At 42.3% G+C, this 116,640-nt stretch overlaps 2 protein-coding genes and 2 long non-coding RNA genes across 5 annotated transcripts; all 4 read left to right on the top strand.

Moving 5' to 3' along the window:
• The first annotated feature begins 2,116 nt into the window (after positions 1-2,116).
• Positions 2,117-64,362, top strand: SHOC2 (SHOC2 leucine rich repeat scaffold protein). Of its 2 annotated transcripts, none has more exons than XM_050334329.1 (9): positions 2,117-2,212; positions 27,896-28,830; positions 41,140-41,277; positions 53,749-53,879; positions 56,641-56,829; positions 58,146-58,268; positions 60,424-60,561; positions 61,038-61,155; positions 62,875-64,362. In XM_050334329.1, the coding sequence occupies exons 2-9, from the start codon at positions 28,128-28,130 to the stop codon at positions 63,081-63,083; spliced, it is 1,749 nt and encodes a 582-aa protein (XP_050190286.1). In that variant the 5' UTR covers positions 2,117-2,212; positions 27,896-28,127; the 3' UTR covers positions 63,084-64,362. The 2 variants fall into 2 exon arrangements, with proteins under 2 accessions (XP_050190286.1, XP_050190290.1); XM_050334333.1 differs by lacking the exon at positions 2,117-2,212 and adding an exon at positions 2,765-2,892.
• A 13,561-nt stretch (positions 64,363-77,923) lies between these two features.
• Positions 77,924-80,421, top strand: LOC126649979 (uncharacterized). The gene is made up of 3 exons (XR_007631229.1): positions 77,924-78,121; positions 79,487-79,678; positions 80,041-80,421. It is a non-coding gene; the product is annotated as an uncharacterized LOC126649979 (long non-coding RNA).
• A 1,110-nt stretch (positions 80,422-81,531) lies between these two features.
• Positions 81,532-84,945, top strand: ADRA2A (adrenoceptor alpha 2A). The gene has a single exon (XM_050334371.1). It carries the CDS (start codon positions 81,646-81,648, stop codon positions 82,978-82,980), a length of 1,335 nt encoding a protein of 444 aa, XP_050190328.1. The 5' UTR covers positions 81,532-81,645; the 3' UTR covers positions 82,981-84,945.
• Positions 84,946-111,005: 26,060 nt separating this feature from the next.
• Positions 111,006-112,781, top strand: LOC126649986 (uncharacterized). Its single transcript, XR_007631230.1, has 3 exons — positions 111,006-111,086; positions 112,343-112,496; positions 112,583-112,781. It is a non-coding gene; the product is annotated as an uncharacterized LOC126649986 (long non-coding RNA).
• Positions 112,782-116,640: the final 3,859 nt, after the last annotated feature.

Raw genomic sequence — 116,640 nt, 5'->3', positions numbered from 1 at the left:
TTGGAGCTGAGCTTTCCAGCATCCAGTAGGAGGGTATAAAATTAACTACTCCATTTGTGCAGATTAAAAACAAATCTTGTGTGTATGAATTCTGCCTTTGCAAAAATGTCTGTTAGTTCTGATTGTTGGCACAAGTATTACCATAGTATTTATTGGTCTAATCTCATTTGACATATTTAAAGGATTACAGCAGAAGGGTGGAGTTACCAGTGTAAATTTCTTGGCTGATTCCTTGTAGAGTGACAATTGTCCTACTCTGCTTCATATCAGCTTTTCATTTTTATGTTTTGTCATAAAAAAAGTAAATCAGGGTTTTTGAGTATAAAGCAACGTTTTTTTTCAGTTTTCAAATCATATTTTTGTAAGCAAAGATGGTAGAAACAGAATCTCTAAAAGAACCAGAGTAACATATACCCTTTGTAAATACTTCAATGCTAAGGCAACTGGGCAGTGGCATTTTGCACACAAAGAGCCTGAGAAATGTAAAGGTACATAGTCAACAAAACGTTCAGATCCTCCCTACGTCTGGTGAGTATACACTACAGTCTTTTATTACAGAAGAGTGTGTTCAAATAAGTCACACAAGAAACACTCCTTTCAGATTCCAAGCTTTCAGGGCAAAGCGTGCATTTCTATGTCTTGTAGAGGATTTTGTGCTGTTCAAACTGAAGTTTTACTGAGTAATAACAACAAATAAATATCCAGTTACTGTCAGAAATATTGTCACTAGGAAGTTACACTTGATTTCTGCCCTGTGACCCACTATGCCAAAAAGTCAATTCTGCTTTTAATGCTGCATAATTTATTAGTAAAACCGCATGTAACCACATTGAACTGCCTGGTTTGCCAAAGACTCACACAAAGGGATTTGGCAGAACCCAAAAAATTGAATGTGGGTAAGCCTTGTTTCACTGAAATCACCCTAGATGGTTGCCAAAAGTTGTAAAAAACCTGATGGAAATAGCAAAATTTCAGATTTGACTATCTGATGTAGGAAATGGCTACCAAATGGTTTTGATTCAGCTGAGGTGGCCGCTGTTCCTTTCAAATGTCAGCCAGTGGGACCAGTCCAGACCAGCAAGTACTGAGATCAATTAGTAGACTCCCACTAGCTTGAATGTGTCTTAGAAATTAGAAAGTTAAGATACTACTGCAGTGCAGAATATATCTAGGTTTGAAAGGGGAACTGATTGCAACCACCTGAGAATTTAGCATTAAAAAGCTAAACCTTTCTCAGCAAAATACTGGAAGATCTGTTATAACAAGTCATCAAAGAACTTGCTTTAAAATCCCATCCAGAATCAAAGGACGAGTGATCACAGATGCTCTGCCACACTTGAGTGTACTTGTCTACACAGAGGTATGGTTGTCACCTTCTGAATGGCTGCTGCCATTTCTTGCAGCTCCCACATATCCCTTGCAAGGGCAGTTTGGTTGTGGTATCTCTTACAGACAAAACAGCACATTAGTCCGCGATCATAGTAGTTGCCAATTAGGGATAGTATTTTGTCGAGAAAGGAAATGCGGGAGTGTCACAGTCCCCCGGTCCATCTCTTTGGCCACGTCTCAGTACCTAAAGGTGACTCGCGGCAAGAGCAGGGTGGCCATGCCATGAACACACAGCACTGGGGACAGAGACTTTGTAGGAGTCACTGTGTCAGAATTTCTGATCCCGCCTGTGCTGGGGGCAAACTCTCCAGTTAAACTGTTGGAATGGCAGGAAAACACTTCCTGTTTGTTGCAATACGTTAATTCGAGTTGCAGTCAGTCACCGACGGAGCTGTGGGGCTGTCCCCCTCACCCGGGGGGGATCTCGACAGCGGTGGCACCACGGCAGGTTCCGCCGGGATGTGTCCAGGCTGCCCGGCGGGTGCGGGGCTTGCGGGACACGGGATCAGCGCACAGACAGCGGGGAGCCCTGCCCGGGGGACGCGGGAGCGGGCCCGGCAGCGCGGCGGTGCAGCCCGAGTAGCCCCGCTCCCGCACGGCCCCCATCCCGCACGGCCCCGCTCCCGCCGTCGCCAGGGGCAACGCGGCGCTTCCGCCGTAACCTGGAAGCGCTCGGTGTCGGCGGTCCCGCCCCGAGAGCCGCGGGAGGGCCGTGGGCGGGCGGTCCCGTGACGGCTCGGTGCGCACAGACGGTGGCCGGCAGGGCAGGGCCGGGCGGGCAGCGGGTGCCGAGCGCGCCGCGGGAGGATGGCGGAGCCGCACGGTGCGGGGCGGGGGGCTCGGCGGGCGGGGGGCTCGGCGGGCCGGGGCGGCGGGAGGCCGCGGGCACAAAGGCGGGGAGGGCCGGGGCGCAGGTGGGGGTGCTGGGGTGTCGGTGGGGTGTCCGTGCCCGCCCCCGCCCCGACGCGGCGGGGCCGGGGCAAGGGGGGCAGCCGATGGCCCCGCTGGCCCCGGCGGAGGGGCTGCCCCGCTCCCCCGCCCTGCCGGGCGACGGCATCGACCGCCGCCAGCACCACCACCACAACAACAGAAAAAAGCGAAGGAGGAAGCTCCGTCTCGGAGCCTCACCTCTCCTCCTCCCCGCCGGGTCCCGGTACCGGGAGCTGGCAAAGAGGCATTTGAGGGACTTGTCGTGTGTGTAGTGGCAGTGGCGCTCGGGGTAATGATTACCGGCGTTCGGGTAATGATTACAGCTGGCTCTGCCCGTGTCAGCGCGGTCCCCCACCCTCGTACAGGCGTGAGGCTCTTTTCCTGTTTCAGACGATGCATTTATTGTGGCAGTTTGGTGCAGCCAGAGAGACAGAATCTCGTTTCAAAAGTCGTCGCCTTCCTGTCTAGCCAGGTGATTTTCCCGGTATTTAAAACAGAGAGGTGTGACGGAGAAAAGCGGTGTGACAGCTTCCCGCGTGTATTTGTGGCCGGAGAAGGCGTTTTCACCGAGTTGTACGTATCTTTCTCTGGGCAGTGCCTCAAAAGCTGTAGTAACCTTAGTAAGGTGAACGGCTCAGGGTGTTGACTAAAATTGCGACTGGGTGTGAGCTATATGAAAATTCAGCAGAACTGAAGTTTGGTGAAACTGGGTTGCTGCTTGACGTGTCCATCTTATTTAGGAGCAGGTATGCACATGAAATAAAAAAGTCACAGTGTGTGAGAAAACAGTTACAAAGTACCAGAATAGTACTGGTAATTTTTAAGTTGTATATTTGAGATGGGACTGTGGAAGCATAAAATTCTGCACGTGTGCAGACACTTTTGAGGCAGAATATGCGTGATCAAGGAGTTGTAATTATGTGTATTGTCACTGCTGCAGTACTTGGGATTTTTTTTTGACTGTCAAAATAGAAGTTAAGATGGTTTTAGTAATTACCTTCAGGGTCTTAATTTTCTACTGCTTCTTTTTTGCACATTTGACTTTACATATTTCTTTTACCTTCTAAACTGTATGTGTGTTTATTTTTCTTTTTAATCACTAGTCATTATGGTATACTTCTATTTATAAAATCAAGGCCTTGAAGTAGGTGGTGGTCAAATTAAGTCACACTTATTTACAGACATATTTCAGGCATATGTTGTATGGTGATCTTGATATAATCCTAGCCTGGTTTTGGGAAAGATTTACTGTATCTTATGAATTTGTTATTACACTGCTGTGCATACATTTTAATTTTAGTAACACCCTTATCCTCTTAATTCCCGTTGAATGATTTGGATTTGACTATTTTGGTTTTCTATGTAATTATTCTTTGCTCTGGATGAGTAAAGTGGGAGATTATTGTACTAATTTGAAGCCAGATTCCTTTAATTTTAGGCTGTTTGTCAGCTGTCAGCATTTCTGTACGTGTGGCAAGGCAAAACATGTACATCAGGCAAAACTAATTTTACATGTAATCTTGTAATACAGAAACATGAGTCCAGACAAAGCTCTCCTTTGTGTCCACAGCCTTCCTTTGAGGAATAGCGAGGGATCCTCAAAGAGGACGCTGTCTTCTTCCACGTCCCTCTCTCTGCTCTTTCTAGAAACGTTAAACAACCCCTAGCATTTTTTCTTAGGGGTGATGGCAAGGTTAGGGTCGATGAGCAGCGCTGATTGCGAATAGCTGCTCTTCCCGATCTAGTTTTTCCTTTCCAGCGTAACGTATCTGTAAGGCAGGAGGTGCTGGGAGGGGCGTTCCTTTGTTATGTTGACACTTAAATCGGGTGTATTCTCCTCCAGGAATTCTGTGTGATTGAAGGGATTCCTTCGGACGAGGAATATTTTCTCCAGCTGTGTTCCTGCACTGTTAGCCTGTGTGCAGAAATTAATCGCTCGGAAGATCATTGCTGTGCATGTGCCTTTTAGGAAACGCTTGGATTGATTGTTTCTTGGCTGTGGCTTTCTAGAAAAGAGTATTTCTGCTGGAGCAGGGTGTGTGTGGCGGTCCCGTCTTGTCACCGCGTGAGCTGGCGGCTGCTGGCCTGTGTATGGCCCCCATGGAATAGGTGTTTGTATGTGCCCGTGTGTGCTAATTGAATTAGGGCTGTCAAAGTATCTTCTGTGCATTTGGGATGAGAAGGGTCACCTTCTGTGATCCCTTCTTGACAAGGCTGAGGAAGCCCAGTAAATAACAAAGCTCGCTCTTGGGGAAGGTTTAACGTGATAATAAAGAAATAAAACTGCGTTGAGGGATCTCAGTGGTTCCAAAATGCCATTGTGGAGATTTTGGGTGAGTGATAAGAAGGAGATGTTTCTCTCTAGCAGCAGGTTCTCATTCTTGTCTGAAGAAAGATGAAAACTTGTGTGTGCAGGAGGGGAAGGCAGCACTTACCCCTTTCCATGGCCTGCTGCAGCCCCTGGGATGGCTCACCGCGATGCCCCCTCGCCCCTGCCCTCCTCAGCAATGGGTTTTGGGTGGCTCTGTGCTTCTCTGGGTGCAGGGTAGCTCCTGGCCCCCAGCCAGGAACGTGTACCCACGTCCTGACCGCTTTACCCTCCTGCTCAGCTTGGCTGATGGCATTTCCCACCCAAAATGCTTCGAGGCTCATTGCTTTTGATTTCATCTTTCTGTGCGACAGCTTTGTGGATGCTCTTTTAATTGAAGCAGCGCTTGCTTTCCGCTCTGCCGTCGTAATACCTTGTATTTATTTTTACGGCCTGCAACTGCATCTCAGAGGAGATATTTCTGTTTCTCCCTTTCTGGTGGGTTTGTGTGCATGTGAGAGGGCTGGGGAGGATGCTGTAGTGAAGATTGAACAGCCAGTTATAACTGATTGTACAGATAAAAAGAACCCTTGTTTATGTGAAAATTGTGCTGGCTGACATAGTCTAGTCTGTTTGATACAGTGGTCTTTCTGTGTTACAAAATGGACTGGGATAAAATGTAACAGGTTGTTATAATAAGCAGGTAATGTTTGCAGTATTAGCCATTGCCCTTAATTTGCTTGTTTTTTGCTGCACTGCTTGGCCTTGACTGTGTTGTGAAATACACATCACGTCCTATGAAATCTGGGAATTCTGCGACATCAGATTTGATTCAGTAAAGGCATTTTCAGCATATCCAGGTCTCTGGATGAAAAGGGAATTTTAATTACTAACAAGTTTTCCATCATTAACCTCTAGGTAATGTATATTTTGTACAGAAATTATATACAGTTTATAATCACTTTTTAAAAAGTGATTTTATACCAAGTAGTAATTTCAGACTGTTTTAAGATTGTCGCAGCTTAAGAAGTTCTTTATCAGTATTGCTCTGCATTGGAGAACAGAGCCCATCATATAATTGTAGACGGTGAGGATATATTAAGAGGCTGTGAATTGGTGTAGATGAATACTAGGATGTGCGGTCAAAGAACTTCTTAAAAGAGTCTGGCATGCCTGTATACTTGGTTCTTTTAGTATTGTTTTACCATTAAGGTGTATATGTTAAAAAAACAAACAACCCCCCAAATACTTGAATCTATTTGTTTGTTTTTTGCTTTCTCTGCAAAAGCATAGTCTGTGTTCTCAAAGTGGATGTTCACTGGATGCTAATTTCCACTCTTGCCTCCCTTTGTCTTACAACAAGTGCCGGAGAGTTTTTTTTTTTGCCACAGGAAAGTATGTATCCCGTTTTCATTTATTGTTTTTTAGCCTGGTTGAAAGTTTTACTGCTTGTCCGTTGGTGGTGGGGTTTTGCAGAGAGGAGCTGTGCTCCAGCCCTACTGCTCGTCCTGTGAAACATGTGACTGGTGCTCGAGTTAACTTGGTTGTAGCTTGCTCTTACCTTTGCTATGCTAATCCTCTACGTGCTTTTGTGTCTAAGAACGCTTCATATTCTAAGTATGAACACGTTGTATGGTGCGATCCAACAGGCAGTATTTCCATGGAGCCCGGTTGATCCCGTAGGTATTGTATCCGGTTCAGTGGACCTGCCTACCCTGTGGTCGGAGGCTTTTTGTTATGCATGCATCCTAATTGTTCCTTCTGTTGGCATTGTACGTAGACTGAAGGGGCTGTGCACCGATGCAAATAGCCTTTCTAATATCTTACCCATTTGCATTATAATGGCTGCATAAATATTGCAGCACATCTCAATTCACCCGCTGCTTTGACTGCTAGGCTTTAAAATAGGTTCTTTCTGTAGCGCAGATCTTGTTCGTGGTTGGTATTGCTTTGGAGAGGGGTTCTGAAGTGCATCTTTATTAAATAGTGAAGCCTGTTTGTGATGAGGTGCAATTTTAACTTAGCCATGTTCTAGTCTCCCACTCCTTTCAGCCCACAGGTTGATACATGCACTTGGAGGCAAAAAGAAATTCAAGCTTGAGCAGTTTTTTTTACCAACTATTTCTAAACTCGCTATATTTGGGGTTGCAAAACATGTTTGCTTGAGATTTGGTTTTGCATTAATTCCAGAAATCCTATGGATGTCTGTGAGAGCATTTTGGGCATAAGGAATGTGAAGCATTGTGCCACCATTGTTTTGGTGCTGAAACGTTTGTTGAATTATGACTAACTATACCAGAAGCACCCCAAATTTCCCTTGAATGTGTCAATACAGTGATGTGACTGAAAGCAGACACTCTTCTTGGGAACTGGTGGCAGATTGCCATCACCTCTCTGTCAGAAGTTTGCTTTACAGAGTTGTTAAAGAGAGCAGTGATTGGTATCACGTACTTGACTTCCAGTGATTAGTAGATGCGTAGAGACTTTTTAATATCGCTGGATGCCAGCTTTTAAAGATGTGAATTAATTTCTTGTGGCCATAGTCTTGTTATCAATGTAATGTGTCAAATTTTGGGAAGGTTAGTACATGAAACTTATTTCTGTTTTTTGGCTAATCAGTTCTAATCCTAGGGTTTGCCCTGTTTTGTGTGATTTAGTGTGTGAGAACTGCAGCAAGAAAACTATATTTAATTAAAATGTTAGTGTTTCTTTTTAACATATCTGATGTTAGTAGCTTGTCAGTCTTCCACTTGTTTGTATATTTTAAAGTAGTAATAGTTATTCAGGCTAAGGATAAGCTGAATGATATTGTTAGAATGGAAGTTAAAAAACAGTTTTCTGAAACAGTAAGTGATAGTATTACAAGAATCCTAAATTTACTTAGGATTTCTATACAATGATTAATGATTCACTTACATTTGAAGTATTCTGTATAGTGCTGCAGACAACATATGTATTACAGTAATACAGTATTTTTAACACCTATTCTGTCAAAAACTCGTGTCTATTAGAGGTTTAGAATAATTATTTATAGTGATAGTCATGAAAACACAAGGTAAATTATGTTGTGTGAAAGAATAAAAAAAATCTTGAAACCCTGACACCTGAGAACCATAAACTGTAATATATTTATACTTAATGTATATATATATGGATTTTAATTACCATTAGATGTTACAGATAATGTGGGTTTAGTATCTCAAAACTACTTTAGGATTTGCTGTTGTTCTTAAATCTATGTGTTCAGTGTCTCCATCTTAGTAGGACTTTGTATTAAATCAGAATTTGAAGAGTTGTTTCATGAGAGTTTGAATGGTCAGAACGATCCATTGGTCTGGCATGTTGTGCTGACTGGGAAGAAGAAGAAGTGTATTTATTACTTTTATGAAGAAATACCTGACTGGCAGCCAAAACAACCAGGGCCTGGTATTTGTTTGTAGCTGAGGTGAAGCACTGATTGTGAGGAGTCAGAGCTCTCTCTTTTCCTTTCTCTTGCCTGTGTCCCAGGCATCTAAATCTTGGCAAATAGGAGATTTTGCTCTCTGTTCATTATGAGGCTTCTGTCCTGTGACTGGCAGTAGTGGTAGTCTGTGTAATTATAGCATGTGAACTGTCCAGTCTTCTGTATAATAAGATTTCTCACTGTTGTAATTTTTTGGATGCTGAAAGTTATAATCTGTTTTATAATACACAGCATTAATCATGGTTACTGAGAATTATCATGGGATGAAATACTCATGTTGTGTCAAAATACTTTTTTTTTTTACTGTTTGAACTGTTGCATAGATTTTTTTTTTTAAATAGCAATTCAGTGTGACACTGTAACTTAAAGCTTGTATAGCACAGTAGTGAAGGTTGTAGTAAATTTGTAGGTGATTGGCTGAAGCTCTTGCATACAGTGCAACTGCAGGTGCTGAGTAAAGTGCATTGTGCCATGGAAAGGTTCAGGTTTTTAGCTGCACTTTTTAAATTCATGTTAGAATGAATCTAGCAAAATACTGGAGTTTGTTCCATTCTCATAAAAAAAAAATTAAAAAACTCTTATGATCTCTCAGTGCTTCTCTCAACAACCCCCCCATCAACCCTCAGTAGTCCAAGGCAAGGAAAAAATTGCATAATTTTTAATCTCTTCATTAGATGAACAGTTATATTTCTGAAATTGTGATGTTAGAGTTTTGTGCTCTTTTATATTCCCCTTCCCCCTGCCCTGCAGAAAAGCAGAACTGTGCATTTCTTTTAATTCTAAGGGGTAACTTCACAGACAGGAGTCTTTTGCAGATTGCTGTAAATACCAGCTCCTGTTTAGAGCTGAAGCTGCACGGAGTCACTGTGTGTAGCAGAGAGAAAATGACTTCACTGGCAAACTATATGGCTCCTGGAGGCATCAGGTGGCTTAATACGTAAACAAAAGTCCACAGCAGCCAAAAATAGATCTTTATAAAAAGAAATGGTGCAAAAAAGTGACCTCCTAAACAAGGAAGTGAAGGGCTACCAGAGAATCCATCTGTGTAGTCCTGCAAAATGCTGATCATAGCAGAATATGAAGGACTTACCATGAAAACCCATTTTGCTGTTGCTTCTGACATAGCACTTAGAGTATATGACTTTTAAAAATGTTTCTTGTAGAGAAATGATTGTACAATCAAAAGGTCTAAAGCCAAGAAAAAATCCTATAAAATATGCATAAGTTTGAGTAATTTGAATAATTTTCTTGTTAAAGGGATGGATGGGTTAAATGAAGCCTCAGCTCAAATGTTCTTGTTATTATACTAAACCTGTGACTATTACTTTTCTAATAGTTCTTAAGATCTAACGGCTATTGTACAGTACTTGCAAAGCCTAAAATATTTCTTCTTAAAGAGAATTTTATAGTACTGGTAGTTACATGAGCTCTATTGAATTTAAAATTCTAGATGATTACTTTTCATGAAAAGGGAAATTTATGTTAGTAAATAGCACGAATTAAGATACCTGGGAACTTGTCTTTGTGAGGCAGATTTTGTTTTGGTAAGTCCCTTTAGCTCTTTTGAACTCTTAGACAGTGTGCAGATGATGACAGATTTCAGGTTATCGTATTTGTTTTTCATGGTGGGCTACATATTTGCTTTTAGGAATATTCAGAAAACTGTTTGGCAGCTTGCTTTATAGCATATTGTGTGTGGCAGGCCTAGTAAGGAGGGAACAAAAGTTTAAATATTATGCCCGTGAGTTGTAATTTTACACGCTATGAACACAACAACCTGGATTATTTTTTCCATGGCTTCATCCATAAATTTATTTTCTGTGTTTTAGGCCATCATTAGGCACGTTTTTTACAGTAGTAATTTCTTTTTTCTCTTTCCCATAAGAAGTCTTCAGATAAATGTTGGTAGTTATTTCTTGCATTTAAACTGTATCCTGTATTATCTTTTAAAACTGTCCCTTTGCAGTCCAGCTCTTTTGAGAAGCCCTAAGTCATACCCAGATACCGAGGTTTCAGTTACATGCTCTCACTGTAGTATCATGTTTTCTTCTTCTAAACCGAGATGCTGTTTATTGAACCAATTAGCTGTTGGGTGCAAGCCAGAACTTTCTCCTGAAATCAGAACTAATGAATAAACAAATTCCACTGGAAGGATTTCTGTTCTCCACGGGCAGTGACAGTGAACGTGTGACAAGGACGCGGTTCATACCCTGCAACCTCAGTGCCCCTGTGTGTCTGGGTCTGCACTCGGCCCTGCCAAAATAGTGGGGTAAACTTCTGAGTGTGGATCACACGTTTGCATCATATATTTGATGGTATGCCTGTCTTGGACTGCTTTTGAAACCATTCCAGCTCTTCTGTAGTCAGCAGATGGGATGCATACGCCTTCATTAACAAGCAGTTAACTCTGCTGGTATGACTGAATTTTCATCACGCTTCGGGTCTCTGACTTGGCTCTTTCTGCATTCCAGCTCCCACTGTTTGTTCTGCTCTCTCTAAGAAGAAATCCACAGTAGCGTTACATGCTCCTGCCCTCCTGTGGTAATGAAAATCCAAGTGTTTTTCTCAAAATCGGGTTGTGTAAAAATAAAAGAGAGGAGAATAAGGAACTGGTTTTTCTCTTCTGGAGCAGCTGCTGTCATCTCAAGATGTGTGTTTGATTTTGGTGAAGTGTTCTGCTTCAAAAGCCCTGAGAAAATCATAGTTATTTCTGAAGTTGCTGTTGCAGTATCAGAAAAACATTGTAGCCTTTTATAGTTTTGAATTAACTTTCTGACCTTTTTGCTATGATATGCACTATTCCTTTTTCATTAGAGCAGAGAAACCAAGGCACAGAAATTACAGGGAAGATTTTTATCAGCAGCAGTGACGATGGGATTGCTCTGCCTTCTCTGCTGTGAGCTGGTGGGAGCTGAGAACCCAGTTCCAGCAGGTGCCTTGGGGAGCCTGCCTGGAAGGGTGACCCATGAGGGGGTCACCATGGTTAAGAAACAGAGGTGGATCCCAACCCCAAACTCCTCACTCCTTCCAGATAAGTGCAAGATGGAGCAGGGCAAATGGATGTGAAACCATTACTGCAGGATATTAGTGTGTTAGATCTTGGAACGTGCAGCGTGGTAACAAGTAGTCATGTGGCCTTAAAGGATCCTGAAGTGGTTATAGTCTTTATGTGACCCCTTGTTTCTTTAATGATCCTCTGTATTAATAATACTGAAAGAAACCTGCTCTCATCTTAGTTTCAAAGCTAATGGTATATATAAACTATGGGCATATTACCTCAGTCTCTATAGGCAAATGTTTATTTATGTGTTATTCTCAACCTGCAAAGTCTTGGAATGAGAAATCTGTGTTTGTCACAGCTTTCACTCCTGTGATTTTCAGTGTCTACTGAAACTCTGGTTTTTTTTTCTCTTTTCCACTTAAACCTGCATTATGTTATCAGGGAGATGTTCACAGTTTGCACGCTGTTGATTCTTTGGACCAGCTTGTTGGCTGTCTTTCAAAAATATTTAATATAAACTGATCAGTTGTACACCATGGTAATCTAAAAGTATGCTTTAGAGCTGCTTCTACTGATTTTCTCATTGTTTTGTACTTTTACAGTGTAATGTTTGGTCCCTTTTCATCTTTGAAGACGCGTAATTAACAGTGGAAATACATTACATTCCGTTCCAACAAAAAGAAATGGTCCAGAATAAATATATGTAATTTTGGCTGTAAATGTCTTATTTTGTGACAGAGAAACAAGTTAATGCAAGGCAAATGGGTGTATAGAGCCTGAAAAGTACTCATTGCTACTGCTTGTGTGTTCCCTTATCCTGAGGTAACATGAGGTATCCTGCCTCTGTTCATCTTACTGCACACATTCAGGTATGTGTGCATGCCTGAACTTTTTCCAAGTAACTGCTGTGCTTCCACCATTCAGTTACTCTGTCAGCAGGTCTGTCTGGAGGTCTAAAGTTTTCAAACACAAGTAGGGGGAGAGAGCATGGAAGGTTTGTACACGAGTGCTACTTTCAATATGGTGTTTCTGAATAGAAATTGATAATGATTTGAACTTTCTCATGCACTTTCTCAGTCATAAAGCAGTGACTTGTGTGTCATGTGAAGAGCAAAGGGTGATGAGCTACAGAGAGTTCTGCTTGGGTTGTGTGTGGCTATAAAAGCTCATGGAATTTCAAGCTGTCTGTTTAAGTGCAGAATGCAAAATGACTGCTCAGACCCTTTAAATCACTTTCAAGAGCAAGCTTTTTTTCCTCTCTAAGAAACTTTCTCAAGCAGTGGAGGGTGAGATTGGCAACAGCTCTGGATATCTTAGTTATGATTTTTATGTAAATTCAGTGTTGTATAACCTGGTTTATGAACTACGTGAGAGACTAAGGAACTAGTTAACAAGTCGTCTTCTGGGGAGTTCTGCTTTGACAGGTCTTCCACGTGTACTGCAGGTATGTGTGTACATTCACCCAGTACAAGTGTGCTGCTCTTCAGGTACCAAAAGTGAATGGACAGAACTTGATTAATAGAATAGAATTAATTATTCTGGAAATGTTACTTTTTGCCCAGTTTTTGGCCACTTTTCAGGTAGCTACTCCAGAATAAGGTTTTCATTGATCCATTGTACAGATGATAATTCCCCAACCCCAATGTTTAGGATTTGTTTGGAGTCACATTTTACTTGCTGCCAAAACTCCTAATTACCAGCTAGCGAGCACTGTAAGTTCTCTTATCAGACTGGTTGTATGGTCTGTTTTCTTAATCTGATCTGATCATGGGCACTTTACATCTGAGACTACTGTTTGGTTTTGATTATTATTATTATTAACATGCAGCTTTTAGCACTGCCTAGTGCTAACAGTCTAGTGTAAATATAACGTCCCAGCTTGAAAAGCAGTGATAAATGAAAGCTTAAACATGTGATCACAGAGCAGACCAATTAGCCAGTGCAAAGAAGTTGGTTCTTTTAAGTCAAGCTTTTCGTTTGCCTTTAAGGGTCACTTTCAGTATGAGGTGCTCTGATATGCTGACACCATTGTAATTATACCATTTTATATCTATATATCTATATATCTACATCTGTATATCTAAAGGAGGTGGGGAGAATTTGCACTCTTTGTGAAGTTCACCAAACTCATTTGTGGATCACTCATCACTGTGGATCACAGCTTTATTTTGGTACTTCCGATGACAGGTAGTGTTTCTTGAAGAAATAATGTGGGGTTTATGCAAGTCTTCTGATATTTGAAACAGTATCTAGAAATAATAAATAACAAATTGAGAGCTCCTGATGATAATACAGGTGAGGAAGAAATTGTAACAGGAACAGATGGTATTTTTTCAGCTTAATTTAGATTTGCTGTGTTAGCTCTTTTTATTTAGTATTCAGTCTTTTGTATCTCTTTTAGCAGTTTCATATATTGTATGTGCAAGCATGGCTGTTTTGTTGGAGCATGCAGGGCAGCATAGCTTGGTAGCAGTCCACAGGTCAGAACTGCCTTGCAGGGCAATGATTTGCTTCCTTTTCCTGAAGGACAGGTGGAAGCTCTATTTGGGCAAGAAATACTTTAAGCACTGAACTTTTTTTTGGATAACACTTTGTAGCCCCATCTAGACATACTAATAGCATGACCAAAGAAAGGATGGAGGGGATAGACAATTTTCCAGCAGATTCCTACATTTATGGTGTGTTTGTAAATGTAAGAGAGAAAGTGGACCCAAAAAAGATCCCTTGAAGATACCACATTCTCCTGGGGAGCACAAATCAAAATAATAATTTATTGATAGATGCTGAAAGTAGGAAAGAGATGGTGCTGTGTATGATCACGCTGAATGCAGCCTGCAGTGATGAGCCTGACTGTTGGCAGGGATCATCTGGCCTGGATTTGGTGGTAATGTTATTTGCTCTGTAAAATAAGCTAGAGGTGGGCTGTGAGAGAAGTGAGCAGTGAAACAGTATCATCTGCACAGATCTGACATGAGGAATTTAGGAGTTAGAGGACAGCACGCAGTGTGTCAAACAACAGAGACTGTGGTTAAAACATCTTTTTATCAGTTGTGTTTCCAACTGGTAGTCCTCACAACCACAGATCAAATTTAGACTTAGCAAACAAGAACAATTTAAAAATAAGATTTCCTTCTTTGCCTCATGTCTGAAGTGATTTTATGTCTATTATTTAAAAAAAGAATTTAAAAGTGTATGTTTATAGCATTTAAGTATACTTTAATACTAAGCCAATATGACAATGGTCAGACTAGTTATGTCACTCTCTGTCCATGTAACAATTACAGAAGCTTTTGGTTTGGTAGGACTTTGTGCAATACAGACAAGTGATATTCAGCTCTTCAGATTGCAACTTTTTCTCCACCTTCTGTTTGAAGAATTATTGTCAGACAATGTAAGAAGGGGAGGAAGGAGGAATTGTGGGGGAGAGAAGCTGCCCCCATTTGCACAGCCTTATGTCCAAGAACCACAGGAGCTGGAGGCTGGTAGGGAGGAGAAGGTTTCATCAGACAAATGCTTGTCCTTAGCCCTGCATAGGAATAAAGGACTGGATGTAACTGGTGTCTGTTTCTTGCCTTGCAGCAAAGGGAAGGGATGGAGTAAGGCTTGGGACAGGATGGAGGAATACAGCACTGGCATGGTGTGCCTTGCTGGGGGAGTAGCATTGGCCATGCCCTGTTGCAGGGGTCACACCAGTTCAGGTCCCGCTCCACATATCTTTCTTACCTAGTTCTGTTGTCCTGCCTGTCTGTCTGCTACTGCTCTTTGATTGTTATTCCTGTACCTTGTCATACTTACAGTTCCTTGCAGCCTATACCCAGTGCTCCTGTCCTGCTTCAGGTAAGTGCTGGTGGTCATCATCTCTCTTTTACCTGTACTTGTGTTCGTTCTCTTTTCCTGCTCCTTTATGTTTTCCTTGGAATGACATTCCCGTGTTTTATCTTCCCTTCCCACTATTTTGAGCATGGTTGACAAAAGGAACAAATAGGTAGCAAGTATTTCTTAAAATTAGTTAATCAAATTCCTTGTTAAACTGATTTTTATTTATTTATTTTTAGAGGTTCAGGTACCTCTACAGTGTTTCAGTTTCTTCTTTTGCCTTCTGTTCAGGAGCTCTTTTCTCACGTCCTCAGATATTTTCCTTGTGTCCTCTTACTGTTCGTGTATAAATACAGTACTCTCGTTTTGAACATATTGTTCTGGAGCATATTGTCATACTAAAATTTGTTCAGTCCTTCTAGTCCATTTGTGAGGCTGTGTGCTTTTTTTCTGAGTGCTTGGTTTGAAAAGGGCTCTCTCTCTTTTAATCTGGATTACTTCAACTTGTGCTACTTCTGAAAGGAGCTGAGACCAGTCCTCACCTCTCTGCAGTTCAGAGAGGAGCAGATGTGGGCAGTCCTAGTGCTGTGAATCACCTGTTCTCAGTTTGCACAGAGCGGTGCAATCCTCTGGTCCATTTAATTAATATGAACAGATTTTGCAAGGCGCAAGTGTCTGGAGACCAGCAGGTCTGGTGAGGTCCTGTGTTGTGCCTGAGCTGGTGTAAAGGTTGCATTTTTAAATGTTCACAAACAGATCAGATGATTCCTTGCTGAATTACTTATTCATTTGTAAATGACATGTGGGTTTTGCCTGAAACAAAGGGCAGTAAGGTGCAAAAATGTAATTCAGTATAAATAGGCATAGAGTACAATTTTGGTTTTAATTTTCTGAGGACAATGGTGTGAACTTTCATGCAGTTCTAAGCTAGCCTGCTTTTTCATTAATTTTTTTCAGATTTCCATTATCTTTTTATTTTGAAAGTGGTGACATAAAAGGTTTATTGTTACATCATATTTGTACAGTGTTGTTTAGTTCAGATTGTGTGTCTAAATTTTTTCTGTCACCTTTTTCAGATTAACGCTGCTACTGCTTTCTATTTTACAATACCCAAGCCTTTCAAGTGTGCTAAATAGTGTATCTTGACAAGCAGAAATCATGTTTTTCACTGTTCCTAGGAAAAATGTCATTGGAGACCTTTTGTTTTTTTTAGAGAAAAAGGATGCCTCATCTGAACAGATTTTGAAGAATCTGCTTGGAAGGGATCATAGTGGTTTTCTTTTTTTTTTTTTCTTTCTTTTGAAGGAAAACATCTTGTTCCTGTGAAGAGACCCAATTTATCATGCATTTTTCAGAATTTTTAGTATATGTGAAATAATCTTTAATCAGGCTCGTTGTTACAAGCAGAATAGTGTTTAGTGCTGCTTGTAGTGTTTTGGGTGTCAGGCTGAGGCCTTGAGGTTCCGTGCATTGGGCTTTTTGATGGGGCTGAGCATGAGGAGTATTCGTGGCAGATCTGGGCATTCCATGGTTCTTCCTAGGAAGGTGAACAGAGCTTGCTTTCTTTTCCTTGTTTGTTTCAGTTTTATCTTCTATCCTGGGAAAGAAATCTCTGGGATCATCCTGGGAATCTGTAAGAATGTGGTTGAACTTGCAACGAATTCAAATGCTGTAATTTTTGGGTTTTTTTGTAATGCTAACGCATTCAATGTTAAATGGGGGGAAAAAACATGTAAAAAACTAAATAAAAGTACTCTAAATTAAGTTTGCAGTATAAAGCAATCAAAGTTAGACAGGTGTAAATGAGGTGGCTTCTAGTGCTTTAGGTGACCGTGCTTGTCAGAATGTGTTTAACACATCTCCAATCCCTACATGCTTTTGCCATCTCTTAAGACCCCTTCTCTGTGCAGTGTGTAGGAACAGGAGTGGTGCTTGTTGACTGATTACTTTCTCAGTATTTTTATATCTGTGATACCCTCTTATGTAGAGTTTCTTATCAGCTGCTTCTTGCCCACCATCCCCTCCAGTCCTTGTTCTGGCTCCTGCCTGTTTCTCAGCTTGCCTGTGCTCCAGGCAGTAGCTTTTCTCCTCTGCCTGGCTGCTGTGATCCAGTGGAAGGTGGGGAGGACAGTAGGAGGATGTCTCAGCTGAAAGGAAAGGCCTGTTTGGCTACTCTGTATTTGACTTGCTCTGTGGGAATGTCTTGTATCTGAAGTTGTTGGCATGTAGGAGTTGAGGAGGTGAAGCAGGCTCGGGGTTTATGAAATACTCAGTGCTTTGTTGCCAGAGGAACTCCTTGCAGTTTTCTCATTAGAGTTTCGAAGTGGCCAGGAGTGAATATGTGGTGAAATTCACTGTGGCACCAGACATTTTAACAGATTTGAAGTCCCTACTCTAAAACCAAAATGCCAGTTATGAAATTGGTGTTAAAATTACCTTCAACATGAACAATGCAATGTGCTTTTACCAGCTGTCACTCTTATAACCAGCTCAACCAAATAAATTATCTTACCTTTTCCCTTTGTTCTTATGTCCCCTCAAGGCCCCTCTCTCCAACCCCAAAGCAACCTGAAAAATCCCAAGGGCTGGCAGGTGGATGCTGGTAAACATCAGCTTTGAGAAGTCCGTAAGGATCAACACGATGGAAGAAGCCTTTACCACAGAGCACTGGCTGTATACAGCTGTATACAGTGTTACCTGTAGAATGCATCTATTTGTTTAAATATTACACTGCTTTATGTCATTGTGTTTAATTCTGTTATGCTCAATGGGGAAAAACAGTTGAAAGCTTTGAATGAGGCTTGGAGGCAGTTTTGTTCTTCATCACCTCCTCAGAGTGTGTTACAAGCCCACATTTCTATGGTGCCGTCAATTTACAAAGTTCCCCAAGGTATTTCTAAGTTGCTTTGGCTTCTCCAGCTGTGGTTGAGCATCGTTTCAAGCAGTGGAGCAGGACAGTGGTCTGTCCATCGGAACGTGGAAGCTGTTCAACCATGTGCAGTAATGCAGCACAAGAGGGTAAGGACAGGGAGGGAATAATGCAAAATCCAGTTGAAACTGCAGGGAGAATCTGGGTGGGCAGAGTGCAATTAACCTTAGAAATGTAGGGGTTACAAATGAGGCTCTCGCTGGAGTGGACACATAGTACAGGAAAACCACCATTTCTCTTTGGCAGTTTGTAGTTCTTGCATCTGAATAAGAATGCTTGGAGGGCAGAAGTGGTCTGTCATGTAATGTTTAGGCAAATGATTGCTGGGAAAAACACATGACAGTGTTTTAACTTATATCCAGTTATCTGAAACACAGCAGTTTCTTTTACTGGTGTTCTATCTGTATTCTAACTTGGCCTGAATCAGTTTGCTTTCACCAGGTAAGATGCATTTATCTGAAGGAGTCAGATCACAAAACCAAACAAAAAATCCTCACTGGAAAAATCATTGGTTAAGCAGTAATAGGGGAAGATGTGTAGATACTCTTGATTTTTCATTCAGAATATTATAAAATTGTTTTGGTTTCCTGTAATATTTAAATGTATAATGTAAACTTTTGGAAAAATATGCCATCGTAAAGAAAACAACTCCAGCTGATCGTTTCGAAGTTTTCAAATAAATTTTATTTAATTTAGATGTAGTGGAGCAGAAATGTACACTTAAATTGGAGCAAATTTGTTGCTGACTATGGTTATCTGTGAACAATGCTGATCTGTTCAAGGAGGTATTTATTTTCTGAGAACAGGTCAGATACAAAATATGTTAATGAATTTTAAAAATGAGGAGATGTATAATTGGAAACTTGTGAGTAAATATATATTTTTTTGGACTTTGCCAGACACTTGTATCTCTTCCAAACTCACAGTGTTAGTTGGAAAATAAATGTTATTGCATATTTCCTTTTCTGTACATTAGTTATATTTAAACTGGTTGTTCATAAAACAAATATATCCAAGCTTTTCTCATCTTAGCTGAAGATCAAGAACTGCAAATAATTTTAGCTAAAAAAAAACCCCACCTGAACAGGGGCCAGATATTGTTCAGTGCCGAGCTGCCATAGTGTAGCTGTTGTGGCTTTGTCTGCTAGAACATAGAAGGTAAAGAGTCATTGCTCCTTTTCATCTTCAGAATTGCCTTAAAAGCACATTTAAAGTTGATTTTTAGATAGGCTTTTTTCCTAGCATAGCATAGCATTCCTCTGCAATAGGATCTTGTGACCTACAGAGTCACTAATTATGGTCAGAAAATTCAAGGGACTGAGAATCATCCAGCACTGAACTTTGTGAAATGGTCATAATTATTACATAAAAGCCATTGAAGAAGATGAGCAAACTTACTGCATCAAATTCAGAGACAAAAAACAAGAAGAAATGCTACAATAAACAAGATTTTTGCCTTTTTGCTAGGTAATTCTGTATTGCTGGTAGGAGCCAGAGTGGGATGCTACCCTAGATAGTAATGGAGCAATATTTTATTTAGCTGAGATGGAAGTTAGTGTGTGGTTTGTCCCAGTTTCTGTATGATCAACATAACTTAATTTGTTGATAATATAGATAATTAGTAGATAATATGTTACTCTGTTGTTGCTCTGTGTTTTTACTTTCTCTCCTGCCTATCATTCTTGTTTTGTCTCCTGTTTGGTAGGTTTTGTTTTGAGAAGTTGTTTTTATTGCCCAGAGGAAATTGTGAGTGAAAGAAAAATATTTGATGCTGGTTTGAAGTTTGTATCATCACCTTTGGTGGGACCAGGGCTGTTTTGTGTCAAATTTGTGCCAAAGCTGTGTGTGACAGGCTGCTTCCTTTGTCAATAGGAACTGTTGAGGGACCTGAATGGTTGCACCTGGATGCTGTGTAGTAGTAATAGTGAAGTTTTATTGTAGTGGAAAGTAAGTTTTTGCTACAGCAAGGTGATCTTTATTCAAAGGATGGGTTGGGAACACTTACTCTCGTGGAAGGTTGTATGGCACGATAGATACAGAATTTGTATAGGCACAAAAATGAGAAGTGGGTTTTCCCAGATGAATATGTCCATTTAGAATAACTTTTCTTGAGGCATATCAGAACCTGTGCTAAACCCGTGAAATTTGTTTCATCCAGCAAGTTACAATTTTCAAATTTCATGTATTATGCAGGATTACGCAGCCTGCTGATACAGCGAGTTACCATGGAAACACAGACATGCAGCTCAAGAGGTACATGCTGGGGGGCCACACATGCAGAAAGTACCTTTTTACATATTAAAATAAGCTGCCACATGGAGTTAGCAGAATTCTTTGTACTTGCTCTTGGAGTCTGTTTCTACAAAAACATGAAATGGTACTTTATAACTTGGCCAAAAACTAGTGGGGGTTTTTCCTGTAAAGGAGAAAAAGAGAAAATGCTTCATAAAAATAATGTTGGAGAGCAGAGAGTGAATCACAGTCTGTGTATTTTTGTACTTGCTAGGTGAGTTCAAAGGCAGGGCACAAAAGATTATTTCTGCCTCCTGGGAACTTCAAGGCGTAGGTGACTTTCTGTCTGCAGACATGGAGCCTTTTTGTCCTGATAGCTCTGGACTTTGGTACGTGACCTGGCATTTAGTGCAGGGAAGTACTTCCAGAGAGCAGCAAATCTGACGACCAGTGAGTGAACAGATGGATTCCAAAGCTTTGAAACCAGCAGTAACATCCATGTGCCTGTCTGTGTGCCGTGGAAAGGCATGGCTGTGTCAGAAGCTGGGATGGGATGTCCTGGCAGACATACCTGGTTCTGCAAGCACAAAATGATAACCACCCAGCATCTCTTTCTTATTTATAGTAACTTCAGGTTTAATTGCACATAGGTTTGTAATTAGGTACCTACAGTTACAGATGTGTCTGCAGATTTAAGACACCACAGATAAAGCATAGGGAAGCCTTTAGAAACGGTCTGGTTGTTTCCCCCTTTGGATTGACTTTTGTTCAATTACTCCCTCGACCCTCAGGTTTTGCTTCAGTGCGAGACTGGGTTATGCTCAGCTGTTCTGCAGCCGTGGAAGCAGCAGGCAGTCAGGGAATGGTCTTGACTGCAGTCCTTTGGCAGATGAAGATATTCTAAAGGGCTCAGTGGGCTGTCAGGGTCCAGGCTCCTCCCTTACCCAGTTCCACAGGCTTGGGCTGTGTGTGCATGGAGGCAACAAGCTGCTCCCTCAGTGTGAGATGGGATTAGGGTGGAAAGTGGGGCCACATCCAGGTGTACTGAAATCAGGCTGCGTTGGGAATCTGTTAGCTACTATCTGCTGGGAATTTACTTGCAGGACTGAGATGAATTTAATGGTCAGCCTTCTCTGTTGAACAAGCCAACTGTTGCAGCTGGCTGGAAGAATCATTACAGTATTATGCTGCTGCCATTGACCATCCTGTACTCCAAAATAATGGAGGTTCTTCCCAAAGAGGAGAAGGTGTCTAGCTGGCATATTTCAGGAGCACTGCTTTTGCCGAGATAGATGAAGAGATGTTTTTGATCTGTGGTGGTTCCCGTGCTGTCTCCATACTTCTGAATGAGGTTTTGTGTTCAGAGGAGCTGTGTAACCGCCTGGTGACTGATTCAGCAGTTTGCTCCCAGCTGGTCTGTGGTGGCTGCAGTGGCAGAAACTGAAATGCACTTATGCAGATGAAAACTCCATAGGTCAGATGTTTGAAGCTAGCAAATTGTAGGAGAGAATGTGCTTTGTTTGCAAGTGACTCGTTGGCTTAAGCTATTTGGGTTTCCAAATGAAAGTAGTGACCATGGTTTTGCTGGGTTTTGGTTCCTTTTTTTTTGGCGTATGTGGTATTGAGAATGGAAAGTCATTGTAGCCTCTTGGGCTAAGCTTTAAATTTCATCCATTGCTTATTGATGTGTTCATGTTTGTGGTGGAGTGGAATATGAAATGTTTTAGATATATCCAATGCTATTCTAAGTAAAGGTTAAGAGGGTAAGTACTTCTAAGAAGGTAGTTTTTTTATTTTTCTGTTTATTGTTTGTTTGTGAGCAGGTGTTGTTGTAATTCCTAGATAGCATTTGAACTCCACCTTGTTGTTTAAAGCCACTTAGGGCTGACTAATCAGAATTTCCTAGATTAGAACTGCAGTCTCAAAACATTTTTATTTTGTAGTGGAATCATTGTCTGCTTACTCCGAAAGGGTCAAGTATGAGCTGATTCCTTATTTCTTCGACATGTTTAATATTTGGAATGATCCTCTTCCGTTACCTGGGTTGAAAAACCCTAGCTGTGGTGTGTGCCCTTTGGGTTAAGTTTAGTACAAACACAGAGAGAAAAATCATTCCTATTCCATGATATAAAATTATACATGTAGTAAAGAATCTTCCTTTCAAATGCAGGCCTGTAGGTTTCCTGCTACATTGCAGAAGTAAAATTCTGTTTCATCTGAGTGTAGTGCTCAGAATATTAGAAATGTTGATGACTTAAAGTGCCTGGTTTGTCTATTGAAACACAGAATGGGGACCAGTAAGAGTTTAGGTGGAGCTGTAAAGTGACCATGTTGTAAGAGGATGATGATTTTCCTTTGGCAGAAAAGCCTGCTGTTGGTTAGCCTCATCACTTAGAGGGAAATACTTCAACTGCGGGAGGATATTTTGTTTCAATTAATGATTTCTTCTTCAGCCACCTCTGTGAACTCAGAGGAAACTTTCACACACTTTCAAGTCAGCAAGATACTTTAACACATCCTCAGAGCACTGAGGGACTGCTGAGAGCACCTCATGTGGGAATGGGCTTGTGGTGGGGGTTCCCACTGTCCTGAGGCGGGAGCAGTGAGGCTTGGAGAGGGACCTGGGTGCTGTCAGCAAGGTGAGCTTTGGCCATTCCTGCCGGCTGGGATTGGGCACCCTGGCACCAGGGTGGCCCTGGGGCGGTGTTTCATTGGAGTTGTGTGCAAGCTGCTTGAAAGTGCATTCGTATGAAGTCCAAATTAAATATATAGTTGGGGAAAATTCTTTACCAAGCTGTGAAGTAATATTGGCAGCTGATTATTTCATTGGGGCTGGGGTAGTGAAATTGTTCTGCAGTAGTGGGTAGGTCTTCTACAACGTTTTTTTGAATAGCAGTTGGGTGAAATCCTTTATTTCAAGCCTCATATTGTATTAGGTAGTGACCAGGAAACATCAGCATTTATATTACCAAATTGCAGTGATTAGTTTAGTATTCCTAGAAATTGGAGACATGATTGTTACTACATTACCACAGTTTTAATAAAGCATTTATTGCATAAATGCTGTAGGTTGTATTGCTCAGAATAACTGAAATCTCTTTTCAATTACTTGTACATATTAAAAAAAAAAGTCATTAAAATATAGAGGATTAGTGCATTACTCTTTTCCAGGCAGTAAGGAAGGTGATACAATTTAGGCTGAAGTTGTTTCTGTTTCTGAAATTTTATTAGTTACAGTTGACCCCTAAAAAAGAAATACATCTGATTTATGTTCACTAGACATGAGGAGTGAATCAAAACTCTGATGTGGGTTATTTATAACTATTTACAAATATGTTACTTTAAAAAAAATATTCGGAATAGGGAAGAGATTGTTTTCTTTAACTTCTCTAAAAGTTTTATTTTCCCTCATATACTGTGCCAAGCAAGAGTCTTATTAAATTTTCCAAGTTCTCCAGGACATAATAGTTAAATGTTTTTATGTCAATTAATATTGACAGGAAGTCAGTTTGAACAGCATTGGAAAATGGAAGTAGTTGGCAGAACTGGCTAATTTCCCTGAATTTCCTTTTGCTAAAAATATCTCTAAAAGAAGCTCTCCTTTTGAGATACAATGAGTGTTTGTTTGACTGTAGTTTAGAATTGATGGTGACTCTTGTCCTTTAACCAAAAGGGCTTAAAAAATATGAATAACCTTTTGAAACATATTTAGCTTCCTCTGTAGTATATGTAATTATACTCATGGCCACCAAAAGTTTACATACATTCTTGAATTGGTGTATGTGAGTAAGCCCATGAGCTTGAATGATCTGCAGTAGAAGGAGAAGTTCTGTGCAGCAGCTTATGTGAAGTTGGGCATTTCATTTATATACATGTTGGTAGGGTTGAGTTCTGAGTATGGTGTTTTAAGGTGTTCCAAGTTCTGTCTGAAAACTCAGTCATTAATGTATGAAAGGGTAAGATTTTTAGGCCTGCTACCTGAGAGCAGCATACAGCATCAAATATGTATTCTCATTTATACTGCATGCGGCTGTGCTAAAAATACTTTTATAGATAGATTGCAATGGCAAGTATTAAAAGTTATAAAATACTAGAAATAAGACGAATCTCATATAGTTGTTTAGGTTCTGTGCTACCTCTGTTATGGTACAAGAACAGGACAGTCTAGATCAATTGTTTCACAGATTTGGGCAATTTTGGGGGTAAGTCAGTGTCATTTGACAGGAAGACTTCTTGCTTGGACATCTTTCACTTGTGGAAGTTGGTGACTGAGGGGCTTGTAGGAAGAGAAGGGGTTGTGCCATGAATTGCAGTTCTGCCCTGGCTCTTGTACTCTTTGTGACTTCTTCTACCTGAACAAAAACAAAGAGGGGAAGAAGGGTTGCAGGAATGTCAAGGGTAATGAATAAACACGACATAAATGTTGCCTCGTGGCAGAGGAATTTACTGCTTCATGGATAAACTGGGTGAAACGTGGCTTGGTACCTGCTGCATGGTGGGACCTTCTGCTGTTGGGAATCCCATCCCTGGTGAGTGACCTGAGGAAAGGGCAGAGAGACAGCAGTGTTTTAGGGCTGTTGGGAACTAGAGATACGAGGCTGTTGCAGTTGAGCTGTTTTCTTTGATGTAATTCCCCTGTGTGTTTCATGTGGTAAAGGTTTCATCATAAGCTTATTTTTTTCTTGTAAGTGCTAGTTGTAGTCATTCTAGGTATTAGATAATGATTTTCTTTGGAAAGAAAGAGGCTAGATCAGGTCTTATGGCAAGTGGCTGAGGGAGCCGAGTGTGTTTAGCCTGGAGAAAAGAAGGCTCAGTGGAGACCTTATCACTCTACACCTACCTGAAAAGAGGGTGTAGGCAGGTGGGGGTCAGTCTCTCATCCCAGGTAAGAAGTGACAGGACGAGAGGAAACAGCCTCAAGTCGCACTAGGGGAGGTTTAGATTGGATATTAGGAGAAAGGGTGATCAGATGTTGGAACAGGCTGTCTAGGTGGTGGAATCACCATCCCTGGAAGTGTTCAAAGGGCATATGGCTCTTGGGACGTGGTCAGCACAGTCATCCTCGGTTAATGGTTGGACCCAATGATCTTTGAGGTCTTTTCCAACCTTAACGATTCTATGATTTTAAATCTTCTCTGACTGTTTTAAAATACACGTTGCAGTCTCAGGCAGAAATTAAAATCCTCAGTAAAGAGATAAAGATGCCATATCTGCAGCACATTTAACTGTTAGCCTTTTGTCACTCTGAACAGAGAGTGTATTTTGAAGGCCTGCTGCACTGTAAGCTGGGCTCTGGTTTCTGTGTGCCTGTGGCTTGCCTGCAAGTGAACTGCCTCCTATTAGGTGTGAGGTGACGCTGAAGTGTCTGGTTATAACCCTTTGTATTACTCTGGATTTTCTTTTATGTTTCAGATACTGCTTTTTAGTGAGTTTTCAATTTTTATTCTTTTGTATAGTAAAGGATTTTTGTTCCTTACCAGAAAATGAAATATTAATCTGGCATGTTGAAACAGGGAGTGCCCCTTCCCCCCTTTTTTATAGGTAGAGTTAAAGTTATTGATAACAAAGGCAGTGAAATGCTTGCAGATTATTTGGAGCACTTGCAGTACCGAGCTGCTTTCAGCAGTACTAATCTCCAGCCATCTTTCCTTTCTGAGGCTCTTTCAAAGCCTCCTTCAGCTGCTGTGCACATAAAAAAATGAAACAAATCTCTTGGTGGGCCCTAACCTTAATTAAATTAAAAGCTCATGAGAGCAGCAGCCCTTTGAGTATTTCGCACTTTAGGGCCTGATGTGGAGCAGTAGCTGCCTGGCACTGCTACATGGCTGAGTTTTCTGTTTATTATCAGAATTTAGAAACTCTGTGAGTTCTCAATTCTTTGTGTTACCTTTCATACTGAAAACAAGTTGTCAGGCATTTCAGGCTCCCACCCTTTATTCAGCTGTGTTTTTGCATTTGGAGTCACTACATCTCCTATAACTGGAGTTTTACAAGCCTGTGGATTATACGGTACTGAGAACAAGCTTTAAAATATAATGTAGTGAGGTTAGTAATCTTGAGGGTTGGTCAGGTTAATGGATGGTGTAAAAGATGTGTGGAAATCTTAAGGATACAGTAAAGAACCAACTTGTGCTGCTTTAGGAAACTCAACAGTGCAGAAAATTTCCAAGTTAAAAATGGTTTTTGCTTGCTGCTGCTAACATTGGGCCATAGTCCCTTACAACAGAGTGGTCCAGAACACAGTGACTGGAGGCAATGTTTGGTTGTTTGGTTTTTTTCCCCTAATATTACGGGGTTTGTAGCACACAGTTTGTGATACTGCAGCAGTAATGAATCAGGGCTGGAAGGCACCTCCTGAGGCAGGTTCTCTTTCGAGCTTTATTGCTAAACATCTTGACTTGCAGCTGAGGAAAAGTGGCTTGTCCTTCTTACCATCCTTAAATAGATTTTCTTGACCTTTTCTTAAAAATGTGAATGAATATATATATATATATGTATGAAACAAAGCATGCACCTTTATGTTCTCTGTGTACATAAGGTTAGCATACGTAGCGATACCCCAATTGAAAATAGTTACTTGAGCTTTGCAAAAAAATATTTCTACTTAATGTACTTGGTGATGGCTTAAGTATGCAAAATATTATTAATTGATTTTGATTACATGCTTTATGGACTTGTGCAGAAGCTGGAGTGCCAGGACAGTGACACAGCTCCTGTAGAGGTTTTAAGGGTATTTTAAAGTAGCTCAGGTGTCTTGGGAAACAGGATACTCTTCTGAGATACAAATAAACTTTCTTCATCAGTCAGTGTTACATAACAAGGCTAAAAGGTGGACCAACATGGAGACTTGAAATTATTGTTGCCATTGATTGACTGTTTATTTTCTTCCACAAAGATGTATTGAAAAACTTCTCCAGAGTATTCAGAAATGCGAAGTTGTTGGCCATGTCATGTGTTTTGAATTGAAACATGAAACAGAGCTACTTCCCACGGTGCATGATGATTCATAAAAATGTAAAGGGGCTTATAGGTTTCAGATTCTGCTCACTGATTAGGCTGCATTATAGTCATTGAGGGGGGAAAGAGTCAAAATACTGTCTAAAGAGGTGTTGTATCCTACTCTCAAGAGAAACTCCTTCATAGTTTTTCTTATCTTGAAGCCTAATACATTATTTTTTCTGGGCTTGCAGTTGGCTTTTTGGTAAGTTTATTTTAAAATTCCTTATGTTTGGGTATTGGAAACCATGAAGCTGGTGACAGTGTTCTGCTCTACATTAAAAGCAGAGACCTGTGGTTCAGTGCTGGTCAGAAGAGAGATCTTCAGGCAAAGTATTTGTGTTACCATAGTGTATTAGATTTCACTGGAGGTAGAATTGAGACTCTTTTGTGCTGAGGGAATAAGCCTCTACAGGTTTGTTCGAAGAGGCAGGCACTTAAAATTGTAGCAGATCTTTATTGACTGATTGGGCATGGAGGGGAGGGAGAACATTCATGTTTATGACCAGAGTGTTATGCCAAGAACTAGGTAAGATGTAAGACAGTGACTCAGATGTAGTACTGAAGGCAGTATTATGTGTAAGAATTGTAATTTTTCTTTCCTCCTGTATACTGATCAGTGCAGCTCTTCTACCACAGTGGGTCTTTTGAGCAATATGTGTAGTATTTTTGGTTTAGCCCTGGGTTTTTCGTTGACATTTGTTGAACAGAAGGACGAATCATTAACCCGAGTTTGTGAGCACCTTCTTGATGTAGAAACATTCAACATTTAGCTTGAAATTAAGGTTTATATTTACGCTAACCTTGGCTTCTCTTCATTCTGTGTTCCAGAAGTACTAATACGGAGCATTTGACCTAACCTCTACAGCTGAATCTCCTGAATCCAGGATAAGGAAAAAGTGCCTTCAGAACCAATATGTAGCAAATGGGTATCACACCTCTGAAGCTCCTCCCTTGGTTCAACACTTGCATGTTTTAGGGATCCTTGTTGCCTCAGCAGTGAATTGTTCTTGTGGACTTCGGAAACGGATTTCATGTGGTGCTTGCTGAACACTGAGTCACCATGAGTAGTAATCTAGGAAAAGAAAAGGACTGTAAAGAGAAGGATCCAAAAGTCCCATCATCAAAAGAAAGGGAGAAGGAGGCTAAAGCCTCTGGAGGATTTGGGAAAGAGAGCAAAGAAAAGGAGCCTAAGACCAAAGGGAAAGATGCCAAAGATGGAAAGAAGGACTCCAGTAGCACGCAGCCTGGGGTAGCTTTTTCAGTGGACAATACGATAAAAAGACCTAATCCAGCCACAGGTACTCGCAAAAAATCCAGCAACGCTGAGGTGATCAAAGAGCTAAATAAATGCCGGGAAGAGAATTCTATGCGCTTGGACTTGTCCAAGAGGTCTATACACATGCTTCCATCAGCTGTCAAAGAGCTAACGCAGTTAACAGAACTTTATTTATACAGTAACAAACTGCAGTGCCTACCGGCAGAGGTGGGCTGTCTTGTGAACCTGGTGACACTGGCCCTGAGTGAGAACTCGCTCACCAGTTTGCCTGACTCTCTCGATAACTTGAAGAAGCTGCGCATGCTTGACCTGCGGCACAACAAACTGAGGGAGATCCCGGCGGTGGTGTACAGGCTGGGCTCCCTCGCCACCCTTTACCTACGCTTTAATCGTATAACTACTGTGGAAAAGGATATCAAAAACTTGTCAAAACTCACCATGCTTAGCATACGGGAGAACAAAATCAAGCAACTACCTGCTGAAATTGGTAAGCGATTATACTGATTGAAGGTTTAGACCTGTTCTCGTGTTCGCTTTGCAGGTCAGTTAAGTGTACATAAACTAGCGCTTCTCCAACTGCCCTGCATTTAAAACTTCATAAAATTGTGCTCTTGATCATACAGTTCCATTATTAACTTAACTGAGAGTAGTCAATACCTTGGATATATGTATTTTTAAAAACAACAAAAGCCGTTTTTCTTCATCTGTCGTCTTAAAATCAGATGTGTCTTGTTTTCTTCTTTGCTTTGTGCTTTCACATGTTGTGTCTTGAGAGCCCGAATGGTTTAAAAAAAAAGAGAGATACAGGAGCATTTTTCATTTTAAGGTTTCTTTATAAATCATTTATGAACTGTTTCAAGTTATAAACACATTATGGGCGTGTTACAGAGGGGTGTGACCATGGTAATAAAGGTAGAATAGGTAGCTACATGCTATTACCATGGGCAGGCTGTTGGGTGATGTAACAGTTAATAATGGAGGTTAATGATCTGTGTAAGTCTCAACCTTTTATAAGTCATGAATATATTAATACATGGACTCTAAAGTGACCAAGTGTTGTATGCATGGCTGATACTTCTTATGACTTTTTAATGAATAGTATTTGTTTTTCCAAACATCGTTACGAAAGTTTGAAAGATGGTGAAATAGTATGAAAGTAGCTTATTAATTTAAATGGTTTATTACAAATAATGTGCTGGACTAGCTGTATATCAAGAACTTCTAAGTTGTTCCTTTTATGACACTGTTCCCCAGAAATGTTTGAACAACATATGTGCCCCATAAAAGCTGGGATTCTGTCATCAGTAGGTTTTTTAATGTGTATCACCAGTTTTTAAAATGCAAGTCCATAGCTCAGTCCTTTTGAGAGGAGGGGAAACATAAACTTCATGCAGTTGAGAAACTACTTTGACTTTCTTCAAGTGTGGAAGAAAAACTTGTAAAGCACTGTGAGTAATAATTCCCATGCCCTGTTTCTAAAAGCTGATGCAGGACTTCTTCCTGTTGTCCAAGCCAGTGTGTGAGTACGTTGTCACTGAAGTTGGCCCCTGTGCTCGCTGATTTTGCAAAGGTTGGGAAATGGCGTTGTTTGTATCCCTAACAGATTTCTCTCAAACCAGAAATGTTTGCTTCTTTCTCTTGCACCTTGATATGAAGGATACCTCAGATAACATGTTTCTTGATGGCAGGAACTCCTGGGCTTGTCTGAAAGTGCTGATCAATTAGCAGCAGTGCGTGGCACAGACAGCGCTGTACGTGCTAACAGGGGTGAAGAAACGCAGTGAGACTCTCAGCTGTGGGTCTGAGGCTTTGGCTCCCTGTGGCAGCTACTAGAGCCACAGAAACACCTTTTTGCTAGGCAAAAATGAAATGGTTCATGTGGTATGTTTTCAGATCCACATGATTTTTGAGTTGGCATGAGCATCTCAGCAATCCCGTGAATTTCCCATGGGAGAATGAAGGAATTATAATTTCCACCTGTTTTAACACTTCAGTTCTACAGCCTTGTTGAATCTTCTACTGATCAACAAATCATACTGGAAGCTGTTGTTTACAAAAAAACTGTGTGTTTCTACATCCACTGAAGAAATTGTGGCCAATTTATCTGGTTAAGCTGTGCTATACAATTGTCAGTACTGTACCTGGGTCTGTTTGTGGCTCAGTTATTAGATGTAATCTAGCAAAGAGCCGTCCTTTCAGGTTCAACTGGGGATAGTACTGCATAAATTTAAATCAATACTAGTATATGAAGAAAAAAATTTCGAGATGTTGCATTCTAATGTTTGGTGTTGCACTTTAGAAGCTTTTTGTAGGTGTGTTTCACACTACAAACTTTGTTGCTGGAGCATCTTTGCTTCTTAACTAGTTTGTTTGTAGAGTATCATTAAGTTTACATTAAAGTGATGTCTGTATGTTTTTGTTCACAGTAGTCTTGAAAGAGATCACGTGTAACCATTTAATGGAGAAAATTAGTAGGTACATATATCATGAGTATGTAATTCTTTAATTTGTATTTTTTTTATTGTCTTGGTGTGTGTACAGGCAGTGTTCTCAGTTGTTTATCAAACCATAGCTTGAGAACATTAACTACTTTACTTCTGTCTTTGTATCCAGCAGTTAGTCCTGCCTTTATTTGTATAGTGATAATGCTCATGTTCCTTGTTACGAGTCAGCACCTCATTGTGGAAGGCATTTTAGAAACACAAATGCAAGAGGACTGTCACCCTTATGCAGAGTATTGAAGGGAAACCACCATGTTCAACAGCATCCTTTTTTATTTAAAGTAAATTTCTCTGCCTAGGTTGCCTGAAATTGAATCAACTGAAAAAAAAAATTAATTGAAGTTTAAGTAACAGAGATAATTTCAACTGCCAAGACACACAAAACAGGCATTTGGAAATCTTTTTCCTCAAATAGTAAAACTGGATAAGATAGTTTCACTTTTGTAATTGATTTCTACTCACTCACTTTCATGTTTCTTTGTTCGATGAAGTATTTGAGTTGAAAACACAGCTGAAAAATGAAACTGCTGAGGACTGTATTTCTTACTCTCTAGTGGAATTTCTCTGTTTCTTTAAACACTTGTCATTTCTCTACATCTTACATGTGCACTGTAAAAAAACCCCTTGCCTTTTAAGTCTCGATGCTTTTAATTCCTTGTATGTTTTATAATACAGTTTCCAAATACTACATGCAAGCAAACACTCATATTACTGCCTTGTAAATCACACAGAAATTTTTGTTCTGCAAAGCGGGAAGTAAAATGAAGCCATTATCTTTTATAAGGCAATATCATGTGGAGCATTTCAAATTCTTTGTAAAAATACCCCATTGTTCTAAGGCCTAAGGCTCACAATGGTATGCTAGTGTGCTTGTTCATATTTTTAAAAATTCAAAGCTTATGTAACCCACTGACTTGTGCAGCGAGGAAGAGTCTTGCAGCAGTTAACTGCGATGTGTCCATGTTGCTGATCTGGTGCACAAGTGAGTTCAAAATAAATTTCTGGAGATGCTTATCTAGAACATCTGCTGCTTGCTGTGCAAGGGTACGGTATTAGTACTTGTTAGAAATAGATTCCTTGTAGGGAAACCTGAAACTAACTGTAAAACATTTCTTAAAAGTTTGAGTGAAGGTAAAACATTGAACAAAATGTTTGCAAAGTGTACAGTTGATCAGATTTCAAGTGGTCCTGGAAACTGCTTTGCAACAACTGACCTGTTACAGTGTGTGTGGTCTTGGGGAAAACCTAGAAGAGGTGAACCTGCCAGCTCTGAGCTGCTGGGAAATAAGCTAAAGTTTGATTCTATTTTGGGCTTTAAACTGTTTTTAAGCTGTCTTTAGATAGTTAAACAACACAAACTTAAATTAGGCAACTACACTTGAGGAAAAGTTGCTTTGCATTTAAAAAAAGCATTCTGGTGAGAAAGAGGAAGTGTTGTTATCTACAGTTAACAAACAGATGTGCATGTTTATGGTCTTTCCCCCCCCCCCAGGATTCAGTACCTCTCGTTCCCTTGCACCCGGTTGCTTTATTATAGTTGAGCTTTATTATAGGCAGATAGCTATCAAATAATTTCTGCTAGTCATTTATTGGATTTGCCTTAATACTTTTCCAGCAATGTCTACGTTGCTTCTACATTTTTAATACAATTGAAATTATTTCAATAGACTGTGTTGTAAGCTGAGGTACTGGATGAGCATTGTTGTATTTTTAAATATAAATAGATTTGTTTGAGTAAGATCTAAAAATACTTAAAAATCCGTTTAACTGAAAACATATTCCAAGGTTTGTGGGATTTTTTTTTACTGCGAGTTTTTTGTTTGTTGGTTGGTTTTGTGTGTTTTCCATTTTTCTTTGTTTGTTTATTTCTTTGGGGTTTTTGTCTTTTTTTCATGTTTAGCCAGAAACTCTGTTCAGGAGTAGGTGAATTAGGGGGAATTTTCATAAAATGGCTGTGCTGATATGTAGCAGTTTCATGATGCTGAAAGGAGCAGTATCCATTCCCCTTCTCAGAGCTTCCTGGCTGCTCACCCCTGAGCTGTTCATTGGTGTGCTGACTTATCTCACTGAACTAACAGAAAATATTAACGATTTTGCTGCTTTCGTTGTCTATTACTTTAGTTAGTTTAAATCAGTACAGTTTCAGATAAGACTGGAACTGGTGTAGGAGGAGTGGGAGAGCGTGAACTGGAACAGGGAGAGCAGGACGGCCACTTTGCCCACACTGAGCTGTTGAATCAGCTCAGCTCACTGAGAAGCCTCACAGGTAGGATTGCTCACGTTGTATAAAACCATGTGAAGTGCTCTGCAAGTGGTTTGAGAAAGGGTGAATTGCTGTCTGTAGAGAGCTGTTGAAAATGCATCAGATTATGTTTTCAGAATCTCTTTTTCTTTTGCCCCTGCTTTCTTGTACCACAAACCCCTCTGTAGCTTGTTGGAGTCCTTGTAGCATCAGCTCAGCCCCTTCTTCCTGAAACAATTTTTTGTTATGTTTTTGTGTAGTGGTGAGAATCCATTGATGGAAGTTTCTTGATAGCAAAGCTACTCTGTTTTGCTCTTTGTGAACCTAGCCTTTCTTAAAATTGCATCCTGCCTAACAGTGGTGATAAATTGAGTGCATCTTGCCCAGTATCCTGCTTCTGACTGTAGCCCTAAGCAAACATGTGCATAGAAATAAGGTAAGTTTATATATATATGAGGCTTAACCTGACTCCTTGCCCATATACAACTGTTTTGTATCAAGGATTTCCTGAGTCTGGTGCACCTTGTCTCTTTAGTAGATCTCAGTACACTTTTCTTCCACAGGCTTGACCAGTTTTTTTCCTTTAAACTCCTATAAATGCCTTTCATCCTTAGCAAGGTCCACAAGTTTGCTTTGAAATGTTGTTCCTGACTAAAAGGTCACTGTTACATAGCTGTTGAAAAAAAATACACACACACACACACACATATATTTATATATATATAGACACCAAGTGCAAAGCAGAACTTACCTATTCACTTTGCTGTTCAATCTCTGGTGGCACCCATGAAATAAAACCTTAATGGAAGGGTTTCCATATGAAAGCTTTGCCAAAAGACAGTCTGGAGGCATAATTGTGGAAACGAGTTCACAAGGTGGGCACCGTCTTCATCACCTTATCTGGTAAATTGTCCATTCCCAAGATCAAAAAGTTGAAGATTAGAATGGAAGAATGTGAATGCCTTGGTGAGTCAGACAGTCAGCATGAGAGGGATGAAAACCAGAGGAACTGTCTTGGGATGAGGCCAAGCAAATGTTTCAGTTTGCAGCCTGTTACTTAAGCAAGCCTTTTACATTTCTTGTATTTGGAGTTTTATTGCATTTCTCCATGTTGTGTTGAAGGAATTGTTTTGCAACAGTCACGTTGATAATATTTTTCTTGCAAAGACAAGGTTGCATCTTCTACCAGTTTTGAATATTTTTGTTGTCTTAGTACACAGAGCTCAAATAGAAATAATATTGTCAAATAGAAATAATATTGTCAGCATGGTTGAAATTATATTTGCATAGTTTCTGCAAGTTTCTTGAGTCTCCAAATATTGTGTTTTCTGTCTGTGAATGCAACTCTTATTCTAAGGAGAATCTGGTCAGGGCTGTTCTGCAAGGGAAATATTTTTAGAATGTAATTCGGGGAATCTGCCTACACCAGACTTGGAATGCCTTTGAGACTCTCTTCTGTTCTTCTCTTCCCCCATCTACCCAATATTTAAAGATCATCTGTGGTTTCTTCACTGCTTCAAAACTCTTTTTCGTAGCACTTGCACCTGTTTGGTTTTCAGTAGCGTAGACAGTGAACCAGATGTGTGCGGCCACAGGAGTTCATGTCTGCTCACTCCATGCTGAATATGGTGCCTCCTTTCTAAAATTACTTGTTAGTAGAGAAGCTTTTCAGTGATGCTCTAAATTTCATTTCCCCTTTTTATTAACAGACCTGACAATATAGAGAAATATTTATTTACATTATTTGTGTCTAAGATCTCCTTTTTCTGTTTCAGCAGCTTAAAGGAAAACAAGTTGTGTTTCTTAATTGACCTATTAATATCTGCAAACAGTGGTTGGGAATATTTTTATGTATTTGTATTCTAATATGATAAAGCACGAAGTTGTGAACAGAAGTGTAATAAATAATAGGCATTGATACGTGTGTGTTGCTTCCTAGAAGTCAGAGAAGATCCAGTTTGATTATTTGATCCAGTTCTGGGGGTTTTCTTGAGCTGCAGGAAAGGTTTAGAACTTGATTTTGGCCAACTTCAGCTTTGGTGTCTGGGTTCTGATTCCTGTGAAAGCTCTTGTGAGGATGCAGTTTTGTCTTGTCAGCTAGTCAAATTCCTCTTGATTACATTTTTTTCAGACTGGCTTTAGGATAATGATTAAGTAGTCCTGCCTTTTTGATCTACTTGCAGAGCTTACTGGGATGATGCCCCAAGTGTAATTCCAGTAAATACTGACAGCTTGTTAGAAGTCCAGCTTTTTTTTTTTAATCAATGCTGCAATTATTTTAACTGTTTGAATACTTTCATAAGTGCTGAACAGAGGGAAATAATCGCTTCCCTCAGGCTGCCCTTGCTAATGTAGCCTGGTAGGTGGTTAGCCTTTATTATTTGAGAGCTTGTTCCACACTCAGAATGGACAGGATCCCAGACGTTACCCCAGATTCAGCATCAGCAGAACCCCCTGGTCCTTCCCTACAGAGCTGTTTCTCACTGGCTGGTTTGAGGTTGTGCCTCTTTGCAGGATTATTCCCTGCTAGATGCAAGACTTCACTTTTGTCTTGGCTCTCAAATGAGGTTCTACTGTCCGCCTCAAACCCCGCCTTGAACACTTGCTAAGACTGTTTTTTCTACATGTTTCACATGTTTGAGATGTTGTTTGAACATGTTTTTAATTTTATTTATATTTGTTACTTTCAGTTATAAACAATAAATAAAAAGTGCTTTGCTGTTGTGTCTTGTTGAAGCTTGTTTTAGAACAGATTTTGAGTCTTTCAGTTGAGCTTAATTCCTGTGTTTTTGAGTGGTTCCCACAACTAGATCTTGTTGTGCATCCTGCATATTGTAAATAATACTACTGGGCTTATTTTTTACTTATATGAGTGTTATAACTTTGGTACATAAGTCACTCGTGACCATATAAAAATTTAATTTTTTGTACTCAGTAACTCTTCTATGTGAGTTATAGTTGTACAGTAATAATTCAGAATAGCTCTGACTGCTTACCTGTGTTTTTTGGGCAGTGGGTAATGCACAGCAAAGAGCTCAGGCTGTCTGTCAAGTGATGTCCTCAGATCTTATCTACAGAGAAAAGATTCTGAAACTGTAAAATTGTTTTAATTTTTTTTTTTCCTACAATTGGGACACTTGTCCCAAAGAGTTTTATAGACTGAAAATTATTTCGTCTTTTTTTTTTTTTTTTTTTTAATCACCAGAAGAGAACCTACAAAGTTACTTTGTAACTTGTTCCCAGCATTGCTGATTTGGGATAATGAACCTTTACAAATTAGCTTCCAACTAATGTTCTAACACACCGTCCTGAAGTCCCACTAATATTTGCATTCTCCTCTTCCTTGTACTTTCTATAAGAGTCTTGATCCTCTTGCTGTGTCATCTGGCCCAGGATTTATCATGTTGTGAAGGATTTCATAATTTTCAATCTGCTTAAGCTCGGGAAGGCCCGGCATTAATCCAGTGGAAAACAGGCTACATTGCAAATTGTGTTTGCCATCCAAGAGTGGTGCCCACTGAGTGAATTTGGAGATGCTGAAGCCTCTTTGCTATTGACCTATATACCGTTTCTGTGCATGACTGTTAATTTGTGTGTACCTTAATATTTTTTTAAGAAGCTATATTTTGTGTTTTAAATGGCCAAAAAGAATTTTCCGAGTTATGTAAATCAGGGCATATAACCTGGTCCTCTTTTCATAACAGGCTTTCAGAGCTGGCCATGAAATGGAACTATAATTCTGCCTCATTATGCAGAAAATATTAGTAATTTCATTGTGCTGGGCTTTTTCAGCAGGTATATTTAGCTTTGTTGTACTATAACATTTATTCTTTGTGTGCATGAGAACAACAATGAGGTGATGGCTCACCCCACCTCTTTTAAGGGTTCTTGAGATGAATACTTAGCTGTATTTTTAATAAGTTTTTTAACTGGAAGGTGCTTGGAGTACTCACAAACTGTTTTCTCTGAGAAATGCCTTCGAATTGTGGGAATTTTTTATCCTGTAGAGCCTTTTAAAACACAAATTTTTAAAATCTACATGATAGAGTGTAACTGACTGCTTTGTGAAAGTTACGTATAGAGAAACTGTTTTATATATTTCCTAGGGCAGTGCTTCTACTTTAAAATCTTTATTCACCCCTATGAGCTTAAGTCTAGTCTGTTTTGGACAAAAAATAGATAAGAAAAAGTTAGTGCATTTTACCTGTGGTTAGTATTTCCCAAAAGAAGTGGTTGTCTTTATGCAGTGATTTTGGGTGTTTGAACAGTCCTTTAGGGGAGGGATGCTGGTGTTGTGTCATGTTCACATGGTGAACAGGAATGGGTTTTTCTTTAGGAAACTACTTTTTGGTTAAGGCTGATTTTGATCTGCAGCATGTTTCTGCAGCAGACATATTTCTGTTAAATCAAGATACAAATGTGTTTCAGCAAATGAGTACACCAGCAAAGTGAAAATGTTGATTCTTTTAATATGAAAAAGATCATGAACTCCTCGCTCATGAGCCTTTTTCCTTTTCGTACCTGAACAAATCTTTCTTGTAGGAAAACTTTCATTTTGATTTTGACATATGCTTCTTACCCTGGCAAAACAAACATGCTAGATATCAGTTATATCTTGGTGAAACTTAATTTTTTTTTTTTTTTTTGGATAAGCATTTCCTTCAGTACAGTTGCTGCTGTTCGGACAATAAGAAGGACACTTCCACTCAGTGGAACATCGGCTCCTAGGAAGAGCATTATGCAGATGGCCTTCAGTTTGGCCTCTTTGTTCTCGCAGATCATTATTTGTTGTATAGATTGTTTCTGCCATGTGTTTATCCTGGTGTAATTTCTGACAGAGCTGCTGTTGTGCAGCAGGGCTGTGCACAGAGTGTTCATTCACGGGACAAGTCCCAGCTGTCAGTCGGTGGGGAAGGAGCTGCCCCCGTTCTGTAGACGCTGGTCTGGCAGCGCCCTCTCCGTGTCCAGAGGGGTTCTCATCCCTTGTTCTGTGATGTTTTCAGTAGTGCTGGTCGTGTTACCTGCAGTGTTCCTGGTACTCAGACCTCTGTACATGCATAACAGGGAGCTTCTCACCCAGGAAAAGAGAGTTTAAGAAGACAGGGCAGATGGTGCTGGTTGGCCATAGGGCATGACCAGCATTGGTGTGTAAGGGACTGGACCCTTTTATTTCCTTATTCCCCTGTTTTCCCACACTTGTGCTTCCTAAACCACATTGATTCCTCCCCTTCCTCTTCCCTAAATATTCCGTAGCAACTCTTACCATTCCAAGTTGTTCTTTCTTGTACCTCCCAGTAGATGTTCAGGCCCTGCATGCAGTAACAGCCCCTCCGTCTGAGGTGCTCTGAAGAGCTTTTCCATTTACTCACCCTCATGGCTCTCACCCGTTCTTGGACAGCCTGTATTTAGATTCTCACTCCCACAGCTGATCCTCTCTATGCCCTTGCATGTGAAGATGGGTCTCTGCAACATGACCTAAACATTTTTCACCTTGTTAAGCATATTGGCTGTAAGATTTTTTTCCATATGTTGTGGACAGCAACAAGAGAAATGCGCCTCGAGCGCTTTGTGTTGACTTGCACTCTCTGTATTGTGTTTCAGCAATTCCAGTTAAAGCATTAAAGGAATTTCAGTGCCAACAGCATTTCATCTCCCCTGTAATTCTACTGTTAAAGGGAAAAAACCATTTTTGTGAAATGCTGTCAAACCATAAGTGTTCTTATGTCCAAGAGTAAGATTCCTTACTGAGCAATGGGAACTGAAAGCTGATTATTACAATATCTTTGAATTTACTTTCCTTAAATCAGTATATTTCATGACAGGGCTTTAACTTTTGCTTGATTTCTTCTCTAGAGTCTAAAATTTGTTGGGCAGTCCTCAATCTATTTTAACATTCTAGATTTTTATTAAATGTTTACAAGTGTTTCTTTTTAAAATAAGCCTGCACCTTTAACGTAATAATATTAAATATGGCTATCCAAATTCGACCAAAGTGTCAGCTTGCCCTCAATTGTCTAAAGAGATGTAGGCATCCCTTTTCTTGTTTTCCCTCCCCAGAATTAACTGGTAAGATATTTGTTTAGAACACGTAACTTGCTGTTGTCAAAGTTTTCAGCAGGTGGAAAAATGAAGTGCAGCACATGTTGCTGCAAAAACCCAAGTATTTCTTCAGCTTCAGCAGATGTAGAGTGGGAAGAGTCAAGTAAATGAGAAATTGGTGTGATGAAATGAAATTTATGCCATATTTCAAATTTGACATCATTGGTTATGGTCTGAAGTGAAAACAAATGAAAACAGCAGTCATGAAGTGAAAACTACTGCCCCAAAGTGTTTGAAGGTTCTGGAGTTATTTTAGTAAAGTTTTGTGGGGCTCTTTTTTTTGTTTGTTTGCTTTAAGGGAGGGATGTCTTCCTCAAGCTTTTCTTCCTCCTATTGCCTCTTATACTTTGCCCACTTGTTTTCATGAATAATAAAAAGACGCCCCTGCTACAGACCATTAACTCTTGCTCAATTTTTTCTTGCATGTACTTTCTTCTGCACGTTAATGGCATTGACCTGTGTGGTTTATGCAGTGCTGGATACAGTTTGTTTGACTCTTGGCTCTGGCTGCCTGGAATCACTCGAATGCTGGTGTAGGAGAGGGAACACTCACAGTGATGGAGGAGCTGCTTAACCACCACCTTTACATTTCCGCTTGCATAGTTTCTAGAAAAACATCCCAATTTGGGTTAATAAATGCAGGAAGTAAGTTCAGTTATATGTTAACAGTCTAAGAAAAACAGAATAATGAAATTGTTGAGGTTGACTTTTTTTCCTGGCTTTTCACATTTGTTCTGTGATATGTAGTAAGTATTGTGGTACATGATGCCTGCAACTCAATACAGAGTCTGAATTTATAAATATTTTATGCTTTATTAAGTCACCAATCATGATTATCTGCTGATCTAATGGGTATACATCTGACTCTACACATCAGAACTTGCCCAAGCTAGTCCTGCAGGCCTGTGGGAAAATCTTAAAGGATTGTGTCAAAGATACACCACAAGCTTAAAAATAAATATTTGCTCCTCAAAAGGAATTAGCTTCTTTTCCAAGTTTGTTACTCACTGAGTCATGCTCTAATACACAATGCAGTGACCTCATCTTTACTGGATAGAGTTGAAGCTGTTGGAATCATGTGCATTAATTTCACCTCCATCAGATGAAAAAAAAATGCGGAAACATACACTTGTGTCCCTGTGCACACAAGGTTTTTTTTTTAAATTTTTGGTTTTTTTTTTTTTTAAAATCTAGAAAGCTTTTGCTCAGAACACAGTGTGTTTGTCATTAAAACAGGTGAAACCACTGTATGTAGAGTTGTGCCCAACTGTGCTTTTAAATTTATGTGGTAATGTCAGGAATGCAGCAGTTCAGTGTAAAGTAGTTCTAAACTCTAAGCAAATCCAAACTCTTTTAAGGTTCAGCAGATAAGCCTTTTATTTCAAATTTTTATTTGCTATAGATCACTTGTGTACACTCGTCATATGTTGCCTTTTTTGTGATGACTAAAAATTATTAAAAATAGCACTCAGGACTTTGGATTATCTAGGTTGTCAGCCAAATAATTTTTATGTATCTTAATTGTTGATTTTATATCTGAAAGTAATTACTGGTATAAAAACAGATCTTAATTTCTCAAAATTTAATACAATTCATTTACTCCGTGGTGTTTTAAACTTCTGTTCAGCCTGAAATAAGTGTGAGGTATAGGTTTTGTACTTGTATTCCATAGCTTGGACTGTAGGAAGAAAATCAATCAATAAATAAGATTTATTCAGAGAATCTATAAAAGCTTTATCTGAGTTTTTTCAAAATTATTGATCATGTTTTAGATCTGACTGATGAAGCTATGGTCCTGTAATACCTTATTTTATATGTGTAACTTTGTAGTAGCAATAGCTTTTTTTCAGGTTATCCCAATATCTGTCTGATTCTGTTAATCTCTGTGTAGAGGTTATTATCTAGAGCTGTACATTAAAGGCCTTGATGTTTTGGTTTTCTTGTGTGCTTTTAGGTGAGTTGTGTAACCTCATAACGCTGGATGTAGCGCACAATCAGCTTGAACATCTTCCTGAAGAGATTGGAAGCTGCACACAGATCACCAACCTTGATTTGCAGCACAATGAGCTCTTGGACCTGCCAGAAACCATAGGTATGTGTAGAGGCTGTAGAAGAGAAAATAAATCACTATTTCAAAATATTCAATAAGAGGAATAAATTTAAGAATGAGGACTTGGTTGGTGACTGTAGAGTGACTGGTGTTTAAGGCAGCTTCACGCTTGAGAGTAAAAGCAAAGTGTGCCTGTTACCTTAAATGTTACCTTAAATTGTCTAAGAGTGAGAGTACCAGGAAAAAAATCCATCTCTTCTAAATCCTAATGTGTTCTGTGGTTATACGTAAATGACTACTGGTTCTTTGTTCGTTCTGTAATAAAACAACATATAAAGAAATGAAATGCTTGAAGATGTAGTTGAAGTGTAATGCTTTGGCAGATAGTTTTAACATCTTTGGCTAAAAAAATAGAACTAAAATCATGAATGTTTTAAATTAATTATGTATATATTATGTTCTTTGGTAGAACATCTAAAAATCCTTCCAAGTCTACAAAGTTATATCATGCTGTAATGCTCTATAGAGTCTAGGAGGTTTACAACTTACATTGGGAATAATGGACTAAGCTAAACACTGTTTCAGAATCTGACATAGGATGAAGCAACAAAATATGACTTTTCCTATTTCACTAAGTCAATTTTAAACACAAGGCAGAAAAAGATGGCTGCTGTGATAAAAAAAGACAAAAAACAAGGCCATCATGATTTTAAGCTGTCTTTGTCACCAGAACATACTCAGAAGAGTGGATGTTATCAGTTAAACACTATTTAATGTTGAACATCTCATTAATGTACTTGAATGTATGGTAAAGTGAATGAGCAGAGCATGAGGAACCACTTAGCAACACTCCAGCTTTTCTTCTAGCAGTAAATTATTGAGTGTGGAGTTACTGTTGCTTTTAGTTGAGAAAGTTTGACCTGAACGCAGTTTTACATTGATGATACATCCACTGAAATTAAACTTTTTTCCTGGATTGATGGTATTTTCAAACTCTGGAGATCCCATTCCATCTGGAATTTGCATCTAACTTACACAGTTCATAAGCACAGCCTTTATTTTTGCAGCTATTTTGTAAATCTAATTGAAAGTTGTTTACATAAAATTTATTGTAGTGTTCGTGTCGTATTTAGAGAAGCAAGTTCTCTGGATAAACTACTAATTATGGGAAAAATTCTTTAAGCAAATGTGAGATTTCTGTTGTCAGGGATTAGAGATTACTGTTGTTGATTCTTGTGCATATAGTAGTACGATTTACTAAGTTGTTTAGTGACTGGCAGTCACTGATCTTCTCAGAGGACCAAAAAAAATCTCAGTTGTAATATGCCGCAAGACTGTGCTTACAGGGAAAGGTCTTTGGGTAGGAGAGGCAGTTAAGTAATTTGTTATGGATACAAAATTGCTCACTATGCAATCAAGATAGTTTGCACTCACCTATTTCTTCAGAAAGTTTTTGTAAGCTTAGGTGGTTTCTACTGAATCAGTTTCATACCTGGTTGGACTGGATTTTTGCCTATTTCCTTTGTTTTGTTTTTCCCTTGCATTGTCTTCATAGTGTTTCAAAGTTACTTGTTTTTAAATGTATGTAGCTGTCTCTTAACATGCTTATCTGAGCTGAATATCAATGCTTTAGAGCTCAACAAACCACCAAAGACAGCTGAATAAGAGTAAGAGACAGCAGTGAGCTGTGGTGTCATTAACCTTACCCTGGTTCAGTTTTTGCTCCATTGGAAAATACCTCTTGTAAAAAGTACACTGAAAAAAAGTTAAGTATTAAATGAAAACTTAAAATCAGAAATCAGTGTTTGTGCCACATGCAGTTCTTAAACAGAATTTAATACTGAAGGGAAAAACTTTAAGTTCCATCTTAAATGATAAGGATCAGCCTACATTTATGCATGTTGCAGAAAAGGCAGCCGTAGCCAGTTCAGCAACATTGGCTTTATTTCTTAGTCATCACAGTTTTGGTTCAACATATTAAAGCAAGTTGTGGCATGATTTTTAGATTACAGCCTGCTTTGTGGTTAGGATTGTTCAGCAAGAAACTTTGAGTACTGAGAAAAACCCAGCGAGTCACTGGTGCGTGGCCTCCTGCATGCGCAGCCGTGGGGTGGCCTTTCCAGCTTCTCCATCTCTCACTCCAGTTTCTCTCTTCCCTGCTTATGGATACCTACCTGGCTTTTGGCACAACTGGCTTTCCTTGCTGCATTTACACGCTTCCAAGTTTCAGGATGCTCACAGTATAAGTGCTGCTAATGTTTCCCCAGTTCAGTCAGACTGCTGGGGGGTTGCAGACCAGAGACAAAAAAGACCAAGTACATTTGCTCGTTATCAATATTTAATGTTCTGTGAGCCTATGAGCCTCCTGTTATGGACCAGGCTTTCCATTACTGCCAGTCTGTCCCCTCCTCCCCCACCAATACCCTTTTGATGGAGGCCTCTTTTTTTTTCTTGAGGGGGTGCTTTTGTCATGCTGCTTTGAAAATCAAACAACCCTTCTCTATTTCTCCCTCCCCACAAAAAGGACCCCTTGCTTCATCTCCCTCTTAAAGTCACTGCTGGACTAACTAACTGTCTGTGGTTTTGCCACAGAAAGATTTCTGCATCTGCCAAATGAAAAAAAAAAAAAAAAAGCTTGTTTTCTGATTAGCAGAGTGTACTGAAATGTGCAGGAGCTGAAGGGATGTTGAGGGTGACGTGCAGGGGAGTGGCAGGGAAGGGATTATGCATCAGCAATGATTACAGAGGTAGCAGAGCCAATATACCCACTCTGTAAAAATACCGAGTTCTTGTTTCAACTAATGCTGTAGAAGCACACTTTTGTGCAGTAACAAATGTCGATTTTAGATATTAGTTGTCAGGAAGTGACCTAATGTCTTGCTTTATAGATACTGGCTTAATACATTCATATCTGTATTTCTCTTGATTGAAAATTGTAAAGTACCTTTTATATTAGATCACTTCCTGTAAGAAAAATGAGCTTTGTGGAACTGCTTAGCACATTCCAAGAGTCTCAAGTCTAGAATCAAAATCATAGTGGGATCTTAGCTGTTTAGTTTTTTAGTTGTAGATTATGACCCCCTGTATTGTGGTTTTTTTTTTTTCCTTTTGATGGGTGGTGGAATTATTATGTACTTTTATTTACACAGTGTCTTATCTCTGTATACTTAGCTGGCACACTAATATTCCCAAAAGATATATAAAAGAAGGTGAAGAACATATCATTTATATTAAAGTTATTGGACTTCTGAGGCAGAAAACAAATTTTGGATTGAGTAAAATGTTTCTTAGGATTACAAGCTAGTTTAGATAATTTTGTTCTGCAAATACTTTATTGTGAGTGTTTCCTCTTTGAACTTTTAATTTTACCATTCTGTACAAATATGTTCACAATTTCTTACTTAAAAGAGCAGAAACACTAATTGAGAAGGAATTACAGCTTTGAAAAAAAAAAAAAAGATTCTTCATCTGCTTTGTAATTTTCTAGTTTTGTGTGTTTACATGTGCAGTTTGATTATAGTCAAATGTTCCATATTCACGGACATTTAAGGCAACAAACATTTTAATAAGAAAAAGAATAGTCAGTTGTAAATGTTCCAAAATTATACTTTAAAAGCACAAAAAATTCTGTCACTGGACACACTTTCCAGTCTCTGATGTAGCACTGTTCCTAAGAGATGGTTAGGAAAATGAGAGGCATATTTACAACACTGCACTACACTCCTGCCCTTTGCTGTGGCAGATCAGCTCAGAAGCGGAAAGCACAGCTCTCACGAAAGCAAATATTATGTGGAGTAGCTTTACCTTTTTTTGCTGGTTGAAACTGTGCTCCAGACTAGGCTTTTAACAAGTTTATCCCCAGTGTACCTCTGAGAGCACTGGAGTGCTTTTTAAACATACAGTTGATAGTACATGAAGCGTTGTTGACCAGAACCAGATGCATGTAATTGGTACGGCTCAGGTTGTACAAAATGTGGTTGAGAGCTCTAAGTCCCTAGAAGTAAAGATACTTCTGCAGAAATGTGGAACTGCTTTAAAATGGTATTTCAAATTGGGCAGGCTTAGCAAAAGCGAGAGTCTTATTCTGAAATGCCTGAGCGCCTGCAGCTCCTCAGTGCTCAGGGGCGACATTCATACATGACTGATGGGTTTGATGTTGTTAATTACCACTGTTGTGATGGAGCAGAGTGCACAGACTCCTGCTCCAGCTTTCATGGCAATATCCATATTCTTAACATTTGAGCACATGACCTCGTGCTGTGGTCTGTGAACACTCCGTATTTTCCATAGGCTCACATTGGGAGATCTGATCAGCGTTCAGTGCTTTGTCTGTGGTTTGTTCTTGGACTATGCTGTTAATGAATCATCTTTAATTGGATTCTGCTAGTATTGGGCAATTGCAATAAGCTCAGCCTTTTATTTATCTGAAAGCAGTGGCTCCCACTGTTATACTCTCATTTTGCTGTTATTATAAGTCTTGCCTAGTTCTCGTGGTGGTCTCAAAAGGAAAGAAACTTCTGGTTCTTGTTACCTTCAATTCTAGACTTAGTAGCTGTAAAGTAGCGAGATTGACTGGAAAACCGCAAGTGGCAGGAGAGGGTAAGTGGGAAGTGACTGCTCCCTGCATCCTCCAAGATTGGAAGGCAGGGATGGGGCAAAGCTGTGGGTTGTTGACCTCACACTGGTGAAAAGCAGAGCCTGCGATGAGTAGGGAACATCTGGGTCTTGGTGTTCGCACAGGTTGCTGTAGGTGATAAAAGCTCACGGGGTGATGTTGCAGTAATGCGGAAGAAAAGTATAACATTTGGGAAATTCTGAATTTTTAATTCTAAAGTTGGGAGGTCACTGACCCACATGCTGCTGAATCTTCCTCCAGCTCTTGAGGAAGTTTTGGGATGTCCTTTCCCCTTTCCTTAGGTTCTTCTCTTGGTATCTGGTGTTTGACAGCATTTTTTTTTTAACTGGAGGGAAGATACTAAGTGAAATGCTGGTCTACATACAATAATTCTCACATTCCTTAATTAGCTAAAATTATAAATGTATATTTATGTGTCATACATTTTATATGTTTGCTTTGTATAGGAGGGCTGACTTAAAAAATTAAACACATCTTTCACTTGGGAAAGGTTAATGGTTTTACTGCATTTCCAGTTAGGTATAAACTGCTCTTATAATGTGATTTACATTTATATAAATCTTTAATTTCACGTAAAGGCTTTAAGTAGTAATTTGAAAAGAAAAAAAAGACTGCCAATGAAAAATTAAATAAATTTCAGTTGCTTTGTGTCACTGCATGCAGGATGACTTAAGTAAAATGCAACACTTCCACTGATAGCCCAAAATAAGGTCCAACTGTTACTTTTGACTCTGTTGCAGTATGAAGTGTTTTTGTATTTTTGTATCATTTTCAGCTAATTATAACTTCCCTTTTTTGTTTTCATTGATACATCTCCAATGCAAAGACAGTGCCGTTAAATACATATGCATTGTTTCCTTTAAAGGTTAAGCTAGCTTCTACTGACTTATTAATTCTGAGTTTATTGATTCAATGTGTATCTATGAAAATATTTTTTTATTTTGTACTTTTGTTAGATATTCTTCCTGGTAAGATTAGGATGGGGACAGTTTATTTTAGTGAATGTATGTACCATCACATGGTAATTAGATGCAGAGACCAGTGTGTACAGATATATTGTAACTGCAGCTCAGCATTTTCAGAGTGATTTGTATCTGCAGAAAGAAAAAGCCTACGATCTTATTTTCTTTATGTGAGAAGAAGGCACAAGGGAAGCGTGATTCAAGGGAACACATCAGAATTGAGACAAGCAGGTCTGTGAACTACGTGCATTTTGATGCACAGATATTAAATGAATTTAAAGTTGAATTTTTGTTGCTTAGACAGTTACGGAAACACATCAGTGTTTCTGAAAGAGTTTGTGCTCTGAAGCCTTATGCAGGTGTTGTGTGCATTGCGTGTCAGGGACTTGAACCTCTCTCGCTCAAGTTTTACAAGTATCTTGTGTGCACCCTTCACACTTATGCAGTCAGCAGTGTTACAGTCTTGAATCAGGGCTGGAAAATAACTGGCTGCTTATACAGTCACGCTTTAGCCTTAATCTTGAAATAATGAGGGAAAGCTTGTCTTTGGATGACGCTGTTAGACTGAAAATAGAGAGAACTCTGCTCTCTTCAGATGGCATTTAAACTAGTAGGGGTGATAGGGAGTAATTTAAAATTCATGTTAAATAGCTTTCTAACAGATAACATCTTTATGAGAATTCCTAGAATTTGTGTAGGGAGGATAATGCTCTTTGGTTTGAGCAGGGCAAAAAACGATGGACCCTGCTGACCTTGGTAATTTGTGAGTCTGGATCTGCCTCCTACACTGGCCTTGTATATCAGGAGGTATTGGGGGCTGAAAAGAAAAATTAAAATATGCTAAAAGCCACTTTACTGCTAAAACAGTAAAATTAAGCCTAATTTTGCTTTGTGTTTAACTATACTTTTGCATTTGGAAGAGTATAATTACATTTCATGCTTTGGCTTTAGTAATTGATAGCAATGATCAGGAGGGTTTCTCTTCTCTTCTGCAGTTTTCCTGAAGAGTGTTTGCCCTCCCAGCCTCCCTTCTGTCACCATTCACTGTTTCCCCAAAGCATCAGCCTGTAGTCAGAGCATATTAAACATTAGGAATGTAGGGACTGTAGAAAGTATTTGATCTCTCTCAGATGATGATCAGTGACACGAGGTTAAACTCATACAAACCTATAGGCTTCAGTTTAGGCAGGAGTTGCCCCCAGATCAGATGAATGATGATCATGTGATTTTGTTCTCCTTTCCTCTGCAACAAGATCACTGAGATCCCTTTTGGGGTGTCTTGTTGGACCAGTCACTTAGTGCTGTTGCCGTGTTGGACACTGGCAGACCCTCATCTTTGCTTGTGGAATGTAACTGAAGGTTAAAACACTTTATCTGAAGCCTTTGGTTTTACTCTACAGCTATCAGGGGAACCAGTTTGCTTTCTGATAAGAGATTGGATTAAACATGCCAACAGCTCCTTTCACCTAAAAATCTGCAAAACACTTAAAGAGTTGTCATGGAGTATGGCTGACATCTGGAAAAACTAGTATAGAGCAAGTACAAAGTGTGGTGCAGGCACCTCCTGACTCACAGCTATTTTAGACTAGGAGCACTGCTGAAGTATTTGAATGTAGTGTTTAATCTCTATCCATAGCTGGCCACATCTAGCTTGTCTCTCCTGTACCATTTGAAATTCTTTTAAGGCCTGTAGGTCCCACTTCCTTTGCAATATACTCATTGAAGTTCTTTTGGCTTTTTCTTTCATATTGTCATCTTTATTATTCTCACTGTCAGATTAATGCCATGTGGTGTATTAAATTCATGTATGTTTACGTTTTTTTTTAAAGTGACAGTAAGTTTAATTTAAAAAACCACCAAACAACTTCTAATTATTTTTGGCTGTACTTATTGCTTTCTATTTGTTAAAAATGACACCTGGTATCTTTGGTATGCAAACCAGCAGTTTCTCTTTGTTAGAAGAAGATCCTCAGTGAATTAAGTGAATGGCGCTCTATGAAGTAACGTGTGGTCATGTAAAACATGTTCTTTAGTAGGTGGCTACTCAGTGTGTGCCAAGTTGAATCAAATCAAAATCTAAGAATATTTATAGAATTTAGACCATCAGAAATACCATGTTGTGTGAAGCAAGTTCTTGCAATTTTCTGTTGCATGATCAGATTCATTTATACTTTTGATTATGATCCTATGGAGTTTTGATGTGCACAACTCTTGTGAGTCCAGTTTACGTCTTGTAATGCTACCTGCAGAAGTCTTCTCTAGTGAACAGATTTTTTAATTGAGCTGATGCTTTTGGTTTATTTAGAAGAAAGCAACTGATCCTGATAGCAAACTAGCTCAGTGAACTAAGTTCTATGAAACAGACTAATTATTCCATATTTAGTAATGTAAAAAATGCTGCAGTAACATTTCACAGTGATAATGACCCTTCATCTAAGGATTGGGAATTTGGAAGATTATTTTAACTAAGAGAGGGAAAGGAAGAGGTGTGGTAAACCTCAGAAGAGGAGAGCATTTGTCACTCCCTTTAGAACCACTGGTGGGACTTTGGATTAGGAATTTGTATTTGTTATTCAACATTCCAGTTTTGTTTTCTCTTGATTTTGAAATATTCAAAAAAAGAGATATGTTGTTTCTACTTGGTGAACCACTTTAGGTGGTCTTTCTAAAATGTGTGTTTTTTAAAGTGTGGTTTCCTGCTTTATTTCCAACCTTCCCTTTGTTTTGGGATTTTCAAACACCTATCTTTCCTTTGACTATTATTTTTGAGGTAGCTTTAATAAAGAATTTAATTTAAACCATCTATTTGGAGTCCCTTTTATAGTAGTAATGTTTGATTTAATGTTTCTGGATTTGCATGCTTTCAAGTATTTATAATTAATTTCTGTGTAAATGAAACAGCTAATCCTGAGAGAAACATTCAGTCACTCCAGTGAAGGGACTGTGAATTCTGTGCTTAGGTTGCTTCAGACCTGAGAGCTGGGCCAAGTGGAACCTGCTGTTGGGTGTTAGTACTCTGCTGGTGAGAAAATGGACTGGAAACAAGGTGGCTGTGTGAAACCTGATTCCCAAGAGTGACTGTTCACACCAAAAGTTGAACTAAAACAATTTTTCAGTGACTTTCTTAGGCCTGGTGTGAGTTTAGGGCTTAGTCAGGCTTGACTATCTTATTTTTAGAAGTACCAATGAATAAGGCAGTTGAGTTTACAAGGTTTTTTGTAATGAGCTCTCTAAGAAAATAAGTTGGAAAGGGTTTTACTTGTTGCTTTTCCTGCTCGTAGCTGCTTTTGGCTTGTGGTTATCAAACTGTCATGTTGATGAACATCTAGTTCTGTGTTTTCTGAGTCACTACCTGCAAGGGGATGTTTTAAAGGAGCTGCTGAGGTACAGCTTTAGTGACAAAAGTACATCTGCAGGTGATCCTGATGACAGTCTGACTGAGTTGATCATGATCAGTTGTTTCCTTCCATCCTTTTTTTCTTAGCCTTAACCTGACAGCAGAGTACCTAAGGTGGTGCCATCTCAGAAACCAGCAGCTGAGCTGGAAATGATGGAGATGAGTGCAGGCACTGTAAAGCAGCTCCAAAGATGAGTATCAACTAGGTAACCCTGAGCTCAGGGAGCTGTAAATGGGATCACTTGATGCACAAGGTGTGCTATTTAGCAACTTGTGACAGTGTTTGTTGTAAACCAGAGTTTGTCACTTGGTCTTTGTGTTATCCAGCTGACCAGCAGCTGGCCTGTGGACCATGGAGCCAGATATTAATGTCATTGTTCCAAGCATTCATTAAAAAAAGAGAAAGTAAAGTTTTTGAAGTAAAGTTCAACACACTGAACAGAGGGAAGAATTCTAAGGGTCATCCTGTTTTGTGGAAACGAGACTAAGATTTGTCTTGTCCAGCCTGTGAAGATTAAAACTGATAAGGGTTTCTCACTGCATTCCCAATGAGGTGTGAGTATGAACCCTGAGGATGAAAATGTATAAATCTTGTTGACAGAAGATTAAACAGCAATAAATTGGCTATAAATAAATTTTGGCTTGAAATGAGAAGGCGGCCCATGCTACCTCCATCAGCTGAGTGTAGGACAGTCCTTCCAGGAGCAGTGGGAGAGGTGCTACTTGATGAAGCTTTGGCTGAGATCTTACTGGTTTTGTTCTCAGGAATTAACTGTATTTAGTGCTGTGGTGTGTAAAACAGTCATGAGGAATGTGATGCACGCAGGTTGTGTCTTCTGTTATGCCTTTGCATGCCTTTCCCATGGAGGAGAAAGATAACTAGTAGAGAAACAGCGATAAAGTTCTATTAAGAAATGCTGCTTATGATAAGGAAAAAATACTGGGAGCTGCTATTTATGCCTCCTTTCTGATAATGTCATGAGGATAGCCAGCATGTGTCATTCTCTCCTGGAAAATTATGGTACATTTTGACTCTCTCTAATGGCTGCCTTGTTTAATTTTTTCTGAAATGCCACATTGCTGGTAGGAAGGGAACCATATACATACAACCTGTGCTCACAATCTGGGAACTGGCATAGCAGTGTTGTATTGCTAAGCAACAGTTGGCATCATGCTGTCTACTTCCCTGCTCATTCTTTTTGCCTGAAAAAAACCAGATCAGCATCTAGCTTAAAGTTTAAGTAGTGAAAAAACAGTAGTGGGTTGATTTCTTATTTTGTGTAAAGTTTGTTATTATTTTTTAGTAAAGCATTAAATAACGATTCAGAGAAATACAGCCAGGATGTGATTTGTTCATCCCTAGGATGGAAAATCCTAGTGATCTTGGTGCCTTGAACTGGGATGTTTGTCATGTGAAATGAGGCCAGTTTTCTATAGGAATGCCAGATCTCACAAATATGGCATGAACTAGCTAAGTTACATACTAATGTGCATCTTTGTACTAGTGGATTGTAGCATCAGAATAGGTCTTAATTATTCTCTTTAGTGCCTATGTACATTGTAGGAGTTAACATGAAAAGATGAAGATTTGTGTACTGGAGAGCAATATTGATAGCCCTGGATTTTAAATGTGGGGTTTTTTTGATTAAGTGAGGACTTTCTTTGTTGCTTCTGTAAAAGTTAATTGTACACTTGCATAAGAAAAAAGCACTTAAAGAAATATAAATAAAAATCCTGATAGGAGATACTACTAGTTAAGTAATGCTGTGTGGATACCTTTTTTGACTTTTGTACTAAGTAAAATTTGTTGATTGCCAAGCTTGTTAGCTAAATGTCAGATATGCACTGAAAATTTATCCTCTTTTCTTTCCTACTTTGTAAGATGTAGATAATTTTTGTGCTATATAAGGTTTTTGTGGGATTTGGTCCCACTCTCCCCCTGCCCCCAGTAGTTTGGGAAGGGGATTTGTTGTGGGTTTTCAGTGGTTTTTGTTTGTTTGTTTTTGTTTTGTGGGGGGGGGTTGTTTGGTTTTGTTTTGGTTTTGTTTTTTTTTGTTTGTGTGGGGTTTTTTTCTTTTTTTTCCTTTCATTGCTCTTGTGACTCTTCATTTTTGTAACTACAGCAAATCATGCAGCATTCCCAATTTCCAGTTTTTATTAACTACATTCCCAGCTATTTGTTGATGTCGGGACATTTTTAAAGTATATTTTGACCAAGCTCAGGAAAGAGATATTTTGCTACTTGCTTTATTGAAAATTTTCCTCTGTCTACCAGTCATATACTACATTTTCTTCTTCCTTTACTGTGTTCCAATAACTTTTGTGTAAGTACATATGCCTAGACATTCATACAGCCTTCATTTAATGAGTAGTTAGACTGTACATATTAAGATCCTTCATATTTCAAAATTATTTCTGGTTATTCGTGCTGCTGTTTGTTAAATCTTATAGTTATTTTCTAATGTGTCTGTCTGGTACTTCGATTTGCAGAACAAACATGTTGTGCCATGAGTGGTTGTAAAAGTGAGTGTAAAATAGCAAATGTTTTGCAAGGAACTGGTTGTGTGAACGTTTTCCCAAGCTGCAGTGGTGTGAATTACACATTACTAACGAGTTACAAATTACAGACACCTTTTCTGACTGTAGGGATGAGCCAGAAGACAAGTTTCTTTGTACTATTTGCCAGCTGACTTTTCAGTGAAGTTCAAGGTCTTATTACCTGCAGGAGAGGCTAAATGCCCCAGTACTCTATAGTTCAACAATATCCTTAAGCAGTTGATTTTGGTCTTTAGTGCTTCTTAGATGGTAAAGGCTGGGGCTAAAGGGAGCTTCAGATGGGAAATTTTCAAGTTGCAATTCCCTCAAGGTTTTTTTTCCCTGACAGAAAGACATACCAACCAGGACCATCAGCCTGGCAATATTCAAAAATATTTTTACATGCATATTGTCCAGATTTTTGCGGACTACCTCCAGACTTTCCCTTCAGTATCGCTCAGAAAACCTGGAAGTTTTGGGTTTTTTCCTATCACTTTTTAAAAGCTTTGTTGCTGCTGGAGGATGATAAAGGTTTGGTGTTTTTTTTCCCTATAGAGGAAATTGTTTTGCCAGGACCTGAGCTGTATGATGCATGCCCAAGTTCTGGTAATATGAGTCACGGCATTGAATGATACTATCCGTAATTGGAAAAAGGCATTTGGGGGACATCTGGAAAATGATGGTCTGTTTTGTTGGTAGAAAGATCAGGATAGAAGAACTTCTACAATAGGACATAAGCCTTGCTTGGTTGCTGTATTATGCACAACTTTAGAAGAATATTTAATATGCACAATCTACTTCTGCATGGTTGACTTCAGCATTGAAAAGACTGGAATCGATGTATCTCTTTGTTTTGGGATAATAGTTCCCTTGCACCATATGAAATTTTGAAATTTAGAGTTTGAGACAATAGAAGAATCAGAAGTCAAACTTTGCCCCTGTGTGATTCTAACAATATATTAATACCTGTTTTCTACCTATAGGAAATCTGTCCAGTCTAAGTCGTCTTGGCCTGAGGTACAATAGGCTGTCAGCAATTCCGAAGTCTTTAGCAAAATGCAGTGAACTTGATGAACTGAACTTGGAGAACAACAACATTTCCACTTTGCCAGAGGTGAGAATTAGAAGGAGTGGACTGGGGAGGAAATGCTGCTGTAGGGCATCGGTGTTTTGTAAAGGGAGTGGAACATGTGAAGTGATTTTTGTCTTGCATCCTACCTCTGAGGAATACCCCTTGTTTTAATCTACATGTGTGTAATGTGAATTACTGCAATTCTACACATATTAGGTATATCAAATTAGTATGGAAGAACTAGTGTCATACAACTTCAGTTAAAACTGGGAGCTACATGAGATTGTATTTGCTGTCCTGTCTCTTTAGAGAACTTTAAGTAATAAGTCCAGGTTCCCCCCATTCAGCTACATAAGTGTTTCTCAGTGTTTCTGTTTTATGAAGCATTAGTGCCTGGAAATAATTGCTCTGATAACAGAAAAAAAGATTGTTGTGATTGTTTCTTATTTTGGATATTTTTTCCATTTCTTTAGAACCTTCTGAAATTAAGGTTTCAGGACACAACATAAAGTTTATAGTCTCTTCTGTTTTAATGATGGTCCAAACTGCTTTCCTAAACTGTCATCCGCACACTCCAAAGTTGTCTAAATTACTAGGATAAAATGAGTTAAATGGTTGTCTAAAGATGGGTTTAGGGAACTATACATAGAAAAAAACCCAAAATGCATTTGGAGTTAGACAAAATACTTTTAGTAATGAAGTGCAGTGAGTGATTAGTTTCCTTCAGATAAATTTTTGAACTCGGCAATGATAGACTGAAAACAGAGCATTTAACAAGTATTTGGGCACACACTGTAATTTAAGAAAATGCTGAGTGAAAGCAACCAGGCCGCTTTTAAGATGAGAGCTGAGCTAGCCCACCCCACCCAGAGGTGTTATAAAAACAACTATGGTATAATTACAGAAAGCTAATGTGAGGGAAGATTACTTGCTTTAAAATACATTCAGTTGCAGTACAAACCTCTGTGTGACTGTGCTGCCTTCCTCGGGTATATTTGCCAACAATAAGTTAACACTTAAGCTGCTACCTTGCACAAGTACATAGTTTATACTGTAATCTGTTTAAAATAAAACATGCTGTGCTATAAGACAAAGAACTGTACTTGTAGAAGAAATTTTTGAATTTCAAAACATAGCTGAAGCTGCTGACACAATGACTAATAAATATTTTATCTTAAAAGGATGGGCTGGGAGAAGGCAGCGCTGCCACAGCTCTCATAGATGTAAGAGCATTGTTCTCTTTGTACTGCCAGAGCTCTCTTGCTTCTCTTCAAATGTGTTTAATTACTCTAGGCTATTACAGTGTATTAGCTAACATATTTTTGATATTTTTTTGGTATGCAAGCAGACTTCAAAAATGGCTTTTTGAAATGCCAAGATCCATTTGGAGCAATAAAGTGTGTTAGTAACAGAGCTCAGGGACTGCCTAACCCTAGGAAAAAAGAATATCTGTTAATTAAAGTATAGGTAGAAGCAATATTTCCTAATCAAAGATTATACTAGCTAATGATTAGGTTAGATTAATACTGATTTGAAGATCCATTATTTTGTCTGTAGGGGGAAAAGTGCTTCACTAATACTTACTGAGATGCCCCCAGTGTCTAAAGTTTTAGCCATGACATGCAGACAAGTCCCTATTTAATACTGTTTCATTTACAATAACGTTAATAAACTATTTATAAAAGTAACCAAAGCTTTCCTGGTGAAACAGCAAATCCTTGTGTTACAGTGAATATAGCACTCAAATTGCAATCCAGAAATACTGACATTAGGAATATGGTTGGAATCATTATCTTGTTACCACTCATTCCTGATTGCAGATGTTGCATTATTTATGGTATGTAATGCCATGCATAAATCTCCAATTTCTGTAATACATAATCAAATAGGCCCAAATTCAAGTTGGTGTAGTAATAAGCAAAGGTGGCACTTCAGCAGTAATTTAAATCTCATTATTCATCTCCACAGTTCCAGCAACGTGCTTGGCACATAACTAACAGATAAACTGAGATATGCACTGCTGAGATTTCAGAATCTAATTAGGTTGCAAAGAGAAATGAAACTCTGGATTCAATGGACAACAGTGTAATTCCAGGCTTCTTGCTTTTCATTTCTTAAGGAGGGGGGCAGATGGAGTACTAAATACTTAGGAATATTTTATAAACAGGAAAAAAACATGGAATTTCCAAAGCATTCCCATTCTTTTTGTCTGTTCTGTCTGATTATCTGAAACTGTTATGGCCTGACAAGAAACTTCTACCAGTTGTGATCACCATATGGATTTTTATTAAATTAACGAAGATTCATACTGGAAGTGTCAAAGGCCTGTTGTGGAAGCCAGTGCACGAGGCTGATACATCTTTGGGCCCCTCTCTCAGCTGTGGTGTCAGAACTGGGTGAGCAGCAGGTGGGCAGCGTTGGCCACAGCTGGGACTGCTGCTCAGGATGGGCACACTGTCCCTGCACTCCTGTAGCAATGTGTCATTACAAAGATTACTTTCAGAGGACAAAAGAGTTCCCAAATCTCCTAAACTTGTGCTTTTAAATGTGGTACGTTTTCTTTTTTTCGTTTCTGTCAATTTGCAAGGAGGAAGGGGGAAATAAGGTAACGGCTGGTGACTGTGAGCAGAGACTGTTGTTGATGGCAGTTTTATCAAATTTAACACTGGTTTGTGTGTTGCAACACTTACTTAGGGGATGGAATTGAGGGGGGAGAAACATTTCTAATTAGACCCATAAGGGAAGTGAGATGTATTCAAATAAATCTGTCCTAAGTTCCTGGGTGGTTTTCTTCTTTCTACAGGGTCTTTTATCCAGCCTTGTCAAACTGACTAGTTTAACACTGGCCAGGAACTGCTTCCAGTCCTATCCTGTGGGTGGCCCGTCCCAGTTCTCCACAATCTACTCTCTCAATATGGAGCACAACCGCATCAATAAAATCCCCTTTGGAATTTTCTCTAGAGCTAAAGTATTAAGTAAGCTGAACATGAAGGTGAGGCACAGAAACATGCTACTGTGTAAAATCAATGAGGAACACTGTTTGCTGCTCCGTGAATTCTGGCAGACCTAATGATATAAGGAATGAATTTATTACACTGAACTGGATGCTGCTGCTGTCACGTACAGAAACAATTCTGTATTAGTCAAATATTGTACTATCGACGTTAATTATTTGTCTTTATGCTTTTTAGTTAAGATTTTGTCACATTTGCTTGAGTTTGAGCAATGAAAAAAAGAAAGTTGGTTGCAAGGTTCTTGAATATTCATGAGGGACACAAGCATGTAGATAAGTTTATTTCTCCCTCACACACTGTTACAGTTTAGATTATAAACAAAATTATGTAAAATATTTTTTTATATATTTTTCAAAATCTAAGTTTGGAGACTTTGGGCAGTAGTTGCAGAGCACAGCAAAAGAACTTTTAAAGTGTGCTATATAGAGTGAAGAGAAGTAGGGAAAAGAGATGGTGTTTTTCTATGAATAGGTTTATTTCAAGTTCTTAAATTATTTTAAAAAGGAAATGTTTGAGCAGTAGGTAAGTTCAGCTACTGTTTTAGAATATAGTTTGACACAAATGGGGTCTCAATTTGCATTGGCTGGTTTTTATCACATACCCATTTGTAACTTTGCCTGTTTATGAGGACTTTGTATGAACATTTTTTTAAAGATTACGTGATGTTGGGTCTAGATCAAGTATTACAGCAACATTTTGAGCAATAAGATGTTCAGATTAATTTCAGATGCTTTTACTCTGAGCCATTTAGGTATAGGGTTGTTTTTTTTTGGTGGGGGGAGAGTGTTCTTTTGTGGGGTTTTTTGTATGTTTATTTTTTTTTCTGTTAATTATGATGGTATTTTTTGGTGGTGGTGTTTTTTCTTTTCATTGGTTTGTTTGCATTTTCTTTTATAACTCCCTATATTTTTAGGATTCAAGCATTGCTGATAGCACCTTTGTAACTTATGGAGGATTTTCTGTTCTTTCTTTTTTTCCCCCCACCCTCCATTGTATTCAGCAAAAATAGGATGAAAATTGTTTTAACCACTGGGATGCATACAATCTTGAGAATAATGTACTTTTAATTTTTCCACTTCAGTCCATATCAGTAACAGAGAGTCAATTCTGTAACTCTGGGTTGGTACTACTTATTTTTGGAGGAATTTGAAAAGAAACTGGCCAATTATCAATGTATTCTTCTGATTTAATTATCGACTATGTTGTTATGAAGTCTTTTTGTAAGCAGCTTGTTTAATCTCTTGCCAAGTTCTTGCAAGCGCAGACCTTAAGTGTTTGATATGTTAAATCACAGGACAATCAGCTGACCTCTCTCCCCTTGGACTTCGGGACTTGGACTAGTATGGTAGAACTGAACTTAGCGACTAATCAGCTCACAAAAATCCCTGAGGATGTATCTGGGCTTGTTTCTCTTGAGGTGAGAAGAGTGTAAACTAACAGCTAAGTGAATCCCTCAAAATAGGCATTCTTTGCTTCAGGTTTAAGTTATATTACTTTTGGGTCAAATAAAACCAAATAAATGTGTATGTGTGCTACTTAATCTGCTCTTGCATCTGTTTATGGCTGTCATCAACAGCTTTTTGAATGTTGTTCTTTAAGCTCTAGATGAGTGTCTGTGCATAAACAACTAAGCACAGATATATTTTTAGCTATGTAGAAAAAAAATCTTCCTCAACAGAAAGTTAGTTTTGTAAATGCAATGGCACTGAACTTGGTTCAATTCCAGGAGACCAGCATGGAAGCAGCAGGGATCAGAAAAGCATAATGAAATAGTCTACAGCCAGAGGTGCCTTGAATGTAGTGCTGTGAACCCTGTAGGCAGCCAGGTGGGAATTCTCAGCCTTTGAGGGGGAAGAGCTTGTAGGTTGAAGCTGTGAACTACACCTGTTGTGTCCCCTCATCCTGTTTCCCAAGGTACCATCAGCAGAGACAAATTAATTACCCTGGAGGGACATAAAGGCAGAGGTACTTGTTTGGGCAGTTGAGGGGACTTTGTAACCTCTCTGAGTTGCTGGGAAAAGTCTGGTAAAGAACAATAGCAAATGGCATGTTTGAGATTGTGAATTTCTAGTGTGACTTCTGCTGTGAATGTTTAATTATTCCTGTAGTTTGGGGAAAAATTACATGACAGAGTAGCAGCTATTTAATGGCCCGGTTCCCTTTTAAGTTTAAGGCTGTGGTTGATGTGACTGGGAAGTTAGTAACCTAACAACTGGATTTGCTGGTGGTCTGTCTGCTGCTGAAGCTGGAGAGCTGCGTGGTCTGCAGACCCATTGCCACTGTTTTTCTCTGTAATTAAAGAACCAAATACAAAGAGCTATTTGGGCAGTGTTTACACAAAAGGGAAGGTTCCCACAGCAGTGCTAAGTCAGCTGCTTTGCACGTAGGTAATATTTTCTGTTCCTGCCTTTGTTTCTTGTACGTGATTAAAACATTACTATTCTTACCATTCTGTGTATATCGTAGTGCATAAAGGAAGGTCACTGAAATACTGCTTGTGCTAATGCTTTGGCTTTTTTTCATTTTGATTTTCACTTTGATTTGAACCTTGTTTCTGTTCTGTTCCTGCCTTTGGTGTTTCCATGTTACGTGAAGCCAGTAAGAGTTGGGACAGGCATTTACAGCCTTGGCTGGCTGTGTGTGGCTGGGACCAGGGTCCACACTGGCTGCTTTTTCACATGCTCGTGTTTCAATGTGCCTTCTTAAATAACTAGATAGTAGCATTGGTTTGTCAGTAATTAATTACCTGATTACTTGCTGTGCTGAGGCTTGATTACTTCTAAGAACTGCAGGACTTCTTGGGAGAAAAAATGGTATATTAGTGTAACCCCCTGTTAACTTGTGGAATAATGAATAACTCTGTTAATTGACACTGTAAATGGGGATGCATTTCTTGAACCTGAGGTATTTATAATTCAACTTAGAAAGGAGGATAAAAACAAGAGGATAGCATTGTAGTAGGGGTGGGTGAGTGATAGGAGACTGTTCTGGAAAGGCAGTGGGTACCTGTGTTGTGCTGATTTTCTGCTTAGGTCCTTCCTTCTTTATGTTTATTTGCTGGTGCTCCTAACCAAAGGGACAGAGGGAGAAGAGGAAGTACTAAGCTTTTTAAGGAGGACTTGGCAAGCACAGCAAATAATGTAAAACATGATTATGAGATAGCTATAAGGAAGCATAACAAAATGATAGGCAAGTCCAGGGAGAAGTTGTTTTTCTTTGGTCATTTGAAGAAATAAGGTCTTTTTTGTTTTTGCTTTGCATTTATTATTATGTATAACAATATTTGAAAGAAGTATGCCCTAAATGTATTTGTATCATTAAAGACTTTAAAAAAATTATGTTAAATCACTGACTTATTGTTGATTGGGGTTTTTGGTTGGTTTTTTGTTTGTTTGTAGTTTTTGTTTGGTTTGGGTTTTGTTTGTTTTAAAATTTTCATTACTTCCGTATGATGTATGTGTAGGCTAATCTTGGATTTCATTGCTTGAAAATATAAAAAGATTGTGTCTTAACCTGTTACTTACTGCGCTGCTGAAATTCTGTGTGTTTGGGTTTGTTGGTGTTTTTTTTAGGTTCTTATCTTGTCCAACAATCTCCTAAAGAAACTTCCCCATGGAATTGGAAATCTGCGGAAACTCCGAGAGTTAGATCTAGAGGAAAACAAACTGGAATCCTTGCCAAATGAAATAGCTTACCTCAAGGATCTGCAGGTGAAACAATAATTGGTCGTGATAAACATCTTACGTCCTTTATTTACACCATGCTGATTTAATTACAGCTGTTTGAGACTGGACATAGAACCAAAACTTAAGAATCTTGTGCAGCTTCACCCACAATTAGTCCCCACTAATTGTTCCACAGCTTCATTAGTTAATATTGAACAAACAATTTTTGAAGCTTTTAACTGTTGTACCATAACTACAGTACCACCACAGGAATAGCCCCTGATTTCAGTCATACTCATGAAATCTTTTATGCTCAGGTGTGTGTTTTATTATGCACTATTTTATTTTTATGTTTAGTGATGCCTAATAGAGCTTTGAAATGTTGTTGAATGGTTGAAATTTTTCTTGCTCAAATGCAGGAGAGTAGAACCCATCCATTTATCAGCTTTCTATCTTGTTACTTGCTGTCGTTCCAAGGAAAAGTCCTTAGGTTAATTTTTATAAATGTGTTTTTCCCTTAGAAATTGGTTCTGACTAACAATCAGCTGACCACCCTTCCCAGAGGTATCGGTCACCTTACCAATCTGACGCACCTTGGGCTCGGAGAGAATCTTCTCACGCATCTTCCTGAGGAAATTGGTAAGATCCCTTTTTCTGGTTTGGTGCAGCATGCCTGAGCCAAAGCACTTGTGATAGGCATCTACTCTGCTCATACGTAAAAGCCACAGAATTCATTTGAAACTTCTAAATATGCACAACCTGATGTGAAGCATGTGCCACAGGAGCAGCACTAGAGTGTATGATCTTTATCTTGCTGAACTGTAGTGAAAAGCTTGCTCTGTTTTTTTCAGTTCTGCTGCAGAAAGCTGCTGAACACACACTAACTTTAATGTATTCCTTTTCTCTCCAAATTCTCCCACAATTTGTGTATTACCCATCACTCAACTTCATGAATCTATTCTTGGAAAGAGAAAGGAAATGCACTGATCCTACTCTAATGCCATGATGTAAACAAAACCCTTATGTAAAGTGTAGACAGCTGAAGCAAATGTTTCTCCTGGAAGTACCTCTGCACATGCTTTTGTTTATAGGCCATCATATTGTTCTTCACCTCGATGAGGTAAGAAGAGGAAATCTACAGAAACAAAGGAAGGAATAGGATTTTTTTTGGTTTTTTGGTCTACCTGAGACATTCAGACTAGATGGTTTCAGAGCATCTGAAACTGAGAGCCCATATTTGTTTTATAATTAGTGGCCAGGATATATGTCCAGAGCATGATTCTGAGCATCAAATAGATGTTCAAATCTTATGGTTAAGCTTATTCTGGAGGAAAAAATGATGGGGCAAGCTACACAAAGCACAGTGTGGTCAGAAACAGCGATGTGCAGATGGTCTGTCCCAGCATCTTTAGTGAAGAGCCATTACAGCTTCTGCTCATCTTGTATGTACCTAAATGTGCAAAAAGCCTAAAGCTATCTAAACCTGAAGCTTTGTAATGCAGTTCATAAGTTAGTGGTGACTGCTTCATGTATCATGTTATCAACTATTTCTCATTATTTTTTCTATAGCTTTTCCTTTTTGTGGGTTTTCCATGCTACGACTCCTGGCTACTGCTTTCTTTTGTGAAAGATTAAATAGTCTTTTAGGTTACAGGAGATGTTTATGGTATATAAGATTGGAAAATGTTTTAAGGAGAACTTCTGTGTTTTTCAAAGGAGGAATGGAAGACTTAAGAATGAGGAAATTGCTCTGTTTTCCAGCTTCTGGCTAATCTGTATTGCAGTATCCGTAGCAGAGGCAGGTTGTAAAATTTCAGTTCAGGAAAAAAGTTTCACACTTGTTCGTTCCATTTAATAAATTCACTGCTGTGCAGAGAGACACTCCTGCTTTCTTCCTGTGATACATGACAGTTACAGCTTCAGGTCTTTAATGTATGGCTTCTATTTACATAAAAGGTATGACATAGTTGGTTTTTAAAGAGATAATAGAGACTGTATGGTGTATGTATTTTCTAAGTCCTTCTGACTAAATAGCTGTTCAGTGTTGCTTGCAGTCGCGTAGCTCTTGTCTGAATGGTTATGGTGAAGCCCCTCTCAGTTCTCTTATACTCTGTATTTGCTTATTATCTAAAGGAGATGCAGCAATGGATATTTTTACAGCGAAACTAAAGCAAATTGGTTCTTGCTTAGGTACCAGTTACCAGAAATTGCTATGCTTGAAAACAGGGGTCTGGATGAGTGAGTGACTCAGTATTCTGTATAAGAAAGAATCTTCAAGTGGACTCAGAGCCTCTGTCTAAAAGTTATAAACTGCATGAGTAAAAAAGATACTAGCATTTATTATTTTATTTTAACCAGGTACACTGGAGAATCTGGAAGAACTGTATTTGAATGACAACCCCAATCTGCACAGCCTTCCCTTTGAGCTGGCTCTTTGCAGCAAACTGTCAATAATGAGTATTGAGAACTGCCCGCTCAGCCACCTTCCACCTCAGATTGTTGCAGGAGGACCCTCTTTCATCATTCAGTTCCTAAAAATGCAGGGACCATATCGTGCCATGGTCTGATGCTAATTGAATTGTCCAATACACTGTACAAAATACAAACTGCATTAATGTTGTAATTGTCTGTATATGTATATATAATATAATATATGTGGTTTATATTATATTATATATATATATAAATATATAAATAATATAAAAAGGCAAATTTAAGACTGCATTATGTGTTTCTGCTAATAGAGGAATCATAGCCATTTAGATTTTTTTTATTCTGTAAAAATGCTTGTCTAAGTTTTCTTTGCTGAACTTGATGGAAGTTGTCTGAATAATCTGAAATTGCCAGTTCATTTAAAGCAATTGCCAATGAACTCAAATTTTAAATTTAAGGGACAAAACCAGTTTTTCTTAGATTTACTTTCAGTTAAGAGAAATGTATAACCTTTATATAATGAACTTTTCTGTTCTCCTCCCCCCCCCTTTTTTTTTGTGTCAAAACCTGAAAGGGTCATGTGCCCTAAGGTTGGGATTTTCTTTTAACTTATTTTGAGATTTGAAGCAAATGGTGTTTTTATATTGTTTACAGTCAGAGTAAATCACTGGATCTTGTTTTATTCTGATTTGCTCTGTTTTAATCAATCATATCTAGAATTTATATGCCTCTGCTGATGAATTTTTATCAACCTGTTTGTATACTAAAAACATATACTCATCAGAACAACTGGCAGGTGAAAAGGATGCAGTCAAAACGAAAAGAAAAAAAAAAAAGCTTGAATTCCTTTAAGTCTTGCTTCCCTGAGTTATCAGTTGCAGGCATAACATATCTGAACTGAGCCTTTTGCGGTTGGTCTTTTCTAGCACAAAGTAAACCTTTCCAGATTGGTAAAAACGTCAACTATTCTCAGTGAAGAGCGGTTTTCGTTGTGTGAAGTAACAAGTCCATGAGGTCTAACAGTGCAGTTAAGTGACAAGGAAATAATATATATGTACATTTTTATTACAATGTTGAGTCGTAAACTACAACAGGCAATTTTAAGGATTCCCTAGACCTTGTACAATAAATGAATGTGTCTTACTTTTAAACACTGCAATATATGTAAGTTTTAAGGTTGGTTAACAATGTACTATGGTTTTATATCTTGACTTGCCTTGTACCTCCTTCCATTACGGAACTTCTGTGTCCAAGCACAATATCTTCACACTGTGCTGTTTTGCTGCTGAACTAAATGCACTTTTCCCCACAGCTGGGGCACTTGCTTCAAAATATTCAGTTCAGTATCTTGATTATTCTTTTTTAACTTCATCCTATCTGTTTCAGTATTAAACCGATCTATTAAAAAAGAGGCACCTTTTTCATTTGTGCAGAGATGTTGGTAGCTCAAGAGAAACACTGTAAGTGGTGGACATTCAGTTTTATCATTAATTTCTCGGTTGTTTAAAAGGCAGAAGATGCTTCAGGGAGATTTACACTATTGCTGCGTTGGTAGGGCCTTTTGCTGTCCTTTTTCAGGAGGGTAGGAACTCGAGGTGGTTGCATTCCATGATTCCCCAAGAACTGTTCAATTTATACTCATTGGAATTGCTGCTGGCGTAGTGTGACTTAGAGGACTGTACCTTTTGCACAAAATCAAATCAATTGATGCCATGGGAAATCTGTTTCACATGCAGAAGTTTGGGAATATTACTTCTGGCTTTCAGGCGTGCTTATTTAGATGTATTCCTTTGATCTATTTTCATTTTGTTTTGTCGTACATCTTTTCATTAACAAGAAGTAAGTTTAAATGGAAGGCAGGTGGAGATATAAAACCTTAGAGGGCTTAAACATGCTGTAAAAGTATTGTAGATGTCACTGGATTTTACTAAGTAATGTCTGTTCTTTCTCACACACTCTGTGTCTCTGTTCCCTCCCCCTCCCCCTTTTTTTTTTTACATCTACTGTAGCTTTTCAGTTTAGACTTTAGTTTATAAAAGGCTAGTTCCTTACAGTTCTGCCTGGGTTAATCTTTCTCAGCATTAAGGTGTTAAAATATGAAGATGCTGAACTGCTTAGTATCAAGACTGTAATCTAACTTCTGAATATACTGCTAAGTCCGTATTTGTGCCCTCAGGTCACTAGGGGAAACTGGTTTGATTAATATGGTTCCTTGAAACAAAAGTGGCGACCCCTTGTGTTTTCAAGCGTCTTGGTCTCATTCCCTGTCTGCTCCTCAATCCCATTTTTATAAGAGTTGACGGGATTGAATTTGTTTAGTTTGTAAATACGTTGATGATTCACCTTGTTAAGGTACATGGTTAATGACTGTATGATTGGGGCTGACCCTCTCTCACATACATCCTTGTGGAGACGTTGGCTACCAAAATAGTGCTCATTACACTCGCTTAAAAACAAACTATTCTTTTCAATACACTTATAGGAATAAATAAAGCTATGTTTTAATTCATTACTATATTAAAAACAGGATATTTTTTCAAACTATCTTTGTATTAGTATGGTTGTTGCAATGCCAGATAATCCTGAGCCCTGTTTTAGGAGCTTAATTTTACACACTCTGAGGTGAATGCTTATTTTTGCAGTGTCTCAAGAGAGATTTGAATAAAAGCAGTGTGAGAGAAGTTCTGGTACAGGAAAAATCAACTCAGAAGAACAGTTCTTTAAAGTTGTGCTTTAATTTAAGATTAATTTTAAGTATTGAATATCTGGCAAGGATTGGGAAGACATATAAGTACATACATGGATTTATATCCAAATCTGTACATAGATCCATATAAATCCACATGGTTTGATCATTCAAAACAGTCTTACATCCTGACATGATGGACTTTTTGCATTTCCCAGGATGCTGGATTGTTAACAGCTAGTTTCTAAATTGTATTTAGTGCCTGGTGACATTCAGTTGGACACACATACTGGCTTATACATGTTTAAGAATTTTTTTTGCCCATAGCAGTTAAGGTATGAATGGAAAGATCTTCACTCTGACAAGGGTGTGTACGCATACATACAAAAATGTATTTGTGTATCCATAGATGTATGAAAGCATAGACAAGGTGGAGAAATTAATTATTTACAGCATCTTTGAAAACAAGTGATTCCCAGGTACTTGTATTAAATATTTATCCCCCTTGCCATACTGGGGGAAATAATTTAGAATGGTTATTGAAAAACGTGACAATCTTTACTTTTGGTGAAAATCATGACCTTGATTGCTTGTCCCTAGACAAAACATCAGTTTTGTACGTGTCTGTGCCTATGTACATACATACACGTGCCCCATAAAGACACTATCCTGACTCATGCCTTGATTAAACAAGCTAAATTATTGTAGACTGTATAGTATTATGGAAGTCTGGTAAGGTATAGAGCAGGTCAGAGATTTGCTAAATAATGAAAAGAAGGAGTAATTGCTGTTGTGACTCATGTTGGTTACATATTGAATTTTAATTTACTAAATAGGAAGATGTTTGATAATTCTTTTCAAGAATGTTTTAATATAAACCCCTTAAAGTTGTGTCTCTCGTTGTCCTGTATTTTAGTTTGTCACCAAAGTTGTCAAGTATTAATGCAGTGGAAATGCTGCTTGTAAAGTTGGGTCACAGCATTGTGCAATTGGGACTTTTCAGTTTGGCAGATGCCAATCGAAATGTGACCTTCATGCACCCTTTTTAGAAAGAGATTTGGGTTGTAGAATATTTGCTTCAGTGCCTCTCTTTGATTTAGGTTTTTTCTAGGTGAGGAACATGCATGTGTAGACTTCTTGAAGGTCGTGTTTGCCCATGTACATGATTTAGACAAGTAGTACTTAGATTGTCTCTGGTTTGTGGCTTAAACCCATTGTGTCACCTGAAATTCAAGTGTCACCTTTAATCCTGGGAGTTTGAAAAATATCTTTTATTTAACAATTAGAAAATGTTGAGAGGTTATTCCCCCTCCCTTTTTTTTTTTTAAACCCCAAAATAAATTAAATTTCTGAATCAGCACAAATCCATATCAGGAGACTTTTCATATCTGGACGTAACTAAGAATTTTCACGTTTCACACCTCAGTTGTATCAATGGACATGCCAGGACAGCTTCTAGTTAGAAATGTGCAGTTGGCAGTAATTTGCACAACACAAACTTCAAGGCACAGTAAGGACAATTATAAACAAATGACGGTATCTACAAATGGGTTTTGTTTTTACATTAGCAAATATCAAAAAGTTATGTTTTTTTATTCTGATTTAGGTCTTAACCAGGACTGCACAGGACCTTTGCTGTGGAAAAATACCAGACCACACTAATTTTGTGGTTAAAAGCTAAGTAAGAGTGTAAACAGTCTATAAAAATGTACTTTTAATCTGAATTATTGTAATGTTGATTGTTATGTCTATATAAAAGATTGCCTTGCTTTTTTATAAGAGTCATTCTGTATCAATGCATTCATTATAAATAGTATATTTGTAAATAAGCTGCCACTGAGTCTTTTGGAAGTTTTCTAGTATTTCTAGTCTGACACTTAACTTGGATGTAAGTCATACTTTTGCAGCACCTCAAATTATCAAGGACTACTTTCTCCTTATATACTTATCACTGTTTTGAAAGATCTCAATTAAAATACAGATTTTTCATATAGAGCAATTACAAGAAACTTCAAAAGTTGGATGATAGTTACTGCTTTACTCACAGTCATGTAGACTGGAGACTTATAAAGTAAATGTTGGTAAAAACTTTTACATTCCTTTTGTTACAGTATAGTAGGGCATGCGGTAAAATAAACCCCACAGCTTTCTCTCTGAAAGGGAAATTAAATTTTGCATTTTAGTGCAAAATGCATTTCAACAGCAACAAAATGAAAGTAGATACAGAATTGTGGTGCCTAAAAGACAGATGCCGGCATTTAATCTTCTGGTTTAATGAAAGACAGTATTTCCAAGCTGCTGTGACACCAATCTAAACTGATGTCTTTCAGCTCTGTAAGGCTCATCACTACAGACGCTGTTTCAAGAAGGTCATGGTCACGTCATGTCCTACGAACCAAAAAAAAAGAGCCAGTATCCTTTGCAGTTGGAATGGAAGGACCTCAGCAGTTTGGGTAGGATGAGGCAGGGGAGGGCTATAGACTGAAAAAGCTGGAATCTTACTTAGAGTGGAGCAGTCACTCGTGCAGTAATGTGAGTGCTCCTGTCCTTTCATCAGATCTCTGCTGGTTAAAATCAGGTCTGAGCAACCTACCTAATGGTCTGTAACCAAGCCAATCTCCTCACAAGAGTGGCTGTCCTGTGCTGTGGTGCTTTACCATGTGCCATCCCTGCCCTGCCTGACAGGGCTGAGTGGCAGATGTACGGAACAGGGACGTGCAGTTCCCCTGTTGTACTGCTCCAGACCTGACCCACCGCAGTCTGAAGGGCTTGCAAAAAGGAAACGGCATCTGCATCGCTGCATTTAGTAGCCCTTGATAGATTAGGCAAGATTCACAGAAGAAACTTTCTTTTTCTTTTTCCTTTTATTTTATTTTGTTTTCTTTCCTTTTTTTTTTTTTTTTAAAATTCTAAATCTCTTTGTATTTCTGGCCTCTGCAACATCCTGTGTCTAATAATTCTACAATATAATTATGTGCTGGGTGAAAAAGTACTTCCTTTTGTTTGTTTCGAACCACACCACCTTATTTCATTTGGTGACTCCTAGTTCTTGTATTCTGAGAATTTTATGAACAGTCTTTTTCCTGTTCATCTGCTTTTTACTGCTCTTGAAGTTTTTTTTTCTCCAAGTCACGGAGTTCTAGTTTTTTAGCTTCTCTTCAAATGAAACCTCTTCTGTTCCATGATGATTCTTGCTGCCTTTCTCTGTGGTTTTCTAGTCCCAGCTCTGATTTTTTTTTTCCTAATTCATGGCTTTTAGCAAGCTCTTTTGTTCTTTGTGTACTTCTGCTTAGTGAAATAAAAGTACAACTCTTATAAAAATTAAATTTGAGTGGGTGATAAAGGTTAGTACTAAACTCCAGTGAGGAATAATCCCACTAGGCAAGGATCAGATTGGAGTTTATACTTCAGATGCAGGCCGCCCACTGCAATAATGAATTGTTTCCTCTGATTAGCTATAACTGACTTCCATCATCTCTTGCAACTAGGTATGAAAAACAAAATTAATATTAAATTCTCCATAGTGTTCTGGTTTAAATAATACCAGCATTTAAAATACTCTCTTCATGCTAGTAAGAGTGCATTGTTTTGGAAGATGTGACTTTTGAATATTTCAGCTGAATATTTTAAACTGTGAAAGCCCAATGTTTAATGGAAATACTGGGAAATTTCTAGTGTTACGGTTTCTTTGGAAGAAAAGTTGGAGACCGACAGTGCACTTGTTGGGTTTTATTTTCCTCCTTGCAGCCTTTGCAGAAAAGGAGAGAAATTCCCACAGTTAAAAGAAAAGCAATCTTTCCCAGCCCCAGTGGCATCCTGCCAACAATCGGTGTCAGCCGCCTGGACGGGGGAATCTTGCTGGTCGTGACCACTTTCTGTTCAGATGGCTGAAGTGAGCATCCCCAGATGAGCCTGGCCTCAGAAGAATCACACATGTTGGCTCTATTTGAGTGAAAAGAGAAGAAAATGTCTCATTTCTGCCACCCTATGTCCTTAAGGCTGTACTAAAGGCCTCAAAAATATGCAGACGGTGTCTTGTGCGTCTCTGGCGAGACAAACAGATTATATGTTTGTGTAATTAATCCAGCCTAAGTGCTTCAGGATACTGAGTCTCCCAGCACTGCTCTCCAGTGACAGGTCCTGCTTTCCACTGCTGGGAACTTGTGGATTTAGGTACCACTGTATGTCATTTAATGTACAAACACTATAAAATCTGGATGCTGGGCAGCTTTATAGGGCACAGCTGGTGCTGTGAACTGTGTGTGATGGCCGTGGTGGAAAAAAGGTGTTAAAGGGCTAGAGATGTTTAGATTTGATACAACTAGAAGAGGCTGAGTGCCCTGAAAGCTAATTTGTTTTGTTTTCACAATCCATCTCAGTCAAATAAAATACATCATCTCTCTGTTCAAGCCTTGCCTCACTTAGGATTGTAAGAGTGGGAGATAATTTAATTACCAAGATCAAATGATGATGTTTTAGAGGAGGAGCCATCTGGAGTATTTGAGTGAGCAGCTGGCAGCCTGGGCTCCACAGTTAATGATCTGACTGTGTGCCTTGCAACTCTTTTCTTCTACTGCAAAACCTTTTAAGAGTCTTTAGAGATCAATCTACCCACTGCCTCTGAGTAAGATGCTATCTGCAAAATTGCACACAAGTGTTCCCTTTTAAAAGCTCTTTCCACAATACCCTCTTTTTCCTTTCTATTAGTAAAGTATTTCTTTAAGATTCATAATGAATGCTTAATTTGCTGTAGTTTGATACTTGCTTCATTTGACCTAGTAGTAGCTGGTTTGTATTTTGTCCTGCATAATTACAGCTGTGCTGCCTGGAGTGATTTCCAAACTTCATGTGGACAGTTTTGATGGAAGTACATTTTCCCTTGAAAATCTTAAAATGTTGTTTGAAAGTAGCCGTGGTAAGGACAGTATGGTAAAACTTCTCTCCATATGACCCAAGGTTTTTGGATGCCCTTCAGCTTTTTTTGGCCCTTGCCAAATATGTTAACTGAGTGGAAAGTTAAAACTAAGAAGTTATAATTGTCTATCCTTGCCAGAGCAGCAGCGGGCAAGAAATTCAACTAGGTATGGAGCTGCTGGTCAGCAAGGCAGCTCTGATTTCAGGCTTTATAACCATCTCCAAGTAAAGCATTTCTTTTTAGGCCTGCCGGGCATTTCCAGCCTCCCAAGAAGCCGCATCACACAGCGCCGGATGGTTCTGGTGGGAGTCCCAGCTGCACCAGGGAGTCAGAGGTTTGCCTAGAAAGGGTGAAAGGCACTGGATGCAATTCCCTAAAAACAAATTGATCAAAGTGAAGGGTGGTTGGTACCCTGGGGCCAGCCACCCTCCTGGTTGGTGTAGTTTACAGCCCACACCCGGCTGCAGCTCCAGGCACAGCCTGCCAGGCAGGAGAACACAGCCAAGATTCTTGGGTCTGTGGCTCCACCAGATGGATGGTCCTGGAGCCAGGCCACTGCTTCCTCTGAAGAAGCTTTTAGAAATTTGGGGAGGGTTAATGTCACTTTAAAACAGAACCATATTTGGAAGTAGCTGAATCCTCCAGGAGAAGGAGGGGCTTCTTTAGCAGTGCATGATTTTTTTCCCTGTTAATTCATAGTGTCTCACATCTGATCTCAGCTTCTCCACTTGCACTCTTACCTGCCATTTCTCCTATGTCAGATTTCCCTCTTGCCAGCAGCCACATATCTCACCCCTTGTGCTTCCCACGCTGTCCTGAGCTGAAGTAAGTGAAGGAGGGCATGGAGAGCAAAAAGGTGGTGTGGGACCAGTGGCTTCTGACTCATATACCTGTGATGCTGCCAGTTCTTCTGAATTTGCTTTATATTGCTTATGAGCCCCTTTTCTCTAGTTCTGTTGCAGAATGGAGACACCAAGAGAAAAACAGGATTTGGGAACAGATGGCTGGGAGAGGGAAATAAAAAAGATGGATCAGCTGCACATGGCACAGCTGTGCATTGCTGTACAGCTTCTCTGTTGGCTCCTTGAACACTTTGTTTATAGAGCCCAGCCAGGTTTTTACATGGTGTCTCAGAGTTCCTGTGAAGGGATTGATGTGTGAGTACTTGCCAGATAAAAGATTTGGCTTGGGATACATGTCAAGACTCGGAAAGGAATGAATTTTGATTAAATGACAACTCTGTGGCCAATCTGCGCTTCAAACCATTTAGGAATAAGGATGAATGTATTAATTTTTGAAGTGATACAGAGTGCTTAACAGTCCAGTAAAGAGTTCTGAAATACGTGTAATGCTTAATAATATTCATTGATTTTGCTTTAGAAAAACCCACATGCTCCCACAATTATATTGTTACTAAAATATTAATGAGAAAATGACATTCTCATTTCAAAAAGACATGTAATTCCCCAGAAATATTTAAAAATTTACATTTTTTAAAAGATATTTGTTAAAGTTGCCACAGTTGCTTTTTACCACTCTTGCTTTGCTTAAAAAAAAAAAAATTGAGATTGGACTGTAGTGATGAATTAGTGTTGATCTTCAGGGACTTCAACTCCAGAGGACTTTGCTGGCCTGGTGTGGTGTCCCAGTGCTCAGAGACACTGGGAACCTTCCTACTGAGCACCTGAGGCTGGTGGGTGGTGGATCCCACTCATCCTGCCTGCAGGGCAGCCAGGAAGGTCTCCTCAACAGAACGGTTTTGAGGGGCTGTCCATTGCAGCCAGTTGCATAGCAGTGAGCTGCCTTTCTGAGGATTTTGGGGGGGGGGTGGCTGTATTTTTAGCCTAGCTACAATGAAAGGGTGCTGTTAAGCCTTGAGATTTCAGTTGTGCTGTTTTTCTGTATGTGCCTGATTGCACTGGGACTACGTCTCTGGTAGTGCTTGAATGCTGGATGGCAATTTCCACTTCGTTGTGGAAGCACCTCTTTTTGTGTCCACTTCTTTGTGCCAAGCAAATGGCTTGGCTCCCATCAGTTGTTCTGGGAGTAGTAGAGGGTGTTAAAGATATCAAGCCTTGTGAAGATGGGGACAGCTTCCTAACAGTCCTGTGCACTGACCTGCAGTATCCTTCATCAGAGTGCCAAGACTTAAGCTGTGGCAGAAGAATTTGCTGCCATTGCTTTGTTCAGGGCTGAAAACAACTTCTCAGAAGAAAAAAAAAAGGAAGAGTTTGTAGCAGCAGAGATTAATGCTTGTTGACATGTGCTTGGTTTTCTGTGACACTTCAGGGAATGACGTGGATTATTTTGCTCTTGAATTTTGTATGGCAGGAATTTCCCTTGGTACCTAGAATGCTTCCAGGGAAAAGGAAAAAAGAGTTGAAAAAACACAAGTGGAGATGTATTATAGTGCTTCTCTCAGCCTGCATTCTCTAAGTGCTTTGTCCTGATTACACATTACCACCCTCAATTCCCAGATAGGATAAATGTTTCCTGGGGAGAGAGCTAGTTTGTATTGCTGAGAAGCAACTGACAGTGCTGAATTAGCAATAAATCAAAAGCTGGTGTTTAAACTTAATTTGAGCCTCTCAGGGAAAAAAAAAGTTGTACCTTGCAATCTGCAGTACCCCCATGCAATATCCCTGTGATTGTACCTTGCAACCTGCAATATCCATATGCAATCTGCACAGGGATCTTTGTTGTGGGCAGTGTGGAAATGAGCGCAGTAACACTGATGGATGCAGAATTTGAAAATCACCGTGAGGATGGAAAACCTGGCTTTGAAGAGAAGAACCCTCCCTCCTGTTCTCACCAGATGATGAACGTTCCTCTGTGCTTTTGGCTCACCTGGCTGTCCCCACACAGGCCATGAAGGTGTTGGACCATCCGCCAGCCGGAGCTCAAATGTGGGGCAGGCCCTGGCCCTGCCGTGGGGGCTGCACCTGCTCTGTGAGCTCTCCGTTCTGGGAGGTTCCCCTGCAGAGACAGGTGCCCTCTCCTTCCTTCCCACGGAGCAGTTTCACAAGCAAATATCCCTGCCATATCCAAGTGGGTGGATTGTGGCCAGGGCGTGGGGAGGCAGCCCAGCCTTGTTGGAAATCTCCCCTCTGGCGTGGCCTGGTGGCAAAGGGGCAGCCCAGGGAGAAAGCAGCTCTGGAGAGCTGATGAAGGCAAGCTCTGCTCAGCACTCCAGGCACTCAAGCACCCGGCTGAGTCCACAGTAAAGGTTTGTCCTCTAAGGTATTTGTGTCGCTTTCCAACACCCTTTCTGTTTTGCCCACTGCAGCCTTGGTTAACAGTTCAGCTGAGGTGGGGAAGGAAAAGTCTTAACTCAGAAGGACTCTGCTCACTGTGATGTGATGTCTTTTCCTGGGGTGTTGGCTCAGCCTGTGCCATTCGTAGCTCAGCTGGGCTTGATCACTGGGAGACCTGGTTTGCTCTGCCCAGTGCTGATCTTCTGTGCCTGTCTGTGCTTACTGTCCCCTTGGGGCTGGGTGATTTTGAAGAGGGAGGCTACTGGTGCCTGGGGGCAAAGTTACAGGAGCCTGTGGGTTATAGTTGGGCTGGGGGGACAGCAGGGACACAGCAGTATGGGGTTGGCAAAGTGGGCCATCTGGGATGGGAGTCAGCCTGTGCAGGGGAGTCTTTATACAGGGCCATGGTTTAGAACTGGGGAACTTGCAGGGCTCTGGGTGCTGGCTGTGTCCTTCCTTCTCGGTGTCCCCAGCTGAGGCAGCTGTGGATCTGGCTAGGAGGAGCTGATGCAAAGTGAGGTCTTCCAGAGCCACTGCAGCTCCTGGATGGCTCCTCGGTGTTACTTGCTTTTGCCACTAGATGGTGAAATAAGGAACAAGGGAAAACATGGGAAGTCTTGCTGCCCTGCAGCCTTGCTCCCCGTGAAACCACACTGACGTGCTCTGCTTTCTGGGAACTCGGCAATTTCAGGCAATTATCCCCTGGACCTTTAATATAGCTCAGCCTTCAAGAACTGCTGCTGCCACCCTGATTCTTTGATCTTTTTAACTCCAGTGCTGCCACACTGTGTCAGTGTAGACATGGCAAGCTGGGTTAGACACAGGTAGCAAACCTGCCTGTTGCAAGGGTGCATGGAAAGTTGTCTCCTGCTGTAGCAGCTTGCTTTGGTTTGGTTTTTGAAAGGGGGTGTGTGATCTGATTCCCCTTTCCCATCTGAACCTGCTGTGAGACCCACACTCGGGCAGGTGGGAATTACAATCCCCGCTTGGCTGCTCTCTGTTGTGTCCTTTGTTTTCAGAGCTGTTTGCTTCGCTGAAAGCTTTGCCCTGGCTGTGCCAGAGGAGTTTGCTGGGGATGTGTGATGGACTGGAGAGTTACAGCTCACCTGCGGCACTTCTGCCTTTGCAAGAGGGATCGAATGAATATTTCTGATGGCAGTCCCTGGCCCAGAGGTAGCGTTACTGTGTCAGTCTCCAACTTAGATGGTGAAGAACGGGGAGGGAAAGGGCAGATACACACGTTTGGGCCCTGGGGAGTGGAACTTGAACAAATGAGTTACTTCTTGGCTGAGTAATTGAATACCAATGACTCCCAGTTGGGAAATTAAAGGGTTTAAAGTGAGGCAGTCTCAATTTTGCACAGGATGTCCTAAACATAGACTGACTCTGCTCATGAACTTACTGAGCTGCAGAAACTTGATAGGTTTCATTTAGTGCCCAACCTTTCTGCTCTCTGAATGCTGTCCTGGGTGCCTCTCTTCAGGAGAGACTTTCCAGGACTACCTGCTTTTCATAGAATTATTTGTGTTGGAAGGGGCTTTTAAAGGTCATCTAGTCCAGCCCCTCTGCAATGAGCAGGGATATCTTCAACTAGATTGGGTCACTCAGTGCCCTGTCCAACCTGCCCATGAACACTTTCAGGGATGGGGCATCTGCCACTGCTCTGAGCAACCTGTTCTAGTGCAGGCTTGGACAGCCATTCCCTTTGCAGCTGGCTGGAACAGTGACCTGTCAGCCCTGAATTCAGGAGCATGGCACTGCTTCTGTCTTTGTTATTGCTCAGTAGGGCATTGCTGCTGAGGGAGCCTTTGTGCTGGAGTGGATCAGGGAGTGCCCACAGGCTGTGTGGGGGCAGCCTCTGAGAGGGAGCAGGGCCAGAGGTTGGGCAGTATTAGTTTCCCTTGCTCTAGCCAGGGCTTGAAGGATTTGGCTGTGTTTTCACTGTGTTTTGGCTATATGGTCCTATATCTATGGGAAAGCCCATCATAGTATGGGTAAGGGTTTTAGGAGGAGCAATGAGCCAGTTTCCCCAGTGAGGGAGTGATAGTGAGAGGTGTGGTTTGGTTTATTTTCTACTATGTTTCCACTGTTACTGGCTAATTTCAGTGGGATCCATCTTGTGAGCTGGCATGATGGGAAACCTGGGGAGGGGAGCAGAGCTGCTCCCCAGCACTGAGGGATGGCCCCCTGGTGTTTACTTCTGGCCACGTTGCAGGATGCAGCTAGGAGGGAGGATTCCCAGGCAGAGAACTGAATAAAGAAAACAGCACTGCATAAAAACGCAGTCGCGTGTGCTTGGCACAGAGAACACGTGTGTATATGTGCTTGTGGGTGCTACAGAAAGAAAATGCACATTTCTCTCTCGCTTCTCTCTCTTCTCCCCTAGGCATTGAAGTGCCTGAGGGGCACAAGGCCAGCGAGGTTTCTTGTGCATCGCTCCTCCAGTCTTGCTGAAACGAGACTTTTATGTTGCAGAGGCTGCTGTGACACCGGGCAGAAACAAAAAAGTGAAAATACTGAATAAATAAACCAGAAGCTTGCATGAGCACAGTCCCCAGGTCTCAGCCTCACCCCCAACTCTGCCATGCCATGATCTGTAGCGTGGAAATGTTTCTCTTGGCTGTTGGTTTAGGGCGGTTCAGTCAAATCTGGTAGTTGAAATCCTGCTGAACAGGGCAGGCAACCTGAAAGGCAGAGGAAAGGCAAGCAGAGCTTTCAAGTTGTTTGCAAAAAAAAATCCCCTGAGGAGCAGGTGGTCACAAACGATCCATCTTGTGCTGGTTTGAGCCAGCTGTCTGCAGATGGGAGTAGTGAAGAACTGCCACCATAGGTAATATTCAGTGTGTCTCCTTTCTTTCCCCTCTGAACATCTGATACTGTGCAGCATCACTGCTTGCAAGGGGATTAGGTGCTAGCACAGACCACTGCCACAGCTATCCATTTCCTACTGGTTTATTCAAATAACTAGGAAAAGTACATCCAGCAGCTGAGTCCAGACAAACTGTTGAAAAACAGGCTCTGCAGGAGCCATTGCTGTGAGATCTGTGAAAAGTGCAAAACCCAAACTCTCACGTGCAGCAGCAGATGGGGAAACAAAGGGCTGTGGCTCTGAATGTGTGTGTAGAAGGAAAAAGGCCTGGGGTCCCAAAGTGGCTGGAGGTGTGGCCACAACAGCCAATTTTTAAATTAATTTTAAAAATAGAAGGAAAATAGGAATCACAGCACTTGAAACACCCACCTGGAAGTGGGTGGTGTGCTTGCTGTATTATTTTGCAGTGGCATCATTATATACCCAGCAAATCCAGGTTTGGCCTGCAGAACATCTGTACCTCTTCCCTGATAGCTCCTATAGTGTTTTTCCTCATGGGGTTAACACAGTAAAGGGGAAAATCATTTTTTATGTGGCTTGGGTGCATCTCTGCCAGCTTGTTCTGGGCCTGTGGGAAAATTGACCATCTCGAAGCTGCTGTGAAGGGTCTACTCAGTCATTAGTGCACAGGGTGTCACAAGCCATGGGATTTCAGTGCCTTACTCCCAAGGGTAGCTGAACAGTTAGTAAAGCAAATCTTCCTGAAAGACACCCTGCTTTGATATATTCAGATACACCCAGTAGCATGATCAAAATACACAGCTGCAACAAGGGCTTCCTGCCATGGATATGCAAATACTGAGATCAGTGCAAACCTCCTCATACAAAGCAAACTGTGACTGCTGTTTACCTCCTGACACAGAGCACCCACAGCTCCAAGGCTTCCCTCTTCAATGGCTTTTGTTAAGTTGGCACAGAGCTGTTCTTGAAAGCTTCTGCTGAGCAGTAATTTCTGCACCTTGTTCCCTTTTCAGTGGTTGACCCTTTCATGTGATCCCCCCAGGAGTCTCTACTGCCATGCCTTGAGATAGTTTTAGGTTTGCCTAGCTTCTTCAGGCCTGAACCAGACGGTCTAAAAAGCAAGTCTCAGACCTTCGGCAGTTTTTGTTACTTTTTTTTTTCCCCTGCCAGAATCTCACTGCTCTTCTGGAAACAAACAATTCCTGGGGCTGCTTGTTCAAAACACACATTTTGCAGCCTTATTACCATAGCAATTCTTTCCAGAGATTATCTCTCCATATGTGATTTGCTTCATGCTGTGAGCAGCTCCGAGACTGCATGAACGGTTCGCGGCTCCTTCTCCCCGAGAGGCATCAGGGGAGCGTGGTCCTGGCTCCCCCTGCACCAATGGAGACGGTGCTGGAAGCGATGCAGGAGTTGATGGGCGGAAGAGATGTATAAACACGGAAGCAGCGTGCCTAATTAATGACCTGAAACCAGCCAGAAAGGTCAGTTTGTTTGCGGGGAACGCGCTCGAGGGACACATGCTGAATGCGAGCTTCGCCGCCGCGCCTCGGAAAGGGCATCGCTGCCCTCGCGGGATGGCAGCCGACGGAGGGGGAGCCATCAGAGGAGGATCGATAGCCTCCAGCCTCACTCATTAGTGCGCACCCAGGCTATCCCCCCTTGTCTGGCGAGCCTGGTTCCTCGTGGGGCTCTGCTGAGAAGCCAGGCTGCTTTCCGGGGAAAGGGCAGGCTCCTGCAGCTCTTCATTTTGCGATGCTGCCAGAGAACAGGCTGGTTCCTGGGCTGTCTTGTCAGACACTTGTTGACTAAGTTTGAACTGCAGAGTCCTAACAGCTCATATCAATGCTGTCAGCAGCACGCATCCAAAAATTGAGCATCTGGATGCCAACGCCAGGGGATTGATATAAAAATGTTATTTACTAGCTGTTTCTTTTCCCCCATGAAGCTTTTCTCTATAGTCTTCCAGGGGCTAAAAATTTAAGTTTCTTGACTAATCCTAGGGCTCTGGGAGTTGAATGGGAGGCTTTATGAATATTCCAAATTATCATCAAGAATGATATAGACTTGTAAAGATGACTGTCTAGTAGGTCAGGGTGTGCCACAGGTTGTTGAGTGAGATCTTCCGGGTCCTTGCCAGCCCTGGCAGTTTCTGACCACCTTTCATCTCAAGAATTGTGCAGAGCCATGAGGTAACCTGCAGAGAAAATCAAGGGGAGAGTTGGCATTACTGAGTCACTTTGCAGACAGCGCTGAGCACTTCTGCTGTCAATAAAATCACAGAGATGTCACATGCACAACAATGGTGGTGGTGCGAGGAAAGTGCCTTTGATGAAGCAGGTTTTCTCTCTCTCTGAGATGAGTACAATGCCATCCCAGCTGTTCCCCACTTGCAGGGAGCTCTCTTTCTAGCAGTGTTTCTGGAACAAACCCCTTTTTTTATTTCTTTGGGCCTCATGTGTTCCCCTTGCCCTCTTTGTCCCAGCAAAGAGAATTGATCAAAGCTCTGCTTTTGCAATGCGGTGGCTTAGGAGCAACGTTGTTGGGTGGGTTTAGCTTCAGGCAGACTGAAGGTGTCTACCTACAAAAAGGGACAGAAAATCAAGGCAGCTGGTCATGTTTTGTCATTTAAATCGGCGCTCTGGCTGTGTTGGGGAATGCAGGAGGCATGGGGGGAAGGCAGGATGTTTCCAGAAAGGCACCAGCCCAGGTCTGGAACAAAGCATCTCAGACAGTGCCGGTGGCCTTAGTGCAGGTGTTACAGCTGAGCTCAAACTGATCACAGAAGGGGTCATCCATGCTGGTGGGACATGGCCTGCAACCCTCCTCTCTCTGAGTCCTTCCACCAGGCACTGACCAAAGAGGCTTCTGCCAGGGGTGATGCAGATCCCACATCTGAGGGAGGGGAAGACCCTCTGGCAGACAGAACAACAGTGTCCTCCTGCAGACCACACCAGTCCCCTGCAGCCAGCAGAAGGCAGGAGTTGTTTACAAAGTCCAGCATCTCCTTGACCTCCCACCTGGCCTTGCCGTAGACTTAGGTGAGTCCCTTCATCCTTGCAGTGAAGTCTGTGATTATACATTGCATTTAATCTCATATAGGGATGTTTTGTGTGGGCATATCAGTCGTCTTGGGTTCAATTTATAGGTTATAAGTTACTCTCTGCAGATTGCCCTTTTCCCAGGCACACCAATGTAGTGGGTACTGCTCTCCTTTGCTCAGACAGTGGGATTCCCCCTCATTTTCCCACCTGTGTGTTAGCTCCAGAGGCTGTTCTCTCTGGCTCCCTGACTGTCTCTCCCATTCCTGCTCCCTCTCTTGGGCGTAATTGCTCCTGGGCCTGGCTTATAACACGGTGTGTGGCACAGGGACAAAGATGACAGGGCTTCCTCCATCTCGCAGAGGAAATACGTTCATTGGCCCGAGCATTCGGCACGGCGATTAATTGAGAGCAGCCTGGATCTGGAGCACCAAGTGAGCATCATTAGAGGCTGCGAGTGAGAGCACCGGGGCTGGAGTCTGGGTGAGTGATCTGTACAGGCTGAGAGCTGGCAGCCCCGGGGCTGGGCGGGATACCCGGAGCGTCACTGTCGCTCCTGTGCTGACACAAACCTCCCATGTTGCTGTTGCAGCCAATGCAGGTGCACGATGCCAACACCGGTGCTGCCGGGGAGCACCTGGGGAGGATTTCCATGTGTGAGGCACCCTGTGGGAGAGCTGCCTGCCTCCCTTGGGGAGAGAAAACGGGGAGGCAACGCGGGGGTGTGCTCTAGGAGCGAGTGTGCTGAGCCCGCGCTGTGGCGTGGGGGCCGCCGTGGGTGCCCGTGCAGCCGGGTCTGAGCCGGGCTGGGGGTGATCTGGCAGTGGGGGGGCTGCCCCCATCCCCTGCTGCTCTGCCGCCCTGTCCTTCCCCGGTGGGAAGCGTGTCCCTGCCGTCGGGGCGGGATGCTGCGGAGCGGGGCGCTCGGCCCGGGTGCAGTGAGGCGCCGCGGCCACCAGGTGCCACTGCCCCGCCGCGCTGCCCGGGCCGCCGCCGCCCGCCCCGCGGGGTCCCTCCGTCCCAGCGGGACCCCTCCACCCAGCGGGGTCCCCGGGTCAGCCCCGCCTGGCTCACACGCGGGGCCGTGGGGAGGCGCTGCCCTCGGGCGCGGCCGCACACCCGGCACCCGGAGCGGAGCCCGTCGGTATCCCCGCCGCACACGCGGGACGGGACGGCAGCTTTCACCCCCCCCTCGCAGCCCGGCTCGGGGCACCCCCGGCTCTCCCGCGGTGGCTGCGCAGCCGCCCGCACGGTGGTCGCCTCCAGCCGCGCCCCGCACGGCCACCCCCGCGGACGGCGGGAGCCGCTCCACGGGGCCGCTCCTCTCCCCGGGCGGGGCGGGGAGCCGGGCTGGGCGACACCGTGGGACGGGGAGCGCGGGGTGCGTGTGTGTGCGCTGGGGTGCCGAGGGGCGAGAAGGGGGTGCGAATACAGGCGGGGCCGCTTGGGGAGCGGGTGCGGTGTGTGCGCGGGGCGGGCGGGCGTGAGTGCTGAGCGAGGGGAGTGTGCGGGGGGCGGCGGACGCGGGTGTCTCTGTCGGGGTGCGGGTGCGCGGTGTGCGAGTCTGTCTGTCTGTGCGAGTGCGTGTCTGTGTGTGAGTGTGTGTTCTTCTGTGCGTGTGCGCGCACCGGGGGCAGCTCCCCACGTGGGGCTGACGCGGCAGCCCCGGCCCGATCCGGGGCTATAAAGCTGCTCGGCGGCGAGCGAGGCAGAGCAGCCGCGGCGGCTGCAGCCCTAGCCCCGGCCCCGCTCCGCTCCGCTCCGCCCCGCCGCGCTCGGAGGGTCCCGGCGGCAGCGCTCAGCATGCGCGGTGGGCGCCCGCAGCCCCCCGGCCCCCGGCGCGCCGCTCCGCCCCGGCTGGCGGCACAGTAGGACGCGGAGAGCCGGGTTTGGAGCCGGGCTTAGAGCCGGGCACGGCGCGGGTGGAGCCGGGGCGAAGGGCGGGGGTGTCCGCGCAGACGGCGTTGATGTTTAACCTGGAGCGCCCGTTCACGGAGAGGGGCCACTTCTTCTCCTCCATGGAGTACCAGCGGCAGCTGGAGGAGGAGGAGGGCTACCCACCTCCCGGCAACAACGGGACTTTCAACGACAGCGGGGCCGGGCCGGGCTGGGGCACGCCGTACCCTCTGCACACCACCATCACCCTCATCAGCCTGGCCGGCTTGCTCATGCTCTTCACTGTCTTCGGCAACGTCCTGGTCATTATTGCTGTCTTCACCAGCCGGGCGCTCAAAGCCCCCCAGAACCTCTTCCTGGTTTCCTTAGCCTCGGCTGACATCCTGGTGGCCACACTGGTCATCCCCTTCTCACTGGCAAATGAGGTGATGGGGTACTGGTACTTCGGTAAAGTCTGGTGTGAGATCTACCTGGCCTTGGATGTGCTGTTCTGCACCTCCTCCATTGTTCACCTGTGTGCCATCAGCCTGGACCGTTACTGGTCCATCACACAAGCCATCGAGTACAACCTCAAGCGCACCCCACGCCGCATCAAGTGCATCATCTTCATCGTCTGGGTCATCTCGGCTGTCATCTCCTTCCCACCACTCATCTCCATCGAGAAGAAGAGCGGGCAGCAGGCTGACCAGGGGGTGGCAGAGTGCAAGATCAACGATGAGAAGTGGTACATCATCTCTTCTAGCATTGGCTCCTTCTTTGCCCCCTGCCTCATCATGATCCTGGTCTACGTGCGCATCTACCAGATAGCCAAGAGGCGAACCAGGGTACCACCAAACAAGCGGGCAGAGCGCCCTGAAAAGAAGCAGAATGGCTTGACCGACAAGGAGGACCTGCCAGCCACGGCGCAGCTCAACGGGGAGAAGGCGGCAGGAGGCAGTGGTGGGCAGGAGGGAGAGGTCAATGGCATAGACATGGAGGAGACCTCTTCCTCTGAGCACCAGGAGAACAACCAGTGTAAGAAGTCAGAGAGACCGTCGAGAGGAAAGACCAAGACTAAGCTGAGCCAAATTAAGCCTGGGGACAGTTTGCCCAGGAAGACAGAGGAGGAGAGGAACACCAAAGGGTCGCGGTGGAGGGGCAGGCAGAACCGGGAGAAGCGCTTCACCTTTGTGCTCGCAGTGGTGATTGGGGTCTTTGTCATCTGCTGGTTCCCCTTCTTCTTCACCTACACGCTGACGGCCGTCTGTGAGAGCTGCTCCGTGCCCGACACCCTCTTCAAGTTCTTCTTCTGGTTCGGTTACTGCAATAGCTCCTTGAACCCCGTCATCTATACCATTTTCAACCATGACTTCAGGCGGGCCTTCAAAAGGATCCTCTGCAGGATAGAGAGGAAAAGGATTGTTTGAAGGACCCTTTGCTGTGGGCAGGACTAATCAAGACTTTGTAGGAGAGTAAAGCATGTCTCTCTCGGGCTGTGCTTGCATGGGATGGTTTCCTTTAGCTTGTGAGCAGGAAACCTTTAAAACCTGAGAGGAGCCTATGGAAGCGCTGGGAAGCAGCAGTGAGGAGCAGCAGCAGGCAAGTGGAGGTCCGAGCCATGGCATTCGGCTTCCTGGGGGAGGATGGCCTTTGACTTGCTTGGTTTATTTTGTTAGTTTTTTTTTTTTTCTTTTGCCAGAATCTCTCAGTGGATATTTTCATGACTGCTCAGTTTGACTCTTTAAAGACAAACAGTGTGCAGCTCCGTGAGACGAACAACAAAGAGGGAGTATGCCACACCAGAGGTGTTGGCTTTTTTTATTTTGTTGTATCTTTTTTTTTCCCTGTTGTATATGTATGAATTTTGACCCCCTTGTAAAATACAGTATTGTATTCTTGGATTTGAATGTCTTAATTTTTGTAAGGCAAGCAGCTTTGAAACTGTGAATGCTTTAATTTTTGACACCTTCAAAGTCTCTCTCTTCCCACCCCCTGAAAATCCCCTCTCTTAAAACCACTGAACAACTAGAGCCATCCCCTACCTGACAGTTTGATAATATCACCAGATTTTTCAATGTAATTTTTAAATTTTCGCTGTAAATCTTAGGATCACAGACCTCACCAGACTGGCTATTTCTGTTGTTATTTTTTTATATCTTACCTGTTTCTGTTTGATTGCTGCGTTGCCTGTGGTACAATACAGCTGAGATGGCAACTGCTGTCTCGTTACTCATTAAAGCAGACCCTGATGGAGCGGTGCCTTTGCTGTGCAGGCAGGGATGTCCCAGGCAACCGAGACTATCTCCCCTGCAACGTGAGGCTTGGGACCCAGCCAAGCTCCCCACGAGTTAATCTTGTTTGATATTATACCAGCCTGCAGCACCGAAATGTGTTCGATGCTCGCTCGCTTCCTCCACCTCAACTGTAAATAGATAACATTTCAAAGCAAATAACAGGGCTCTGCATATCAAGTTATCTCATCTGTGTTGCTTTGTGGTAGTTTAACTCCTGTGGGATTTCCTGCAGAGAGGAGGGGGTCTGTGCACAGTGGCCGTTTCGCCTTTCTCGGTTAGAGGGAGAAAAGTTCAATTTTTAATCTGCCAGTCTGATTTTTCTAGGACATATTAAAGCATCCCTCTTTAAGTCTTATACAGGGCAAAACTCTGAAGTGGAAAACCTAACAGACATTTTTTCCAGTGTTTTATAGTGTAACTCAGCTTTTTTTTTTTTTTTTTTTTTTAAACTGTGTGTGTAAATATTGTGAGATTGCAGCAGGAGAGAGTTAATACTGCTTTTACACTCTTTCCTGAAATGGCTTTCAGCTCTTTCTGCTAAAAAAAAACCCAACAACAACAACAAAAAAAACCAAAACCAAACCAAAACAAAAATGGACAGAACAAATCTAACATCCTTGTGCCATGAATAAATTTCTGGAGAACATTTATAGGAAAAGCTTTTTATTTCTAACAATAAATGAGTCTGCAAGTCTTTTAATGTTATGAAAACAGCTTAGTCAAACACAAGTCATAGAAATTGTTTGGAGAAAGCAAAGTTTGTGTAAGTTTCATGTATAAGATGAATTTGTCTTTTCTGGAGTCATATGGAAGAGACTTTAAAAATATGTTTTTACTTTTGAGAAGTGTTCTGTTGATTTTGCTCTCTCTTTTGACTTTGTAATTAACTCCAAGGGTCCTCAGATGCATCTTGGGACCTGGAGAGCAATGTTTACATTCACTTGCATTTTCAGAACTGAATCCTCAAGAAGTGAGGAAAGCAAATAAACTGTGCTTTAATGTAAAAAAAAACCCAACCAAACCACAAGCAGAAGTTGCTATAATGGATGATTATTTTTATTAAATAAAAGAGCGTTTACAGATCAAGTGTGCAAACCTTCTGAACAATCTGTTAGCTGCTTTATTTTATTGTGTTTTATTTTCTGAACTGCTCCAGCAGCCTTGGTCTTGACATTTTTTAAAGGACAGATGGGGAAAAGCACTTTGTGTTTTCTGAAAGGCAGTGTTAGCCCAGGTGGGGAACAATGGCTCTGTTCATTGTGCAGTGGCATAATAACAAATGGGTCCTTAATATTTCTTGGGTATTTCCACTCCTCCTTTGTGCCACAGTGAGAGCATTCACGTGTTTCTTAAAGAAAAGAGCTCAGGGTTTGAGGGTGTGATTTGCTTCCTGGAAATACAGCCTGGCACTACTGCTGGGGACGCCTGCCTGGCGCGGCATTTACAGCTCTTGAGTTGTGAAGGTTTTTAATAATTAGGTTGCAGATGGGATTAGAAACGATTAGGCTGGAAGGAAACATTTCTTGATGTGTGCAGGAGTGTCTGTCTGAGTGGGGCTTTGTTTCCAGCCCCCGAGAGCCAGCCAGCCAGCCAGGCTCGCTTGCCCTTACACCAGAGCTGCCAACACCCTCCCTGCAGGAAGGGATGAGGGATTGTTCTCCCACCAAACATGGAACTGCTTCTTGAGGCTACCTGCCTCCCTGAGGATGCCAAGGTCTGCTCACCATCAGCTTCAGCTTTGCCACGAGTGCCAGGTAACTCCAAAGGTGGGGAACATTAAGGGTGTCAATCCTGTGAGTGCTTTAGTGTGTGCTTTCGTTTGCCCAGCGGCACATGTAACTGTTTGGCAGCTCTGACACCTGCTTGTCCCACTGTTAGGTTACTTGGAGTGGCCCTGTTTCCCTGGTGTGCTTCTTATTTGGTGAGGAAATGAGAGACCAGAGCCCCACGCAGGAGCTGCTGGTCTCGTGGCCCCACTCTGCCAGTGCCACTGGGGTTGCAGCTGGAGGTGCTCAGCAATCTGGAAGGGGTCTGGGGCTGGGAGTAGGGCACCTCATGGTGGCCCAGAGATGAACATCTTGCTCATCTCATGGTGGCCTTTGCAGGCCAGGGGACCTTGATTTGGGTAGAGTGCCCTCCTTTTGCTCTGGTCTTGGCTGACCCTGTGGCCTTGGAGGGTTTTACAAAGCAGACCCTGTGAGAGATACCGGGTCAGTGGCTGGGACAAGAGGTGACCCAGCAGTCATTTATTACACTTGCCCCAACCCTCTGGCTGTCTGATGTCTCTGCAGCCAAATCTCTAGTATGGACAGCAGAGTATTTTTTGGGTTTGGTGCCGGGAGACTGGGGCTTTGCTGGGCTTTCAGTTGGTGAAGTTTTGCACAGCTGAAATGTCTGATTGCTCCTGATTTTCCATCAAAAGGAAGAGTAAGGTGCAAAGCCCTGAAATAACGCCTCCAGGGCTGTAGTCCTCCCACAACCTTGTGCCCTCGTGGTTCAGCCCAGTGAAGTGAAATTCTCACTGGGCTCTTCTGTGCGGGGTAGTGGCTCCCTGCATCTGACAAGGCAGAGCTGCCTGCCTGTCCTCGTGACTAAAGTCTGAATTTCCAACCTCCTGCTGCCTTTGCTGCCTTCTGACTAAGGCTTCTGTTTCATTTCCCCCAAGCTGCTGGTCATTTGGGTTTCGGATGTGTCCTGGACCCTCTACACCTGCTGGGTATGGGCACATCCAAGTCTCAGTGGCCCTCAGGCACCGTGGGCTGTGTGGTGGAGGTGCTGGGGTGAAACCACTGTCACTTTCCCTTTGGTAGGTGAGGTTCAGTCCTGCTGCTGCTGAGCCCAAGGTCATGTTGTGGGCTTCTCTGGGATGCTCCCTCTGCCTCTGACATACCTATGTCCAGCTCTGCTCACCCCCATTTCTTGCTGTGGGGCTGAGCCCTATCACCCTTGCCAGGTCCAGATGCTGAGTTCTTCCTCTTTCCTCCCCTGACTCCCTCCCACGCAGGAGAAAGTTGCCTTATCGCTCCCAGCTCATTCCCTTGCAAATGACACATTAAGGGATGTAATGAACTTTGATTGTTTTTTATAACCTTTTATTTTGGGGCTGAAAGGTTAATGGTGTGAGGGCGGGGAGGGGCACCTGCCTCCCCCGCTGGGTGAAGCCATCCAGGCTGGCACAGCAAACAGCAGACAGAGATGCCACTGCCAGCTTTGCCTTGGGGGATGTTTCTCCACCACTTTCCTGTGTGGGGTGACCCTGCATTCCACCCCTTGTGTGGGGACCCCGTAAGAGAACGCAAAGGTGCCAGACAAGGGACATGCAGGAGGAGTTCAGTGGGAGCTGGTATGGGGGGCAAGTGTCCTAAAAAGTGTTCCCAGAGCAAGAGGATTACCCTTGCAGAGACCTGTGGCTGCCTGCCTAGAGCTTGTCCCTGACCCCCTGAGCCTACTGATAAATACATTTGTTTCTGTGGGGTTTTGGTTCCTGTTCTCTGGGGAACAAGGAGCTGGTCACATAGAGGAGCCTCTCCAAAATGTTCCAGCAGGGAACAGTGTCCAGTGGGACTTGGCCTGGATCATTCTGCTTGCACAAAATGAGTTTCCCAGACCTGGAGGAGCCTCTGCACATTTCAGTCTATGTTCATCAGCCTTCCTGTGCTGTAAGTACCCCCAGTCCCACCCTGCATCCCCTTCCCCAGGGTTTGGTTTCCCTCTGGGTTGGGTGGCTGTCCCCACTGTCTGTGTGACTTTTATCAGTGGAAGCTCTTTGTCTTATTTCTTAACATTCCCTGTTCTTTCACCACTGGAACAGTTCAAAGTCTGTCAAGATTGCTCGTTTATCACAGCCAGTGCCCTGGCAGACAGCTCCACTTGGAGCTCCACTTGGACCTCTCACCACCTCTATCATGAACTGCTCTTTGTAGCTGGTTTATAGGAACATCTCTGTGACTGGTGAAGTGCTTATAGCTGTGATTGCTGTGCCTTATCCCAAGCTGTTGAAATGCAGAGAGAGCGGGGTTAGTGTCAGCCCACCCCCTACATTAGCCACTAGTACTCACTCAGCTCACAAATGCTGCAGGACCAGCTCCCAACTGCTCTGTAAACAGTTGTGGTCTGAGCCCTGGGAAGTCCAGGTGAAATTCCAGCTGGGGGGGTCATGCTGCAGTAATGGTGCATAAGGCCACAGCACACTCCCAAATCTCATCAAGGCTGAGCAGAGGGGGTGGTGAACAGGGCTGTAGGGGGCACCAAAAAATATGTCTTCTTTGGGTCAGACCATGGCTGGTCCCTGGAGTGAGGTTTGATGCAAGCGGAGGAGGAGGAGACCTGCTCTTGTGGGGCAGGGGATGTTGGGAGGTGTTGGAGATGCTGACATTTGAGCTGGTCATTCCACATCCTTCCTTCTTGGGAAACCCTCTTGGCCATTTAAGTTACCCCCTAGGAGAATTTTCCCAAGGAGGACCACCAGTATTTGAGGACAACATCTCATATCCAGGTGTACAGGCGTGTTAGATGGGTCTCAGCACCTGAGATGTCCAAGACACCTGAGACTAACCAGAACTGGGAGCAGGAAGGCATCTCCCTCACTTGAGCACAGGTGTCATCAGAAAACTGTAAACTTGCTGGCTTAAACTGGTTTAAAACTGCTTAAGCTGGCTCTAGGTTAGCCTGTTAGTGCGATCATCAACCCTGTATCAGCTGAATTAGGAGAGAGCATCCACGCTGGCTTGGATCTGAGGTCCTGCTCTCCTTCTGTGGCTCTGAGAGTGGCCTGTAGCAGATTTTAGGGAATAGTGAAGAGCAAGAACCCTTCCCAGGAGGTTCTGGGGTCATTAGGCACCCTGGGATTTCCTGGGGCCAGCGGTGCCTTTTGTGCTAATGGAGAAATTCCACTGACATGTGTTTCCTGTCAGCCATGCTCTGCAGTCGGAGGGCTGGATGGCTTTCAAAAAATTGCTTGAGTCAGAACCAGCAACTGGGTCTGTGTGGGAGCAGTGGGGTGAATAGGTTTTGTCAGGAGGTGAGATGAGCTGATCTGAGCATCCCTGCTTTCCTGCATGCAATGCCTGAAGCGTTTGGCCTGTATTAGTTTGGGCACAGCCCAGGGCATTGCACTTGGAGGAGCAGCCTTGAGGTCCTCCAGAGCTGTGTGACCTACTGCAGGGTTCACTCCCAGACATGAGAAACATTTCTTTTAAATCAGCTGCTACATGGAGGAATTGATTGCTCCTTTGCTGATTGAAACAGTTGTGTTTTGCTGGACCATGACTTTATGGCCTCTTTCCTGTTTGTTTTTCAATTGCTCTTCACAGGAAAAAAGAAAAAAAGAATGAGCTTCTCACCACTGGACATCTCTGATAAAATAATTCCTGCTGAAGGCTGCTTTGTCTTCATCTGTGCATGTGGAATTGCTGCAAAGTTTTCATCTGAAGATGGAAAACCTTAAGATGTTACTGAAAGATTCCCTGAGTAAAAAAGAAAATAAATGTATAGATAAATATTTAAGACACTGCATCCAACCCTTTGCTTTTCTGAATTGACTGAACTTTCTGAAAGACTGAAATGCTGAATTCTGGACTTTTATTACCAGGATAACTTTTGCCACCAGGAAAATTTGGACAAACTATTCCTCTTGCAGACCAAACCCTGCAGGGCTGGGCCTTGTGTGTGGCAGACCTGGAAGCTTGGCTGCTGAGATGCTGATTTCTACCCTGCTGAAGCCTCTCCCTTTCCCAGCAATTATTCCTGCAGTCATGATCCCTGGGGGTAATCTAGTGATAAGTCCTCTCGTGTAAAGCTGAGTTTGTTCTTGGTTTCACGGTGCAGATACTTGACTTGAAATGGCTCCTTGAATAAGTTTTGCCAGAATGAGCTTCCTGTTAATTTAGGCAATACTGTGCCTGGTGCTGTGCAGCCTTTTGGCATCACAAACACAGCCCTCCACGTTCCTCCTCTCTGCTGTGCTGTCACCCAGACAGGCCACACTTCTACAGGGGGCTACAAATGCATCACTAGAATGATCACTTTTCCCCAGGGGGTACCCAAAATACAGAGCAGCGACATGACCTCAGTCAACCAAGTGGCCAACGTGAAGAGAGTGGAGTCCCCCCCATTTCTCTTGGTAATGGGTTTGACCTGTAACCTAAGCACAACCCAAAGATTTAAACTTCAGAGATGTTAGTGGAAAGTAATCCTACATTTATTACTTCCAAAACATCTCGAGGCTTCAAAATTTCGTGGGGCCAGAAGAGTTAAAACAGCCAGTTTAAATGAAATCACCTGACTTGCTTACTTTGAAAGATTTACCATTGTAGGGCCTTTGGCTCTGCTGTCTCAGGATAATGAAGATGCATCCGAGACATTTTGAGGAGCAGTATAATTACTTTCATCGACACCAGTCAGCGTTTGGGTGAGATGGCTCTGAAATGGTGCAGCAGGGAGGAAAAGAAAAGCTGAGTGCTGCTCTGCTGAGCTGGGCACGCACCGGGGAGAGCAAGGTAAGCAGTGTTGGATGCAAGGCAATCTTTCATGACTGTTGGCTCTACAGGGCCTAATTAGACAATGTGTTCTGGCTGGTGTGAGTGGGGTTTGGTCCAAATAGGGTTTCCTGTAGTAAAATAAGATGGTTGTAGCAACAGATGCAATGGTGGCAATGACCTTTAAAACCCAGTGTTAACTGGCTTAAATCCTTTGCATTGGAAATGATCTGCTCCTATTGTAGTTGCTGCTCACTGTTCCCAGAAATGCCTGTTCCTGGCCATTCTTCTGGGTGATGTGTGAAATGTGCAATTGTGTCAGGAGGGTGGTCAAGGCACTGGGAAATGATTTGCACTGTCCTCATCCCTCTGTGACGGGCCCGGGTTTTATTTGCCCTAAGCCCAGTAGCTTTTTTCATCAACTAATCTTCATGGATTCCGACTGCTGAGGATGCAGTGATGTCTGGGAGTGGGAGAAGGGCACATGCTTGTGGGGTTACAAATGAAATCCATGGAAAATGAGAAAATTTCCACAGGGTGTGGAAATGGTTGATGCAAACCGGATGATGCTACCGTACACCCAGCTGCAGAGAGATTCAGCCTGAAGTGCTACATGAGGCAAACAGTCCACCACAGCAATTCCAGTAACTGACAATATAAAGATAGGACCCACCCCTCTTATTAATTTCCATATCACTTGGGATTGCATTGACTGACATGTTCAAGTTATCAGATGTTTGGAGGAAGAGGTGAATTTTTAGCTGTTGTTTATTCAGATCAAGATTTAATTAATATTAAATAGATTAAATATTTGATGAAATAGACTGAAATTAAATATTTAATTCCCTCTCCCCCCCGATAGCAGCCCCAGTGGAAGTTTATGTGGGCAGTAAAGCTAGAACATCTTCTGAATGTCAGGGAATGTTCAAAGATCAGAGTTACATGGAAGCGTCATCTGTGGATAGGAATTAAATTTCTCTTGGCAGCCTGTGTGTGAACCTGGTGCTCCTTCCTCTGGGCTTATTCACTTACTATTATCCCACCTACTGGGACTTCAGATACTACTGCAGTATCACCCCTGCTCTCCTGCCACATTCATCTGCAATGGGGAAAGAGGCTTCCTAGGGAAGGGTTTTCTCCCATGTTTCTCATTTCTCAGGGCAGCAGGCAGCCAAAACCAAACTGGGCAGCAAACAGCAATGCTTCATACAAAATGACTGCATCCTGCCTCCTGAAGAAGAAAACATGTAGAAAAATGGCCTCTTACCTGAAGGAGGGCAGCTAATTCCCCACCAGTTGTGCAGGCTGGTGCTCCCATGTACCCTCACCAGAGACAGAGTGGGACCACTGTTTCCAAGTCCTTCTGCCAGGTGAGTCTGGTTTGCTGATATTCTGTTGGTGTTGTAGAACCACTGAAATCGGGAAAGACCTGTAAGATCATCAAGTCAAACCATTAACCCAGCACTGCCAAGTCCACCACTAGACCATGTTCCAAAGTGCCAAGACTTTTAAATACCTCCAGGTAAACCAGAATATCTGGATTTTCATTATGAACTTCAAGTACAGTCTTGCAAATTAGTCATGGGCCACTTGCTGCTGCCCTATCACTTATCATGCTGGTCAGTTTGTGATGGTTGGACTCTTTATTATTGTCTGTTATTTTGCTATTAAAATGAGCTTTGCCTCCTTCTCTGTGGTCCCCTACAGCTCTCCCTTGAATAGGGCTTGACTTGTTTTATACAGGGTTTATCACCTTTGGAAGGTTTAAGTCCTTACTTTCTTCTTTTGTCACCCAATTCTCCTGCTCAGGGCTCTCTTTGTAGCTGTCAGAAATCAGCAGCTGGGCCCAGGTAGTAGATATTTAACTAGAAATAGTCTTGCTTGTCAAGATCTTCCTGCCAGTGAGTGAAGATTGAAAAAATGACCCTTGGTTTGGTCCAACCAAAGATTGCTTGGAGCTGCAGTCCCTGCCTGCCTTCCTGCTGTCAGAGTTTGATACAGTTCCCTATAGAAGAGAAAGGAATTATCATATTTATAAACCAAATTCAGATATCTGATCAATTTTACAGTGTCATGCTTTATCTATGATAGCCTGATGTTGCTTTATAGCACAGAGTGACAAATAAATACACTCTGTTCGTACAGGAGTAGATAGACTTTCATTTGTTAGCACAAGGTTACTTACATAGTTGAATTATTTAGAATTTTTCTTAGAAGTTAAAGCATGTTTGATTCACAGGCAAGGCCAGTTGTGAGCTGTCTCCAGCCACTTAGAGCATGAGGGGGATATATAGGTCTGTTGGGCACCGTTGCCAGATCTGCTCCTTCTTTTGCCACACTTTTCTTGTATCTGAACATTCTTGGTGCTGCATTCAGGGTCATTCCACCTCTACATAACTGACACTGGGCAGCACCATCACACATCAGACAGAAATGTTGCTGCTGTGAAGATCTTGCATGCCACAGCAAGTGGTCAACACAGACGGGTGTTCAAAAGGCGACCGAGGAATAAAAATATTGGGATGTGCACACCTTGTGAAAGTTGTGTGAGCTCTTAAGAGGACTTTGAATGGCTGGGGCTGGTTCCTCAGCAGGAATAAATTGGTGAAGCCTTGCTGAAGTCTCTCATCTTGAAGCCCAGCACTGATGTTGGACCACACTTTGTGTGGTGGGTGGGTTAGCAAAGATTTAGGGCTTATCTGCTGGGGCAAGACAGTGGATTAGGTTATTTCCCAAACTCCTTCTCAGCTGTAGTTTTTTGATTCTGCATGCGTGTAGAGGGAATTTTGGTGACATAAACATAATTTAGGTGCTCATGTCTCAAAAGCAGATCCTCAGAACTTTATCCCAATGCTTCCTGAGCCCCAAGGTCATAAAGTCTGCTCTCCTGGCACCTCTGCTTCTGGTTGGGCACAGATCACTGTCCTGGCTTCCATGCATGGGCTTTCTGCCACCTCCCTCCGTACAGGGAGGACTTCAGAACAACTTGCACTGTGTCTGGGGTACCTGGAGTCTCCTCTCTTGGCAGTGTGGTACTGTTGGCAACCCCAGTCACATGTCCAGGGGCCTACTGATGGGAGATGATGGGCACTGGAAGTGGTTGAGCTGGGGATACATTCCCTTAAGTTCCCAATTTTTTAAGGCCTGATGTTGGGCTCCTGTGCTTGCAGTGGTGGTATTTTAGCCAGTGATTGCTTGGTTTGGGGGACAATAAGCTTGTTTAAAAAGTATTAAACAATATCCTAGCAGCAGTTTTCTAAATAAAAGGATTGTCATTACCCAGCAATATGACCTGTATGTTTAGACAAGACCTCCCATTAAGAGTGAGGGTAAATCCAGTGCTCTCATTGTCAAACAGACCTCTCTGGTCTACTGGCATCTAGAATATTTCAGAAGCAGTAGCAGAGTTGTGGCTTGTCCCTCTCACCACTGCCAGCATTGTGTGGAGATGAAGCCAGTGCAATCCATTCAGAGTGGTTAAGTGACTTGCTAGAGGTCGAGCGAAAAAAGTTGTGGTAGATTAATAAAATATGGTTTTAAATAATGCAGTATGGGCCAGTTGATGGAGCTTAACAGGACCAGAAAGCTGATCTCATTCAGCTTGATGCAAGGCATTGCCTGGCCAGCTTTTTGGCAGAGGGTAAGGCAGACCTAATCTCACTGTGCTTTTCAGGGACTGCTTAGGGATGGGGAATTCACTGTCTGGTCATTGCTGTTGCAGTTGTTCTCTGTGTCCTCTGGTGTCTTTAGGGTCCCTTTTGGTTTCCTGCCCTTGCCTTGCCCTGCCAGGAGGAGCACAGCCCCTGTGCTGGGGAAGGGCATCCCTGGTCTGGGTGGGCTCCTGAGGCCATGCTGTCCATGAGTGTCCAGGAAAGGCAGGTCTGTACCTTGCTGATGGTGGGCAAGGGAGCCTGGACTCGAGGCTCACAGAGGCCCATGATGATGGTCCTTGCTTGGGGTATTGCATCCCCAGTGCTCACAGTCACATGCAGACACCTGAGGAAGGAACCAAACTGTGGGGCTCCCTGCCTTACTCTGCCCTCCTGTTCCTGTGGCTGTGATGCAGCTCAGCACCAGTCCATCTGCAGACACCAGCACCCCATGCTTGCCTTGACTCAGGATGCTGCTGCAACATCTCTTTAAGCTGAGGTCCTTTTTCTAGGAATATGCTGAGAAAACCCAAACCTGTCTTTGTTTCTGTGTCACACCTCTGTGCTGTTGAATTGCCTGCAGGCAGCAGAGCCCCCACGCCCATCAGGGATGTCTTTTCTTTGTCCTTTCAGGCTTTCTCAGAGCTCTAATCATAGCCAAGCAGAGAAAACCATTTCCAGAGCAGATTTCTGAGGGGCCCCACAGGAACACAGCCAGGCAGGCAGGTCAGCACCTGGCAAAGCCAGCCCTTGGCTGGAGGCTCTCCTCTCTGTTTGATGGATTGCACCAGCCTCTCGATCTGCATTTTTAACTGCAAGGGACTGGTAAGGGCAGCCTCCCTGCAGTGTGGGCAGGTCTTGGAGGCTGCCTTCTTGATGCATGGATGTCAGTGGCACCGTGCAAATGCTGAATGGACCTGCTGTCACCCATATGTGGCCCTCAGACTGGGGCTTCCTCTACTGGAGAAGAGAATTAGGTAAGAGCTGAGCTGATTGTATTTTTGCCTTATGACACAGAGAAAGGCACACGCAATAGGAGCCCAAAGAGAGTCTGATTAATGTGCTTCTAGAATCGGATTGTTTAATGCAAACAGCTTTAGAGATATGACTAAAGTAGGAAAAGAAACTTGGAAAAGACCCCATTTGGGATAAAAGCAAAGGAGGCTATTTTTTGCAAATACCAGTATAGCTTCTTCTAAAAATAATATCTTGGATGTCTGTTGGAAAATGAGAACCAAATGCGATTCTGAACGGTCTAATGCAGCCTGTCATTTCAGAGGAGGAGGAATGGAGACCTCTCATTGGAGGCAGGGGATGTGCTGGCAGGCTCTGAGACACAGCAGAAACCAGGCTGTGCAGAAACCAAAGCTCTCAGCTTTGGAAGGAAACCTGGATACAGGCGAGCAACATTTGCCCACAGGCTGCTGAATTGCAGGTTCACATGTTGCTGTGTTGGCAGCAACATTCTCAGTCATGGCTCTGGAAAGATTTTTGAGAGTTAGTAAGAGTTTCTAAAATCAGGGGAATGGTATGTGGATGGCCATGGTTTCCCAAAAGCAATGGTATTCACATACTCAAGAAAAGGGGTTGCACATGGTTAACTTCTGGTATTTTTTTGTTTTTGTTTTTGGGTGTTTTGTTTGTTTGTTTTGGTTTTTGTTTGATTTTGTTTGGTTTTTGTTTGGTTGGTTTTTTGTTTGTTTGTTTGTTTTGTTTTTAAGCAGAAACAGGAATAACATCAAAGGATGGAGGAAAAGAGGGAATGGTACTTACAAGAGAGGCCATATCAGAGCTGTCTTTCTGTTCTATTATTTCAGGTCCTTTTTTCTTTCCTTGCCTCTCCAGTGCACTGTTCCTGAGAATCTTGCAGAAGCAGCAAGGTAGGTTCCTCCTCTTCTTGCACGTCTTTGCCTCAGCCTCTCAAGCACTTTTTTTTGCATCAGCCAACAGCTGGGAACACTGTGTTCAAAGTGAGTTCAGGTTGCAAACACTGATGCCAGTGCTGAAGCCCTTCAAATGATTGAAAACCTTCAGGGTACCTTCTGGTACTAACTCAGACAGCATACAAGCAGTTTTGGAGTGTTTTCATAGACTTCTCACTAATCTAATATTAAGCTCTGCTCCAAATTTGCCCTTTCCAAGCAGTGACCCAGCAGTCCTCTGGCCCTACTGATAAAAGCTTATAAGAGGATTTTTTTTCCTTTGGAGCTGATGAATGTGAGTGTGTTTTATTTGAAATGTACTGATCAGAGCTCTCCACCTCGGGCAGCAGTACAGGGACATGCACCCTACAGAGAGCATGCTTCTCCAGCCCTGTCTGATGGCTTCACCTCCTCTTTGCAATGTGTGCTAGGGAAAGGCTACCTGTTTCCTTTATGACCAGTGCCTGTGGAGAACATGATGAGAAGGCGCTGACACCACCAGCCCGAGGAGCATTTGTACTGGGGAGCACTGGAGCTTTCCTGAATATGAAAGAGAGTATGTGTATGGAGGGAAAATTTTCTCTTGGAACTCCTTGATGGGATTTAACTCATCTACTTCTGTATGAAAATGTAGATGATGTCATGGTGGGACTGAGAGGTCAAGATCACATCAGTAGCCAGCAACAGGTGATCTAATGGGGCAGGTCAGTAGGTGTCAGCTGCACTTTCCCAGGGGTTTTGTAGTGGCCTCAGCTGCTCTCACCTTTGTTAGCTCGTTACACAAATCTGTTGTGTAAGGTGCCCAAGACCAAGTGAGCTGCGAGGTGACACAGGGAGGGCCAGGCAGTCAAGTCCACCAAGTCCCTTAGGTGGTGAGCAAGCTCTTCCTCATGGAAGCTCAGAGCACTCTCTTTGCCCTTATCTAGCAAGCTTGTCTCCAAGATGACTCAAACAGGAACACAATAACCTTCATGGGACCTAAATAGACCCTGTGAGTTGGAACATCTCATGTCCTGCAAGCTAGATGGCTTCAAGAGAAGTCCTCATTATTAAAGGGAAGAGCTCCTTCCCCCAAACTATGCCTGATCACTGTCATAGGGAGAAAGCTGCAATATTTCTTTGGGCAGTCTTCAACTGATTGAATGATTGATGAGAGTGCTGGGAGCTTTTCAGAACCCGACTGGGATGCCCCCCACAAAACCAAAACAACACCAGGAGGTGTTTTTCTTGTGACATGTTTTGGTTCTGTCACTGTGTGTAATTTTTGTGATCGCTTTGTTTTGTCCAACTGCGTTGCTCTGGGCACGATGGGGAGGAAAATCCATCTTTCAGTAAATACTCCTCAAGCCACCTGCTGTCACAGCAGATTGCTGCATGTCTCTCTGTTCCCAGAGAACAAGCCTGAAATTTCAGGCCATATTGCATGTCTGCTGCTGGCCTGATCCACCTCACAGAGCAAAGTTTTCAGCATGTTTTGGATGCGTTAAACAGCACTATAAATGGTATTAAACATCTAATATAGAATGTAAACCTCATGTGCAAAGACTTAGAAGATTTGGATTTCCAGGCCAGAGGAAGAGGAATATCCTTCAGCAAAATCCCTTCTGCAAGGCCTTGCTTTTGCCTCTGTGAGACACTGCAGTAGGAGGAGAGGCTTTTGCACTTTGCTGGGAAGAACTCGGGCATTGTGCACTAAGTGCTCTGACATGCACTGACACCTTAACCCTTTTGCCATTGTACATGAAACATAAGTGTGTTTCTGCATCCTCAGCTGCATTAAAAGCCTTTGGAGGGTTTGTATTTTGAACTCTGAGTTTTCCCTATTCTGTCTAGCCTTGCTCTGCAAAGACAGGGACTAGAAACCTTCTCCTGAGCTTCCCAGTGACTGTATCTATGTATGAAGCAGCTGACTTTGTAGGCAAAGGTTTGCCCATCTTTATGCCTGTCACAGCTTATTAATGTGTGGCATGACCACAATACATCTGGAAAGAGCCCAGCACTAACTGCTCGCTTCCTGGCCTTGTCATCCCTTCCTTCTGCCAGGTCGTCTCCACTTCAGATCTGCTTTCTTTTGGATGCAATTTTTCTTAAAGTGACAGTGCCCTCAAGGACTTTGGCAAAAGAAGAGTAAAATGGAAAAATCTTCCAGGCAGAACCTATTCTTCTGACACAGCAGCAGCTGCTGTGGAGGAGAGCCAGAGGAGGGATGCTCTTTGGAGGAGTTTACAGGCTGAGGATCAGAGCTTGTGCTTCTCTCCTTGCTTGGTAGCACAAGCTGCCTCCCTGCAGAGAGAGGTGATGGCCAAATCAAGCCTGAAATGTGACATTAACAGCTCTAATTAGACATATGCAGTTCCACTTTGCCTCCAGAATTCAGGTCAAGCAGGTGAAAATCTTCCAAGGCTTGCCAAAATGTGGTCTAGGAATCTCTTCGGTGCAGTGACCAGCCAATTCAGGACTTAATAGGTTCAGCATCTTTTAGATGCATTAAGGTGAGTTGAGCCAGTCACTTTCTCTTGTTTGATGGTGAAGGGAACCTCCTGGCCAGCTCTAGGAAAATACTTGCTCTGTGCAAGTGCTGTGAAAGAGAAGTCTGGCCAAGGGGGGAATAATATGCTTTCCCCTTACCTTTTGTCCTGGTGGGCTCCATCCAACTCTACTGCAGTAGGCTGACCATTTGCAGCTCTTCATAATTTATTTAAATCTTTGCTGAATATTTTAATAAGCACAACCACAGCAGAAAAAGAGAAAAGCTTGGTAGGCATTTCTCCTATGTCTAAGGGATGGGATATGTAAGTTTGGAGTGGGGCTCTGAATAGGGACTGGAACGAGACTGCGGAAGATGACAGCAGCTGATCATGCACTTGTCTGGATTTCATGAGCTTAGGAAGCTCATGGCCACAAGTACATGATGATCTTGAGGTTTTGCTGTTCTCATAAGCCAAAAGCCATGTCTAAGTTTTAAGGAAAGGTCTTTTTCCTTCATCTTCCCATCTCCTTCCCTTCCCCATTTCACACTGTTAATCACACTGGCAGGATGCCCTCCAGGCTGAGACTGTTCTGAGAGCAGAGTGAGAGGAAGATGCTGAGAGGGAACAGCAGGCTGTACATTTTTCTTCTCTAGCACAATTTAGCCATGATTAATGCATGTAGAAAATAATCAGTGCATTCGGCCTAATTCTGCAGAATCATTAAAGGGATGATAGCAAGCGGAGGGGAGATATTTTGCTGCTTTTATTACATTTTTAGGAAGGAGGGCAAGTGTTGTGTGAACATGGTCAGGTGAAATCAGCATCTCATATGAAGGCAGGGAGCAAATTCTGTGGTTTTTTTTTTTTCCTTTTTTTTTTTCCTTTTTTCCCGTGGAAAAGTCATTGCTAGCCTGAGCTTTGGGGATCTGTTATTTTCACAAACCAGGTCAAAAGAAGCTCATTCATCATTAAAACAGCACAGTCTGTAATAAAGGGAGGAGAGACTGTAAATGGGGAGTCTTTGGAAAATGGGATTATGCCTTACTCTGAGCTGGTGAGCACCTCTCAGCCTTCTCTCCTCCTTTCCATGTACTTTTCAGCCCCTACTGCTGATGGGGTCAGGCACAGCAGATTGCTGATGGTTCCTGGGGAAAACTCACTGTGCACGAGCTGGGTCAGGCAGACAGATTGGAGCTGAGCACATCACAGCAATGTGGTGCCCCTCTTCCTTACACACATCACCAAAGCTATTTTGTTTAAAGTTAAGTCAGACATAGCTACTTATAGTTTACTTACTGCCATGATCTCTATTTATCCCATTACAAAGGAAAATGTCTTATTTTATAATCTGGAGTTTTCCAAACTGTCTTCCCATCATGAGTTAAAACCAAAGAATAAGACATTGGTTTACTGGAGAGATTGTAATATTTCTCCAGATTTTATATTGTACTAAATAAAACACAAAAGAAAGACCAATATGAAAAATATTAGAAAAGCCTATTTTGTGATTTTAATTGCATTCCTTTCTGGCACAGGCAGGTGTGTCAGCTACTTCTTTTAATTGTGGGGTTTTTATGACTTTGAATTTACATTTAATATATTTTCCATTTTCTTGTAATTCCCATTTACCAACACAAAATTAAGACTTCTTGTCCCTGCTGAGCTTATCGCTATTGATTTTTTTCTTATTTTTCCAATTTTGCAAACTTTGATTAGGGTTTTTTTCCCAGTAGGTTTCTACAGGTGTTCGTGCCTGATCAGAGACATTACTACCCATAAGTGCTTCCTTTCAGAGTCCACAGGTACCATTTAAGACAGAGATAGGAATCTTTTGATCTCTGAGTCAAACTGTAAAGAGCAATTGGATGCCATGGCATTTAACAGTAAGGCTCTTGGGTATTGCCTTACCAGAGCTGAGAGCAAGGCTGAAGCTGCCTCCTGCTCTGCAGGAGAGCAGGTGGTTGAGTGGGTGTCTTGCTGCCTTCTGGGGCCACTGGGAGCAGCGGGTGCACGAGGCTGCAGTGCTCGGCGAAGCCTTGGAAGTGGCACGTCAAGGGAATGCCCTCACTGCCTTCTGCCTGCCTTGGTGCTGGTGGTACCTCTTGGGGGACTGTGAGCATGCAGCTGGGAACTGGAGGCGGCACTGGTGTTGCTGTGAGGATGCGGCAGCCCCGAGGGGCTGGGACACAACGCAAACCCTGCTGGGGTTTGGTTCCTGGGGGCAGCCCGGCCTCGTTAGACCAGCTGTCAGATCATGGTTGGATTTCTTCTTTCAGATGCTCTGTATTGATCCCTTTTTAGTAGAGGATAGGATTTTGTCTTTGCTATTGACCCATCCTTGACAATGAGGGGGCCCAGGCTTGGTCTTTAGGGAGCACAGGGAGTGGCACACTCTATGAGAGAAATGGGTGCTCTGCCCCAGAAAATGAGGAGCAAAGCAAGGGAATGGAGCTATGCAGATGAGCCTGAATGAGCTGGTGCACACAGTCAGGTCCCCAGTGTGCAGTTGTGTGCTGTGTACCCAAGGAGCAGCTTCTCCCTGAGCTGTTGTCCTTCAGCTTGTTCCCTCATTGAAAGAAGCTAAAGAGAAGCTGATATCTGTGTTATCTCCCAACTTAGCATTAGGAACTCTCCTGGAGCTTTCCTGTTTCATTCTCACAGGCCTGTTCCCATTTCAGGAGATGAGTTTCATGGCTAAGCTTTGTAAAAGCAAGGCCCACCATCTTGAGAAAACTGCACTGTGGAGCCCCTGCCCCTTGGTGAGGATGACAGCACACAGAGGAAAGTGCAGGGAAAGAGGGAGTGAGAGAGTGAGAGTCGGACCTGCACACCCCCATGCCCCACAGGATGATGCTCTCATCACTTGCAGTTGTGCAGCTCAGATGCAAGACCCTGTGTGCTGTGACAGTGGGGGGCTCAGTGCAGAGCAAGCATTCAACTCAGCACCTTGCATGGGCACCACGACCTCTGTGCTGGATGGAGAACACCCTGAGTCCTGCCACGGTGACTGTGACAGCAGAGGCAGGATTTCCCTGTGTGCTGAAGGAAATGGAGACAGTTCCCAGCCACCCTACAATCTCAGTGCTGGTGGCCTCTGTCCTGCAAAAAGGTTGAAAGAGCTGCAAGGCCACCCGGACTTTTGGAGAGGTACCAGGGCAGGAATCTGTTCCACTGGCAGTTTAGAAATTGGCTGAATGCTTTTTTCCTGTCAGGTCAGCTTCAGGAATATGCTGTAGGTTTGGGAGTTGAAATGGGTATTACAGCTAATAATTTTAAGCTTTAGGAGGTAAGAACTAAACCTATGCTGGGCAGATATGAATAGCCTGGTCTAGGTGAAGAGGACAATCTCATGGGCTCTGCCACGCGATGAGACTTCCTCAGAAGGTGCAAAATGCTCAATAGCTCAGTGAAGAACAGAGAGGTGGTTCAGAAGTTCAGCCCTTGGACTTATTTTGCCCAGGTGAACAGCAGTGATCTACTAGGTGACCCAAATGGAGTGGCTCAATGGTCCTTGCTGCAGAGGGGTCCAGCCAACAGTGGGAGCATTTAAAAGAGACTGGGAAGAGACTGAAGACTGCATGGAGAGAGATGGAGTCCAACCCTGATGAAGGTTTTAGGCCCTGACACACAAGACCAAGTTCAAGAGTTGTTCATGCAGATGCTTTTCAAACAAGTGAATGGCAATTGTCCCTGCAGGGCATGTTAGTCTGGTGACTGTCCAAGGTATTGGAAAGGAAATTTGGTTTTGACTGTGTAACCTGCCCTTGCAGAGAAAACCTGCTGAGGTTTTTTTCCTTCTCTCTTTCATGATAAGCCCACAAGCCTGGGGTGGTCACAGGATCACTTCAGCAACATCCTGACTCAAGCAGCTTGTTGCGTTGTTTGTAAAAGTCCAATTTTCTTTTTGAGGAAAATCAATACAGCTCATTACTAAGCCGAGAAAAGATCCCTGTGTCAGTTCCACTGGAAGGCAGCCCTTGAGCAGGCTCAGCCACTGTTTGTAAACTGGACAACAGACTGATAGCCTTGGTCTTAAATTATCCGTTCTGAACTAAAACTGCCCCACTGAGAAGACCGATCAGCTTCCTGCAGACCAACAAAGAGCTGCTCAACAAGTGAATACCACCAGCCCTGGGCAAAATACGCACTGAGGAAAAAAGTAACAACACAAAAGACACTTTTTTACACCCGCTGTAATGACTGAGTCCTCTTGCTGCTTCTTCGTTATATCCTTTCTTCTAGGCTCTGGCTACATCATCAAGTTTTTTTATTTCAGTGCTGAGACGTGAGATTTGGTACTATGAGGCTGTTTGGTAGCCAAATATTATTTTCTAGCTTGCTTTGAGTGGTGAGCCAGAAGTCAGGTGCTTGGCCCAAACTTCTGATGAGTTCAAGACCTTTTTGCGAGTGCACAAGATGTTTTAAAGCAGCTTTGGAATCTGAGAGGGGTTGGGGCAGTGGGGTAGACAGTACCCTTGCCTACTGTGTGTAAGTGTATGGCCTTGGGGACCACAACATTGGTCAATGTGTTTATCCAGGATGTGGCCTGGGGGCATCCTCACCTGCATTCCCTCATGGGGAATGCATACTGATCATAGGAATAAATATATAGCTATAGTGAATATTGCTCCTTGCTGCAGCCCAGCTTCAGAATCCAAGACTCCAATACCTTCTCAGAAGTTTGCTAGTTTGAATATTTGGAGGAGAAATTTCTCCTGTATGAAATGGAGAATGGAAAAAAAATGCGCGTGGGTGGCATTGGTCCATCATTGGTCTGTTTCCATTTTTTCTCTGTACTGAGACCTTGATCTCATGGGCTGTCTTTAGGAATTATTCCAGATTGTAGATAATTTCGGGTTGTAGAGCCTGTGAACAGATGACATTGCTTATATTACCAGGCTCCTCTGGTGTTTGATGATGCCTATGATTGCAGTGCATATAACATTATTATTTGACTGCAATTACAATAGCATGGGTGGTGTTATGCCTGACTAGCTGATTAATCATCTGGAGCAATGAGTAAATCTCCTCCTCTTTTACAATAATTAATATGTAGAGCTGAATCGCAGCTGGCAGAGTGTGGAAGTGATCAAGGCAAACAGAGAGGTGTTTGGCAGCTTTAGGCTGCAGGAAGGATGAGCACATGGAGCTCTTGGGGCAATTATTCCCTCTGTGAAGTAAGCTGTAGCTCGAGCCAGCTCTGAACAACCTCAGGGAGCTGCATTTCTGTGGTAGGTGGCCAAACTCTAAAGATAAGTTGGTCCAGTCAGAGTTATAAGGTTAAGGTTATATATTTTGGTGTGTAAGGATGCTCAGTAATGCCTTATCCTCCCCTCTTGAGGTTCCTGCTAGGTGCTGCCACTGGCTGTCTCCCATCACAGTGAATGTGTGGCCTATTTTTTTAGGACCAGACATCAGAAGTAGAAGGCAGTGGAGGCTGAGTGGATTGACTAGGTGTGCTTTCTTGGAGGACTTTCAAGCCTTCAGTACATATATACCCTTAGTGTAGCAGGAATCCTTGCTTCTACCCTTCCTCCTGCTTTTCTGTTTGACCTTGCTCCAGAGCCTCTGTTTACCTTCCCATCTTTTCCTTTCAAGACTGTAAACTTTCTTGAGCAGTAATTGTCTCTTCCCATGTGTGTGCACACATTGCTTACACCACTCATAACCAAAACCCGTGTTGTGCTGTTTAAAAGGTCTGGCTTTGAGGATGGAACTGTTTAAGACTCTGGGACTCAAAGCTCTTTCCTCCTTGCAGTGGTTAACCAGAGAACCCTTTGCCAGTACATCTGTAGCTGCCCAGGAGCAAAGGGAGGAGAGAAATTCATTATGGCAATTGGATTAAATACCTGCTGTGCTGGGGACCTGCCATGGTGGCTTAGGGCCACTGTTGTCTCCAAGCAGGTGGAGTGGCTTTCTGGCTCTTCTTGGAATTTGGGTCACATACATTCAGGCAACAGCAGTACAGATTGTCTGAAAGCACCTCATGGTTTTGCTTGTGAGAATTTACAATTCAAATCAAGTAACATTGCAGCCTCTCTTTTCCTCATATGTTGATTTTCTTTGCTCTCCTGATACAGCAAAGATCAAGATGAAATATTAAATGTCCTCCACAATGTAATTACATATGGCTGGTTGCAATCAATTCCCTCTGCCTCATGTAGTTTGCTATTGCTTTTCCCTTTCCTTCCCTTCCTGTAAAAGACACTGGGCTTTGATTTGATAAAAGATAAAGACTTTGATTTCCACCTCTATCCAAGGAGAACTGAGCTCCCAAATCTCAGTTTTCACAGAATAATTAAAGGTGCTGGAGGCAAGAAGACTGAATGGAAATGCAACTGTGCAACTTAGTGGACACTGCAGGACACAGAAGAGAGGACAGATGCTGATGCTACAGTGGATGTTAAACTACTTGGTAAAAGCAGTGAATCAGCAGCCCTGAACCTCTTCTGCCAGAGATTTGGTTTAACCCTGCAGGACACAGCTGTGTTCCCATCTGTGTCAATCTCTGCTTACATCAAGCTGAGTTTTTCATTACCGTGGACTGAAACCAAGATGGGGAGTGTTCACATACCATCAGGTATGTGGAGAACATCAGGAGTGGAAGAACATCCAGAGTGTAGCAGGACCAACAGCCCCCCAGTCCACACTCTGTCCTTCGGTGCCTTCTGACGCTGCTGTGACACGGGTGTCTTCAGACCACAACACATTTCCTCAAAAATTAATCAAATTAATTTTCACTACACATTAGTCTTTGCCTTACCTGTCTGAGCCTTACACATTGTTATATTTATGGCTGCTCTCAGAGCTGATGTGGCTTTGTTTGTGGTACAGTCATTTTTCACTTTCTTATTGCTAGTATTGCTTCTCCTGTTTTGCATATTTTCCACATCAATCTAGAAGACCAGAGATAACTCAGATGAAAAGGAGTCAATTATGTGGTGCCTGGGATACTCATAGTCTGGACTTTATGACCCAGGAAGTTTCTCTCTGCACTATGCTCCCAATTTGTTGGATTTATATTTTTTTCCTCATTAATATATACAAATAACATATCCTGGATACTCTGCAGTCAACAGCACTCACTTTATTGGTAGTAACTGACTTGGAAGCTACTATATCTCTGTGACTTTTCATATATATATGTCTGGTTTTTTTCTTTCCATCAGCTAGGAATATTTTCTTGTTTGTTTGTTTTTCATTTTGCTTTTTTTTCCACTTCATCATCAATATGAAAACTTGCTGACATTAGACACTAGACTGGGCAATTTCTGAAATTAACCTAAGCTGGGAATTTTCAATTGTTTTCCATTTATGTGACGGTACTTTCCAAAGCTTTCCTTCCCACTTCATCCTTGATTGGCATGCTACCCCTGATATAGACAGGAGACAAGTTGGGTGAGAGCCAAGTCCCTGGGAACTCTCTGCCAGTGGCTGCTACTAATGTCAAACTAGTGATGCAATAGATTAAATTTACCAATGATGTATTGCTGTTGTCTACAGGGAAGTCTTCACCATGGACAAATATCTCCTGTTAGTGTGACTGCAATGCTCAAGTCTTCCCCTCTGAACACCTTTCTGTCTAAAATGGTGAGCAGCCAAGCAATAATAGTTGGGCTTAGGTGACTTTCAAATTTTTAGTATTTTTTTTAAAAAAAAGAGGAGTAGAAGCTTATAAATTTCAGTATGAGAACGTATTGAAAAGCAGAAGGTTTGACCTAAAGTCACCATCCTTTTTGATTGAGTCTTAGGATGTTATAAGGGAAGAATGTGCTTCATCAGCAAGTATTGGAAAGCTGTCCTTCTTTTGAAGTTTTGTATCCAGACACTGAAGCCCCATTGAAATATCCTATATATCATGCAGTATAAGACCATGTATTGTATCATTTCTGTACCAGACAAGATTATACACAAGTATTCTTCACTCTCTTGTATTTGAGAGCAGATTGTTTATTACTTGTTCTCTATAATTTTTTACCTGGCAGAGGGGTTGTTTTGAATTTCTCTCCCTGTCTTCAATTATCCATGTATCTCTGCCCAAGGGTTGGGAGCCAGTCCTGGACCTGGAAGAAGCATCTCACCCCCTTTCCAGGGGCTGCTCCCTTTGGCAGTCGCCCTTCCTAAGGGACACTCTCGGAGTCCTGGTGAGAGAGAGCTGGTCTGCAAATCTTAGCCTGCAGGCTCCAGGGCTCTTACCCAGCAGACTTCACCAGAAGTAAAAATTACTTGGGGAAAAAATATAAATGATGCAAACACAGGATGTAACAGGAGGAATAGCCTTAAGTACTTTAAATTGAGGGAACTGAAAGTCCTCTCGCTGCACCATGACATACTAAGCGAAGTCGTTCTAATTAATCTTCTTTTAATATGGAATAATAGTCAGAGAAAATGCAACACAACCCATACTTCTCTGGCTAACATGTATCCAGGAGACAGAGTGGATTTAAAGTAAGGTGATTTTTGAAGGACAGTAGAAGTAAATTCCTGAAAACAGCAATTGATCAATATGGACAGTGGCAGGTAAAAGCAGTACAAATACCTTCTCTAAAAGCATTGGATGTAGTAATTCCCACAGGCACCAGGAGGCTGTTAGCTAATCAGACAGCGATGCACCATAAGCTTCCCTATCTGGTAAAAAAAAGAAAAAGAAAAAAAAAAGCAGAAAAAAGAGAAAATCTCTAAGCATACGTCAGCAAGTGACAAATGTGCATGCTTGGGCTCTCTGGAATATGGGAAAGCCATGATCAAGGCTGTGACTCATTCCTGAATGACCAGGGCACCAAGGAAGATGTTGGCTGTGTTTCAGGATGGAACTGGCCATGTGGCCGTGGCATCTACCCCAGGCCAGCCTGGTGCTGCAAGAGAGCTGCTTGGCAGAGAATGTCGAGCAGGTTTTGAAGAGCCAGCCTGTTCTGTGTGCATCTTCGAGGCAGCTCTCTCCCACTGACAATAGGTAAGTACAGGAGAGTGTTTGCAGGGGACTCTGCCAGCCACTCTTCGTGGCTGGCAGGAGATCATGTTTTAACATCCTGCTAAGTGGGTCCCAGAGAGGCCAGGTATCCTCTGTGAAGGTTGAAGAAGGTCTGTGCTGAGCAAACTTGGCCATAACCAGGGGAGCAGAAAATGCTAATGGCTTGTACTTCAACCAGAGCCAACCCATCAGATGTTAAACAGACTTCTGTGAGAGTCCATGAGCAATCCACAACAAGTGTCACTGGTCCTGCAGGAGCAGGAGCTCCTGTACATAACTTTGATCACCACTTTTCACATCCATCCACCAAATATATAATGGAGATTATATTATACTCCCACGCAGAGATGGTACTGTGTTCATTATAGGTTATACTTTATTCTGGCTGTATTATAAATTCTGTTTTCTCCAGACATAAGCACAGATCAAGAAGGGCATGTAAGTGCTGAAGTTCAATCCTGTCTCATCAGTTTTATAGACTTAGAGTACCATCAGATGGGGTAAGAATGTCTCCTTGCTGACTACTGCTTACTAAGCTTCTTTCCTCTCCAATCCAACATTTAAGATCTTGCCATTTATCTATGCAAGCTCTGGCACCTGTAGGACCCTCTCTGTGCTGATACAGCTCACTAACCTGGCAGACAAAAATGGTACAGCAGAAAAGACGTAGTTTGGTTTAGGCTGAGTTAATGAGTTGAACTCAGCCCTGGCTTTGTTTGCATAGGCAAGCTGGAAATCTCCTTCCCCAGTGGGATGGAGCTAATTCTCATCTTTTTAGATCATTTTAGATCATCTCCTGCATCATTTTCTTTTGATGCAGGTAAGTAACCTGCAAGATGGACTATACACCTTTTGCCCCCCTCTGCCTGGAAACACTTTTTTTGTCGTTGCAGATGGAGCCAGGACTGAACATTTCCTCCCCAGAACCACGTGGAGCTGGGCTTCAGGGGTATAGGCTGCTTGAAAACTGGAAGAAATGCACAGCACAGTAAGTGTTGGGAAGGGTGAAACAGTGGTTAAATAAAGCAATAATTTTTTTGGGCATCTGATAGCCTGACTGTCAGGCTGGGCACCTGTGGGTTATTTGTTTTCCCTTAGATTTGTATCTTCCAGAGCTGGTTTGTTAATATTTTTCTTAAAGCAGTTATTTGTCAGTGCACTGTGTTTTAATTATGCTTCCTGCATGAGTGCTGGTCTGGTCTTGTGATGCAGTGAAAAGCATTCTCTGTAGGGCATATCCTCAACTCCAACCTCTGGGCTGCCCCAACCTTGTTGCAGGGCTTAGTCCCTGTGGAGGGATCAGGACTTGGTGTGCTCAAGGAGGACCCAAGCAGGGAAACATCTCTGTCTGTGCACAGTTCCAACTGCTTTCCTTAGAAGTGTCTTGAGAGCAAGATAAAAAGGGCTGGGGCTTGATGCTGATACCTGACTTCTGGGCTGTGGAAATATTCCTTACAGTGGTTGCTTTCTCTTTGTTCAGCTCTCAGCTGTTCCTCTTCTCTGCTGCCAAACCTTTCTCTTCCTTCTGCCTGAAGCCCCTCTGAAAACTGTCCCACAATTATTTGTCTCTATTCCATATTCAAGCTCCACCTCTCTGCAGAAATGCCTGGAAAAACTGCCTGCCTTGGACTGCAGCTCATGAGCTCACCTACAGTGTGATTCAAGCGCAGTCATCAAAGGCTACTGATACTCCGTTGTCTTGAATTACATCTATATTGCATGATGTAGTGGAAAGCTATCCAGTAACCCCTATTAATTTAGTCAGCATACTAAGCAGTTCAGCCAAGCTACTGTGGGTCTGCTAAAGGGTTCTTTTACTCCCTCTAGAAGATCAGCAGTGACAAATCTTAATCAGGTGGGTGCAATTAATATGTTCATCCAAAACTCAAGTTTAGCTAAACTTTCCATAAGAAACAAAAAAACTATCCTGAATAAATCCATAAATCAGGGAAAAAAGAGGAAAAATGTGAGGGCTCTTGTTTTATAGTGTTGATTTTACTAATTCCACTGCTAAAAGGATATTTTGCATCTGTGTTTAATCACCAGGGGCTATTCACAGCTGTGTGAGCACACAGCTGTAATAGAGCCATTGGCTGTGAATGTGTCCAGTCTGATACTGGAAATAGCAATCTCACTTTTAGGGGAGGGGACACCTGAAGTGGCTTTTCCCAAGGAAAGGCACATGAGTGTGAGAAGCACTGAGCTGGACAGGAGTCAGTGCATGACCAGGTTGTGGGAGGAGCTGTGTGTGCTCGTGAGTGCAAAAGTAACTCCTGTTCAAACACTCAAGAGGTACCTGGGATGAAGGATAACTGAAGGGTCAGGTGTTCCCTGCAGTGAAGGCTCTCCTTCCTATCCCATTTTAATAGTATTCCCCATGGTTCCTCCATCTGTCATAGTCTGCATTAGACATGAAGGGATGAAATGACCCTTATCATTTCCCCTCCCAGTATAAGTGAGAACTGTTTGTGCTTTGTTTGATTAAAACATGCTGGTGGTTGTTTTCAGGACTCGCTAATGCCAGGATTAATCTGAAGCTACTGTACAAAGAGTTCATTCTGGTCCCTCTGACAATAGGCTTACTGTGACACTGGTCTCAGTTTCGGTGTGACATCCGGGCTTAGGTACAGCATGGTAGAACTGCACCTCTGTGCATTATCCTCTCAGCAGATAAAACAGTGGCTTGTCCTTACTTAAATGGTCCCTGGAAGAAAGCAAAGCTGCAGCATTAAACCTATTATGGATCAGCTTGCAGTGAGCATTCATCGATTTTAGGAAAGTCTTGCCTGGGACCAGAAGAGTTGTGAAGGAGAGAAACACGAAGCAGAAGACTGACTCACTGCTGCCTAAAAAGCTGAAAGGAGAAGAGTGAAAATACCACAATTACAGCAAATCTCTTTTGCCAGGCAGCTTGGCATCATGGGCAGCAGACAGCACAACTTTCCTCCAAATAGGTACAGATGGACAGCATGACGAAAGCAGTAGATAAAGGACCTTAGGCTAGGGCCTATTCTACTCTTGAGCAGTGGCAAGGGCTATGTTTGGTCACGAAATGTGGAGACGTCACCACATTCCAAGTGCTGAGTGCAGTTAGGGATGCAGTAGATCTCTTGCTAGGACATGTGTGTGGGGGAATGTTTCCCAGAGCCGGAGAAATTTAAATGTAGAAATTCCTTCTTGTCTTACGCATTGCGCCAAGGAAAACACAGCACTGGGGCCAGGGAATCTCACAGCAGAAAGAAGCGAGTCCATGAGTGAGTCCGCTGTAGCATCCATAATGGGCATGAATGCATGCTGGCCCTTCACATGGGGGAGAACTGGAAACGGCTTTGGACATAGCCCTGCCCTGTGGCTGGTTGGTGTCGATCCTATCTCAACACAGAAGATGGAGAAAGCACCACTGGCCTGCCAGGCTTGGCAATACTGGAAGAGAGAAGGTAAAGGAAGGGAGGATGGAGGGACCAAAGGAGGCAAGGAAACATGTAAGTCGAATATCTTTTAAAGAAAGTCTTACATCAACCCCTGTGTTACTGAACCAAGACAGTCAAGTGAGAAAGTCATTAGAGTTCATTACCCCTTGCAACTTATGGCCATTAATTCTCTCTAGCAGCAATACCTAATGTTGCAGCAACATCCAGCCTATGGCTCTGCACACTGGAATGTAGAGGCACACCAGGGTACAAATACTTGCCTCATAGACGTTAAGGAAGTTGAAGAAGATAAAAAGGATACCATGGAGAAAAGAGCAGGTAAGTGAGCAAGGTGAACCACAAATCATTGACAGATATTGCTCCTCCTGGCACCAAAGTTCAGCAATGCATCCACAGGAGAAAACACCTCTTCTGGGAATGACAGACACACTTCACCTGTTGTTTCATGTCTCTTCACCTTCTCTGTGTTGCCACATGAATTCTCAGTCATAAAGCTCCTTATTAGCTTAGTCCTTAAATACTCCAGTTAAGAAATTAACCTGACTCAACACTCCTTCCTATACTGAAATGGCCCAGGAAGTGCTGAGTCTGCTTTAAGCCAAAAACTCTCATGTAACAGCCTGAAAAGGGATTTGTCACTAGGTTTTCTCTACTATTGCTTTCAGGACCACTGTGTCTGTCTTCCTGGGAAAAATAAATATTCTGGCACGCACAGCTATCAACTTGTCTTTTAGATCCCTTTACCCCCTAGAAAACTCTACTGTGTAGTTTGTAGTTGGGGTTTTCAGACCAAATCATAGGTGATAATCGAGATTTCAGTAACAAAGGATCTTCAAAGGGAATACTTGATCTTTCCCTATGATAATCATGGAAGTCTGCTTAAAGCACACACACTCCCCCCCCAGCTCTGGTTATGGATTCTAAGAGAGAGGAATACTCTCTCACAGAGTGTACCCGTTAGCCACTCTTTGATCAAAGCCTGGATCAAAGCCTGGCAGTTGGTATCCATCCAGAAGCAAACAAATAAATGCACAGGTGGAGAAATGAGGATCTGAAATTTGCCCTTGGGTAGCCAGTCTTCTATGTCAATACTGTGAGTATTCTCAGCTGTTAAGTAAAAGCCGAGAAGATAAATCCCAAATATAAGAAATTAAAATCAATAAACTCACTGAGTCCTCCATGTCACAGTTCAGGCTCATAAAGAGATACAGCCACTAAATCCCTACAGTGCTGCTTTCTCACAATTGCACACATTAGGAAAAGGGAGGAAAGAGTTATATGAAACATTTGTCTGGGTATAGGAATCAGTTATCTTAATGATGCAATATCAAAAGGAAATATTGTCTCATTTAGACATCTACCAGCTACAGTCACTACAATACCCCCAAAAGAATGGTAATTATTCTCACAGATGCCTAGAAATTAAGAATTATACTTTCACTGTGTTTAATATCCTAGCTGTGCTTTCAAGGATCATCTGTCTTGGTAAAGCTTTGGGGATCTAATTCAATTGCTTTTTGCCTGTCATTGCTTATTTATAAAACACGTGTCCTTCTGGTGATACTTTGTTCCAGTGGGTCTCCCAGAAACTGGAAAAACTGATGAACAAGACAGATGTGATCTGCTCACCATGCCTGTAGGACTGCATCCTGTCCTCAACTGTCTCGTTTTGCAAAACACAGAATATACCTAAAAAATGCATCTGCCTCAAGCTGATCATGCCACACGGTAGGGCAGAGGCACAGCCACCTTTTGATACTTTGTGCTGATTGTTCTGCTAAAATCAACGGCTAACTTGTGATTTTTCACCACAGCTAACAGCATCTTCAAGGTGTGAGACCTTTGTTTACCTGTGTGCAGACAAAGAATAATTTATAATGGATTATTTACAAGGTCACTCCATTATGGAACAGCTTTACCTGGAGCCCCAGGTAAAGGCAACCAAAATGCAGCCATTCCTCGGGTGAGACAGTGCAGTGCTTGGTGATGTCACATGCATGTGCTAATGATAAAGACAAAGCATCACAGAGTAACGCTAGAGGATGAGAAGAAAAGTAGTCTGTTGCTGTGGAGCTGTGAGTAGAGCATAAGAAGCTAACACGGGCATTTTCACCTGGGCTTTGCACATATCCAGTGTCTAGCAGTAAGGAAACAGTGCCAGGAACAAGCCCAAGGACACAATGCTACGAGGAGACTGCAACACAGGAAGGTAGGATTTTGGAAAGTACTGCAAAGTGGATGTCAGGAGCCTTAGCAAGGAAGGAGTGTTGGTGGTCCCATGAAGGACTGAGTGGGATACAGGACATGGAGGTGGTAGAGAGAGGAGAGGCACCAAACCCGCTTCTGCTGTTAAGCTTGTTCTGAGCTGTGTTCCAACACAGCAGCTGAAAATACTAGAAGTACTAAAGATGGACTAAACTTGAAGGTCACAAATACTCATCTTGAATTTTATGCCTCTCCTCATATGCTTAAAATTAACTATATGCTTAAGTTCTTTCAGGGTGGAAATGCTAACTGACAGGCAGCATCAAATTTCAGGCTAAAAAGTGAGCAGATTCTTATTATTTTTCTATAGAAAACAAATGGCAATGCCTTTCAACCCTGAAAGTTACCTCTCTCAATAGTCTAGAGTATAGTGTTCTTCTGATTAACAAACCACAAGATGGATTTATTTCCAAACATCTGATGCCGTGCGAATAATTTTCTTAATCAAAACGAATAAGCAGGAAGCACATATTTTATCATTGCTGCTATGATAGCTGTGAATTATTGCATTTTTCACTCAACTGCTCTTGTGGTTTTGTACAGTTTTAGGAAATACATGAAGAAGTCATTCTGGAGATGGTTTTAATGGGATAGTATAGAAGTTTGGATTCATCTGACTACCAGATGCTGCGTCATAAAGAGAGAGAGAGCCGTTTCAGAGGTAATGGATTATGGATAGAGTTTGTAGGATTCAGTATTTATTATTCTTCAAAATAATTGATTTACATCAACAGCGATTTTGCTTGTCCAAGATGACTGCCAGTTATAATTTCTGGTCAACGTGGGAGAGCATCTGACCCTGGCACAGCAACAGCACCAGCTGTACAGTTGCTGGTGCAGGTCTGAGGGCAACAGGGAGAGAGACAGAAAAAGCAGCCAAAAGTGGATGTAGGAGAAAAACAGCCCGTGCTGTTCACTCTCCAGTCTGGAGAGTGAATAAGGGAAAAAACGGATAGTTTTTTAACATTTATTGATTAAACCCTGCCCGGTCTCTTCACAGGGCACAGCTGTCTGCTGTAAAAGTAAAAAGCCAGCACAGATCAACAGCAGAACTGTGTAGGGAGGAGTGCAGCTGCACGGCTTCAACAAATCTGGTGGTAAATGTGCGTGTCAGAACAAAAGCTCTGGGCTCTCCCAGGTGCTCCCGGGGCTGTGAGCTTGGTCTTTATCACTGAGCTACGGCTGTGGGTCTTCAGGGAAGCAGCTGCTGTAAGGAGAGACGGAGTGTTTGACTCCACCTCCCATTAGTGTAGGATTCAAACCGTGTCACTAGGCTGGCTGGATTTCTCTCACACTCACATGCATGCACACAAACAAAATGACGATGATGGCAAAACACAAGATGGGAAGTGCAGCTGTCAGGAATTTCTTGGTTCACATGAGGAAGATGGAGAGTGGCCAAGAGAATTGAGAGAGGGTGGGTAAATCCCTCATAAGGAAAAACAAAGTAGACAGAAATCCTGAAAACAGGAGGTCTTTTAAGGCTTGAGAAAGTGGAAAGAAAAGAAAATGGTGTGGAGGCAGAGGAGGAGAAAAAAGAGAGGAAAATCAGAGAGAAGCTGGGGAGTTATTGATGCTGTAGGATCAGAGACCTGATGGCTGTGTGCTAATTGTGCTCAGTTTATAATAAGCCTCTAACTTCAGCCCCAGCTGCATTCAGATGAGCAGAGAACACGTTCCATAGCACTTGTTAGGGAATGTTGTTGTGCTACTGAGACAAAGGAAATGAGCTAGTGGCCTTTGTGTCCACCTTCTAGCAGGAGTGAGCTGCCACAAAACCAGAAGTTGTGAAGTTCCCAAATGATCTGGTGTGCTCAAGCTCCATTTAAATTTCTGCTAGAGAGCTGTGAAACCAAGCCCTCAGGTAAAGATGGGAGTGAATCTGGGTGAGGCCAGTGCCTGTGGGCAACTGGAGGGATATGATGGAGGAAATCGCTCTGGCTGCTAAATCTGTGCACATGCAAAAGAAATAATTTACAATTGCAAAGTGTTGTAGTGGCCTCTGAAATATGTATCTGACAAAAAGGCTACTTAAAATAAAGGGCATTTGTTAGTTCTGGAACAAAGCAGCAACATAAGTTCAGAGATACTTCTGAGGACTATAGAAGGTTTCCTTTGCTGTGTTTCCATTTGTAACAGAGACACACAGGGAAAAGAGGACTGGGGCAGCTGCAGTCCTAATTGCTGTACGAGGTGGCTGGAGCTCCATTCCTGAAGGAAGAAAGGTCCAGGAGAGGTCAAGGATGGAAGAAAAGCAGTTTGTCTTAAGCAAGAGGATGAAGAGCTGACTTGGAGGGAGCCCTTTGGAGTGGGTCTCAACCCACCTGATCTTTGACTGCCAGGTTAAACCTGAGGGCCAGTCACCTGAGGAGGATGCTGGTTCACATTGTAGCAGTGCCTGGTAGACCCCCAAAGGGGGACCACAGGACAGAGAAGTCAGTGCCAAGCACATGCTTTTCAGTCTGCTTCTGTTTCTCTTTTGTAAGTCTTCAGTTCGACAGCTGAGAACTTAATTAACACTTCACTATGCTAGAGTACTTTTGTCTCTAAGCTTGGCTATGCCTGAGCCCAGACCAGTCCAAGGCTTGCTGCTCCTCTAGAAGTAATGATTCCCCATAAGGTAGTGTGTGCAGACTGCAAACCAGTATATGTTAGGAAATGGCCATGGTATGATGACACACTAGGGCTCATCCACCAGCCTGAAAGAGCCAGCCTGGGGTAGTACCAGTGACAGTTCACACAAAGGAATTCCTTAAGTTTACCTTCCTGGCTATCTTGGGCTGTGGATAAGCTAGTGGGAGATAGCTCAGTATGCCTTTTTATGCCAAAATGTCTCACCTAACAGAGATAGCCTCACCAGGTAAAGCAGATGGCACCATTATTGGGAAAAAAGCAGGGACGTTTTGTAATGGGACCTGTCTCCAGCCTGGTATTTCAAGATCTCTTTTGAAGAGTAAAATGTGTGCAAATACCTCCCCCTACAAGGTGAGCCATTTCCCCCCAATGCCTTTTGCATGAGCATGATAATTGGAACTGCTTATCTGTGCTGAAATGCACCTGTCTCCCTCCTGTCCTCCCTCCCTCTCCTGAGTTCTCAGGCCCACATGCCAAGTTCTTTCAGTCACTTATCAGGCAGGTATGTAGGAAATGCAGCGTTAGTTCAAGGCCATGTACTAATAAAGTAAACAAACCACAAAAGGCACCACCTGGTCAACATGCTTAACCTTTTCTGCAGCAGATAAACTCAGAAGGAACTGATGAAGCAACAATTATTGTTATGTTTACATATTCATCAACTCAGCTGAACAGGATTCATCCCTGGTCAGTCCTCCCTTGCTGTTATATCACTCCAGGGAAGTGTGTTTTATTCAACTGCCTGTGAAACCTGGCTATTAATAGGGGCCTAAAGTGCACCAAATTGACCATTGTCAGTCCCATTAAGATGCATAAGTGCATATTACTCATTTTATAGTTTGTGTGTAATTTGAGCCTTTCAAATTTCCCTTGAAAGCCTTAGCTAGTTAGTCTCCTTAAGCAAAGGTGATGAAGGTCAGGGAAGTGCTGTTGGACTGATTGCTATAAGGTGTTGGGGCTGAAACTGTACTTG

The sequence above is a fragment of the Myiozetetes cayanensis genome, unplaced genomic scaffold (genome assembly GCF_022539395.1).
Source record: "Myiozetetes cayanensis isolate MyiCay16 unplaced genomic scaffold, myiCay2020 scf10, whole genome shotgun sequence".
NCBI classification, from domain to species: Eukaryota; Metazoa; Chordata; class Aves; order Passeriformes; family Tyrannidae; genus Myiozetetes; species Myiozetetes cayanensis.
Note: the sequence above shows the minus strand (reverse complement) of the source record. Positions and strands in the feature narration are given on the sequence as shown.

Coding starts and splice junctions, on each gene's coding strand:
- ADRA2A (XM_050334371.1), top strand. CDS start 81,646: ATGTTTAACCTGGAGCGCCCGTTCACGGAGAGGGGCCACTTCTTCTCC.
- SHOC2 (XM_050334329.1), top strand. CDS start 28,128: ATGAGTAGTAATCTAGGAAAAGAAAAGGACTGTAAAGAGAAGGATCCA. Junction 28,831..41,139: donor GCAACTACCTGCTGAAATTG/GTAAGCGATTAT, acceptor GTGTGCTTTTAG/GTGAGTTGTGTAACCTCATA. Junction 53,880..56,640: donor ACATTTCCACTTTGCCAGAG/GTGAGAATTAGA, acceptor TTCTTTCTACAG/GGTCTTTTATCCAGCCTTGT.